The 144,179-nt window shown below is 36.9% G+C and overlaps 2 protein-coding genes across 6 annotated transcripts in view; both read left to right on the forward strand.

The window, feature by feature from the left end:
• The first annotated feature begins 47,084 nt into the window (after positions 1-47,084).
• Positions 47,085-120,729, forward strand: LOC122280917 (probable LRR receptor-like serine/threonine-protein kinase At1g56140). Of its 5 annotated transcripts, XM_043092040.1 has the most exons (25): positions 47,085-47,363; positions 47,461-47,611; positions 50,705-50,891; positions 60,608-60,679; positions 80,923-80,994; positions 81,085-81,156; positions 86,451-86,522; positions 87,045-87,116; positions 87,232-87,303; positions 87,508-87,579; positions 87,657-87,728; positions 87,845-87,916; positions 88,280-88,351; positions 88,437-88,502; positions 89,383-89,448; positions 89,551-89,595; positions 104,654-104,718; positions 105,068-105,444; positions 111,927-112,122; positions 112,216-112,380; positions 112,923-113,041; positions 118,623-118,833; positions 118,936-119,167; positions 119,270-119,420; positions 120,139-120,729. In XM_043092040.1, the coding sequence occupies exons 2-25, from the start codon at positions 47,488-47,490 to the stop codon at positions 120,520-120,522; spliced, it is 3,108 nt and encodes a 1,035-aa protein (XP_042947974.1). In that variant the 5' UTR covers positions 47,085-47,363; positions 47,461-47,487; the 3' UTR covers positions 120,523-120,729. The 5 variants fall into 5 exon arrangements, with proteins under 5 accessions (XP_042947974.1, XP_042947975.1, XP_042947976.1 ...); XM_043092042.1 differs by lacking the exons at positions 47,085-47,363; positions 47,461-47,611 and adding an exon at positions 50,038-50,323 and having other exon boundaries at positions 80,923-80,948; XM_043092041.1 differs by lacking the exons at positions 80,923-80,994; positions 81,085-81,156 and having other exon boundaries at positions 47,085-47,611.
• Positions 120,730-143,686: 22,957 nt separating this feature from the next.
• LOC122280840 overlaps positions 143,687-144,179 on the forward strand; it is an 880-nt gene continuing 387 nt past the window's right edge. Inside the window, exon 1 of the mRNA XM_043091898.1 lies at positions 143,687-144,179. This exon is cut by the window's right edge and continues 387 nt beyond it. Coding sequence (XP_042947832.1) covers positions 143,801-144,179 — 379 coding nt within the window. The 5' untranslated portion in view covers positions 143,687-143,800.

Consider the following 144,179-nt stretch of genomic DNA (forward strand, 5'->3'; position numbering starts at 1 on the left):
TTAATTATCCTATACTTGTGAGGATTGCACAAGACTTGTTTGCCACACCTGTTTCTACGGTTGCATCAGAGTCAACATTTAATACAAGAGGTCGTGTACTCGATCCTTTTCAGAATTCGTTGGCTTCGAGAACTGTTAATGTGCTTATTTGTGCTCAGAATTGGTTGTGACATTTGTCAATACCAATTGATATCTGAGAGTGCATGGATAATGTGGAGAGCTTTATGGTAGAATCTTGTAATGTTTTCCTCATTCAATATTCATTTACTTCTATAAATTAATTTTAGTATTTTTCATCATTAAAATTCAATAAAATATGATGTTTTAATCTTAGTAATGTTTCTATATAGAGTTGGAAGTACAATCAAGTGTCACAACTATTGAAGATTGAAGACTGAAGAAGATCAAGAATTATTGCAATTTATTTATCTTATGTCTTTCAGTTGCATTTTTGCTTAGGACAATTTGTTTTTACTTGTAATGTATATTAAACATCTAGTGGAGTTTTTATTTTTGAGTTATGTGTTAGAGCATATGTGCTATTCTCCTAGGATTAACGGACACCAATAACAGATGGACATGTAAGCACTACACATAGTAAGTTAATGAGTCGGATCATAAGAGATTTCTAGCATAATAAAAAAGCCTGAAATTTCTTTCTCATGAGCTGCTACTTGTGTTGTTTAGATTTTGCCTCTCTCTCAACTCACTCACTCCCGACGATGATTTCATTCTCCACTCCCAGGGGCTATATGATTTTTTCTTCCCAGCATCGTCAACCATTTGCTGCCGTTGGGACCATTTCGTTGTTGCAACTAGACCTCCACAAAGCAGATATAAAATAAAAAAAACCCTACCTCTCAACTTCAATTCTGCTCATACAAGATTAAAACAACCCAACAAGGATCCCCTCCCTTGAATTGTATTCTACTCCAACTTATGAAATGTGCCATTCTCACTGTCTAAAACAATTTTGGATTGTAAAATTCGAAGGCTAACGGGAAATGTAGTCTACAACTTATGAAAAATTCGAAGGCTAATAGGATTGTAAAACTCGTAGGCTACAACTTATGTCAAATTCATGACTGACTTTGTGATTTCTCAACCCCCAAAATTTGTGATTTCTCAACCCAAATTTCACACAAATTATTTTTCAAAAGCGAGGAAAAAAGGAAAATCAATGACTTACGGCTGCAATTGCCATGAACAGAGAGAGGTTCCTAGCAATTGAGGGGATAGAGGAGCATGGGTATGGGTCAAGGGAGTTTCTGGGTGGGGGGATGGATATGGGTGGAGGGACCTATTTTTATTGTTCTTGCCATAGACCCAACTACAACTGATAAAAGTCACTTTTTTCATCTTCCTTCTTACCGCAGTTTGCAGACAAATGAGTCCCTTAAAATCCATTTTTACAAGATCTTTCTTCTTACTGTAGACCCATGAATCCCTCAAAATGTTTTTGATACAGCCTTTTTAAAAACAAGTAGTGTGGTAAATTTATCTTGCAATGTGGAAGTTTTTGGTGATATTGGAGATGGAACATAGGTTGATACCACACCTCATCTTTCTTTTTGACATTTTGGCATTTTTAATCAATTTCTAATGGGCTCTTGAAAAGAGAGAGCACTTGTAGGTCTGGGTTTGGAAGTTAGACTCCAACAGTAGAATTATTCTGCGTGCTAAGATCTATTATTTTTTCCATAGATGGCCTATATGGTAGGAAAACATTGGCTGTTGTTATTTTGGCCATTTGCACAATGACTTGTGAGAAGATTTTTTCTTTATTTTTTCAAGTTATCTAGTAATTAGTATACCGGTATATACTTAGTAATTACTAGTTAGTACTTATGCCATCACGGCATTACTATTTTATTATTGTTAATAATTTTTTTTAACCTAAGGCTAGCATTACAAATAACATTAAAACTAAATTTAAACTAAATATTTAAAATGGGTTTTGAAAACTTAGCAAATTAGAATTTGAAATCAACTAAAAAAAAGCCCAAAAAGATAATTAATTGAGCCAAAAAAATGCCTAAAAAGACGTTGGATTGGGCAAAAAAAAGGCCCAAAAGAAATGGCCCAAACTAGCCAGAACTGGTGTGGCCGGTTTCACCCCTCTATATCGGTCTACTTCAGCTGGTTTCCCCAGTGAAAAACAATCGGTCAGTCAGTTTCAATTTTGGGACAGTACTGAACCGATTGGTTCAATTTTCACCCCTACCCACCTTAGTACATGAGGTGAGAAATTTTCTAGGCTTAGCTGGTTACCATCGGAGGTTCATGGAAGGATTTTCTGGGTTGTTCAGTCCTCTCACAGTGTTAACAGGGAAGACCGTTAAATTCGCCTAGACAGACAAGTGTGAATGAAACTTTGAAGAACTAAAAAGAAGATTAACCACAACCCCTGTTTTAGCTTTGTCTGAACCTTAGAAACGATTTGTGGTGTTTAGTGATGTGTTTAAGTTTTGGTTGGGTTGCATCCTAATGCAAGAAGGAAGGGTAGTAGTGTATGCATCTAGACAATTGAAAGGCTATGAGAGGAATTACCCCACCCACGACCTAAAACTAGCCGCCGTGGTGTTTGCCTTCAAGATTTGGCAACACTATCTTTATGGTGAAGAGTTCAAGGTGTACCTGGACCGTAGGAGTTGAAGACACATCTTCACCCATAAGAATCATAATATGAGGCAACATATATGGTTAGAAACCATCAATGACTACCAGTGTGAAATCAAGCATCACCCTGATAAGGCAAACTTAGTCATTGATGCACTAAGTTGCCAATTAGGTTCTAAAAGCGCGGAAGATTCCGCAAGGGTGGGCTCACTCTTGGAAGGGATGAGACACCTACTTCTAAAGGACTTGTCTTGGAAGCATTAGTAAAGGAAGGATAAAAAACTATTTGAAATTAGGCCACGAGTCCATAAAGGTAACGAACCCTCACATTTAAGTCTAAGTGAGAATGGAACTTTATTGTGTAGAGAATGGAAAATAATTTTTTCCAATGTCCAATGATACCAAACCTAATGGAGGAGCTAGTATACGAGAGAACACAACTGATAGGCAGCCCAGACGGAGAGCACAGAGGAGACGTGAGGAGTCATCTCGTGTCCCCTTTGCAAATGATGAAGGTTAGTCTATTGATACAGATGAGGGCAAGTACCCTCTTCAGTCAAAGGCCATCGAAGGCATCAACAGATACCTATATAGATTGTAGGGAGAACTCACTGAATTTTGAGGATGAAATTCCTTAGAAATTGATCCAGATGAGGGCAAGTACCCTCTTCAATCAAAGGTCATCGAAGGCATCAACGGATACCTATCTAGATTGTAGGGAGAACTCACTGAATTTTGAGGATGAAATTCCTTAGAAGGAGGGGAGGATGTAAAGAATGAGCCAAATGCAAGGAGACAGACCACCAATGGAGTTGAGTGGAAGGAAAATATGTGAAGTCACTTGAATGGTTTGTGATAAATAGCTGTGGGTGCTGCAAAGTGCCGATATGGATGAGTAATACTATGTAGAAAGCTTGGCTAACACATACCGGCATAAGGTGATAAAGGACTTTTGACCTTATGGTCGGTGAACTAGAAAAGTTGCCTAACGTACAAAGGTGAAGAACATGTGCAAGGTGAGGAACGAGTGAGGACAAGACCCTTGCTGACACGCATGAGCTTTCTAGGACCTTACAAAGTCACTTAGAGCTCTTATTTAATCACATCTAAAGTCAGAAAGACATCAAAAAGAAACCCGACACACCTTTGCTATAAAAGGATTAGGACATCAAGCAAAATTTCACTTTTGAGATAGTAGGCACCTGAGAGCCCTTGGAGTCAGATTCTTCAGAGGAAGCAAGAAACTTTAGAGGAGACAAAGAGAGGAGTAGTGTAGTGATGCCAAAACTCTAAGATTGTGAGGTAGGTTAGATTTTAAGACAATATTGAGAAATGAGGGTAAATGTTTTGAGAGGATATTATAGAATTTTGGTTCATGCATACTCTATAATCTCCCCCTTTCTAATCATTAAAAAATAAATAATTTTCCTATATGTTTGTGATGCCCCCAACCTCCGCTTGGGGTGGAATGAAGACTTGGAATGCCAAGACATGCAACACATAGTTACATATTCCCATTTATGACAATTAATATGCAATGCATTTTAGTATGAAACTTGCAGTATGCAATAATTGTAGCAGAAAAAAGGTGACTTCTAAAAATTTTGGGCCATAACGAACTAAACATCTAAATATTTAAATTAAACATAGTTAGCACGTTACTTAAAGAGGTCCAATATGTAAGGCATAAATTCAAACACAAATCGAGGAGATAGAATCTCCTTATTATAGACAACTTCATAGTGGTTTCATAAAAAATAGTTAAATCATCTCTCTGAGGCATTACATGGTAATCAGAACCATCTCTAAAAACATCAGTCAATTTCAACTTGCAATCAGGGTTGGGCTCTGGGCTCATTCTCAATCATCCATATCTAGGGGTTGGAGTTAATCACCATCTTGATCATCAAAGCCTGGTCCTGCTACAACTTCTACTATTATGAGGGGAATGGTAGTTAGGACTACCATAATAACATTCCTTGAAATCTCAGTAAGCTAAACAACCAACTTGTATAGAGATAAGATATGCATAATAGATGATAAACACGAGATATATGCATGATATGTAGAAAACAATATTTGCCTTTCATCTAGATTTCTTAACATCTTTCAGAAAAATTTGATGCACATTTTCATACAGAGAACATTTACTTTTTTAAAACATATTTCTTGTTGAGCCATCATGACATATATAAGGTATCATCACAATTCCCCACTTCCATTGTGAGTATCTGCCAGTGGCTGTAGTACAACTCAGGTTGCAACTACGTCATTAAAGTTGCGTATATATATTTTTCAATGCATTGATATTAAACATTTCATCATCATATCATTTGCACCCACAAGCATTAGATACCATACATGACTTTATTCTAGAATTCCTTACAAAGAATCCATTTGATGCCCGTTGATTGCTCTTTGTCAACTAAGAGATTACCACTTCATTTTTTCTCACTCTGGAGTGGATCGAGGAGTTCCACTATGATATTCCCTCATCCTAACATTGGGTCATGATAAAACCTTTTCATGCTATGCTTCCTGACAAAATAATACATGACATGTGTTTATTCCGTAACATGCAGTGTCCTTCATGCTTAAAAAGACATATTTTCATGCACCATGTTAAAAAAATATTCTTTCATGCTTTGTGCAAAAGTAACATAACACACGTTATATATGCATGTAGCTAAATGCTTAATGATGTATTATATGACATGTCATGATCAAAATGACATTTATAACATGAATGTTGTGTGGTGTTTATATAACAATTATAGATAAATTATCCAAGAGTAAGTTAGAAGCTAACTTACAAGCTTCCTGAGTTCTAAAAATCTTTGTGGCTGAATTAAAATATGTACTAGATTTAGGAACCATGAAACTTCTAGAAGTTAATAAACTAAAATTAGTATTTCAAAAATTGCTCCTTAGCTTTCCCGAAATTGCTATTTGGGCCCTAAACTTTCACTATTTGCATTGTGGCTCCAAATTCCACCAAATTGCAAAAACCTCATATAAGCCATATTCTTATTCCAAATATGACCATAGAATTTCAACAATCAAACGTCCACTATGAGAAATTCATCCAACTCATGGCATGCATATAGCTTAATTTAAGATGGCTGTGCTTCTGGAACCTGACTAGCCACAGTGTAGTCGAAGGAGGTTTTATGTCCTACGTTGGAAGTGGAAGGTGCATATGGTATGGAAGGAGGCCAATCGGATATTGTGAATGCACTATTGGAAATGGAATGCACGGGTCAAGGAAGGGTGGCTGGTCTCACTGAGAATGTTCATGAAATGGAGTATTTATCAGAAGGGGAAGAGAGGGGTGGCTTTCAGCCTTTCTCAAAGGCTAAGACATATGACTTAAACCTAGGATCACATATTTCACAAGGGAGGGAACATGAGAAAATTGCAGTTCGTCGTTCTCAACATGTTGCAACCCGTGTCTCCAAACTTAACTCATGTTTGAAAATCTTATGGTCTGGAATGTGCGTGGGATAGGCACATCAAGGAGAAGGTTAAGGATTTTGGTTAGGAAATTTAATGTGGCACTTGTGGGGATGTCTGAACCATTTATAGAGGCTAGTAAATTGCCTCGCCTGGCGATGTCGTTGGGCTTGCCAAAATATTGTAGCAATGCAGTAGTTAATGGTAAATTATGGGTTCATTGGAGTGATACCTATGAGTTTGAAGTTTTGTGGATGGAAGCACAGATGATCACTGGTTGGTTGTGAATGGGACAGGAGTCTGTGTTAGTCACTTTCGTCTATGCAAAGTGTATGTCAACAGAGCATTCTGTGGTCAAGCTTAGAGTTCTTTAAAAACATGGCCTCACCATGGGTTGTAGCAGGAGATTTTAACGTGATACGTAATGATGGAGAATGGGTTGGAGGAAATCCCAGACCTCTCTCTTCCATGGAGGAGTTCAATGGGTGTATTGATAGCTACAGACTCATGGATTTTCAGGCCATGGGGAATTGTTTATCGTGGTGCAATGGTCATGTAGGTGTTTCTCATAGTTGGGCGAGACTGGGCATAGTTCTTATCAATACGTAGCTGGCATCCTTGTATCTGAATGATTTTTTGCAGTACCTGGGTAGGAAGTCTTTAGACCATAGCTCATTACTCATTTGGTTCCAAAATCCAGCCATGAGATAAGGGCCTACACCATTTCGGTTCCAGAATATGTGGTGTGCCCATGAAGATTTTTTGTCATGCGTGGAAGGGGTATGGGCAGAGCCGATGCAATCTATGGGACTCCTTCGACTTGCGGAAAAGCTCAAAAAAACTAAAGTTGCCCTCCGAGCATGGAACAAGCATACATTTGGCAGGGTGGACCAGCATATTAAGGAACTGGAAGTGTGAATGGCATCCTTGGAACTTCAGCTTCGAGAGAGTTTTGACCAGAACATGGAAGATGAGCTAATCTTAACAAAAATGGAGCTGGACAGCTGGGAGCATCGGGAAGAAATAAGGTTATCGCAGCTAGCCAAGAAAAAGTGGCTCCAAGAGGGTGACCGAAATTCTAAATATTTCCATGCTATTGTTAATCAGTAGAGAGAGAGAGAGGAATATGATTACATGCAGGACCTTAGAAGATAGGAACAGGTTGGAGAATCTTGAACAGGTGCACCAGGGTGCCGTTTCTTACTTTCAGGCATTTCTATCTCAGTAGATTCATGTTGAGGAGCTGGATTTGTCTTCGCTGATTGAGGCAAATATTTCTGAGGAAGAGAACTCAATCCAATGCCAAGTCTCTTCGGAAGTTGAGGTCTTGGCTGCTTTACGTTCTATTCCTAAGGAGAGTTCACCAGGGCCGAATGGTTTTGGGTCCAGATTTTATCTATCTTGCTGGGAGATTGTGAAAGTAGATGTGGTGACGACGGTAAGAGAGTTTTTCATGGGTGCCTCTTTGCCACAGTTTTATTCATCGTCGTATATTGTTTTGATCCCGAAGGTGGAGGTACCGAAAAACTTTGCTAAATTTAGGCCTATCAGCTTGTGCTCCATTGCTTATAAAATTTTTTCTAAAGTGCTAGTTCAGAGGATGACCTTGGATAAAGCGTATAACAGGGTTGATTGGTCTTTTCTTCTTCGAGTACTTCGGAGTTTTGGGTTCTTGTTGCATTTTTTCAGCTTGGTAAAGGAATGTGTTCATTCACCATGGTTCTCTATTATGATGAATCAGACATATAAAGGGTTTTTTAAGCCCTCTCACTATCTTCGCCAAGGTGACCCCCTATCCCCATATTTGTTCATTTTAATGCAGGAGGTCTTGTCTCGTCTGCTCCGAAAAAATTTTGAGGAGCGACAGATTGGTTGTTTTACACATCCTGTGGGGCCCCCCTAGTTTCTCATTTATTCTATGCGGACGATTTGTTAGTGTTTGCAAATGGGGAAAAAAGATCTTTGCGCCGGCTTATTAATATTTTTGATTGTTATGAGAAGGGTTCGGGTTGGTTGACTAATAAGGAAAAATATGCAATTTATTTCTCGAAGTTGATTTTGGGGGCTCGAAGAAGGGGATTGAGATGGTTAGCCAGATTTATGGAAGGGATTTTTCCTTTCACATATCCAGGAAATTGAAGGGAAGGTTGCCAGTTGGAAATTGAAGTTCCTATCTCAAGGGGGTCGGCTCATCTTAATTAAGCATGTCTTATCAAGTATGGAAACGCATTTGTTGGTGGTTTTAAAGGTTCCGCTGGCTGTTTTCTCAAAGGTAAACTCCATTTTTTCTATCTTTTTTTGGGGGGAGGCGAATGGCAAAGCTTGGCGAAAATGGTATGCTTGAGATAAAATTTGTTTGCCTTGCAAGGAATGAGGACTTGGCATTCGTAAATTCTCAGAGGCGGCCGTTATCTGTGGATAATTTATGGACACAATTCTTTCGAGCTAAGTACGTGAGAAATGGCCACTTGTTGTTGACAGAACCAAGGGCCACAACTTCTGGAAGTCAGTATTGCAAGTTGTACCAAAGGTCCTGCAGAATTCAAAGATACGGGTCAAGGAGGGGGGCTCATCATTTTGGTATGACCGATGGCTTGTAAGCGGGCCACTATGTGTGTCTTCAGATTTTATTGAGAATCCTGGATTGCGTATTCAGGATTTTTGGATGGAGAACAGATGGGATGTTGAACGGCTAGTGCAAATGGTTGGCGAGGAAAGGTCACGGGAAATTATACAAAACGATGAAGTGGGGAAGAAGGGTTGGGATTCCATCATTTGGCAGCCTGCTTGTGATGGTCGCTTTTCCTCGTCAATGGCGTGAGAAATTATTCATTTAAGAGGGGTAAATCAGACAGGGATGGAGTGGATATGACACTCTGTTGTGCCTAAGAAGATTTCAATTTGCGTGTGGAAAGCAAGGGTCAATGGTTTACCTATAGATGATAAAATTTGGTCCCTGGGCATTCCGATTGTATCACGTTGTGACTGCTATTCAATGGGCAGTTGTGAATCTATTGATCATGTGTTGGCTATAGGGGAGTTACCTTCAAAGATCTAGGAACTGGTTGAGATAACGTTGGGACTTCCGTGTCTGGTAAATCAATCATGGTGGGCAACGGTGATGCATTGGTTTTCTTATGCAAAGAAATCATCCCAGCGTGGTGTAATCATAGGGATCCTTCCATGCATTATCACATGGAGGCTTTGGGTGCTCCGTTGTAAGGCAGGGATGGAGGGAACTTTTGAAACGGCAGAAACAGTTTCGCTAGCAATCAAAATCTGGTTGCGAAAATTGTCGGGTTTGTTTTTATGAGCTAGGTCTATATCAGTAGAGGATATGTCCATCTTGAATGCACTTGACGTTCCCTTATGCAATGTTCGGAGGTGAAGAGTGCAACTGATTTATTGGCACAAACCAATCGAGGGGTGGGTCAAGACTAATGTCGACGGGAGCTGTCAAGGCAATCCTAGGAACTGCGGAGGTGGCGGGGTAATATGGGATCATGGGGGCAATTTCATTGGTGCTTTTTCGGCACATTTTGGTCATGGTACAAATAACATGGCAGAATTGAGAGCCATTTTACTTGGTGTGAGCATGTGTAGGGACATGGGTTTTACGCAGATGGAAATAGAGTGTGACTCAAGGCTGGTAGTCAACTGGCTGTCAGCTAGGAAGTGTTTGAACTGGTACTTGTGGGATTACTGGGACGAGCTTCTTAGTTTGTTAACAAGACTTATTTTATAGTTGCTCATCAGTTCAGAAAAGGTAATGGGCCAGCTGATTTTCTTACGCGACAAGGGGAGGAGGGTATTGTGCAGCAATACACGGATTGGAGTTCACTTCCGAGAACGTTAAGGGGTATGCTTAAGATGGATAAATTGGGACTGCCATATATTAGAGCTTGAGGATGTGTTAATATTTTTTCTTTCGTTTCATATGGATGTTGTTGGTTTTGTTTGGTTCCAAGGTATTCCTCTGCCATAAGTGAAGGGTTTGTTTTTAATAAAATTAGGAGGGGGTCACTCATGGACAGGTGGCTCTCATCTCTTTCTAAAATAAAAAATAAAATATATATATATATAGCTTAATTTACACTATATGTGACTTTAAGCCTATAATCTCAATGAGATCTTTATAACCAATCATTGCATATGAACTTAATAACATGTTAATAACTTACATGTAAGCCATATGGAATCATATCAACATCCATGTGATGAACAATATCAAAACATCATGAAATCACCAAAACCGAGTACCTAGCAGGATGTATCTAACTTCTCTTTAACATATGAACTCTTATGGCTCTAAAGCACCATGGATTCGAACTCTTAACATGATGATAATAGACTTCTAGATGATTATAATGTATGCTTTGGGAAACTTAATTATGATATCACAAAACAACCTTCAAACAAGTCAAAACCAAAACATGCTAGATGATTAACCGTAGATATAGATTTATAAACCTTTCATGACATGTTGTTTTCCTCAAATACAATCCTTCAATTAATTAAACAAGACATTAGCTAAGCTTACAATATTATATCAAGACATGTTATGGCTAAAGTTTCACATCAAAACAATTTATGCATGAAGAACTCCAAATCTGAACTGAAGCATGCTTCCCAAAAATTAAACTCATATAACTCAATCCAAATCTTATTCTCATACCATAAATCAAAGCCTACCATGTGATTCTAACTTTCAATAAAGATATATGGTAGAGTTACTCACCAATCCATGGCTTATGGAGCTCTCAAAATAAAACTCACTGCAAGGACTTCACTCTCACCTCTTGGTTTCACTCTCCTCACAATATGGATGTTTTTGCTCCCAAGGAAGCTAAGGAATGCTTGAGAATGGTGTGGGAGGAAGTGAGGGAAGGGGAGTTCTATTTATAGAGTTTGAGTAAGGAAGCAAAAGGTGCAAGTGGTGCACGATTTGGTTGAAGTAGGCCTGAGCTCCAACTCTAACAGAGTTGAACGAGTGCCTTCCGACCTCTGACTCCGACTGGAGTTGGAGGCAAAATTTGGCTCTGACTCTGACTCCGAACAGAGGTCAAAGTTCGACTCCGATCAGAGGTCGGAATGCTGATCGGAACACCGATCTGAGCTTGGGCTGGGACTTCAAGTAGTACTCCTCGTCGGACATGGCTCCTGCGCAGGAGATGGTGAGAGATTGAGAAAAATAGAGAGAATGGGCACTGCACAAAGATACAGAAACTTAGAAATGAGAGAGAGAATTAATAGTGGGTCTGTCATCTGTGGAAATTTTTTTGTCAAAAAGCTTCCAAACTCCAAAGAATGGGCGCTGCACAAAATAGAGAAATGAGTCAAGACGTAAAACTAAGAAAAATAGAGAGGATGGGCATTGCACTAAGATGCAGAAATGAGAGAGAATTAATCGTGGTTCTGTCTCTATGGAACAATTGTTTTCAAAAAGATTCTAAACTCCAAAAATGGCGCTGCACAAAAAGAAATGAGAGAGGGGTGGAGAACATTTGTTCAAAAAGCTACCAAAATTCACGTGGGGGGAGTCAGGACTACTCATGGGTTTTACTTTTTAATATTTTATTAATTTTAGTCTACATTTGTTCATGGACTACCTTTTGGCTTTTAGTCTCCAATAGTTTTACTTTATTGATTTTATTCTCAAAAATCATTTGTTCATTGGTCGGGGGGGCTTGAACTCCAGTAATGGAGTTTAATAAAACCGGTAATGACCATTAGGCTAATGAAACATCCTTTACATATGTTGTAATATTAAATATATTAAGTATATTTATCGGAGTTTAGAATTCGGAGTAACTTTGAACTCTGACTCTAACTCCGAGCTCCGAAAATATTTTCAAAACTACTCCGATTCCGACTCCAATTTCCCAACACTCTAACTCCATTGGAGTGGAGCTTGGATGGAATCGGAATAATCAGAAATTTGCACAGCCCTAGGTTGAAGTGAATTAAAGGTGATTGGTGTTGGCTTTCCATGGTATGCATGCTTGTGTTTCCAAATCAGCACTATAAAATCCATCACACTATTGATTCATGGACAAGGACCAAAGGAGGGTGATAAGTGTAGGAGCTAAGTGGTTTTAGAAGTTGGGACAAAAATCAAATGATTTCCCATGAGAAACTAAGTGTAGGTTGGTGGTTTTGGTCTCCAAACCTCATTTTGTTCTTGTCCTATCCTTGTGGCAAGTTTTTAGTCCCTATTCTATACTATTTGAGTGGCTTTTCTAGAGGGGTATTGAGGCATGAATGTTAGACGCGTGGTGTTTTTTGTGTAGCAAAAGAAAGTTGGTTGAATGGGAAAAGTTTCAGCCGAGAGTTTTGCACATGGTTTCCTGTCAAAGTGTCCATTGATTTTGTTCATTGCTAGGGTTCATTCTTAGGGTATCATGAGTGTGATTTGATGACACATTTCAGAACCTAGATGTGGTGCTATAGGCGTGTGAAGAGGGCTAGATTTTTCACAAAAAAATTTAGAAAAACAAGGGTGTTGTTTGATTGAAACTAGTACCATTTCCAAGGTGAAATAGTTTGGTTTTTAGAGTGACTATGGGAGGTATTCTTGGCTTCATCTTAGTCTGGAATTTTTCAGATCTTGGTAGCATGATAGTGGGTTAATCATTTGCAGAAAACCAATTGATGAGGTGGTTGAAAGAACAAGGTTTTGTTAGCTTGTTCTTGGAGTGCATTGGTTTGTACCTAGTTCATTTGATTGGTGGTTTTCATGGAATTGACATACCTTCCCACTTCATGACATGAGTTATGATCAATCTACTATTCTAGAGCTGTGGAAGATTGATCCAATACAAGTGAAGAAGATGAAAATTTCAGAAAAAATAATGGAGAGAAAAGCTAGAAGAAATCGGCATGCCTGGTGTCAAAGTTACTATTCTATGACATGATGAAGGGTTTTGGGAATGTAAGCTTGAATTCATGATGGAAGGCTGACCATGGTTAAAAAAAATAACCCTAGGGGCATGTGGGTGGTTTGCAAGAGAAGGAAAACTATTCGCTAGGTGGTGGTATTTTACTATTTGCATAGTGATGAGAATCCTAGGCTTATTCTCCAAGTGGTGCAATCCCATTGGGCACTAAATTTCTATTTGTGCTAGACCTTAACGTGGGCCTCGAAATGGGCCTATCCTTGGGCCTCATGTCCAGTTTTGGTTGGGCATTTTCTTGGACCTCAATAGCTTACAAAGTTAGGCCTTAGTCTTGGGCCTCACATTGGACTTAGTCTTGAACCTTTGTTTGGCCTTAATCTTTTCAAGCCTGGACCCTCACTTTAACCAACTCTTGGGCCTTCTTCAAATCTATCTAATTTTCATGTCTTTCTATGAACCAAATACCAAGCCCATTACGGTAGCAAGTCTTCTTCATGCCAACTGTCATCCTACTATTGGCCTCTTGGAAACCTATTTTCACAAAAGTATTTCATTGCTCTAGAAATCTCTAAAAATCCTAATTAAAGCAATGGTGGATGTCATTTGGCCAAATTATGATCCAAAACCTCTCTTTTCCCTAAAGGTCATAACTTCCTCTAAGCCAAAGTCATGGGTTATATTGTTAAATTCTCAGTATTTGACAATGTTACTAAGTAGTCTTGAGCAGGGTGTTACAATATTTACAAATATCCTTACTTCACAAATTTCAAGATTTGAAAGCATTTTTAGTGAAATCTTTGTGTGAATATCTATGTCTGTGTGTGTAAGTGTATAGTGCATCGATCATCATGGGATGGGACAGAGAATCCTCCAAACCCTTCTTTTGAGACGTATCCATGAGCTTTATACAGGTAAAGAGAGTCATTGTGAAGAATTGGGGTGGGACAGTATTGTGTCGGCCTCGCCTTATAGTTGGGATGAAGAATCCTCCGCCATATCACATGTTGGTGTCTTCGAGTTGGATAGGTGGGTAAATATTCTTTTGGTGCAACATGTATATCTCTGTGTGAGAGTCGACTTGCGTTGGGGTACAAGCGAGTTTACTTGCACTAAGTTGCTTGGTTGTGAGAGATTTTCGGATTTCAAACGGTGAAGTGGCTCATCCCTTGTTAGCCCATTAGGCAATGTATGTCTATGTGATGAATATCTATGTGATGACTATGAGTTGTTGTGTGACTGGTATTACAAGTTTTATGTGCTTGAGAAAAGGGTGATTCCTCTCTTTTGTGACATGCATAAATATGTATATTGGTATTGGGCTTTGCAATCGAGGGTAATTCCTCAAAGGGTGATTCCTCATCATACTTATATAAATGTCTTTTACTGAGAGTGTGATTCCTCGCCATGCACTATTAAATGCATTTGCCCTTGTTTGTACTACATTAAATTGTTCATTGCATATTCATGAGCATTGTTTCTCATTAGCGATCTTATCATAGCTGCATAACCTAACTATGGTTTCGACATCGGAACCATTGACCTTGATGCATAGGTAGACTCAAGAGTAATACCCAAGGAGGAAGAGCCAGCACAGCTCGAGCAGTAGGCGAGTAGGCCCTTTTCTTGTTGTAGGACTGGTCGATTGTGAAAGTTATATTTGTAACTGCTAGGTAGGCGACGTTATGTGTGACGTTAGCCTTGTTTGGGAAATATGTTAGAAAAGCTGGTTATGTGTTTAAGTAGTTAAAAAATGAAGTGACATTGTGGATATCGTGAGAATGATCTTGTGGTTTCTTTTAGATTTCTGGTACTATATCGTTTAGCTTTCAGATGAAACCATTATTTTTCCGATGTGAATTGCTTAACTATTCCTTATACGTGCACATCCTAGCGAATGCTACATGTCTATCCTGACTTAAACCTTGGCTATTGCCTTGAGGTTGGCACCCTTGGCACCAAGATCTTACCAAGTCTTTTATGAGGAATGGGGATTCAAAATGTTGGATTGATTAGGGGGTTGGTGCTTGAATGAAGTGAAAAGTGTGCATGGCATGGGATTGTGGAAAAACATTAGGAATGGTGGGGGGCTTTTTAAGTCATGTTAGATTTGTGGTGGGAGAGGATTCCAAGCTCAAATTTTGTATGACATTTGGAGTGGTGACGTGGTCCTCTCGATTGCATTTTGTTCCCTTTTCGGATTGCTTTAAACCAAGAGGTTTTGGTGCTAGATCTTTTATATCCCTAGTGGCTCCTCATAGTGGAATGTCCGTTTTATTAGACTTCCCCATGATTCCCCATGATTTCGAATTGGGTAATATTTTCGCATTTTCCATCTTCTTGTATGCCACAAGCAATGGTAGTGGTGTGGTGGATGGTATGACTTGTACTCACACTGTGAGCAAGAAGTTCATGGTTCGATCGTTGTACAAGGTTATGTCTTGTTATATCCCCAATCCTTTTCCTGGGAAATTGGAGGTGCAAGGTGCTTTCCAAGGGGCTTTCTTTGGTTGGACTTTTTCACATAGGGAGATTTTGATTCTTGACAACTTGACAAAGTGTGGACTAATGTTATAGATTGGTGCTACGTGTGCAAGTAAAGTGGTGAATCTGTAAATCATTTATTTCTCATTGTAAGTTGGTAAGTGTCTTATGGGATGAAGATTTTAGCAGGGTTAGTATTGCTTGGCTAGTGACTTTGAGGGAGAGGTCTTTAGGGTAATTCCCAAATTGCTGCCTCGTGGAAATGACTTTCTTTTTGCCTTATGTGGTGCATTTGGCTTGAAAGGAATGGTCAAAGTTTTGAAGACTGGGAAGCATCTTCAGAAGAACTTATTTGTTTCATTTTTCTTCACTTATTTTTATGTGTCTCTGTATTGTCTTTAAAAGGGATGGATTTTGTGATTTTCTTGTATTCATTTCTAGCTCCTAATTTATAATTAGGTACTCTCCATTGTGTACTTCTTATGTACTTGGGTTTTGTTTATTTTTACTAGATTCAATATTTTTTTTACTTACCAAAATAAAAAGAAAACCATTGGATTAGCTCAGATCAAATAGGGAAATCAAAAGTGTTTGTGGACTTGGTTTCTTAGACTTAAAAAGTGTTTTCACAAAGCCTTGCTAGCAAGACAATGTTGAATATTATTACAAAATCCTGATTCTCTATCTCTTTAGCTCACTATATGGCAAAAGCTGCTTTTAAGTCTATCTAGCGTGCATATAGAAGAGTAACCTTTTATGCATGTTATTCAATCCATTGCTGAAGATTGGATGTACTGTTGTTAATCAATGAAAGTGATGTGGTTAATTTGCAACCGTGAAATTCCAAAACTAAAACTTCCCATGCAAATGCAACAGTTTCCTCGTACCTAAACAAGTACGTTTGAGTCGAAACTAATCCCAACAACCGATTGAATCCCAAATTAATTATATTAGTAGATAATATATTTTAATTTGGGCCCAACAAATAAAATAGAGTGGGAAAGTTAGTTAAGTAGGCTTTAGTTGGTTGGGCGGCTTTATTAATGGGTACAGTTAGTTGAGCTACCAATAGGAGTAAACAAGCTTTGAGCCCGAAAGTCTTACACCCTCAATCCATGAAGAAATTGAAATGTGCATCATCATCAGTTAAGATTTAATTGATAATTGTGTACCACCTGACCTCATCCATTTTTCATCCATATTTTAAGGCTACATAGGGCGAGGAGGGTCTCACTTTTCAAATTCCAATAATTGCAATTTGTTGGTTTTGATAGTTTAGGATGTAAATTGTAAATTGCTCGATAGTTTGTGGGTAGTGGGTTCATAATGTAATTCTCATATTTTTAAACCAAAAACTTGAATAAAAATCAAAGAAAGGGATACTAATTTTTTTCAACCAAATTTCTGATTGAAATATATGTCAAGGAAAGATAAAGGTTTTTATAATGATATACTTTATTTGTGACATTTTCATATGTATAGTGTATACTCGCTTTTGTTTCCTCCTTGGAGTTTGGAGTATTAGGCCAAGTTTAGGTCAATCCAAAGCCTTTGATGGACTTCTAGGCCTAATGGGCAGCCGAACTGCAGTAAAACTCTCAAGTTTTGCAGATTTGTATCCTTAAAAAAAAGATAGTAATTTTGGGACCCTTCTAAAACGGATGACCCCATGCAAGCAGTGGGTATTTTTTTTTTTTCTTTGCAAATAGGGGAGGCAGGGCGACCAGCATAACAATTCTCTTTGGACGTGACCATAAGAGCCTCTCCTCGTTGCAGAAAGAGGGTATTTTTTATTCACTAATTAAGAGTAATGTTATCGACTCAACTCTTTTCTAAGATATTTTATAACTGGTCAATAGATAGAGTCAATTCATAAAATATATATTAAAAACCAAATTCTTGATTTTTTTTTTTTTGACAGAAGAGGATTTATATTGATGTAAAAATGCAAAGATAGAAAATTCTATCAACATTACATAAACTGTTCAATCAAAACAGTAGACATAATCTGCATTGGGCCATCCTCAATCTAAATTTGATGACTTTCAAACACTACAGCAAGTTTTGCTAGTTGATGAGCAACACAATTAGCTTCACAATGAACAAAAACAACTTGCCAGCTTGGTCTTTCCAATAGCATAACTCTAAATATCCCATAGTCAGTGCTTGAATATTTTTCAGTGTCAGCAGCCTTAACAATAATCTATGAATCACCTTCAAACACTACTCTTACAAACCCCAAGTTTGCACAAACTTCCATTACCCTTCTCAAAGCCATACCTTCTGCAATCACAGCCTTGACACAAGATTTTATGTCTACACAAACACATGCCATAACATCCACTTGTTCATACCTGATAAAAATGCCAAGGCCCACTTTATTCTATTTTGTACAAACTGAGGCATCCTAGTTAGCTTTTAGCCATCTACAACTAGGTTTCTTCCATCTTAACTCACTTCTGTTAACTGCACTATGAGTAGTACTTGTGTCTTCTCGAATTAGTGATGTCAAAAATAAATCTCTATCTAATGTAGCTGCCATTACCACCTATTGAAGACTCTCAAGAGCTTTCCCATGGACTACATAGTTTCTTTTGATCCATATCCTTCTCAATATAAAACAAACCAATTGAAAATCATCCACAAATAGTTTAGTGGACAGATTTGACCATAAAACAGAAAAATTTGGAAATGAATCAGGCCATTTTTGTACTGGGCATTGAGAAACAACAGGACAACTTCACAATAGATGTAACACTGACTCAACCTCCCTTTTTATAGATACCACACATATCAGATTTGACCACTCTTCTTTTAACCAAATTTTGTAAAGCAGGTAAGATGTCATGTGCAGCCTTCCACACAAATAGTTTAATCTTCATTGGCACATTTAAATCCCACATTTGCTTCTAGATTATCAACCCTACTGCTGCACCAGAACATTCTGCTTTCATTTGTCTTGTAAGGGTTTGTTACAAATAATAAGCACTTCTCACACTAAAAAATCCATTTGTAGTGTATCCCCATATCAATTTATCTTGAGCATTTCTTCTACTTAGTGGAATCTTACTGATAAGTTCCACCTCATCCTTCTAAAAGATCTGAGATAGCACTTTTGCTTTCCAGCAACCCTCCTCTTTATCAATTAACTCTGAAACTGTAGCATAACTACTCAGTATTTGTAGAGGAGATTATATCTTAGTGGGAACTTGTCTTGGAACCCACTTTTCATGCCATATGCTAATGCTAGTCCCATCACCAACTCTCCAAGCGCATCCAGCTTTAATTAAAGTTATTGCGGACCATAACCTCTGTCATATCATAGAAACATTGAATCCTGTTTTTGCATTTAGGAAATTTCCATTCCTAAAATACTTTTACCTCAAAATTGTTGCAACAAGAGAGCTTGGGTCATTCAGTTCCCTCCATACTTGCTTTCCTAACATAGCTCGATTGAATGATTCTAAATCTCTAAAGCCTAATCCACCATCCCTCTTAGCTTCCCCCATACTCCTCCAATTCTTCAAATGGATCTTATTCTAGTTATTACTGTTTTGACTAACCCTTACTCCCCCTCTAGCAGTTGCAACTCCTTTAATCTCTCCTTTTGTTTCTAGCCGAGTTAGCAAAGCACTAAGTCCTTCTACACATAAGATGAATGGGTAAGGAGATTATGGATCTCCTTGCCTAGTCTCTCTTTTTGGTTGAAAACCCTGCCATGTTCTCCATTCACCATTATTGAATAGCTTACTATGGTAATGCAGTCCATTACCAAGTTGATCATATCTGCTTCCAAATCCCATCTTCTTCATGATTGTCTCCAAAAACTTTCATTCCACTCAGTCATAAGCCTTTGACATGTTCAATTTGATAGCTATAGTACATGTACTTCCTTTCTGTTTTGTCTTTATTGAATGTAACAACTCAGAGGCAGTAATCACATTACCTGTGATTAACCTATTCGGAATAAAAGCACTTTGATAACTCAAGACTATAAGGTGCAGCACATGCTTCAATATGTTAGCTAACACTTTGGATGCCAATTTATACAATACATTACATAGACTAATTGGCCTAAATTGGTTACCAATAGCAGGCTCTTTTACTTTTGGAATTAAAGCAATAAAAGTGGAATTCACTCCCATATCCATCCTACTCCATTAAGAAATTGTAAAAGAGTATTACATACCTCATCCCCTACAATATGCCAATATGTTTGAAAGAATTGAGCATTATAGCCATCAGGTCCAAGAGCTTTGAGAGGTGCCATTTGGCGAAAGGCTTCTTCTATTTCCTCTCTTATAAACACCTACTACAATCTATCATTCATGTCGGCTGTCACCCTTTCTTCAATGCATCTTAAACAGTTGTCCAGATCTTCAGTGGTTGGTTTTGTGGAACTAAAAATCTCTTTAAAGTATTGAGCAAAAGCATCTTCGATATTTGTTTGTGACTCCCATGTTCTACCTTGCACATCATTAATAACTCTGATTTTATTCTTTTTTTTTTCTTTGTGTTGCACATAAATGAAAAAACTTGGTGTTTTTGTCCCAGATCTGGTACCAGTTCAATTTTGCTCTCTGCCTCCACTTGAGATCTTGTTGTTCTAGCAATATATCAAGGTCCTTTTGCAGATTTTTTATAGCAGCTATGTTCAGAGGTCCCTCTTCATCCTACAATGTTTTTAGCTCAGCTGTTTTCACCAATATTTCCTTCTCACAATCCATATGCTTCCCCTTACTCCATTCAGTAAGCTTTTTAGAGTAGTCTAAAAGCTTACCCTTAACACTTTTCAAACAATCATGCCCATCCACCACCCTACTCCACCCTTGTTTGATCACATCCTCCCCCTCCCCATCCTTAACCCATTTTGCCTCAAATCAAAACTAGTTTCTCTTTTGTATATACAGAAACCCTTGTCTACAATAGGCCAGTAAAATTGGTCTATGATCAGATCTTATGGCAGTTAAAGTTTCCATAGCATACCTCTTGAACATGTTCTTCCATTGAGAGTTGGCCAAAGCATGATCTAATCTTTCTTTAGTGTAATTAGAGCCTTCCTATTTATTGCTCCAAGTAAAAAGACACAATTTCCACCCCAAATCATGCAGACTATTGCAACAAATAGCATGCCTAAAATCATCCATTTGTTTCTTGAGCCTTGGTCTTCCACCAAATTTCTCATGAGAAGCAAGGATCTCATCGAAATCTCCCATGACACACCAAGCTTGATTGAAAGTTGGTCTGATCATGGAGAGAAGGGTCCAAGTACAACTTCTTTTATTGGTTACTGGATGACCATAAAATCCTGTGCAAAACCATTGCCTCTAATCCTCTTATTCAGTTACTAGAACATGTATATGGTTTTGAGAATAATTGATAACTTCCACTGCATGCTTCCTGTGCCACTTAATAGCTAGACCACCTTGTTTACCTAGAGAATCTACTACAAAACTGCAATCAAAGCCAAGCTTCCTTTTAATCATAGCAAATCTAGAAATCCTTAGTTTTTTCTCCATGAGAAAAACTAAGATGGGTTTCTTTTCTCTAACTAACAAGCAGAGATCATGAACTGCTTGGGGGTTCCCAAGCCATGATAGTGTTTTATATTGCTTGGCGGGGATGCTTAGCAGCCTCCGCTATTACATGTGTCACCATGTTATCATTATTCAAAATTGTACCTTTTCCTTTTTTTCATAGGACCTTGACTGTTAAAAATGTTCACTTCTTCCACTAGGCTGCTCTTCTTGTTGTTGTTCACATCACTGCAATGGATCTCAGGTTCCTTACTACCTTGACACCCTAGTAATCTAGCTTTTCTTTTCCATCCTCTTGTACTAGCTTTCTTGTTTTCTATAGGTAGCTCAGTTTGCTGATCAGCTCTGCATGCACTGTCGACATTCTCAGTACAAATATTTTTTGACCTTTCAAGCTAGTCCATAGAGATTGGGCCAGTAAAGATGGGTTTTGAAATAGGACAGGCCCCCTCCACCAAATCCACAGAATTTGCACTCGATAAAACTTCCCTTTTACCCCTTTTTGTTTGAATATCAGATAAGTCAATAGCACTCTCTTTTTCATTCACAACCACCTTATCATTCTTAGAACCTGGATCAGACCCCTAAGTTTGAATGCTATCCAACCTCTCCTCATTCAAATTCAAACTCACATCCCTGCCATTTGCAAACTTATCTATAACAACTGTCCTATAATTTCTCCCTTATCCTCTGAAATATTCTGCAATTTTCCCTCATCGGAGTGGTTCTCAGCTCAGCCTCTTCCCTGACCACCCCCTGCTGTCGCTTTTGTGCTCAGTACTGGACCAACCCCTTTGTCCCTCTATACTATAACGATCAACATGTTTACTTTTGAAGACTGATTCAACACGTAACCATACTCCAAATTGAGCATGCACAGTAGCCCCTTCCTCATGGCCTACTCCCTTACAACCATGACAATCATGCATAATTCTTCCATATTTAAAGCATAACTTTGGTAGCTTTTCATATTTCATAGGGATCCATATAGCCGAATTCTGGACCTTAATCATTATCCCCCTGGCTATTGGCTTATGCAAACTTATCTCCACCTTAATTATCAAAAATTGCCCCCAACCCATGCCATTGTCATTCACGTCAATGTATAGCACATTTCTGAGAGATGAGCCAATCTGGTTACCAATCTCATTATTCATACATGCTAGAGGTAGATTGTATAGCTAAACCCAAAACGCTTTAGAATCAAATGCTATTTGTTGAGGAGATACTAGCCCATCAAAACCTTTTATCACAAAGAGATTATTGTCAAACAACCAGGGTTTTAAGACACTCGCTCCCTATCTGCTTCATTCTCAAATGTGATCACAAAAAAGTTTGGACTAATATCTTGAAACTGAAAAGGCTTACTCACTTTCCATACTTTTGACATGGTAGAACTAATCGCCTCTTTGTTAATTAGATGTTCAGAACACAACTTTGCCACTTGACTTCTCACTCCTTTTTTTAGGGAGTCTGTTAAATTATCCACATCCACCACAATGATTGCATCCTCTTCCTTAGTCAGCCTCAAATTCTTTCACTTTCTTCCAACAATTCCATCACTAAATCTCCCTCAATTCAGATCATTGAATTAGGAAGGCCACCACCCTTACAACGTAACAAGTAGTGACTAGACAAACTTCACCTCCTTTTCCTTTCTATTCCAAGACTCAAGAGAATAGTAGAGAAAAGAGAGAAGACTAGCCCAACAATTTCATGATAAAATTCTTGAATTTTTTGTTTTTAGAATTTCACATGATCACCTTTTATTTCATACAAGATTGTAAAAATAATTGTAAAAAAAAGTTACGTTTTCGTTGAGAAATGATTGGTATAAAAAAGAATTACTAAAAGCTGTTTTATAAACTAACATAATTTGATATAGTATTTCAAATCGTAATTTGATAGTTTATTTGTGGTCGAAAGGTTCAATTTTCGCATCAAAGTAAAGACTCACTAGGAAGAGCTTTGAGAAAGGGACCATCCTACGTATAGGAGAGGATTAGGAATTACTCAAAAATAAAAGGAAGACAAAAATGTAAAACTTGTTTATTAAAGAAGCTATTACTCAGATTAGCTTATTAAAATTCTGGCTAAATTTTAACCAGACATGGCATATTGATTATTTTATATTGGCTATTAATATATCCAAGTGTTATTGTCCATCTGTTTTAACTGTTTATTAAGAGTTATGACTTATAACATAAGAATGGACGTAACTAGAGCCATGGATAAACTTAGAGAATATAAAATTTTACTTTGATAGATATTAGAGAATGGACGTAACTAGAGCCATCAAAGTAAAATTAGAGAATATAAAATGTTAAAAGATCCAGATACCCTATATGGTAGATATTATGTTTATCTGAGTAGAAAAGCTGCAATTAATGAATTGAAAATTGGCTTAAAGATCCAAGAGGGGAACATAAATGTAGAGTTATTTGAACATTCTTGCTTTATTAATACATAAAAATAAGTAAGAAATCTATAGGGACATAAATTTAGAGAAAATATGCTATTGAAAAGATGAATGGAGCATGTTAAGACTTTTGTGTTGGTAAGCCAAGATAAATCCGTTGGTCAGCCTGTGGATGCTAGGAAGTTTTAAGGGTGGTCTTGGTGGTATTCCCTCAAAATCTTAATTTGTCTATTCTCTTTAAGATAGGATATATTTGTTTAACCTTATGAGTCAATGAATTTCTTATCTAGATGGGATTCAACGAGATCGATCTTCTTCTAGTATACCTATGGAACCATATTATATTAATCAAGAAGATTATAATATACTAAACATAAAAAGACATTTACAAGATTAGAAAATACCTCATGTTCTGAAAGACAAAATTTATAAATAGTCTAATTTTTCTTCTAAATTATCATTTCTTAAAAATTATTCAATTAAAACTATGGAAAAGACTTGGAGTTTAAACAATGATTATGAATCAACACATTTATTAACCGAAGAAGCTATTAAACAACATGTTGAACAAAAATATTCTTTTATACATATTAGATTCATTCAAGTGGCCGAAACCACTTACATGAAATGTATTAATTAGTGCTTCTGTACTACTTTACCAAAGAGATAGATGACATTATAAGTTTTATGACTTATTATTTGGCATGCTAGAATCATGTATGTACCAAGGTCCAGTTTACTTTAATTGTTATCTTACTTATTCTCTTTCTTTATATGATACTAATAATATTCTACATGCTTTATTATTAAATATTAAAACTAGTGATTATCATATGATGAAAAGATCACATCAATTAACTGTAGTCTATCAGATTCATTATAAACGTATCAAAACTACATTAAAACTACAACTTTTAATTACTAGCCCTAAAGGCTACATATTATTATTATAATCTAGTACACTAAATTTTAACATACAAATTCTTAAACAGATTAATTGGAATCAGATTACTCTTCCTAATGAATAGAAATTAGATAATATAACTCCTTTATCTAAAATAGAAAATAATGCTATTAATGATTTACCAAATATAGATAAAAAAAATTAGATAGATTAGTCCAAATATCTTTCCAGCCTTTTAGAATATCATTTTTTCATTATTCTACATCTGCACCTTCTAGTTATCAAACACTTAGATTTGTTTGTACTTCAGTTTTCTAAAATAAAATCCAAAATTTGGATATCCAAATTAGGAGAGTTATTCCTGGAAATCTTATAATCTTGTTTATCTTAAACAATAATATTGAAGATTTTAACTCCCCTAACTTATCTATAATAATCTTTTTATGGATAATATTCCTGGAAATATTATTGAAGATTAATGAGAAGAAATTCTAGCTATTCTCTCATCTAGACAGATTGTGCATGGTTCGGCAAGTTTTCAGGGAGTGTAATGCATGTGCTGATTTTCTTGGTCGTTTGGATGTTCAATCGCCTAGTGTTTGGACGTTATTTGCTGATCTACCGCATAGGCTAAAGGGTATTCTGAAACTAGATAAATTGGGCCTTCCTTTCTTAAGATTTTAGTCTTGAAGTTGTGATCGTGTGTTTAGTCTGGGTTGGTTCTTTTTCTGAGTCCTTGTTCATGGTTTCCTCTCATTTTGAGGACATTTATCAATAAATCTAGGTGCTGGCCTATTCTTTAAAAATAAAAATAAAAAGTTAATGAATATTTTGTCAGAGATTCTAAAGATAATATTTCTATTACTCGAAATTGGCATCACAGGCCAACTCCGCTTGATATAAAATTCGAAGAAAGATAATATATAGTATGATCTAATTTTTCATCAGATGTACAATATGAATGTAAAATCGATATATTATCATAATCTGAAATATTAAATCATTTTCAAAAAATGATTATGGTAGCTTATTAAAGAAGTTATTACTCACATTGGCTTATGAAAATTCTGGCTAAATTTTAACTAGAGATGGCATATTGATTATTTTAGATAATTTAGTTGCTAAACTTTAATATAATTCAGTGGTATAAATTATATTAAAGTTTAATAAAATTATTAAAGTAATATTTTTTAATATTTTTTATTTTACATAATCCTATGTTCATATTTTTTAAACCATCTAATTATATTTGTTATTTTATGTAACAATCATTCTCGTCCAACCGTCAGTTTTTATCGTCATTTTCATCATACCGTCAGGAACATGGGTAGAATAGTTTCAAATTCATAAAACATGTCAAGATAGATTAAAATAAAGCTTATACCGAAATGGAGAATTAAACATGCACACAAAAATTGGTCGTTTTCCAATATTTATGGCTATCCGTTTCTTAGTGATAAAGTTGACTTGATCAAGCCTATTGATAATTAGCTATTTTAATAATAAGGGAAGAGATAAAATAAGAAAAAAGATAAGTTGAAAGAGGTTGGTTCTTATTCAAAACGGTGAAAGCGACATAAGGCAAGCAGGATAAAAGTACTCCAAAGAATGAAATATACCTATAAAAGGAAGATATGTCTACAAATCTATGAACTCTCTAAAACTTCTCTACACACAACTATCACTACTCACAATGACTCAAAATGGTCTTCCCTCAAGGGAGGCATCCTCTTCAATCTTTTGAAACCTTATATTCTTCCAGTGTATCAAGATATACGTGAGGCCATGAGAGACTGTAAATCACCTATTATAATATATTTCACTCCCCAAACAACTCATGGACATACAGTTTACACCGAATCACGTAAATCTCTATCTCTTTCTCTATTTATCTTTTATTTGCTTATTTACTATTTATTTTTATGTATGAATACCAAGAACACCGTATCAATGCCCGAATCACCATTGTGGACTGGGGATGATTTTTCCTACTTTTCCGACCTATTTTGCAATTTATGCATTACCAGTTGGCGTCGTCTATGAGATTGATTTATTCTCTACATCGGGAGTGCGAGAATGATGATTCCTTGACTCATGAAATCGTCTCCAAAGAAGCAAATAGGATCTTCTCACCCTTGCTATTTTCTTTTATTTACTTTCTTAACACTACAGTGGGGAAAAGAAAAGTGAATCTAGGGGTTGGACCTATGCACATGCAGCATGCATAGTGGACATGCAGCTTGCACCATGCACAGGCAACATGCACTATGCACTTGTAGCATGCATAGCATGTCCCATGCACAAGGTACGTAGAGTCACACCATTCAGCCCGATGTGGTGTGAAGCCGACTACCCTGTAGGGAACTGCGCATGCCGGGCTAAGGGTGCACGCTGTTGTGCATCCAAAGATTCCCCAAGCCTAGGGCTCAGGATTGTCACCAGTTACCACCTAAACCACCAGCGTTGGAATAAATCGACCAGAACTGTTGGAATAAATTGACCATAAATGTTGAAGATCTCATAGACGGTGTTAACTGTTGATGATGTGTTTCACACACCAACAATTGCATCCTTGCCTCTCTAGGGCCTTACTATAATCTAAAATTAGAAAACAAGATATGCTTGGAACCTCTAGCCAAGAATTGCCTCCAACACTTAAGTTAGTTGCCTGCAAAGATATTTTCTTGGATCACCAGAGGGAGACAATATAAATGTACTTTTGGGTCTTCTCTCTTTTCCTTATTTGTATCTCCCTCTGAGGTGGGAGTCTCACTTACCGTTCTCGAAAGTTTGACAGTGGTACCTCCCTAAGGGAGCATGCAAATGCATTTAATACGATAACTCATCTAGGCTTTTCGACTAACTCATCCTGACATGGGCATGTCTCTCGAATGGGTGCTTTAGTGCAATTAATGCGACACACCTTATGATGTTCTCAACGAGCCCTTCCCATCAAGAACTGGTTCTCCAAAGGCATTCTTTTCATGATAGGGCTTCTCATGAGTAAAAAGGAGGGGCCATTGTCTTCTCCCTATACGTTTGCGTCTGCCCCTACAGGATAGGCTTTGGGCTGCTTGCCTTGCCTTCTTGCTAGTCACACATATATCCCAGTTCAGTCTGCTTGGTAAGGTTTAATCTTTTTGGTTAGCAAATAAATAAATTTTAGAATATTTACAAAAAATAAATAAATAACTTTTGGAGGGAAACTTTATTCATCCTACTAGCAGAGGCAAATCTAAGGGTCTTGTCCCTTTTAATGTTCTAATGTTTTTTTTCCTGTCTCTTTTAGGGTAACAATATTTGTTTTTGTATATTTTTATACCACATATATTTTCTTACTTATGTATTAAACCAACTTGTTAATTGCATTCATGGAGAAAATCCAAGGGTACAGAAAAGTTGTTGGGAATGTTTGTGGTATTAGACAAATTAATCTAACCAAACCATTACAGGCCTTATTTGTTGATCAATGTCCCCCAAGTTATTTGAACGATCTTAAATTTTTGCTCCATCCACTACAAGAAATTTAATTTGTTAGGGATGAAATAAATTTCATCCCTAAAAATACTTTTCAGAGACAAAATTTAAATTTCATCTCAAAACATAGAGAACCTTATAAATTCATTCGAATTAATAAATATTAGTTTGAACTGGAGATTCTAGGATGAATTAGATCGTCTCCAAAAATCTAAACCGTTCGAACTAATAAAATTTAATTCGAACAGATAATTAATCTATTCGAATGCAATATAATTTGTTCGAATGTTGTTCGAACGGTATTATTTAATTGAAAAGATATATTGTTAAAATTGTAATAATACATATTTTTTCTATTAATTTTTTATCATTTTCAAAATAAATAAAAATGTCTATATATTATATATTATGATTTACAATGAATTAAAATATTTACAAATTTATAAATTAATTTTATGTAATTAATTTTAAAATATTTTAGTTAAATAAATATTACTTTAAAGATTATGTCATTTTTGCAATTATCGTGAACATTAAGTATAATGAGAAGAAAATATAATTAACAATAAACAGGCTAGCAAACACTAAAAATAAAAACCATACATTAATTACATCCCAAAAAGAGTTAGACATTCTATACAACATAAAAAAAGTAAAATAATAACTAACAATATCTATTTATTAAGCAAATCAAAATCCTCCTGTAAAGTATGTAAGCGTCCTTCCAGATCCTTGAACTTCTCCATGATGGGCTGAATGAAGTCCCTCAATATAATTTAGCAGTGCTCCACCAATATAGCTCATACCTTATCCGGAGTAGCCCAGCAGGCTGTCTCTCAATAGGGGTAGCAGCAGTAGAAGCTGGATCAGTAGGCGGAGGTTGATCCTGTACTGCATGAGTCTTCTTCAAGTGACCCTTACTCTTGCTGAATGTGATCTTGTTAACGGGTCCCATCTGTGGAGACCTCCGCTCAGTCGAAGTCACTTCAACCCCCGATTGGAGTAGGAGGTTAGATATCAACAGTGCAAATGGTAGACTACCTCCACCCGAATCAATCGGCTCCCCCTATGCTAACCATAACAAAAATCTGGCCCTCTCGGTCCCGAAATTAGTCTTGTGTTTCTTCATATTAATATTATACTCGACAATCAGATTAAGCATTCTAAAAAATGCTATACAGTTGGCCTGTCGGATCACTTTACTGCCATCATATGGAGGAGCCGAAGGGTCTCGCACAAGGTCATGAACCTGATCGTCTGTGAGACCATCATCAGGTACCTCATCATCGCTCTCACTATCATTCGAGCCAGCATCCAGCTCTACGGTCTGTACATCTGGCGCTGGTGATGAGGATGCGACTGGTGTGTCCTCTCCAGATGGTGCAGTCGTTGCTCTCTCTGCTGCTGCTGCAGGATATGCATCGGGCTCCTGCCGCAGATCAAGAAACTCAACAATAACGCGGGGAGAGAAGATAATACTCACTCCCTGGATTACTAAGTTGTAGCATAGAGCATCACCAGATTGCTCTCCCATAGCACGGTAAAACTCACCGACCATTTCAGGATATGCTGTACCCCTCTGCTGACAATCGGGGTCCATCCATAATCGGTGATGATGTCATGTATGCTCCGTTCCTCCCAAGTGAGATCACGGAAGTCATCTAGAATGATCTCCCACTCAACTAGTACAGGTCTCATGGCCGGCTGAGAAGGAGCTGCTTCGCTACTTTGGCCTATCTCGGGTCGGGAATGTTTTCTTCTACTGCTGCTTGCCATTAGTATACTGTTGATCTATAAAATAATTATGTAATCTAGTTAAAGTGAAGTAGAGGACATAAATGTTATGTTGCAATGTTTGGCAAGCCCTTATTCAAATGGATTCCAATCCGTTCGAATAAGGGCTGCCAAATCACATCTTTAGTTCGGATGATTAAAATTCAATTCGAATGGCCTGAAATTTCATTCGAATGAAGTTAAAGTCCATTCGAATGGGATTTAACGTTATTCGAATGACCATAAAATTCATTCAAATGACCTCATAAAACATCAATTCGAATGAGCCTAAATTCCATTCGAATGAACTGCTGTTCCATTCGAATGACAATAAATTACATTCGAATGGCCTTGAATTTCATTTGAATGGAATTTATGCTCATTCGAATGAGACTGATCCAAACAGACATGGCTGAGTCGACTTAGTGCCGAATCTACAAACGATACTTTTAACAATAATCCAAAATTTTAATCAGTAGAAATGATTGAGGAGTAAAGCCCCATCATTTCTACCGATTACTTTTGTGTCATTTGGCCCTAAAAGAACAAAATGGGGTCGGATTGATTCAAAATCCGAACCCCCCAAACCCAACGATTTAATCGGTAAAAATAAAACCCATTTAACCCATACCTCTTGTTGTAGGAGATTTGAGGACTTGGTCGGAGTTGGTGGCGGTGTTGTGGCTGCGAACGACGGAGGATTCAATCAGACGGTTCGAATGAGAGGATGCATGAAATGAAAGGAGAAGAAACTGTATCACGACTTATATAACGTAATTTCGTTCGAACTGAAAGGGTATAAGTTCGAATTAATTATATAATAATTCATAAAAATATATATATAAGTACAAGAGGTAAAACAATACGTTTTATATTACTAATACTAGTATATAATACTAGTATTAGTACTAATAAAAAATTTCTAGACTAGTATATATAATATAGTATATAAAGTATTATAGTACTATTAGTTTTCATATATATATATGCTATCTATACTATAATAGATAGTATTATAATATTAGTGATACTTAGTATTATACTTATAGTGATACCAATTATAAGTATAACACTATTAGTGATACTAAATAAAATATTATACGATTAGTAATACTTAATATTATAGATTGATAAGAAACTTAGTATTATGCTATTAGTGACACTTAGTATTATAAAGTGTATTGTATTTTATTATATACTAATAATAATATTGGGTGTATTATGTGTTTATTTATATATTTCTATAATTATCTGTTCGAACGAATATAAAATAGTTCGAATAAGATAAAGTCTGTTCGAACAATTTTTTTTTTTGTTTGGAGGGAAAATTCGCGCCAAATTATCAGTATATGCTGAGAATATTCATTTTTTTTTTCGTTTGAACTCTAATATTATTAATTCGAATGGGAAAATATTATGGGAAAAAATCGCGATTTTTTGCTTTTCGTGTTCAAACTTCTAAAACATCCGTGCGAACGTAAATTCACATATTATAAACCCAATCATTTTACTTTATTTTCACTCAGATTGAAGTTTGAGAGAGGGAGAGAAAGCGTGGCAGAGACTTTGGGAGAGTGTTGTGGAGAGAGAGAGAGCTTGAAAGAAGTGAGAGAGAAGAGATTCTTGAGAGAGAAAAGATAAGGACAATAGGTAATATGTTTTTTTTTCTTATTTTTCATACCGATTTTCGTTTACAAGTATCTTGATATTTGTTGCATTTATTTGTTGGGTTAGAATAGCGGTTTAATGTGTTTTATGCATATATAGGTATTGTGGATTGATATTTTTATTGGATTGCAAAAATTAGAGGTAAGTTTTTATAATTTTCAAAGTTATTTAATAATCATATTTAGGGATAATCATATAGTTTCCAAGGTATTGTAAGGAAATATGCCATCATATATGTGAAAAATGTATTTTGTGGTTCAGTTTTTTGCTCTTTTTTGTGACTAGTTTCTAGCTTTGTTCTATTTAAACACTTTGAATACCATTCGAATTGAATTTACTCAGTTCGAATGTAATCATTTGAGACCAGAATTCCATTCGAACATTTTGAGTGTTTGTTCGAACAGTATCAATTAGATGATAGTTATAATATAATTATAAAATGTAATTATAATGTATAATTGTAAATATTTAAGTACTGTATTGTAATAGATTAATACTTAAAATATAATTATAAAATATTTAATTATAGAATTATAATGTATTAGTGAAAATATTTAAGTACTCTAATTAAATAGATTAATACTCTAAATATTCTTATAAAATATTTAATTAAATAATTATAATGAATTATTGAAAATATTTAAGTACTGTAATTAAATAGATTAATACTTAAAATATAATTATAAAATATTTAATTAAAGAATTATAATGTATTAGTGAAAATATTTAAGTACTCCAATTAAATAGATTAATACTCTAAATATTCTTATAAAATATTTAATTAAATAATTATAATAAATTATTGAAAATATTTAAGTACTCTAATTAAATAGATTAATTAGTTAAAATATAATTATAAAATATTTAATTAAAGAATTATAATTAAATATTTGAAAATATTTAAGTACTCTAATTAAATCATCTTAATTAGTTAAAATATAATTATAAAATATTGAAGTAAAAAATTATAATTAAATATTTAAGTACTCTAATTAAGATGATTAATACTTAAAATATACTTATACAATATTTAATTAAAGAATTATAATGTATAATTAATTCTATTTAAGTACTCTAATTAAATAGATTAATACTTAAATTATAATTATAAAATATTTAATTAAAAAATTATAATTAAATATTTGAAAATATTTAAGTCCTCTAATTAAGATGATTAACATGATGGAATATACTTCTACAATATTTAATTAATGAATTATAATGTATAATTAAAAATATTTAAGTACTCTAATTAAATGGATTAATACTTCATTGTATACATTAAAAATATTTAAGTACTTCAAAATATTTAAGGGCCCATCATGTATACTTGTAATGTAATCTTGCAATGTATTTGTGATGTATACTTGTTATGTTTATTACTGAGCGCTTGGATTTTCTAGTTATTTTACATGCAATTAAACCTTAGAACCGTTCGAGAGTTGTGGCCAAATATTCTCTTAAAGAATGTTTGGATACAACTCTTGAATTGTCCAAAGTGGACAGTTTGGGATTCTATCATCTATATAGCATATATACTTAGTTAAAACTCATGTGTTAGTCAATTAAAATCTTGGTTTAGCATTTTTTTACATTCTTCGAGTATGTAGTTCGTAAGTTTCTCGGCCCATGAATAGAGTCGGGGACTTATCGTGACCAGCATACTTAGAGAATTGTAAGGAAATGCTGTCGAAATTTAAACTAATATACGAGTTTTGGATTGAGTATATATGCGATATAGATAATAATCTCTCGAATGTGATAGAACCAACTACCTTAAAAATAGATGGTAAAGTGACACGTGTATTGTAATAGTTTATTGATAGTGTTTATCCCATGAATTGGGTTTTTTTATAGATGGATAAGAGTTGGATGTTGTTGGGAGATAGACTTGGTTGAGACTAAAAGCAATATGCACAAGGGGTGAAGTCTTTCTTAAAATTTGCTTGTGGGAGTGTTGACAGTCGAGGATTTATAAGATGCCTATGCAAGAAGTGCAAAAAACTTAGTTCATATAATATGATGGCTGTGGAGAATCATTTATTTGTAAATGGAATTGATCCTAAATATTCACATTAGATTTTACATGGCAAACCATTTCCTAAAGGAGTTAGATTTGGCAGTCATCTCAATCAGATGGATGAATGTAACGAGATCGACACGGACGACATAAATGTTGATGTTTCTGATGATAGTTATGATAATGGAGAAGATATGACTGAAATGTTAGGAGATCTTGGCCCAGGCATATTTGGTGCCAAGGATGGAGAAGGAACATCTACACAATCATTTAAGAGAAATGAAGACTTTGGAAAACTGTAGGAGGATGCACAACGAGAATTGTATGAAGGGTGCACCCGTCATATTAAGTTTATTTGTCGTATTTCTGCGAAGGCCATCGATATCCTGCTTGAATTATTTAAAGAGGCTCTCCCACATAATAACGTAGTACCTAAAAATTTTTATGAAGCGAAGAAATTGAAGCGAGGTTTAGGATTTGATTATAATATCATCCAGGCATGTAAGAATGATTGTGTTCTTTAATGGAAGCAATATGCAAAATTTGATTCATGTTTGATGTGTCATGAGTCAAGATGGACATCAGATAAGCATAATGTACCCCATAAAGTGCTAAGACATTTTCTGCTTATTTCTCGACTTCAGAGATTATTTACTTCCCGGATGACTACTACAGATATGACTTGGCATCACACAGAGAGAGTTCAAAATGATCAATTCCTCACGCATCCTGCAGATTCCTTACAATGGAAGAAATTTGATGACGAGTATCCATGGTTTGCCAAAGAACCTGGCAATGTATGTCTTGGTTTAGCAACTGATGGCTTTAATCCATTTGGCAACATGAGCACTTCTCATAGCACCTAGTTTGTCATAATAATGCCTTATAATTTGCCACCATGGAAGTGTATGAAGGATCCTTATTTTATGATGACTCTATTAATCCCAGGGCCAAGGTCACCAGGAAATGAAATAGACGTAAATTTGCAGCCAATGATAGCAGAGTTGAAAGAGTTGTGGGAGCAGGGTGTCCATACATATGATGCGGCCATGTCGCGTGAATTCAAGATGCATGCTGCAGTACTTTGGATAATAAATGATTTTCCAGCATATGGGAACTTATTTGGGTAGAGCACAAAAGGAAAAATGGCTTGTCCTGTTTGTAACAAAGATACATAGTCTCAGTGGTTAACGAATGGCCAGAAATTATGTTTCATGGAACACCGTTGATTTCTACCTCATGATCATAGATGGCGTTCAAATAGAACAATGTTTGATGGAAGGGTTGAGCATAGATCATCACCGCTGGAGTATTCTAGTGGTGATATTCCCACTCAATTGGAAGATGTTCAAGACAACAGATTTGGAAAGAATGCAAGATGTCGAAAGAGGAAAAGACAAGTAGTGGAATTGAATTGGACAAAAAAAAATATTTTTTTTGAGTTGTCATACTGGTCTACCTTGACACTGAGTCACAATCTAGACGTTATGCACATTGAAAAAAATATATGTGAGAATATTTTGGGTACCCTGATGTCAATACAAGGGAAGACAAAAGATACAGTCAACTCTCGTAAAGATTTGAAAGAGTTGGAAATAAGATTAGATTTGCATTTGCCAGATACTGGGTCGTCAGCTTATATGCCCCTTGAATGGTATACACTTTCAAGTGATGAGAGAAAGAAATTCTGCGACTAGTTCATGACAATCAAATTACCCGATGGTTATGTTTCGAACATGTCAAGATGTGTCCGAGCTCATGATTAAAAGATAACTGGTCTCAAAAGTCATGACTGTCATATATTTCTGTAGCGATTGTTGCCAGTTGGTGTGCACGGAAAGCTTACTCGAGATGTTTGTACAACTCTCACAGAATTAGGGTGATTTTTCAAGAGTATTTGCAGTAGAACGTTGAAGGTTGATGCCTTATTAAAAATGGAAGCTGACATTGCATTGATATTGTGCAAGTTGGAGAGTTTGTACTTGCCTTCATTCTTTGATGTAATGGTTCATTTGGTTGTGTATCTACCTCGTGAGTCTTTAGTTGTTGGCCCCATTCAATATAGATGGATGTATCCAATTAAACAATTTTTGAAAAAATTTAAGCAATCTGTGGGGAATAAGGCTCGTCCAGAAAGATCGATCGTAGAGTCATACATTCATAATGAGTTGCATACATTTTGTTCAATGTATTTTCGTGGGGTTGATACTAGATTTACGAGACCGGATCGAAATTATGAAGGTGGACAAATGGGAGTTTCGTCAACATTTATTGTGTTTTCCCAAAAAGTACGTCCCATAGGTGCACAAAGGGGCAATGACTTATGTAGGCGAGAGTTTGAAAGAGCTCGATGGTATGTCTTGAATAACTGTGAAGAGATTGAACATTATTTGAGGTTAGTGATGATCATCTAATTTAATAGTATTTTTAAGTGCATTTATAATAATATAGTATATATTGATACAAATTAATAGCTCATATTAACATACACAGTGAATATATATAACTATTTCGCACGAATGGTGTGACTGATATAGAAAAGACGCACGAATAAGAATTTGCCTCGTGGTTTGAACATATGGTATTACTAAAAATAAATATGCACAATTATTTTGAACTTTATACATTTTGTAAGTGTCACCATATTTATATATGATACTGATATAAGTAGAATAAAATTTATTTATGTAGGTTGCATCGAAATATAGTGAACATTCAGGTAAAATCTCACTAGAAGTATATGTTTTGGCATGTGGTCCGTCTAAGCGAGCTATCCAATATTCAGGATGTTTGGTGCGTGGATATAGATTTCACACAGCAGATAGAGAAGATATAGGAAAACTCAAAATTGTGGAATCGTAGTTGAAGGAAGCCATGTGGATGATAATATCAATTTTTACGGAATTGTGAAAGATATCATAGCGTTAAAGTATGTAGGGGGATATATGGTCTGGTTATTTAAATGTAATTGGTGGAATGTTTCAAATCCTAGATTGGGAGTGCGTAAGGATGAATATTTTGTAAGTGTCAATATCTCTCACAAATGGTATGAGGACAATCCTTTCGTCCTCGCATGCCAAGCAAATCAAGTTTTTTATTTAGATGATCTGGAATTCGGAAATCCATGGATGGTAGTCAAAAAGTTTGCACCAAGAAATGTATATGATTATATTCTAGAGGCAAACAAACCATATGAAGAAGTTGATAGTCCAGACCATGAAGAAGCATATTAAGAAAATGAATCAGGCATCAATCTATTTGTTGATCCAAGCCAATATAACATGGTCCCATTGCGCAAAGAAGATGTTCAACTCGAAATAATTGAAGGTGACATGTCGGAAGAACATGAATCAACTGAAGTGTCTATTGAGGATGAAAGCGACTGGTCCAACAAAACTGATACCGAATGATTTTCAAACAGATATTTGTGTAGGCATAATTCTTATGAAAATATGAAATGTATCTTATTCGAATAATAATTTATTATAATTTCAAACATATATGTCTTCTAAACGCAAAAAAACACGCGAGTCATCCCCACCACTTACTAACTCCTTGTGTGATTCACCTGCCAACAATGGTGGGCCAACATCACCAGAACCAGAACAAGGTATTTTATCACTGTATATCTTTTAAATTAAATAATTTAATTAAAATAGATGCTTTAATTTTTGTTTATATAGATGTTGTAAACCAACATCGAGTTAGAGGCATTATGAGGGGTGTCTGCATAGAGAAAGTAAGGAAAGTAGATAAAATTAAAGTTGATATACCTGATGATCACACCGGTGGCTCTGAAGATTCGGTAGCTTGGCTTGCTTCTTATGTTGGTACACTTACTCGCACGTATGCATCGATGGCAACATCCTCTTGGACTAAAGTTCCCCAAGATCTTAAAAATCATATAAAAAATCATTGCCTGGAAATACGTTACTCTGGAGAACATTTTTATTTAAATAACTTTTGAAATTATACTAATTGCTTCTAATTTGTTGAAGGATGAGTTTGAACTAAATTTTGGCCGGCGAGAGGATCGACTAACGATTGAGGAACTGATGTCGAATGCATTCCGAAGGTACAAAGGTCAATGCCATGTATACTATCAGAAGTTCAGTACTACGACAGAGGCACGTCAAAATCCATTCCAAGCAATGCCACCAAACGAATGGGAGAAAATTTGTGATCTGTTTGAAGATTTTGCTTATCAGGTAATTTCGCTGCTATCTTTTTTTAATAATATATGATAGATGTATTAAACATAAAATTATAATACTTTTTTTTAGCAACGGAGTACAATGAACAAAGCAAATGGATCAAATTTAACGATACACCATCATGCAGGTTCTCGATCTTGTCATCGCTTATAAAAACAAAAATAGTTAGTTATTTTAGTCTCCATTAAATATTAATATATACACTTTTCTGGTTTAAATTCTGATATTAATTTTCATTTTGCACCAAGAAGAAAGTTATGCTGATTATGATATGATCCAATTGTATGCTAAAGTATATAAAAATCGTGATGGTATTTGGAACAATCTTGAAGCAAAGGCAAATTATGTAAGTTTAAGTTTATTTAATTCCATTGTCTAAATATAATGTTGTTACCTATACTAATTTTAATGTTTTTCTTTTTTTAGGACAAGATTATATCTCTTAAAGACACTACTGCGGATTCATCTGATAAATCATCTATCAACGATGCTCAAATCTTTTCTCAAGTTCTTGGATCACGTTCTGGATATTTGAGGGGCTTAGGACGTTGCGTGAAGCCATCCTCAACATCGTCTTCCTCTTCTAAAGCCAGCTCAAATGACAACCAGACTAAGAGATTAGAGGAAGCTGCACTTGAGATAGAACGATTGAGATCGAAGAAAAAAGAGTTGCTAACTCGATTAGATCAAGTAGCAGATTTAGAGGCAAGATTAGAAGAGAGACTACAATTAAATAACCAAAAAATGTTTGAACAATTCTATTCAATGATGACCCAAAACCCTATGCCACCACTACCACCACAATCATAATTCATTTAATTTTTTTTAATTGCCTTTATTTATGATGTTTGTAAACATTTGAACAATTGATGTATATAGATTACAATTTGTATTAGTATATTCTTTTTAATTAAATTTCATTTTGTTTGATCAATACCGTTAGAACTTTAAATAATCCGTTCAAATGGTAAAATACCATTTATCCATACATTCGAATAAAAACATATACATTCGAATAAAAAAAAAAAACCCATTCGAATGTATCGGGAAATACAATCAATGCGTTCGTTCAAACAATTAAATACTCATTCGAATAACGTTATTTTTCAAAACTCCGTTCGAACAGAAGATTTCCGTAAATAGATTGTCTGTTCAAACAGTTAATATTTTTCTTCAAACAAAAGTCACTTCAAAATGTGTTGGTTCGAACAGCCTTGGTCAGATATGATTATTGGTTTGAATTAACATTTCTTGTTGTTAGAACAACAATTTTTTCATTCGAACTTGATTATGAGATGACATTTTTTTTTGTCTAAAAAAAAGTTACCGTTCGAAAGGTTTCGACTGGTTCATCCCAATTTCGTCCCTAAAAGTACTTTTTAGAGACAAAAATCAATTTTTATCTCTGAAAACTTTCTAAGTCGGTCTTTCTGAGACAAAATAGAGACAACAAATTTTCGTCTCCAAAAACTTCTAGGGATGAAATTCTGATTTTTTTTTTGTGTCAAAAAACCAATTCTCTTGTAGTGATCCCCCAAAATAAATATCTAAATCCAACACGTGAAGCACAGTTCCTTTTTTTTTTTCTTCTATTTCTTTATTTTTTTATATAGGTTTTTGTCTATTTCTTGGTTATCTAAAATCATGTCAAAGTTATTCTATTTCTTTCTTTTTCAAAACACTATGTGAAGTTACAACTTTTGTTTGATTGTGATTAAACTGAGGAATAACTTAACTTTAAGGGAGTATCTTGATTTTTAATTAGGGGCGGCTCAATACATATTGAGGGCCTAAGGCGAAATTTAAGTAAGTTATTTGTAATTACAATACAATAAAATATAAATTATTATATAGAATATTTTCAAAATTTTCAATAAAATGAGATTTTATTTAAAATCTTTAAATAAAATTTTTTTAAATTTATATTTAATACAACAACTTAAAATGAGGTTTCAATGCAAAATTTGTGCCTCAATTTGGCAAGATCTTAAAAAAGTTATTTAAAAATTTAAATAATTAATTGTATTAAATATTAAATTCAGTATCATGGGGTCTTGCACATATTGAAAAATATAAAAATTATTTAAAATTTTATTTAATGAAATTGTTGTTTTTAAAAAAAAATTAAAAAAAAAACACGTCACTTTATTTTTGGAGGCCCTGCATTGGATGAGGGGCCTTAAGCAATGGCCTAAATGGTCTTACCATTATTCTTTGTGAGTTTTCTCTCTGTTGTTTCTCTCTAGGAAAAGGGGAGGTGAAGTGGTAGTGTGTGTAAAGGCACGAGGCGTTGGTTATAACGGAAAGGAAAAAAATATTTGAATTAGAGGCAGTTATCAGTAAGTGGCTGTAGTGAAGGGCAGAAAGAAAGGGAAAAATACAGTGGAGGAAGGTGTTGGAGATGAACATTTTGAAAAAGAAATGGAAGAAATTCCAGCTATTGGAAGGTGAAGCAAAATATATTGTCTTTGATGAAGATGAAATAGAAGAATTAAAGTATAAGGAGAATAGCAACTTAGTGGGGAAGATTTGTTCGACTAGAATTATCAACAAGGAAATACTGGGGTCGAAAATGGCAAAAGTGTGGAGGGTCGGTAAGGCTACGATATTTTTTGAGGTTAGTGACAATGTTTTTGTGATAACATTTGAAACACATGCAGACAAGCAAAGGGTGTGGGGGTAGACCGTTTCTTTTGATGGTTTTATTGCACCACAAGAGATGATCTTTGAATGGGAGAGCTTTTGGGTTAGGATGCATAATCTACTCTTAGCGTATATGACAAAAGCTAGGGAGAACATATTGGTGGATCCGTATGGAGGGTGTAGGAGGTGGACACTCAGGAGGATGGAAGTGGGCGGGGTAATTTTCTCAAAGTTCAGATTAATCTAAATATTACTCAACCTTTGGCAAGAGGCAGAATAGTTATGGTGAAAGGAAAAGGTGTGTGGATCCCATTTAGTTATGAGAAGCTACCTCGAATTTGTTTTTCCTATGGGTATATAGTTCTTGGACAAAAAGGGTGTAGTAATCAAGAGGGGAATAAGGAGAGGGAAGGGTAGTATGGTACGTGGTTGAGAGCAAGTCAAAGGCCTCGGATAATATCTTTTAAAAGCAACCAAATAGGGGATGAGGGGAATAGTAAAGGCAAAATGGATGAGGAAGAAGGGGGTGGTAGAGAGAGGGGGTACGCAGAAATGAAAGGGAAAAAAAATAATTAGGATGAGGGAGGGTGATAGCAGAACGAGGGAGGAGGTGAAGAATTTTAAAGAAAATGGAGGGAAAGAAGTTGAGGGAATACGGGGAACTAAAGGAAAAATGAGGCAGGAAATGGAGGAAGAAAATTCTAATAAGAAGGGTAGTGAAAGGAGAGAAGGGGAGGGGGAGAATTTGATTGGGAAAGGAAGTAAGCAAGGATCCAGTCTAGGGGAATCTGAAATGTATGAGGGATGAGTATTAGTAGAGGTGGAGGAGGTTATAAGGGAGAAATCCATTATTTTGGTTGGGAAGGAAGAGGATCCAATGCATATCGTTAGTGAAAATCTTGAAGTAAAGGTACAAAAAAAGGGAGAATGGAAGAGGAGGGCTTGAGCTAAAGGAAAGAGGTGGAGCCAGAGGGCAGTAAAGGGGAAAAAAACAAAAGAAAGGGGGGCGTGTTAGGAGAGGAGGTACGGAATAAGAAGGCGAAAAGTAAGGTTGGAGAGAAGTAGGGGTAGCTGGGAAAGCTTATATTGTTGAAGTGGCGGAGGTTGTTTATCAACCTCCCCAATCATCATGAAACTCTTGAGTTGGAACTGCTGAGGATTGGGAAATCCTCGGGCAGTTCAAGACCTCTGCAAATTAGTATAGGAGAATAAACCCAATATTATTTTCATTATGGAAACTAAAAGTAGTAAAGGAAATTTTGATTGGTTGAGAAGGAGGCTAAGATATGAAGGCTATTTTATAGTGCAGTCAACTGGTAGAGGTGGTGATTTGTTGATGTTATGAGATGAATTTATTAAGATAGATATTATAAATTACACTCAGAGACATGTTAATGCATGGGTGGTGGATGAGAGAGTAAAGTTTAAATGGTTGCTCACAGGATTCTATGGGCAGCCTGATGTAGGAAAAAGGAAGGAATCCTGGGATCTATTAAAATCATTAAAACCTGAAGGGATGAAAGGATGGTGTATTGTTGGTGATTTTAACGAAATTCTTACTAATGATGAGAAGTGGGGGAAGACCAAGGGCTGAAAGGCAGATGGCACTGTTCAGGGAAGTGTTAAAGGAGGGGTGTCTTCATGATTTAGGATGGAAGGGTGATAAATAATACACATGAAGTAATATGCATGAAGATGACTCATTTACCAAGGAACGGCTCAATAGAGTTGTTGCTAATCCTGTTTGGCTTGAGGTTTATAATGAAGTGTGGGTGGAGGTGCTGGCTGCAAGAACTTCTAACCATAGACCTTTAATGGTTCATGTCCTGCAGGGGAGGGAAAGGAGGTGGGTGAAAAATAAAGATTTTAAGAATGAAGCTTGTTGGGCTCTAGAGGAGGAATGTGAAGTAGTGCTCAGGAATGTGTGGGGAAAGGAGGTGGGAAGCAGGGATGCTTTAAAAAGTGTAGATGCCTTGTTGCTAAAAAGCAAGGAGGCCTTCCAAAGATGGAATAGATTGAAGAGAAAAGGGAATGCAAATGAATTAAAAGAAAATTTTGAAATGCTGAGATCATTACAAGAAGCTGAAAGTAAAATCAATATTGGTGTAAGAAGGGGAGTGAAAGATGAGATAAGATGTTATTGGAAAAAGAAAAGGTGAGGTGGAGGCAGAGAGCTAAAAGAAATTGGTATAAGCTTGGAGAAAGAAATACAAAATATTTTCATGCTTGTGCCAATCAAAAGAGGAAGAGGAACCTTATAACTCAGGTGATAAATGATCAAAACCAAATGGTTTAGGGAAGTAATGAGATTGAAAGGACTTTCAGTAGCTATTTTGAGCATTTGTTCTCAACAACTTTTCCCACAAATGATGATATGGAGGAATGTTTAAGTTCATTGAGCCTAGAGTAACAAGAGAGATGAATCAGAAACTTTCTAAGCCTTTTACTACACTGGAGGTGGAAGAAGTACTCAATCAGATGGCACCTCTAAAGTCACCTAGTCTAGATAGCTTTAGAGCTTGTTTTTATCTACATCACTGGAGCACAATTGCATAGGAGGTGTGCAATGCTATCTTTTTAGTCTTGAATGGTAATTCTTGGATCCCTTCACTCAATTATACTTTCATAGCACTAATTCCAAATATTAAAAAGCCTATGTTGGTGAGTGATTAAAGGCCCATTAGTTTGTATAACGTGCTGTACAAGTTAACTTCTAAAACCATCTCTAATAGATTTAAAAAGATATTGTCTGAGATTATTGGCCCTACTCAGAGTGCATTTTTGCCTGTGAGGATGATTACAGATAATATTATGGTAGCTTATGAGATGTTACATTTTATGAAAACCATAAAGAGAGGATGTTTGGGTAGCATGGCCATAAAACTTAATATGCCAAAGGCCTATTATCACATTGAATAGGTAAATGTAGAGGCTATGATGAGGAGGTTGGGGTTCTGTGAGAGGTGGGTTTCTCTCATTATGAAGTGTGTTTCCTCAGTTTCTTTTTCAGTGTTGATTAATGGGAAGCTAAGGGAAACGTTCTATCATTTGAGAGGGCTGAGATAGGGAGACCCTTTGTCTCCCTACCTCTTTATTTTGTGTGCTGAAGGGTTAATTGCCTGTTTAATGTTTCTGAACATCAGAGTTAACAAAGCAGATTCAAGTGGCTAGAAGGAGTACATGTATAAATCATCTCGTATTTGTGAATGATTGTATTTTGTTTGGGAGAGCCAGACTGGAGGAATGGTACAGCTTGCAATGGGTGCCGAAAAAATATAAGAAGGCCTTGGGTCAATTTTTGAATAAAGAGAAAACCTTTGTGTTTTTCAGTAGCAATACAAGATCTGAAGTGAAGAAAAGAATCATGGAAGTTGGAGGGGCTGTAGTGTGTGGGAGTTATGAGAAATACTTAAGCCTTCCAACTATTGTTGGGAGATCTAAATATAACACTTTCAGAATCTTGAAAGAAAGAATTTGGCAAAAAATTTCTAATTGGAAAAATAACTTCTTGTCTCAAGCTATGAGAGAGGTTTTAATAAAAGCTGTACTTTAGGCAATCCCAACCTACACCATGAGTGTTTTCAAGCTTCCTTTGAAGTTATGCAATGAGATTAATACAATGTTCTCTAAGTTCTGGTGGGGGAGGCAGAATAAAGAGGGTGAGATCCATTGGAGGAGATGAGATAAGATGGGTGAGTAGAAAGGGTTGGGGAAATGAGATTTAGGGACTTGAGTAATTTCAATATAACTTTATTAGCTAAACAAAGGTGGAGATTTATTCAAAACCCAAATTCTCTAGCTGCTGTGGTGTATAAAGAAAAATATTTTAAGAATGATGATTTTTTGAAAGCTAAAGTCAATTCTAAGCCTTCTTTGATATAGAGAAGTATAAGAGAGGCAAGTAGCTTGTTGAAGGAGGGGCTGAGGTGGAGGGTGGGAAATGGGAAGAAGATCCAAATTTTGGATTATAAATGGTTGACTAGACCATCTTCTTTTTCAATCCAATCTCCTATTTCTATATTAAAAAAAGAGTCAAAAGTTGAAGAGCTTATTTGTGACCAGCAATGGGAATGGAATGCATATTTGGTTAATAAGATCTTTGATGGGGAAGAAGCAGAGATGATTCTCAGCATGCCACTTAGCAAGAGTAATCAAGAAGATAAGTTAATTTGGGGCCCATCTACCAAAGGGGTATTTACTGTAAGGAGAGCCTATTTTTGCATAAGGATAGAATGAAAAGCTGCAAAGGTGAGTCTTCGAATGAGGGTGAGATGGATGGCAAATGGAGGAACATATGGGCTATGGATGTGCCAAATGCAATTAAAGTTTTTCTCTATAAGGCTGGGAATGATTTGTTGGCTTCAAAAACTAACTTGTTGAAGATCCTAGATGCCCGATATGTCAAGAAGAGAATGGGACTATGATGCATGTGCTTTGGGAATGTGCAACAGCAAATTATGTGTGGGGAAATGAACAGAGTTATGTGCAAAAATGTAAGAGAACAAGTAGTGGTTTTATGGAGCTTGGGAAAGTTTGATGGGAAAATTGACTCAAGATTAGTTGGAGGGGGTAGTTGTCCATTTAAGAAAGGTATGGATGAGGAGAAATGAGGTAGTCTTTGAGAAGAGGCCGTCATGTCCCAAGAAGCTGTTGGTAATTGCAAAAGAAGGTTTAGAGGAATATAAAAAAAGCTTGGCAAGTGCAAAAACCAGAGGTTAGTGCAGGAATCAGTGAATGAACCGAAGTAAACATGTCTTCATGGATGAAACCTGATGTTGGTTTTGTGAAAATTAATTGGGATGCAACTTTGGATGCTAAGAAAAGGCTGATGGGGATGAGAATTATTATTAGAAATGATATGTGTGGTGCTATGGTGGTAGCTTGTGACAACAAAAGATGGTTCAAAGACCAGACATAGCAGATCAGTGTTTTGCACTATAGAAAGTTTTGGAAATTTACAAAGATCATAATTTTGAGAGGGTGATTTTCGAAAGTGATGCTAAAGCTATTGTTATGGTTGTGAAGAGTAATGAAGAGATATTGACTTGTTATGGTCCTTCGATTAATGATATTAGACAAGTATTTAGAAATAGATGTGATTGGAGTATACAATTTGCAGATAGGGATAGTAACACAGTAGCTCATTCTTTAGCAAATGCTACTTTACAATTAGGGGGTGAATAAGTCCTTGACTTCATTCTACAAAGCCTAGATTGAGATAAAGGTTGTAATGGATGAAGTTTATTAATGATATACTGAGGTTTTATTTTTTATTTTTTAAAAAAAGGTCTTTCAATTTATCTGTCCGCTCTTAACCATCATTTTACTATGTATCCAAAATGCCAATGAATTACGAAACAACACGAGTAATTATTAGATATTTTATGAGTGTGATATTTCTATCTTATTATAAAATGTTATATTAATTAAAATTAATATTTATAAAAATAATTTTAATTATATCACATATTATAATAGAAAATCTATTATATTACATATTATGTCTGAGAATATCTTATAATTTCTTGCACAATAATATCACCAACCAAATTTCGAGAACCCCTAAAAAGAACGACGTCATCAATGATGAAGTGTTCTTTCAGAGTAATGCTACATACAGTCGTGGAGTTACAAACGCCGCGCAATCACTTTGAAAAAGAGTGGAGTCCACGATTAAAAAGTTAGTTTTTTTTTTCATGTGGGTCCCATATTAATTCATTTTTTTCAAAACGACTGCACGCCGCTTACACAACCACGACTGCAAATATCATTTCTCGTTCTTTCAAGTCTACGCTCAATTTTGGCTCCTTCATTTAAGCTCTATGCACCATTTTTTTTTTTCCACCAACTTGCCATCAAAGGGTGTGTACTTATTCTTTTTAATTTGTTCATTTTGTTTTAATTTCCTTGATAAACAGTGCTCAACTCAAAATGTTTTCCGATTCACAAAATCACTTTAGATACAACTCAAAAATATTAAGGATATTTGGAAATAAGAAGAGATGAAAAATTCGTGAATAGTAATAAAATAGTTTGACTTATAATATTTTATAAAATTTTGAAAAATGAAAATGAGAAAGTTGAATACAAATATTATAAAGTTAAAATATTATTAGAATATAATTTTTTATTATTATATTTATTTTGAGATTTGAAAAAAATTAAATTATTATTTTATTATATTTAAAAGTTTGAAAAAATTATAATAATTAGTTTTAAAATATTTTTTATTTAAATAATATTTGAAAAAAAAAAAAGATTGAATGAGATAAAAAACAGTGAAAAAGAGATAAAAAAAAATATTATCAAACATCTATTAGTTTGCATCTCACGTAACAAAGGGGTACTGTACCATAAGATTAAGATTGATATAGTAGATAGCGTTTTTTTTTATTAAACTAAAAAGATGATAAAGTGGATAGCGTCGACTTGGTAAAATAGATTTAATGCTAGAATGCAACCCTGACAAGTTGACAACCATATAATAAAATACAGCTTGAAAGGAGCCAGCTATGTCCAAAAGTCAGACATGGAAGCTGATGGCTTGATTTCACCGATAGAAATGAGGTATTTATAAATAATAGTAAAATAATTTAAATTAAAATATTGTTTATAATTTTAAAAAATAAATATATAAAAATTAAATAAATATATTATAAAATTAAAATATAATTTTTATCTCAGAATTTCAAAATTTTGAATTGTTTATTTTATTTTATTTAGAAGTTTAAAAATTTTTTAATAATTAGATAATGATTAGATTAAAAAATTGATTATTTAAAATTAAAAAATATTTGTATTTATGATATTTGGATATAGAGATAAGATGATATTATATTGCAATTAAGATTGTATTTAGATTGTAAGGTGATTTCAAAATATTATGTAAATAATAATAAAAGAATAAAAAAAAATATTAAATAATAATATAAAATAATAAATAATAACCATCCAAACCAGCCCCTACAAAGATATGTAACCGCCAACGATGGATGTATGAGCGTGCTGCTGCTCGGGCCTCACGATGTCGACCCCCTAATCGAATGCGTGCCGCACCGGTCTGCTTCCTCTCCCAGCGCCAGCCATTTGACCTCAAGAGCACACACAAGTAGACGTGATATTAAATAATTTTTGAAAGAAAGTTCAACTTTCTGAATATTTCAACGCTTACCAACTTGACAACGGATGCGGGATTTGTATATTCAAGAAAATTATGTTTATTCAGAGAAGTATTCAATCTGGCGGCTCTTCAATTTTCTGTAGAGAATATACATCTTCTCTTGTTTTGCGCTCTCTGATCTTCATCTCCGCAATCTCATCTCTTCTGGGTCTATTGTTGTTGGATCTATATCTTAGAGAAAGCTGTCCAAATTCCAGAGAGTCATGGTGGGATCCCCACCAGTTTTAGCTTTCGCTGCCATCTGTGCTGCTTGCATCTTTGGCATGGTTGAGGTAGCTCGAGCTCAAGACCAAAATGGTACCAGTGCTGTTACAGACCCTGCTGAAGGTCTGTCTCTTTATCCTTCTATCTTTTCTTCCCTGAATGCTCTGAAGTTGTTACCTTTCCTAACTCCACGAATATACCAAAGGAACAAAAAATGACGAATAACTATTTTGAGATCAATCTTTAACTCGAACGTCTCACGAATTAGCTCTAGCTTTAACATCTAAAGAAAAGCTGTCTCCTTTTCTATGGCTCCGCTCTTTTTATGTTAAACGTATTGAGTTGCTGATTTCCATCAAATATCTGTATTTTACCCTACATATATACACAAAGTAAACAGTTCGATAAAACTAATTCAATATTTCTATGAAAATTTAGATCTATCTATTTATCAATATATATATATATATGTATATGTATATAGTAATGTTAGATACAGTTTTAGCATACACAAAGATCGCATACTGCCTAGACTCATCTTTAAAAGATGGATCTTTTTACGTACATATCATTTGCCTATTTTTTTCAAACGGAATTTGTGGACTTTCACATTTAAAATTATACAAATAATTTCTCTTATATAAGTCCTTCAAGAGTTCCTGTCTCGATTTCTCTCGTCCATTTTCCCTAGAGTAATTATAAGGGTCTTATATCATGATTTTCTTAATTATTATAGATATTAATCTCTTTAATTAACTCTATTAGTATTTAGGGTAAACTATTAAAAAACACCATACATCAGTTTTACATTATTATTATTAAGGTCTTTTTGGGCTTTCATTTTTATCTAATTACTCCCTTACTATAAGAAAAAGCGGTTATTTGTAACGAAATTTGACTATAAGAAATATTCATTTTGGTTATAAATAACTGTCCACATATAAACGTTTTTCTTCCTTTGATTATAGCAAACAAATAAATTCTAGAAGACGACTCTATTTATCAATATTATAATTTTACATTTTTTTTTCTCCCACTTTTTAGTTTGTAATATAAAAAATGCTAAACTTACTATAATTTTTACAACGAAATCTTAAAAACTTCCTACGATTGGTTGCACATTGTCAATATTGTAAATATCCATTTCACTTACTTTTTTATTTTAAGTTTAGATTGGTGATACATTAATTTATAAAGTTTATATAGTAAAATGTAAAGACATTTAGATCTCTTAATAGTTCTTAGGATTTAGAATGAGAGAGAAATAGATATATGAAATGATCGCACAATATTTAGAGTTGTTCGAGTGAATATCTTTAGATAATTAAAAAGGAATACTATTCATTATCCTATACTACACATTTTATATATTTTATTTTATTTTTTTATTAATTTTTATTTTATTTTATTCTTGTTAAATTAATTGAGTTGTTTTATTTATCATCCATACATCACATATTTGTTAAAGGAAAAATGATTTTTTTTTAATATATATGATGTGTAGTGTGTAAGGATGACAAGTAGAAATAATCATAATTAAATGCATAATAACAACTAGTTGTAGGACTCATTTTTTGTATCTATTTCTTTCTAATAAGAAAGAACCGCAACATCAACTAACTACATCTATAGCAAATCCACATCATTATTAGAGACTAAAATATCGTTGAGATAAGATGAGATATGAGTTAAAAGTTGAATAAAATATTGTTATAATATAATTTTTGTTTTGATATTTAAAAAGTTATAATGATTAGATTAGAAAATTTTTGAAAATATTGTTTTGAATAAAATATTTTGTCTGGAAGTTTGAAAAAGTTATAATAATTATATTAGAACAAATGAGATGTGTTAAAATTATTTCATTATCCAAACAACCCGTAAAAGGAAAAAAAATCAACATAATTAAATAAAAAATCATTTAACAAACTTTAGAGAGACACGTGACAAATAAATTAATTTTTAATGATATAACATCTTATAATAGAACATGAGCGGAACGCATCCATGGTCCATACTCAATAATTATGCTAATTTTTCGTATCTTAACCATGACATCAAATGAGAAAAACCTATAAATTTTTCTATTCTTCTCCCACAATAAATCATAAGAAAATATATAAATAAAATATTTCATTTTCACCAAGAGAATCATAATAAATACTTGTACTTAAAATTTGTATTATTATTATTTATCTGGTTTTATAATAAGTGATGCAATTAGGCTTTAAAAAATAATTAAATACTTATAAATTTTTTTTTATAAAACTCATTTATAATATTATTTTTGTGAATTTATTTTAAAAATATTATTTTTGTGAATTTATTTTAAAAATATTATCTGTCATTTGTTACTAACAATTGTTGAAACTCCACATACCTATTTTATTTTTGTTGAAAATAATGTTAGATATAAGTTTTAAATAGATAAATCTTATATAAACTTTTTATAAAAATATGTGTTTTATAAAAATGAGCCTCATAAAAACTGATTCTTTTACATTTTTTTTAAAATAAAGTTTATAGTTTTGAAAAATTTGTACTAGATTTGTGAGGTTTTTACAAATCTGTCGGATGCCCACAAATCCCTCCTCCAAACTGCTCTCTGTCCGGCTTGCAAGTGAAGAACTTAAAACAATTTTTATCCCTCCCGCCACCCCAGGCGGCTGATTGTATGGTCATCAGCGCAAGACTTTCTCACCAGGAGAATGGTAACCTTCAGTGAGAGAAGTTTCCCTCAGCATCGATGGAGGTTTCATCTATGTACCATATTCCTTAAGCCTCCTTTTCCCCCACATTGAGAAGAGCTATGAATTTTTCTGCTATAAACAAGAGGTGACGCCTTTTTTTTAAGTAATGTCGAGTTGCTTGTTGCCATACATCTAATTTTTAGTCACAATCTAGTCCAGGATTCAGAGATAGTGCGTTAGAGATCTGACTTGAAAACATTAGGAATTCGAACAGAATCTCCATTGTCGAAGTGGCCACGACACCAAATTTAAAGTGCTTAATGCATTTTATCTAGACAAATTGGATTATTGGAGTTTTTTTTAATACCCCACACACGCAGACACAAGCTACATTTGTGGAATTACTTTTAGGGTGAAGATTGTAATGGGCTGAGAGCCTGAGACCGTAAGAGACATCGCAGGTTAAATATCTGCATTTGTTTTCCAAGCTCATGACATTGATTAGTACTCGTGAATTTAATTGCAGCTAGAGCTCTGAATTCAATATTTCAACAATGGGGAATCTCAGCACGATCAGATCAATGGAATATAAGTGGGGAACTCTGCAGCGGAGCTGCCATCGACACGACCAGCTTCGATGATGGAAATTACAACCCATTTATCAAATGTGATTGTTCTTACAATAGTAGCTCTACTTGTCACATTACCCAACTGTATGTCTCTCTCCCTCTCACCTGCACAATTTCCATACCAGTTCTTCAGAAAAGATGGAAAACCTGAAGTGCTTCATGTTCATGCTTAGATAATTGTATCACATCATTCGGTTTTATCTCTAAGTGGCATTACAATTTATATAGTCGTAGATTAGCTCTAATATAAGAAGCACACCTTTAATGTGTAGATTGCAGTATTAAAGTGGGCAGGGCAAGGTGATAAACATACCTTACTTCTTGACTGAAAAAAGAGTAAGAAAGTCATTTTGTTGGACATTGAAATAGATGGGCCAAAGGCCTATTGGAACTTATCCCTTCTCATGAGAGAAAGTCCCAGGGATTGAGTCCCCATACTCCCAACTCTCTTTATAAGAAAAAAAAAAGGTTAATAGATTGTGTCTTAGGCTTAGCTTTTTTCGGACCAATATCTATGAATGTAGGGTGTCCATCAATTCTTGTTTCTGACCAAATCAAAGCATTAAATATGATTCATGTTGATAAGCCACAAAACATTAAGAAACCAAACCCCAAGTATGTAGCCATGGGAGGTACAACATAAAACATGAAGAGTCATGCATCTTAGTAACAGTGTCTATGCCATCATGAGAAAATTGTGGATGTGTATGATGGTTGTGGACATGCGTGCAGGTCATCAGCCTGAAATATGTTTGAATGTGTTGGTAGCGTATTTGGTAGCAATAAAAGTGTTAGTAGTAACTGTATATAGAAGTCTTACTCTTAGCATGTGATAATTCTATCATTCCATGTGGTTTACTCCCCCCAAAGAGATCTTATTTAATTGAGGTTATTTTCATTCACAAGTTAGCCATCTATCAGTTTGGCTGGCCGAATGAATTTGGTCCTTCCAATTAAAGCGAAATTGTAGGTCATAATAAGAGTATTGGAATTTGAATTCCAGCTTGACCCATTTAAGTTGTATTTCTAATAGAGAATATGTATGTATGTGTGGATAATAATGTTATTATGGTATTTCTATATAAGTTTTCCAAAGGGAAAACTAAGCCCCTATAATTTCCTTTTGCTTCTCAATTTTGAAATGTGATACCCCATTATGATAATTGATAAAGGTAGGTGGTATATGGAATCCCATATTATTTGAGAATGAGAAGTTCTTGCTCTTTATAATGTTTCAAAGGGATTTCAATTGTATTATTGACTAATCCTTTTGGAGTATAGGCCATGTATTATTGAAATAGGTTTGAAATATGTATAGAAAAGTGTGCGGTAGGAGAGGCGATGACAGTGGCCTCTGCAACGGTTTGCTCTAAACCAGAGAACGCTGATGAGTACTTGCGTGCTGGATCTCTGGTGTATCTGAACCAGATAATGCCGATGGGCGACAAGACAAAGGCTGCCACCCCTCCGACAATGGCGTCTTCTTCGACGAAGGGTACACAGCATCTGGACGATATGGAGGATACCTGAGACCTTTGTTTAGAGGAAACAAGGGATGTGGGTGCAGATGAAGGGTCTTCTAAGAGCCTTATACCGATACAAGGTCCTTTAGAATGGGAGTATGGGATGTTTTCTGAGGAGGGTGAGCTGAGGACGCCGTTGGTTTCGCAGTGGGCTAACAAGGAGGGGGAACCCTTTCCTCTTAACTGTATGCTTCCAGATCAGTCTAATGCTTCAAGTTGGATTTTGTAGAAGGTAAAGGAAATTCAATTTTGCGTAGGGATGGAGTGTGAAGGTTTTGAGGAGCAATTTATGACACTGCTTACAGCTATTGAAGCTGGTCATGGTGATCCTAAAAAATCAGTTTCACAAAAGTGGAGGAAGCTAAAGAGGCTAACATGGTCTCTTAATTATGAGGGTAGTGCAAGTCGAGAAAGAACTAAAGGGAAGGGAATAGTCCCTATTTTATGAAGCCTAAAATTGTTTCTTGGAATGTCCGAGGGCTTAACGAGCCAAATAAACGCTTTCGTATAAAAAATCTGCTTTGTGAGTGGAGGGCAGACATCGTATGCTTATAGGAAACTAAACTGAAATATGATACAAGGAGAATTGTTAGAAGTATATGGAATTGTACATATGTGGATTGGGCTTATCTTGTAGCTGATGGGGCTTCGGGATGTGTATTAGTGATGTGGGATAGAAGAGTAGTGGAGCGAATGGAGGACTTTATCGGGGAATACACATTCGCAAGTTCTTTTAGAAGTGTGGAAGATACTTTATGTGGGCCTTTGCTAGTATCTACAGGCCAAACTTGGACAGCAATAGAAGTATTTTATGGTAAGAACTAGCAGGAGTATATAGCTGGTGGGAATTACCATGTTGCATAAGTGATGATTTTAATGTTGTAAGATTTCCAAGTGAACACAGAGGAGATAGTAGAATGCGACCAGCAATGACAAAGTTTTTTGAATTTATCTTTGACTTGAGTCTGGTGGACATCCCTCTCTTGAGAGGGGCATTCACGTGGTCAAATAATCATACCTGGTCTCGATTGGACAGATTTTTAGTATCCTTGGATTGAAAATCTCAATATCCAGAAATATGTCAAAGGAGGCTATCTCATCTGTGCTCGGATCATTTTCCTATTTTGCTTGATTGTGGTGGTATCCAAGGAGGGCATAGGTATTTCAAATTTGAAAATATGTGGCTGAAGATTGAATGTTTTGTGAACAGGGTTCGGCAATGGCAGTCCTCATCAGTTTGACGGAACCCCTAGTTTCATTCTTGCAGGTAAACTAAAAGCTTTAAAAAATGATTTGAAGATTTGGAACACACAGTCTTTTGGCAACATTGGGGAACAAAAGAAGTCCATATTGGAAGATCTTTAGGAGCTAGAGAGGACACAGGAGGGCCAGGCTTTATCCTTGGAAGAAACATCTCAAAATTCAGAGGTGGTCACTAAATTAGAGAGGGTCATTTTGCTGGAAGAGATTTCATGGCACCAAAAATCTAGAGTTTTGTGGTTGAAAGAAGGGACTGAAGTAAAAAATTTTTCCATAGAGTGGCCAATTCTCACAGGAGAACAACACTATAGAGATGCTAAATATAGAGGGCGTAGCATGTACTGAGGCCCCTGTAATTAGAGCTCATGTTGTTGGTTTTTTTGAACATTTGCTTATAGAACAAATGCGGTGGCGGCCCAAGCTCGATGGTCTAGCTCTTGATTCTATTGACCCACAAGATACCTCGAGGTTGGAGAGGCCCTTCGAGGAGATGGAGATTCATGATGTGGTGAGGAAAATGACCAAAGTCAAAGCCCCTGGGCTAAATGGATTTTCTATAGGTTTTTTCCAAACTTGTTGGGAAGTGGTGAAAGGGGATTTAATGAAGGTGTTTTAGGAGCTGTTCATGGCTGGAAAATTTGAAAAAAGCCTTAACGCCACATTTATGGCATTAATTCCTAAGAATATTTTGGTAATAAAACTCTTATTAACTAAAAAAAAAAAAAAAAAAAAAAAAAACCTAAGAAGATTGGAGCATTGGATGTCAAAGATTTTCAGCCCATTAGTCTTATAAGTAGGGTGTATAATATCATCTCTAAGGTGCTTGCAAACCCCAAAACACATTTGTACGAGGAAGGCAAATCCTAGATTCAATCCTCATTGCCAATGAGTGTCTAGATAGCAAAAAAAAAAAAAAAAAAAAATCTGGTAAATTGGGGATCCTATATAAGTTAGATATGGAGAAGGCATATGATCATGTTAATTGGGATTTCCTACTCTACTTGCTTGAGAGGTGTGGTTTTGGGGAGAGATGGTGCATATCAATAGCGAGATTCTTTGTGTTGGTAAATGGTAGTCCAATTGGTTTTTTCAACAGTTTGTGAGATTTGAGACAAAGGGATCCAGTGTCCCCACTCCTCTTTGTTATTGTTATGGAGGTATTGAGCAGAATGACTTTGACATTGGTTTGTACTGGTTTCATGGCTGGATTCTCGGTTGGTGACCCCACTAGGGGTAATATTAACATTTTTCATTTATTATTTGCAGATGATACGCTTATATTCTATGAGGCGGAACAAAACCAATTGCGGGCACTGAGGGCACTACTACTTTGTTTTGAATGGGCATCGGGTTTGAAAGTGAACCTTCAAAAATCTGAATTGGTGCCAGTTGGTAATGTTTGTAATATTAGACAACTGGCTAACACTTTAGGATGCAAGGTGTCTGCCTTACCTATGAATTACTTGGGTTTACCGTTGGGGTTGCCTTAAGGACGATAACAGTATGGGATTCAGTGATAGAGAAGATTGAGCGTAGACTGGTTGGTTGGAAGAGATTGTAGTTGTCAAAAAGGGGTAGGATCACTTTAATTAAAAGTACTCTCTCAAATATACTAATGTACTTTTTTTCTCTATTCCCAATTCCTGCAAGTGTGGCGAGCAGGATTGAGAAACTGTTCAGGGACTTCAGTTGGAGTGGCATGGGGGATGACTTCAAATTCCATCTAGTCAAATGGACTAAGGTATGTTCCCCACTTCCCATGGGAGGGTCGGGTATTAGAAATCTAAAGACTTTAAATAGGGCATTACTTGGGAAACAGTTGTGGCAATATAACACAGAATCGGAAGCTCTATGGAAGTTGGTGATTGACTATAAATATGGAAATGTTTTTTTTGGGGGGGGGGGGGGGGGGTTTGGAGTAATAGAGAGGTAAATAGGCCTCACAGAGTGGGGATGTAAAAGCATCTTAGTCGGGGATGGGAGGTGTTCTCTCATCACACTAGACTTGTGTTGGGAGATGGTTCTAGAATAAAATTCTAGAGCGACATATGGTGTAGAAATAATACACTCATAGATTTATTTCCTTCAGTATTCAGGATGGCATGTGAGAAAGAAGTTTTTGTGGCTGATTTTATGGTGATAGCTAGGGATCAAATACAGTAGAACATAATCTTTAGCAGGGCACCTCAAGACTTGGAGGTTGGTGGTTTTGAGGAATTCTTTCAACTTTTGTATTTTGAGGTTGGCAGTTTTGAGCATCCAAGGAAATGATAAGTTGTGGTGGGTACCAGTAGGTAAAGGCACCTTCTCGTTTTGATTGTTCTATAAGTCTCTCACACAGGTGTAGAACACTCAGTTTCCATAGAAGAAGATCTGGCGTAATAAGGCGCTTCCCAAAGTGACTTTTTGTGCATGGACAACTTCATTGGGAAAGATCTTGATGACGGATAATTTGTGAAGATGCAGGGTGACCATAATAGACTAGTGCTGCATGTGCAAGAAGAGCGGTGAAACTGTGGATCATCTTTTACTGCATTGTGATGTTGCTAGAGCGTTATGGGTTGAGGTGTTCAGCAGACTAGAGGTAGCGTGGGTTATGCCCACCACAGTGGAGGCACTCTTGGCTTGTTGGACAAATCTAGGAGGTATTCCACAAATCAAAGCCGTGTGGAAGATGATCCTTATTTGCATTCTGTGGTGCTTATGGTAGGAGCGGAATGATAGGACGTTTGAAGACAAGGAGCAATCTTTTGAGGATCTTACATTTTTTTTTTTAGAACGTTATTCCTATGGATAGCTATAGACTTTAATGGTTTAGACCCGGATAGCTATAGACTTTAATGGTTTAGACCTGCATGATTTTCTTGTTTCCTTTTCTCCTTCCTAAATAGGTGTTCTCTATTGTATACCATCTTGTGTACATGGGCTATGCCTATTATATTAATACAATCGTTTACTTATAAAAAATAAAAAATAAAAAGTATAGGCCATGTGGCATGGGACTTCCACTGGGATATTATAAATGGTATCAGAGCCTATCCTAACTAGAATTGTGGGACTTGAGTTATGCCACCACGACGGATTGGCCTAACGAGGACGTCGGGAACATAAAGAGGGAAGATTGTGATACCCCATTTCGATAAGTGATAAGGTTAGTTAGTGTATGGGATCCCACATTGCTTGGGAATGAGAAATTCTTGTTCTATAATGTTCCAATAGGGCTCCAATTGTATCATTAACTAGTCTTTTTGGAGTATAGGTCATGTAGCTTGGGCTTTCCATTAGGGTGTTACATGAAACCCTAGCTGGTTTAAGGTTTTGCCTGATCCCCACGATTCCTAAGTTCCCTCTCTTGTTAAAGTCGACTCATGCAATTTCATCTCATAGAACTTCCATTTGAAAATGACAAAGCTGAGTTCCACAATCTCAGCAATCACCATACCAGCATGAATTTCTAACTTTCTTTATTATAGATGTAAGACATTGCCTCTTGAAGAGAGGGGATGATCCTTTTTCAAGATCTGAACTTGAACCTGATCATATTGAGACTGTAGCCCTCCCAGAACTTATGAATACACGTCTTTTATGAACTTCTGAAAATCTGCAGCATCCTGTGCACACTTGGCCTCGTATTTTTCATAATGGTTTAATTCCTACCAGAGATTACGAAGTTTATGGAAGAAAGTTTCTACCAATCAATCATCCTGAAAAGTCACCTAAATTTGATGCCTCAAGACATAAACTTGTGACTTAGCACCAATAAACAAATCATACAGCAATAGTGAACATGCTGATGATTATTTTATTTTTAAACTCTCAAGGACTCTCTTTTAAAGGTTGAAGGGTGAAAACCAGAATAGATAAACGGCAGGTCATTCAAAAAAGCCAATCTATTGCCCATAATTGAATCTTGTTTCTGCATAAGTGGATCACTGCCCTCGAAAAAGTACGAAAGAATTATAATCATTCTGAAAATACCGTTCTTCCATTCTTTGGACTGATGGAACTGAACAAATGCAAAAAATTTATGCAGAGAAGAGTTACTTTGCTAAATCAAGATCTCCTAAGCATTTTAGGGTCTAAAATTGGAGAGAGATATACATATAAAGTGGGCTCTACAATATTTATTGAATATTTAATAAAGAAATTCACCCGGGTTGTTATAAATGTTGTAGAGACCCCTTTAAATGTTTATCTTTCTCTGTCTCACTTCTGTGTTGATCTATCTTTCACTTTAGGTTAAAAATTTAGAGGACCTTTTTCTACTCTGCCACTGAAATTTTGTCGTAAAGAGCACCACCATGACTGAAATGTCTTTAGATTACCCAGAAAATGCTGAGAGGCTTCAGTAGTGCCATTAGCAACCCGAAATGAAGAGAAGAAGTCAAACACAGAAGCAAGATAAAAATAAATTCGATTCTCCTTTGTGAACCCAGTGATGTGAATGAAAGCTCAATATGATACCTTGTTAGGATTGAAGATGCTTTGATACCACATTGAACGATTGAGAATGCTATGAGGAATGGAACCCCAAAACATGTAATTTCTGATTTTATTGCCTCTGTTATTTATATAATCGTACCAGATTCAGAACTTAAATGAGAAAATCTTGTACTAAAAGCAAAGAATAAACACAAACATGGAAAAACATAATTATGTGGGCAAATCAGAAAATATTCTAGTGTAGGATCAATGTACTGGTATTTATCACCAACCGCTAACAATTTGTAACCACCTGACAAGTTGTCTTAGGTAGCTATTCCTTACCTAGTGGTTTAAGCAACAAACCACCCTTATAAAGGGAAGAAGGATAGGGAGTATTATGTTTTGCTTGCCCTGGAATTATTTCAAACTACCATCGAGACAAATATTCATCATGTGCCACTGAAAGTGCATTTAATGATGACGCTTGCTGGAATTGGTCCCCCAAACTCTTTCTGCAAGTTATGGGGGTATTCTCTTTGTTGAGTTGCATGTATTCTGAAAAAGAGGTTTAAGTTCCATCTGAGATTTAAGAGGAGAAAGTTACCCGCTCATGCTTTGTTGATTATTTAATGGTTTTTAGAATTGAATCCAATTCCACCTCCCTTGATGTCTCAACCAATTCTATGAGTTGTTGGGGTTGTCTCCTAGCCCTGACTGGAGCAACCTCTTCCCTTGTTGAGTATTGAAGGAAGTAAAAAACCCAAACACTTTACTAGGCTACACAGAGATCTCCTTACCATTCTGGTAGTTAGAAGTTCCCCTCATCTTTTCTAGTTTGAAGGAATCTGATTGCAGTATTTTGGTAGAAAATATATTGGCAAATGCAAGAAGATGGGCTAGCCAGCCCGTGTCCTTTTCTGTTCATCTACAATTGATAAAACCAATCTTATTACTGTATAACCATTTTGGTCATCCTATTTTATTCTACCTAAAACTGTCATCAAGCAGATTGAAAGATTTGAGATCCTTTCTTTTGAAAGTCAGTGACTTATGTCAAGGTGGAGTGAGGGTAGCATGGGCTAGTGTATGGCTGTCCATTGTAGAAGGTGGCATGGTGATTGAAAGGTTGGAAACTTCACTGTTGTTGTAATAATCAAGCATGGACGGAGCCTGAAGCTGAGTCAAGCATGTCGAGCATATAGAGGGAAGTTGATGGGATACATTTTTATGGTTTGATAACTGGCATCCAAATGGTCTTGATGCTGAAGTTCAGTAGGGGAGCGCCATAGAAGTCACTAGGTCAAATAATAACATTAAGGCTGAAATCAACCAATAAAAATAACATTTAGGCTGAAGATAGTTATGAGCAACAACTAGAATCAGTCTTCATTCCTGGAATGGTGGAATTAGTGGCAAACACTCCTGCTATGCTCCTCCTCAACAGGTGTAGACAAATAGGATAGTCTTGACAGAGGCTTCATATGCGATTTCACGCTGAAGAGTGCCTATAATGCAAGCAGAATCCAAGGGCTAACTACAGAATGACATTATTTAGTTCAATGGCTTCATTCCCTGGCATGCCATGATCCTTTGGATTGTTTTCCATGGGATGCTGAACACTCTAGAAAGCTATAAACGTTGGATATATTCAAAATAGCACCTGAAAGCTACGCAATGAAGCAGAGGAAAAAGTGAATCACTTCTTTTCTAACAGTTCATTCTTCGCATGAATTGGGTCACTTCTTAATGATAAATGTGAGATGCCACCTGTCAAAAAGAATGGGTTGGAGACCATCATTGGTTGTCCACCCATTTCAGAGGAAAACCTCTACTCTTTTTTACTGTGAAGCTACTGTTTGCTACTTTTCTGTACACAACTTGGGAAGACAGGAATATGAGAATCAATGTAGTTAAATCTCAAGTTGTTGATGTTTTATAGAAATTCTTCAATGCATAGGGTGTGTTTTTCCCATCAATGCATTTTTATTCTTGTTTGTATGATTTACTGAGGCTATTGTAGAATGCCATCAATATGGAGGTGGTCATGTGCCGTGTAGAGCTCTGAAATGCAAATGTATTGTGTTGTTATCCTGAGGGATGGTTGCTGCATGAATGGTGACACTAATAGGAAATCTGTTATTGTACACTGAACTTTGAATTTAACGGCTTTGGTGGATGCATGTAGAAATTGAGATGCCTTTTTAGCATAAACATAGAAATAAAATCCTTGCAAAGGTGATCGGATCAAGTCTCACCATTATATTTTAATATGGCTTTTGTGGAGAACTTGAGTGATATTATTTACTTATCTTCTGGAGCAGTCATAAACCTGCCACATTACATTAAGCTTTTCAATTTTAGCTCTGAAAAAACCACAGTGAATGTAAGTAATTTCAATACAAGCTGAAGCACAATTCTTATAATAATCCACTTTTTGGCTCTAGACATTCTTTAAAAAGTTCAATGAAATTATGGGGATCAAAATATGGTTTATGTAATTGTACCAAACCTGAACTTCAAAATATCTTGAAGATATTGAATATATCAATCTTTCCTTTCATAATTGGTGGTTGTTCTGAATCTTCTTTGCAGGAAAGTATATGCCTTGGATGTTGTCGGCATAATCCCAGAACAACTATGGACCTTAACTTACCTTATCAATCTGTATGGTTTCTTCTCTCTATGATTATTCACTTTACATCAATAATAGTTACCTTCTTTATCATGTAAGCTAGGATCAAACTTAGACCTTGAAATTGTGATGCATATAATATCAACCAATTGAGATTTATCTCTATGTGATTCACTAGTTTTCCTCAATGATCCATTTCCTTTAAAGACTGTTACCCTCGACTTGGTTTTAGAGCACTATTCAAATAACACATGTGGCATATACAGTGAACAACTGCATTGTATTGATGCTGATGGCAGTAGCATGTATGCTAATGTCGGCTTGAGCTGAGGGAGCTATTAATCTACTTGGAAACAACTTGGTGTTGCATCCTTATGGTTGTTGGTGATGGATTTAAAGAATTGTGGCTGCAAGTCAATACATGAATGGTGAAGCTAGTTCATATTTTCTTTGCTTTGTCCATGTATGTAGTTCAACTATGTGGTTTCACGTTTTTTTGAAGTCATCGATGGTTCAAGTTGTGTTGTGGTGAGATTGGCGTTTTCCATTGACTAGGAATGGTGGTACTATAGCTAGTCCAAATGACATGCAGCTTAGTGTTAGACAAAATGGTGTTGCGCCTCTGGCCGCCCAGAAATCACACCCACAATAGATAGAGACAATATTTAAGTGGTTCGGCAACTGCCTACGTCCACTGAAGCGGAAATTCGATTTTTCAATATGTTTGTACAATTTTACAAACACTCACAACATCTCTCTATCTCTCTCAAATGGCCTCCGTTCTGGGTTTCCCCAGAACCCATTTTCTCCTTCTGCCCTCTGCCTGATCTCTCACCTCAGTGAAGATGAATTTTATTTTCACAACTCATCTCCTTTTATAGGAGAACCATGGGGGACAAAGCTCCCACGTTTCTTGACCAAGAGGGAGGTGTATTTCGGTGCAGCTTGATCAAGAGCTCTCTTGGTCCACATTTGCTGTAGAATTACGGTGCCTAATACAACAAAGAAAGAAACGGTGCACATGTGCAGCCCTTCATACTTGGGTTGATTCAACAATCACCCCCTCCACCCAAGTATGCCATACCAGGCTGCTTGTAAACTGATTCATTCTTCAAATGAATTCACCTCTTTCTTTGTATGCTTGTTAGCCATGAGAGATCCGCTATCACATGCATCTTCAGGTACGTCTTCAAATGGATATCCAGATACCTCTCCAAATGCATCTTCAAATGCATTAGCATCATCTATATCCACGGAGCTTGCAAAGGATTTTCTTCAGAGGAGATTTACCAGTGCTCAATTGCACAATCTCAACTCTCTAGGATTCTTCTTTTGCTCGAGTCCATGAGTCCGCACTCATGTACACCTTGAGCAAACTGAGCTTCGCTCTAGGCTCATCCGAGCAAACAATCTGCTTCGCTCTAGCCACATCCGAGCGAACAATTTGCTTGGTGCCTTTACAGCTTTCAAACCAGGCTCCATAATCCTACAATCACACCAATCTCCAACTTGGAGATTGGTTCTCAACATGCCGAGCTCTATCTCCAGCATGATCCCTTATACAATTTTACAGCTCATGTCTTCAACTTAGAAGACTAACCAAAGTGATGCATAACTTTAGTTCATCACGTACAATGCCCTTAATCAACACATCTACATAGGGCAACACATCTCCCACTGCACTGGGAATCAATGGTCTCGCACAGACCTTGACACATATCAGAGAACCTGTTGCTGAGGTCTCATCTCTGATCTGGGTGACTGACCCTTCATCCTGCTGCTATCTTCAGTCGCATGTGCCCATCTTGTGTGCAATCTCTGACTTGCATAATCTCCCTTCTTGCAAGATTTTTCTTCATACCGTAGTTCACTACCTTCATTCAGCAGGATACATTTTAAGGTAGTAACCACCATGGAGGTCTGATCGTCTTGGCAGTTCTTTTAGGTGTAGATATCCCTGGAACATCTGACGTTTTGTTCCCATCTCTCACACATGTACTTCATGTCGTGGTCTAGGGAGATTTCTTTAGAAAAGTAAAACTGGATTCCTTTTACTTTCTCATCTAATTCACACGACAATTACCACGAGCCAAGACCAATTAATCATTCGTGACCTTCCAACACCAAATGCTATTAGCAACAATAGCAACAATCTCCACCTTGTGACTTTGACTGGTCCCACAGCCAAGCTCCACCTCAATGAAGATCTTCATAGCTCCCGCTATCATGCTTCACCATAAAAGCATATCCACTCAGAATAAACTAATTCCAAGCATTTCACTTCGGCCCATGTCGAAAATAACCTTGCTGAAAACTATGGTGTAACTTTCACGTTTGGCTCTCCTGGAAGTTCATCAGCCATCGACATGAATTTCCACCACACACCCTGCATTAATGCTAAACCAATGCCTGTGTGTAAACTTGTGGACCTGCTAACATTAACACATCCTCTATCATGGCAACTCATGCTATGAGGATATACATGTCTCTTTTTTCATGGAGAGAGACACAACATTAGCATCAATACCAGTATCTCCATTTATTGACTTGGAGCCACTTGCCGAAACTGCTCCTTGTACTAGCCGTTTCACCAGTCGCTAGTATCACTGTTGACTTCAGGGATTGATTTGCCCTTCAACGCCTTTGAGAAAACACTACTGAATGACTGCTGTCTTCAGGCTGTCTTTAACAGCATTGTGCACTGCAAGAAATGCAACGCCATGTATTTCTTCAGTCACCATATTCACAGCATCATTCTCAGTTTTCTCCTGATTTTAGCAGTCTCTTGTGGCCTGTCTTGCCACAATTTCTAGCGAGTCATCTGTTGTCCAGATCTTGACTTGCCTCTGTCCTTACAATCAACATTCAGGACCAACAACTCGAAATCTTGCCAGAATCTCTTCTGCGCACCTCCTCATCCAGGATAAGATCTCTTACATTGAGAAACTTCAACTTTGACCTCTTTGCAGAATTACTCATAGCCATTCTCATGACCTCCCAACCTTTTGACCACAACGCCAAATGCTATTGGGCAACAATAGTACCTTCTGCCTTATCTGAAATTGAACCGTTTCTCCACCTCAAATCTGACAAGATTTGAAACCTTACTTCCTGACATTGCTTTAATGAATTTACCGTAGAAATGAATAGTACCTCACTAAGTCAGTTCCCAGGAAAGATTGGAGGGTCACAATGGACACACTTAAAATTTCCAATCTCCTAGACAGAACCTCCTTAGACTGTACGTATCCACACTACCACACCAAAGCTTTATCTGCACTTTGTTATTTGCAACTGACTTTTCAAAGAAAGCCACAACGAGATCCGATGCGGTTCTCCTCTTAATAACAATATGCTCCATAAGTTGTATGACTGCCAAAACCTGCTGATATAACAAGTTAATCAGCATCGTCCAATGATCTGAAATTTGCTCCATCAAATTTCACGATCCCAACTGGCTTAAATTAAGCCCAAAACCAATGAGTCCATCATGACTCCAACTGGCTACGATCAAGCCCACAACTGATCTGCAACACGTGGACGGTTCAGATCGAATGTACCGATGGCGAATCTCAACATTCCCACCGTACCGATGAGTCCGGAATGATCCAAATAGTTTGCCACCACTATTTGATCATCGCGATGGAACTCCAACTGGCTACGATCAAGCCCACAACTGATCTGCAATACGTGGACGGTTCAGATCAAATGTACCGATGGTGAATCTCAACATTCCCACCGTACCGATGAGTTCGGAATGATCCAAATAGTTTGTCACCACTATTTGATCATCGCGATGGAACTTCAACTGGCTACGATCAAGCCCACAACTGATCTGCAATACGTGGACGGTTCAGATCAAATGTACCGATGGTGAATCTCAACATTCCCACCGTACCGATGAGTTCGGAATGATCTAAATAGTTTGTCACCACTATTTGATCATCGCGATGGAACTCCAACTGGCTACGATCAAGCCCACAACTGATCTGCAACACGTGGACGGTTCAGATCAAATGTACCTATGGTGAATCTCAACATTCCCACCGTACCGATGAGTTCGGAATGATCCAAATAGTTTGTCACCACTATTTGATCATCGCGATGGAACTCCAACTGGCGTAGATCTAGCCCAAAATGATCTGCAACACATCGACAGTTCAGATCGACAGTACTGATGGCGAATCTCAACATTCCCACCGTACGGATGAGTCCGGAATAATCCAAATAGTTGGAAAGCACTATTTGATCGTTGAAATCGGACTCTGGATGGCTTAGATCTAGCCCAAAAAAGATCTGAAAATCGGACGGTCCAGATCTCTCTGGCGCGTGTACCACACGCGCCATAGTAGGGCGTCTGAGGCGCATGTGGCGCGTGTACAACATGCGCCACAGTAGCTTGTGCGCGTGGGGAGCGCGTGAGCGCGTGCCCTGCACGCGTCTTCAACCCCAGCCGCACGTGAGGGCGCGTGGACGCGTGTCCCTCATGCGTCTTCATCATCTGCCGCGCGTGGGGGCGAATGAGGCCATGTGTTCCACGCGTCTTCTTCCTCCAGCCGCGCGTGGGGGCGCGTGGCGCGTGTATCCCACTTCGTCTTCTTCCTCCAGTGCGACTGAGGCGCGTGCATCGCACTCTCCGACTTCCAGGGGCGCGTACGGGCTCCTCCGACATCCGTTTTCGACGCCGTTTGCGGCTACGGATCCGTCTTGATGAGAGGAACATTGTGGTGTGATCAAAAGTTAATTTTGATCAACTGTAATTTTCTGTGTAGCACGAACCGAAGCTCTGATACCATTTGTTGCTCCTCCGGCCGCCCAGAAATCACACCCACAATAGATAGAGACAATATTTAAGTGGTTCGGCAACTGCCTACGTCCACTGAAGCGGAAATTCGATTTTTCAATATGTTTGTACAATTTTACAAACACTCACAACATCTCTCTATCTCTCTCAAATGGCCTCCGTTCTGGGTTTCCCCAGAACCCATTTTCTCCTTCTGCCCTCTGCCTGATCTCTCACCTCAGTGAAGATGAATTTTATTTTCACAACTCATCTCCTTTTATAGGAGAACCATGGGGGACAAAGCTCCCACGTTTCTTGACCAAGAGGGAGGTGTATTTCGGTGCAGCTTGATCAAGAGCTCTCTTGGTCCACATTTGCTGCAGAATTACGGTGCCTAATACAACAAAGAAAGAAACGGTGCACATGTGCAGCCCTTCATACTTGGGTTGATTCAACAAATGGCAGGTCATTCTGATGAAGCAATAGGGATGCCATCCAGTATAGGCAAAAGTGACATGTTGTTCAGCCCCAATCACAAGCGGTGTCATGCCTCCTTAAATGAGAGGTTGTTTACTGTGGTACCGAAGACAAAAGCAAACAGTAATTTCTATGCTTTAGAAGCGACTTCTTAGTTCTTACATTTGATATTTTGTTGGGTCCTATTGTGAATTGGAGCTATTTGGTTGGATGAGTGATTTACAATAGTTAGAAATGAGTTTGCCAATGGCAAATCAAAAGAAGGGTTAGAGAGTCAGGTAATCTCCTTGAATATAAATCCAAATCACTTTTACTTTTGAGATTCATTTAACTACCATATAATTATCAAACGTTTTACTTAACCTTTATAATTCCTAGGCTTTGGCCTCTCTCTCTATCTCTCTCAGTATGAATAATTCCAGCACTTCTCGCCTGTAATTAATCCCATCCCTTACATTCTATACCCTTGGATTCTTGGCACTTTACATCGAAATCATCTCTCTTTTCTCTTTCCTCTCTTGTATAATGGGAATTCTTGCTTTTTGTTTACCCTTTTTTTTTACTCCTTTTTTGAGAGGTGTGATTGATGTCGGCCTTCAAATGCACAGAACTTCGTCTTTTCAAAGGAGGGTGGCAATAACATCCGCATTACTGAAAGAAGTAGAAGGGTAGCCAAGCATTTTTTCTTTAGAGGGTCGATGGCTTCATGGGTGGCAAAGGTGGAGAAATGCTTGGAACACTCTTGGTGTGATGGGCTTTTCAGAAAGGTGCGGGAGGGTAATGGAGTTGTTATTATCCAGCGACATGTTAATTTGAGTTGTTGCATTTAACAATTGGTTGAGTATGGGAATGGGAGGAAGAGGGGCTCCCTGGTTATTCCTAAAGGTATGAATGGCAAAGGTTGGGAAGAGTTTTCATATTACACTTGTTTGGTTGCTGGCTTCGAAGTCTTTATTTTGGAAGATGTTAACAGAGCACAGGAAGCTTATGCCAAACATGATCTGGATCGGCGTAGGGAGGGGTTCGGTGGTGTGTCGTCTGCGGGGAGGTGCTTCCCTCCTAATGATGCCTCATACATGTCCTTCTTGAGGAATTCGCTGTGTCCTCCAGTAGGAAGTAGCTCAAATGGTGTGGAGGGTGATGCTCGAAAGAAGGGGAAGGTGATAGGTGGTGAAGTTCAAAATGGCCAGCAGGTTGCACCACATGTGGACAAATGTCATCCCAAGAAGGCATCTGGGGTTGGCATTCTCTGGGTATCCCATTGGTGGGATAAGTGGAAGAGGTGTTGTGGACTGCTTGAGCTGAGTGGTCAAGTGTATTGGAGAAGATTAGTGATCTAATGACCAAAATAGACATTGGCTTGGGTTTGGTTATGGGCCTGTGTAGAGGATGAATGGCCCATGTCGTATAAGCTCTCCCTCAATAAACGCCATTGGGTCTAAGGAAGCAATTGGATGCGGCAATGGGCTAGGCCTGAACAAATACGTTGGAGGGTCAATTTCGAGGCACGTTTCTCAAACGTGGGGGTGAAAACATTACCCAGCCCCTCTTCCTCAAGTACAAGTGTGAACAATTCTTAGATCTCGCTAGCGGCTATCCAGCGCATCACTTTGTCGTCACATATAAGGTTCCTGGTCGCCAGCAAGCCCCTGGCTTGTAACACAGTGCAGATTCGGGGTGGGTGCTTCTTTTAATGGCCTGGAAGATTTAGGGGATGAGCCTAGTCCTATATGCTCATTGCCTTGGGCTCTCTTGGGCTGGTTTACATTTAGATTGGGTTCAGCAAAAGGTGGATGAAATTCGCGATTGCGTAGGGGTTACTTGCGAGGGCTTTGTAGAACAATTTAAAGCTCTCCTGATTGCTATCGAGGCGGGACAACCTCTTTTATTCTCGAAAAAAGAAAGAGAGCTTAAGAGACTTTCTTGCTCTAATAATTAGGACACAAGGGACGGTAGTGCAAGTAGAGGAAGGCACAAAGATAGGGTGAATATCAGTGATAGATGAAGCCAAAGATCCTTTCATGGAATGTTTGGGGGCTGAATGACCCATGTAAGTGTCTTTGTGTGAGAAACTTGATTCGGAAATGGAAAGTTCATGTTATTTGTTTACAAGAAACCAAATTGAAGTTAATTTACAAAAATATTATAAAAAGTTTGTGGGGTTGTTCTTATGTGGGATGGATCTCTCTTGCTTCTCAAGGGGCTTCAGAAGGTCTTATTTTGATGCTGGAGAAGAGAGTAGTAAATTTGGTAGAAGAGTATGTTGGGGAATACTTGGTGGCTTGTTCTTTTAAGAATGTGGATGATGGTTTCGAGTGGGGATTCGCTGGTGTGTATGGGCCCAATGTTGATGGTGTCAGAAGATTTCATTGGGATGAGAATGCTGGTTTGCGCAGTTGGTGGGAGGGTCTATGGTGTAGTTTTGATGATTTTAACATTACTCAGTTTCCAAGTGAAAGGTTGGGGGATTCTCGTATTGGTCTAGCCATGGTTTAGTTTTCTATCTAATTTTCTATCTGGGTTTGGTTTGGTTGATTTACCTTTGGTAGGGGGAGATTTTACTTGGTCGAATGGGAGGGCATGGTCTAGGTTGGATAGATTTCTTATCTCTCATTCTTGGAAGAATCACTTTCTTGACTCATGTCCAAAAAGCCTTCCAAGATTAAGTTCTAATCATTTCTCCATTCTATTGGACTATAGGGGTATTCATGAGAGGCGGAGATATTTTAAATTTGAGAATGTGGTTAAAAGCTGATTGGATAAGGTGAGATTGTGGTGGTCCTCATATCAGTTTTCGGGTACTCCTAGCTTTGTTTTAGTTGGAAAACTCAAAGCTTTGAAAATGATCTGAAAAAAATCGAATGAGGAAGTCCTTGGGAACATTGTTGATCAGAGTAATTCTCTTTTCGAGGAGCTCCATTGCTTTGATGAAAAAGAGGTTGCAAGGGTTTGCTCAGTTGATGAGAAGGAAAGGAAACATGATATTGCAATTGATCTTGAAAAAATACTCTTATGGAGGAGATTTCTTGATGAAAAAAATCTCGGTCTTTGGTTGAAGGAAGGGGACAAGTGCACCAAATGTTTTCATAGAGTTTCCAATTCTCATAGAAGAAATAATGCCATTGAGGTGCTTCACTTGGAAGGTAGTTTTCTTATGGATCGTTCAAATATTAAGGATCACATTGTTCATTTTTATGAAAAGCTCCTTATGGAGCAATATCCTTGCAGACCCAAGGTTGACGGGTTGGTTTTTTATTTGATTGATCAATCTAGTGCGGTTTGGTTGGAGAGAATGTTTGAAGAGGAGGAGGTGCTCAATGTGATGAGAGGGATGGATAAAGATAAAGACTTGGGACCAAATGGCTTTTCCATGGCATTCTTTCAAGCTTGTTGGGACAATGTTAGGGAGGATGTCATGAAAGTTTTTTTTTTTTTTTTTTTGAATTTCACTCTTATTCTAAATTTGAGAAAAGACTTAAAGCTACGTTCATTGCGCTTATTCTAAAAAAGGTTGGGCTTGTGAAGGCGAAGGATTTTTGTCCAATCAGTCTCATTAATGGAGTGTAAAAGATCATCTTGAAGGTTCTTGCAAATCGTTTGAGCAAGGTTATGGGGAAGATCATTACGAAGTCACATAATGCTTTTGTCAAGAGAAGGCAAATTCTTGACTCCGTGCTCATCACCAATGAATGTTTTGAGAGTATAATCAGGGTTGGAGCACCTGGCATTCTTTGTAAACTCGACATGGAGAAGGCTTTTGACCATGTTACCTAGGATTTTTTGGTGTACATTCTTGGTAGGTATGGTTTTGGGGAGAGATGGTACAAGTGGATGAAGCATTGAATCTCTAATGTTAGATTTTTGCTTTTGGTTAATGGCACCCCCGCAGGTTTTTTTAATAGGTCCCGGGGATTGAGACAAGGGGACCCTTTGTCCCCTTTCCTCTTTGTTCTAGCAATGGATGTTTTGAGCATAATGTTGAAGGTAACAGTGGATAGGGGTTTTATCCTAGGCTTTTTGGTATGGCAGTGTTAATGTCTCTCATCTACTCTTCACTGATGACACTTTGATCCTTTGTGAGCCAAACCCTGACCATATCCATTGGTTACAGGCACTTTTCTATGTTTTGAAGCTATTTCCAGCTTAAAGGTGAATTTGTCAAAGTTTGAAGTAGTCATTGTTGGTTTGATCAATAATTTAGGTGATTTGGTTGATATTTTGGGTTGTAAGGTATTGACTTTGCCAATGAAGTATTTTGGTCTTCCCTTAGGGGCACCTCATTAATCCAAGGCAATGTGGGACAGGGTGGTTATCAAAAAGATTGAATGTAGATTGGCTGGTTGGAAAAGGATTTATTTGTCTAAAAGGGGAAGAATCACTCTTATGAAGAGTACTTTATCTAACCTCCCAACTTATTTCATATCTTTATTTCCTTTGCCTACAGGAGTGGCTAATAGAATTGAAAAGATCTTTCGTGCTTTTCTGTGGGGACGTTTGGAGGATGAGAAAAAATTCCACTTGCTTAAGTGGTACAAGATTTGTATTCCTTTATCTTATGGAGGTTTGGGGATTAGAAAGTTGAGAACTTTTAATTCGACACTTTTAAGGAAATGGTTGTGGCGGCACCATCAAGAAGGGAATGCCCTTTGGAGGATTGTTCTTGATGCCAAATATGAGAGTATTTGGGGAGGTTAGTGCTCAAACGAAGTAAGAGGTGTGTATGGTGTGGGAGTGTGGAAATTCATTCAAAACGGATTGGGGGTTTTTTTCAGAAATTTCAGATTTGAGGTGGGTAGGGGTACCTGGATTAGAATTTGGCATGATTTATGGTGTGGAGATGATGTTCTGAAGACTGTCTTCCATTCTCTTTTCAGGATTGCCTTGGATAAAGGTGCTTTTGTGGCTGATTATATGGATAATCCTACTGATTTTATCCAGTGGTCAGTGAGGTTTATTAGAACTGTCCAGGATTGGAAGGGGGGAACTTCACTGATTTTTACAGCTTGTTATATGCTCTAAACATAAAGTCTGGGGGAGATGATAGATTGCTTTGGATCCATCCTGGAAATAAGAATTTTTCAGTTAGATCTTTGTAAAAGGTCATGGCGATTCATTCTCGTACTGATTTTTCTTGGAAAAATATTTGGAGAAGTAGAGTGCCTCTCAAGGTGGTTTTGGTTGGTTGGCTTGTCATTGGAAAATTCTTACTATTGATAAGTTGAGAAAGCATGGTATTGTTGTAATGGATTGGTGCGTTATGTCAAAAGGCGTGGAGAATCAGCGGATCACCTTCTTCTCCATTGTGATGTAGCTAAGGCTTTGTGGGATGAGGTTTTTGTTAGCCTTGGCATTGCTTGGGTGATGCCCAAGAGTGTGGTGAATCTTTTGGCTTGTTAGAGAGGTATTCAAGGCAATCAACAAATTGCGGCTGTTTGGAAGATGGTGCCTCTATGCCTTATGTGGCGTATTTGGAATAAGAGGAATGGGTGCTATTTTGCTGTTTCAACAATAGAGAACGTTCGGTGGGAGGGATTAGAGGTTTTTGCTTTAATACGTTATTGCTTTTGGCATCGATTATTGTATTGGATAGGACTAGTCTTAATGACTTTATGCTGTTTTTCCTGCTTTAGTTTGTAATTAGGTGTCTTTTTTTGTATACTTCTTGTGTACTTGGGTTATGCCTAATTATGTAGATTAATAAATTTTGTTACTTAAAAAAAAAAAATTGTAAATCCAACTCAGTAAATCAACTGATTGGATTGACTTGACTATCTTGCTTGGTCTTTGTCTGCTATGTTGTTTATTAAAAGTAGAGGTTAATGGGAAGGTTTAGGAAAAAATTCCCTAATCATGTCTTGGTTGGTACATTCAATGCTCTAGATACTAGTCAAGGGTACCTGTTTTTAAACATTGCTTTTGAGATTTTGGATTTGCTACCCAAACTTATTCCTGAAAGGGGAATGCTATACAAGTTCATGAGTTGCAATGTCGAACTCATGGCATGGCACAGGGTGGATGATCAGTTGCAACTACCACAGACTTTGTGCCTTGTTGACGCCAATAGCGATTATCCTGCAGGCTAGTTCTAGCAGATGATTCACAGGGAAGAACAGGAGAAAATCGCCCAAAAACACAGAGAAAAATCTCTAGGGTAAATTGTATATTATCAAATCAAGCAATATCGAAAATCAGTCCACAAGCCAGACTGTTATAGCCAAAAATCGTATTTATTCGAATTTTTTCAAAAATAGCAAAATCCCGAAAATCACTCCAAATTGCAATTCAAAATAAAATAATCAATCCGCAAAAAATCGAGCCCAAATCGGGTTTAAAATGACTTCCTAACTGACAAACAAAATATTACCATAAATAGTAAAAAACAACTAAAACTAGTGATTCGGAAGGAGAAAAAGCATAATTTGAGGTCGAAAAAAGGGTATATGGAGCCGCACTCAATGTGGATAGCGTGTGTGCCGAAAAGAGCTTTCCGAATTAGGGTCTTATGCGCGATTCCGACGCTCGTAGCCAAAGTTATGGCCAAAAGATTGAAACGCACTCAAAATGGCCCCAATTAAGAACATATCACGATCAATTCCCACCTTTGCGCTTATCGGCCAACTCATGGTATGTCAGCGCCATCAAGGTGCAATCTGACAGCTCAGCATCATCTGTCTCGAATCCCCCTGTACTAGTCGCCCCAGGTTGGAAAGAACTCGTCCTCGAGTTTAGAGTAGTGTCTTCAGAATCCACAAAACATGGACTTAGCTTGCTTCGCATTAAAGACATAAGAAGTCTTCAAGTGACTGGGAAGGCGCAACCTGTAACCATTATCATTGATCTTCTGCACTACCTCATAAGGTCCAATCTTCCGATCCTTAAATTTATTATACTCGCTAACAGGAAAACGATCACGAGTTAATACAGCCCAAACAAAATCACCAACATCAAAAAGTACCTGACGATGATGACTGTCAACCCGAGTCTTGTACTTGGTATTGCTCTCATAAATGGTCTGTTTCACCTGCTCATGGATATCCCAAAGATGCTCTGCCATCTCATCTGCTTTAGGACTAAAACGTCCTATACGTGGAATAGGGGCTAAGTCCAGCACCCCGGATGGCTTCTGACCATAGACAATCTCAAATGGGTTTAAGCTTGTGGTTCTGTTTTTCGATCTGTTGTAGGCAAATTCTGCTTGAGGCAATGCCAAATCCCACTACTTCGGCTTAATTCCTGCCAAACATCTCAAAAGGTTGCCCAAACTCCGGTTCACCACCTCGGTCTGGCCATCCGTTTGGAGGTGGTAGGCTCTACTAAAATTCAACTGTGTTCCCAGTTTCCCCCACAGGCTCTTCCAGAAATGACTAATGAATTTGGTATCATGATCTGAAGTGATGGATCGAGGAACACCATGTAAACGCATAATCTCCCTAAAATAAAGATGGGCAATCTGGACAGCATCCATAGTCTTCCTGCAAGTTACAAAATGGGCCATTTTGGAAAACCTATCAACCACAACAAAGATAGAATCTGAGGCCCTTTGGGTGCGGGGTAAGCTCAATACAAAATCCATGCTGACATCGAACCAAGGAGTTTCAGGAACAGGTAAGGGAGTGTTCAAGCCTACATTGGTGAGAACTCCCTTAGACCACTGGCACACATAACAACGGTCCACATAATGGGCCACATCACTAGTCAACTTGGGCCAATAAAAGTCAGAAGAGATAAGGGCCAATGTCTTATCTCGGCCAAAGTATCCCTCATTATGAAGCTCACTTATAATTTGCTACCTTAATAAACAATCTGGAATGCACAACTGTAATCCACGAAACAGATACCCATTATGCAAAACAAAATCATGATCGTGACCATCAGTTACCTCCTAAAATATCCTTCCAAAGGAAGGATCAGCTACATACATATCTGTGAAAGTCTCAAAGTCTGTAACTTTGGTTCTCATGGTGGTGAGGGGTAAGGTACGACGGCTCAAGGCATCTGCGACGCAGTTCAGACTCCCTGCTTGGTGCCTTAGTGTAAAGGTGAACTCTTGCAAGTATGCCATCCACTTGGCATGCCGTCTACTCAGCTTGTGTTGGCCATTAATGTACTTCAGGGCCTCATGATTAGTAAACAGAATGAACTCCCTCTGTATTAGGTAGTGACGCCAATGCTTCAGGGACTGAACTATGGCATAGAACTCCAGGTCATAAGTGGAATAATTTTTCTTGGATCCCGATAGCTTCTCACTGAAAAAAGCAACCGGATGCCATGACTGACTCAAAACACCACCAATGCCAACGCCAGATGCATCACAATTTACCTCGAATACATTTTCAAAATCAGGGAGTGCCAAAACTGGTGCCTCGGTCATCTTCTGCTTAACCAGTTGAAAACTAGCCTCTGCCTCCTTAGACCACTAGAAATCACGCCCCTTGAGGCACTCGGTGATAGGGGCAATCAGAGTGGTGAAATTTCTAATGAACCGACAGTAGAAAGATGCCAATCCATGGAAACTTCGGATGTCGTGTAAAGTCCTTGGTCTGGGCCACTCCAAAACTGCATCTATCTTTGATTGATCTGCATGAATACCATCAGTAGATACAACAAAACCAAGAAAAGTCACAGAAGTAGTGAAGAAAAGAACACTTCTTCTGATTGATAAACAGGCACCTCTGTTTTTAGCATATCAACAACAGCATGGAGGTGATCAAAGTGTGAAGCCCATGTCGGACTATAAATGAGGATATCATCAAAGTAAACTAAAATGAATTTCCCCATAAAAGCCCGCAAGACCTGATGCATAAATCTCATGAACGTACTGGGCGCATTGGATAGCCCAAAAGGCATGATCATCCACTCATACAACCCGTGTTGCGTCTTAAACGCCGTCTTCCACTCATCTCCAGGCCTTATTCTAATCTGGTGGTATTTGCTTTTAAGGTCAATTTTTGAGAAGACCTTAGAACCGGATAGCTGATCCAACATATCATCCAGACGAGGAATTGGAAACCGGTACTTCACTGTAATTTTATTGATCGCTCTGCTGTCAATACACATACGCCAAGAACCATCTTTCTTTGGCACTAGCAGGACAAGGATGGCACATGGGCTCATACTCTTTCGGATATAGCCCCTCTCCAACAACTTTACCACCTATTGCTGCAACTCTTCAACCTCATTGGGACTGAGGCAATATGCTGGTGGATTCGGCAAACTTGACCCAGGAAGAAGATCAATTTGATGCTGAATAGCAGTAGCCCAGGAGGAAGATCTTCTGGCATCAAGTCAGAGAACTCTGCTAGCAATCACTGCACCTCTACTGGTAAATCTATATCCACGTCGACTACACTATTCTCGCAAGGTAGTAAAGCATAGACTACGTCTCCATGCTCAATCTCATCTAAAAACCTGGACATGGAAAGTAGGTTAGTATTATTGGCTACCAGGGTAGGAGTGAGTCCTTTCTGCCGGGGTGCCAACACAATCTTTTTTCCCTTGATGTTAAGGGAATACGTATTCTTCCATCCATCATGAATGACATTGCGGTCATACTGCCAAGGTCGACCGAACAATACAAGACATGCATTCATAGACACAACATCACACCAGAAATTATTGAAATATTTTCTACCAATTGAAAAAGACACAAGGCATCGCCTATCAACTATTACCTCACTGCCTTTATTTAGCCATGACAACTTGTATGGCTTAGGATGATAGTCCGTCTTCAACTGCAATTTCTGGACAACCTCCTCGGACACTACATTCTCACAACTGTCATTGTCAATGATCATTTTGCAGACTTCATCTACAACTGTGCAGGTCATGTGAAAAATATTGGTTCTTAACCAATCGTCCCCTGAATCGCCCTTGGGAGTTAGTAGACTCTTGCAAACGACCAGAGTCTCATGACCATCTCCATACAACACATCATCAGTCTCATCATCGTCATACACGGGCTCGCCAATCTCCTCAATCTCGTCTACCACGTTTTCCTCAATCAACAAATTTTTGCCCTTTTGATTAGCAGGCTTCCTGCAATCAGTCGCTCTATGCCCCTGTTCACCACAACGAAAACATCTGATAGCAGGGTTAGAATTACCCTGCGGTGGTTGCTGGACAGGACGGGAATCCTGAGGGCGAACTGGCCGACTATTTTGATCACTCCTGATCACTGGTCTCCTATTTTGCTATTTTTTAATAGCAAGTGCACGCTGGTAGGCCTCCGAAACATTCCATAGTGAGTGAAGGCTGAGGACATCTTGCAAGGGCTGGCGCAAACCCCCCAAATACCGTGCCACCATTTGCTCCTCCGTCTCAGATAAATCGTTCTGAGTGACCAATTGGTAAAACTCCTCCGTGTAATCATCGACTGATCTCACGTCCTGCCTCAACGTATGAAGTTGCTGAAACAAGGTTTGCATGTAGTTGAAGGGAAGGAAGTGACCCTTCATCTTCTTCTTCATCTTCTCCCAATCAATGATCTTGGCCTTGCCCTATCTGTCTCGTGAACGTCACAACTGCTCCCACCACACAGATGCTCTGCCCTTTAGTTTGATGGCGATCAGTTTCACTTTCACACAATTAGGGACTTCCTTATAATAAAAAATACGCTTCACTTCGTTAATCCAATCAACAAATCCCTCGGCCTGTAATTTACAAGAAAACTCGGTCATATCGACCCGAAAACCGAGGTCTCCATGACGCTTCTCCTGACCACGGTGCTCCAGGAATAGAGCATGATTGTGATATGGGTTTTCTAAAGTGGAATTAGAATCGTGATCAGAGGCCTCATGATCCTCGAAATCCTGCACCGCCAGGCATTGGGTTAATTCTGCGACTTGCCTCTGCAAATCCTCAATCATTGCATCCTGGACGCTGCGATCACAGCATTGGGCTTTCTCATTCGGAACCTGCCCACGATGACCATGACCACGACCACCAACCATTGAAACGGATGAAATTTCCCAAGAAGATGTTGAAGCTCTGATGCCAACTAGTGCCGGACTGAATAACGATTATCCTGCAGGCTAGTTCCAGTAGATGATTCACAAGGAATAACAGGAGAAAATCGCCCAAAAACACAGAGAGAAAAATCTCTAGGGTTTAACTGAATATTATCAAATCAAGCAATATCAAAAATCAGTTCACAAGCCGGACTGTTATAGCCAAAAATCGTGTTTATCCGAATTTTGCCAAAAATAGAAAAATTCCTAAAATCAGTCCAAATTGAAATTCAAAATAAAATAAGTAATCTGCAAAAAATCCGGCCCAAATCGGGTTTAAAATGACTTCCTAACTTACAAACGAAATATTACCATAAATAATAAAAAATAACTAAAACTAGTGATTTGGAGGGGAAAACAGCAGAATTTGAGGTCGAAAAAAGGGCACATGGAGCTATGCTTAATGTGGCAGCGTGCGCGCTGAAAAGAGCTTTCCAAATTGGGGTCTTATATGCGATTCCGATGCTCATAGCCAAAGTTATGGCCAAAAGACTGAAACACACTCAAAACGGCCCCAATTAGGAACATATCACAATCAATTCCCGCCTTTGCGCTGATCTGCCAACTCATGGTATCTCAGCGCCATCAAGGTGCAATCCGACAGCTCAACATCAACTGTCTCGAATCCCCCTGCATCACTTGTGACAGTAGGTTGGATCCTTATCAGATTTTTTAGGCCATGTGCGAGCAGATACTGAGAATTTTGAAGATATTTGAGTAAGGGCACATTTATGAGTTTCTTACCTGTTTGAACTCTGTATATGATGTAAATCAAGTTCAGGTTTGGTGGAAAGAACTTCTCTCATCTCTTTAAGAGGTGTTTGCTTATGTTCAGAGTGAGGAGAGTTACCTAGAAGTCAGTCTTCATTCTCCCTCTACGGAACAATATGCATTATTGCACATATGAAGGTCCTAGCAAAGGATTTTCTAGAATTGTGATGGAAGAAAGGCTAATGATGCTCCATGGGATGATAAGGATATGCTTTTGTGATCATTCTAATTGGTCAATGCATGCACAAGAAAGCTGTTTGAAGCATCATGGCCATCCTACTAGAGGTAGAGGTTGTTTTGATGGTGCCACTCAACCTTAGGCGACTGTACTCATGTTGAGTCTTGGTGCTAGAATTCTCAGAAAGGATCAGGTAGAAAAACTTTCTCTGAACTAGAGCCATCAACCAATGTGTCCTGTTCTTTTTGCTTGTTTAGGTAATTTGGCTTTGTTATTGGATGTAAACCTCACTAAAAATCCTGTTCATTATGATGATCCTTCGATATGGGAGCGTCTGACCTTATGACTGGTTTATTATCTTTATTCTTTACATACTATCTCTGTTCAGACAAGGAAAAAGCTAGATGGATGATGGCTCCTTTGCATCAGTATCTGGCAGTTCAATTTCTGTCACCCGTATTTCTCTTCACTATTAACTCTCTTTGAATCTCAAGCTGACTTTCTTCTTACTCGGACATCTCTTCAATTGGAGAGCAATAGTGAAGAGAAGACATCTATGAACCCTAAGCATTATCTGTGCCTTCTTTCCTAGAACAGGATGACTGACAACCACAACTAATTGTTAATGACTAGTGTGAACCACCAGTAAAAGAGTACAACTATTCTTTCTCTCTGCACCCTGTCATGCTTCGTCTCCTCATTTAGGTAACCCTTTCTTCCTATTGCACTACGTAAAGGAGTTCTTTTTACTCAATGCTGTCTTTTTAATTTTGCTTCTTACGAAAATCTTTTACCATCGTATTCCACTTTTGTCTCCAAGTTGTCTTCTACATTTATTCCTGGAAGTTTATGAAAGGCTGTTGGGGGTCCAAGGTGGAGGGAAGCAATGTAGGAACAGATTAAAGCACTTCACAAAAATAACACATGGGACCTTGTTGAATTACCTAGAGGGAAAAAAAGCAGTAGGATGTGGCGTCTGTTCAGAGTGAAGGAATTGAGTGTTTACTCCAGACACCACAAGATTACAACCATTCTCTGCTCCCTGTAACGTAGGGACAAACCCACGAATTTTAATACAGATATAAAAAAACTAAATATTATTATTTGAACCGGATACTTGTTCAATGAATAAAAACTATTAACCTCATGATCAAATAAAAAAATGTCCAAAGCTAATATAATTAAAATCTGTAAAAAAAAAAAATGTTAAACTTGAATTAACTAGTGTATAATTTGAGAAAATTCATATATTAGCAAAAATTATTATTTACATTCACATATAGAACTTGGCAAGATTCTAATTTTTTCCTGTTTTTATTATACTTTTTAATTTATAAAAAAGCAAAAATATAGAAAAAAGATATTAGAAAGTTTTCTTTTAAGAAAATTAAATCATTGGGACCTAATGGTAATATATAGGAAAAAAAGATATTATAATTTTTTCTTTTTAATATATATTTTTTTTCAAAAATCCTTGGCGGGGTGGGGGTAGGGCCCCCCTACTCGATTGGATTCATCCTTGCTATTGTGCATCGTCTTCTGATTCAGGTAATCCTAGTGCTACTTGTAGGCTAGACCCATGTTGGGTCTTTGATAATGTAAATCTTCACATTTCACGTTATAAGAAGTTGGATCTTTTACTCAATTTCCTATTTTTCACTTTGTTACTTGCCAAAAGCTTTCGCCATCCTATCAGTATCCACTTTTATCTCCAAATTGTCTTCTATATTTATCCCCCAACGCTTATTAAATGCCTTAGGGGATCCAAAGTGGAGGTAAACAGACCAGGAAGTGATGAAAGCTCTTCGCAAAATTAACACACAGAACCTTGTGAATTTCCTAAAGGAAAAAATGGTAGGATGTAAATGGGTATTCATGGTAAAGCATAAGGCTGATGGATGTGTGGAGAGAAGGCTAAATTGGTGTTGAAAGGTTTTAGCAGTTTGATGTGAAGAATTTCCTATGTTGAGATCTAGAGGAAGAAGTATAAAGGAGCTTCCACTGGCCCTCAATTATCATCAACCATGTGTAAGCTAAATAAGGTCCTATATGGGCCAAACAGTCTCTTAAGGCATGGTTTGAGAGGTTTTCCCAAGCAATATAATGAAGTGGTCGTAAACAAGGTTAGGCTGATCGTATACTGTTCATGCGGGCTACCAAACATACGGGCAAGGTTACTGCTATGATTGTTTGTGTGACATGGTGTTGACAAGGAATGATGATGAGGTTTTTCAAAGGCTAAATAAATATCTGGCTAGTGAGTTTGAGATAAAAGACTTGGGAAGTCCGAAGTATTTTTTGTGTATTCAGATAGCAAGATTAAATTCGAGACGTGTTATTTTTGGCTCCCAGAAAAATTATCTCTGATCTACTCAAGAAAACAGTGATGCAGTTGACACCCTGTAGAACAAAATAAAAGGTTATAAGAAGTTGACGGGAATATAATGGATGATGGCAGATGCCAAAGATTGGTTGGAAGACTAATTCAGCTATATCATACTCGTCCAGACATTGCCAAGATGGTGAGTGCGGTGAGTCAGTTTATGTGCTTGCCAAAGGACCTCATATGGAAGTGGTCACTATCTGAAATCTTCACATGGTAAAAGTTTGTTATTCTCACCTAGTCACAAAAAATGATCAATTGAAGACAGAATCATATCCATATGTAGATTGGACTGGATTATTTACAGATTGGAGATTTACCTCAGGTTATTTTATATTTGTGGAAGATTATTTGGTATCTAATGTGAAGACAGAAGAACAACTTGCAGATATCTTAACAACCTGAGTATCTAGTAGTGTCTTTCACACAGCTTTATGCAAATTGAGCAAGTGAGATATCTTTGCCTCAGCTTGAGCGGGGGAGTGTTAACATATTTGATATTTTCTATTATTAAGGGCATATGTGTATTTATTATGTCTTGGGACATTAATAAAAAATAAGCTAAAATTTTTGGGTTCTTTTTCCTGACAATTATATTTCTATTCCTATTATACTTTCTATCATTAGTATTTGTTGTTACTCAGCTAAATATGCTAATATTCCTCCATATATGACAGGAATTTGGGCCAAAATTATTTGACAGGTAACCTGTCTGCATCCATTGGCAATCTAACTCGCATGCAATACCTGTAAGCCCCATAAATGTTTATCAAAACCCTGTTACATGGTGCATCTAATATGGGTTAACCTTTTGCCTTTTCTCCTCTTCAATAAATTAGGAGTTTTGGCATTAATGCATTATCAGGGGAGCTTCCAAAGGAGCTTGGGAATCTTTCTGATTTAATATCATTGTAAGTTATCATAATTTTTCATTTTGTACGCCATCTATGTGCATCTTGGTTTTGCTGCTCTCTTTTACAGATGTTAATTGTCTTTTTAAATTCCGTCCTTTCTTCTCACTGCCTTCATTTTTGGACAGTAATAGGTTTGACAAAAGGTAATCACAAAAATGGAAATTTTGTACTGTTTGAATATTTAGTTGTAATTAGTGTATATTATGAGGGTATAATAGTCATTGTATGAATATGTATAGTCTGACAGCAATCAATGAATATACAACAAAAGTATTTTTCTCTCTCTGTTTTTGTCTTCATGCTATCAGAAGACTATTCTGGTGGTGGTTCTGCAACGGAGTTAGTGGTGGTTGTTGGTGGTTAGTGGCTGTGCATAGGGGCTCTGTGTGTGTCCTTTTTCTTTTCAGCTGGAAGTTTTCTTTTCCAAATTGTTTCTAGTGACAAGAGGGTGTTATCTCCGGTAATGGACACTGGAATCGAGCTCACCGGCGTGGTCTGTACACTCCAGTGAGTTTCCCGTCTCGACTGCCGGAAGGGCTGTTTATCGCAGGCCGAACTTGAAGTCTCAAGGCGTTTGGTTGTAGTTCTCCAATATCCTATCCTCAACTGTGCATGCCCCCAACCTAGAGTAAGAGCCTATTCCTATCTGCAATAGCACCTGTTTTGTAATAGGAATACGGTAACCTTGGTTCCCTTATCCCTGGTTAGGACAGCTTATTCTCGGTTTTCAGTTTTTCTTTGAACTGGATACAGCCAAACCCGATACGGGCCGGTTCAGACCCAAAAATTGCTTGTTTCGACCGGTACAATCTGTTTTCAACCGGTATAGATCCAAGATTTGGTTTTTAAGCTGGGTTTCTATTTTTCCAGCTTGTATTTGTTCAGTTTTCATCCATATTTTCATATTTTTCTCCATGGCAGCGAAGTTTGAGTCACTATCTATTGCACCAAATGTTAATATGCCTATGACTACAGTGAAGTTGAATGGAAAAAACTATATATTGTGCTCAAAATCTGTTCAAATGTTTTTGAAAGGCAAGCTTCTTGGTCGTACCCACTTGGTTGATCCAATGCTTGACTCGACTAGTTCTACATTTGCTCAATGGGAGCAAGAAGATGCTCAAATTTGCTCCTTGATGTTGGCTAGTATTGAGCCTAATATTTGTGCTAGTTTAGAGGCATCTCAAACAAATGTACTTGGGTGCTGGAAACACAACTCGTATTTATGAGTTGTGTCAAAATTTTTTGGGTTGGAACAATGTAGTTTGGATCTGGAAGAGTATTATTCTCAAGTAATGAGCATATGTGAAAAACTTAAAATTTATTAACCTATCACTTCTGATGTTTCAACTATACTAAAACATCATGAAGAGTTCAATGTTGTTTGGTTTCTTGTTGGCCTAAAACCTAAGTATGAGTCGGTGCGCTCTCAAATTTTGGCAAGCCCACAACTTCTCTCATTTCTTGATGTGTTCTCCTGACTTCAGTGAGCCACATTATCTGGATAGGGACCTCAGTTGTTTTCTAATCAAAATAATGAGAAATCTGCTTTAGTTGCCTCCTATGCTGCTCATAGTGGGCGTGGAGGCCGGAGTGGTAGAGGTGCACATGGGGCACGTGATGCCAGAGGTGACTGCACTCGAGGTCGTGAATCTTGTAAGTACAACCATTGTGGTAGCACTAATCACTCGGTGGACTATTGTTGGGATCTACATGGTAGACCATCTGGGTCCGCTAAGCAAGCCATTTGCCAAGATGTTACATCACATGCAACGAGTTCCAACTTGACTCCAAAGATGATTAGCATATCGAAGGATGATTATGACTAGTTTTTAGTCAAACAGACAGCTTCATCTTTTAGAGCTACTCCAACCCAACCAGGTACAACATCTGCATGTTTTTGTCTCATCTACTCAAAATCCATGGATCATCGATTCAGGAGCTAATGAACATCTGACCAGTTTGTCTCATTCATTATCTAAGTTTGGTACTATGTCATTTTCCTAGAGTGTTACTCTTGCTAAAGTTACAAGCATTGGATCCACCAAGCTCACCAATTCTATATCCTTGTCATCTGTTCTATACGCTCCTAGTTTTTCCTTTAATTTGCTGTCCATTAGTAAAATTACTCAAAATCTTCAATGTTTTGTGACCTTTTATCCCTTTGTATGTATCTTTCAGGATCTCAAGACGGGGAAGAAGATCGGTATGGGGTATGAAGCTGGTGACCTTTATTACCTTAATGTCAAGCAGTCACCCACTTGAGCACTCACTTCCTCATCATCATCCGCTTTTGGATGACATTGCCGCCTCGGACACCCATCTCTTTCTCTTTTGAAACGTTAAGTAGGAATCTTGGAAATGTGTCTCATTTTCCTTGTGAAGCATGTCAGCTTAGTAAACACAATCGTGGGTCTTTTGTACCTTGAGTTGATAATCGAGTATCTTATCCTTTTGCATTGGTTTACTCTGATATATGGGGACCAATCAATATTGTATCAAACAAGTTTCAGTATTTTGTTACATTTGTTGATGACTATTCTCGTATGATATGGTTTTTTCTGATGAAAGCACAATCTGAACTTCTTTCCATATTTAAAATCTTTCGAAAAGAAATTGAAACTCAATTTGGACAAAAAGTTTAAATTTTGTGTTCTGACAATGCTAAAGAATATCAATCTAGTGTCTTTGCTGATTACTTAAGCAATAAAGGAATGGTTCATCAAATTTCATGCTCTTATACACCCCAACAGAATAGGGTGGCTGAATGCAAAAATCGCCATTTGTTAGATGTAACCCGAGTACTTTTACTTTTCATGCATGTTCCTAAACGTTTCTAGAGTGATAGTGTTCTTATTGTGTGTCACCTTATCAATCGTATGCCTTCATCTGTCCTCAATGGTTCATCTCCCTTCTCCATCTTGTTTCCCTCAGTGCTATCTTTTTCTTTTCCTCCCAAAATCTTTAGGTGTGTGTGCTATGTTCATAACCTTGGCCCAAGATTTGATAAGCTTGATCCACGTGTTACCAAGTGTTTCTTTGTTGGTTATTCCCGAACTCAAAAAAGATATTGCTACTATAGTCCTGCTCTTAGACGTTACTTCAAGAGTGCTGATGTCACATTTTTTGAGTTAATACCCTATTTCTCAGACACCCCTTTGGCTGTTGAGTTGATCCTCTTCCATTACCTACTCTTACCATTTCTCCTCTACAATCATCCATTATTACCCAACCCTCTTTAGTGCCTTCTCTTGTACCTCTACAGGTGTACTTGCGTCGCTTATGGCCCTTAGCTCCCCTGCCTCCACTAACTTTGTCTTCGTCTTTAGATCCTGAGTTATCTAATGCGTCAGAATCTCCACCTATTGCTCTATGAAAAGGTACTCGTTCTTGTGTTACTCAACATCCTATTAGCCAATATGCCTCTTGTCATGCCTTGTTTCCATCTTTTTCATCTTTTACTTCTCAACTTTCAAAATTTTTTGTTCCTAAAATAGTACAAAATGCTTTATCTGATCCAGGATGGATGACAGTTATGGAAAATGAAATGGATGCACTTCACCATAATGGGACATGGGATCTTGTTCCTCTATTGCTGGGAAAACAACTTGTTGGCTGTAGATGGGTATATGGTATATATAGTCAAATTTCATCCTAATGGTTCTGTGAAACGACGGAAAGCTCACTTGGTTGCTAAGGGTTACACCCAAATTTATGGCATTGACTATGATGAGACTTTCTCTCCCATTGCCAAAATTTCATCTGTTCGGGTATTAATCTCTCTTGCTACTAATTTGGATTGGCCCTTACTTCAGTTGGATGTTAAAAATGCATTCCTACATTGTGACTTAAATGAGGAAATGTATATGGAGCAACCACCTGGGTTTGTTGCTCAGGGGGAGTGTCAAGATACTGTGTGCAAGTTAAAAAATGCATTATATGGTTTGAAACAATCTCCTCGAGCATGGTTTAGGAGGTTCTTTGATACTGTATTAGCATTTGGTCTTCATAGATGTCAAACAGATCACTCGGTATTGCATCTAAATAGTGATACTGGTCATATCTTATTGGTTGTATATGTAGATGACATTGTAATTACTAGAAGTGACTCAGTTGGAATCGCTAGGCTGAAAAAAATTTTACATAATCAATTTCAGACAATAGATTTGGGCAAACTTAGATACTTTTTTGGAATCGAAGTTAGTAGATCTAAAAAAGGTATTAACTTATCTTAGAGAAAATATGTATTTGATCTTTTGGAAGAAACTGACATGTTAGGTGCACAGACACTCTTAAGGATCCAAATCGTAAACTCTTGAAAGAGGAAGGGGAGTTGTTTGGAGATCTAGGTCGGTATCAAAGACTTGTCGGAAAATTAAATTATCTGACTATCACTAGACTTGATATTTCTTATGTAGTGAGCATATTGAGCCAATTTCTATAAATGCCTAGGGTCTCACATTGAGATGCTGTAATCCATATTCTTTGGTATTTTAAGCGAGCTCCTGGCCTTGGATTGTTGTATAGATCAAATGGACATATTAGAATTGAAACTTTTTCAGATGCTGATTGGGTAGGATCTCCTTCAGATATAAGATCAACTACTGGATATTGTACTTTTTTGGAGGTAACTTGGTTACATGGAAGAGTAAGAAGCAAATAGTAGTAGCTTGATCTAGTGCAGAGGCTGAATATAGAGCAATGGCTCACATTGCTAGTGAGCTGACATGGTTGCAACACTTTCTTCAGGAGATTGGGTTTCCAGCTCTTGTCCCTCTTTAGTTATTTTGTGATAATCAAGCTGCAGTGCATATTGCGTCTAATCCTATGTTCCATGAGAGGACTAAACATATTGAGATTGATTGTCACTTCATTTAAGATAAGATATTCAGTGGCGACATTTCTACATCCTTTGTGAAGTTTGCTGATCAACTTGCAGATGTGTTTACCAAACCATTGTGTTATAGTCGGTTGAAGCTTATTTGTTCCAAGCTAGGTTTATATGATATATATGCCCCAACTTGAGGGGGAGTGTTAGAATACATAGTTGTAATTAGTGTATGTTATGAGGGTATAATAGTCATTGTATGTATATGTATAGTCCGACAGCAATCAATGAATATACAACAAAAGTATTTTTCTCTTTCTGTTTTCGTCTTCATGTACTAATCCATATTCAAGTTTGTTCTGTTGCTTCCTGCATCTTCTATACCTGATCTTGATGATGTTAGTCTTGGGAATCAAGTCTTTGGCTTATTATTTATCTACTGTTTTACTTGTAAAATTTGCAGTGGTTTTGGGTCGAATAACTTCTCTGGTTCTTTGCCATCTGAGCTTGGGAATTTAGTGAAATTAGAACAAATGTAAGTACAATTCCAACTTTCCATCTTCAGTGTAAGTTCTGCAAATCCATTTGATTGCATCTTGTAGCTGTGCCGATGACTTTAGAAATGGTTCTGATAAAGCTTCTGCAAGTATCAATACTGTGGCTCCAGATTATAAGAACTCTCTGAGAATAAATCTTATAACAGTGATAGTTCATGATACTGCATATGCAAGAATGTATGTGCAAAGAGTAAAAATGATGTTTCTTATTCACATTCTTGAGTAAATTAGCAGTGTCAGTAAGGAAGTAGAGATGACACAGCTATTGAAGAGAGTTGGTACCTGCAATTGCATTTATTTGATATTTAATTCTAGAAGCCAACCATGAGTGATTTTGATATTTTTTCTCTTAAAGAGTGGGCAACTTGAAGGGGATCTAATGAGGGCTTGACACCTGTCTTTCAATAGTTGAACTCCTTAACCGTTAGAATGAAATTTTCACAATCTGAGGATTGTATATCAAATATCAGTAGACTCACTCGAGTTGTTTACTCTGACAGCTACTTTGATAGCTCTGGAGTTAGCGGTGAGATTCCCTCCACATTTGCTAAATTGCAGAACCTCCAGAAAGTGTAAGAACTTGCTGACTACTACATTTCCTACTTCAAATCTTACTAGAATACATATACATGATAAATAAAACAAAATCCACTAAAATTGTTTGAGGAAATACATTTTTGTTCACAGTTGGGCATCAGACAATGAACTCACCGGCAGCATACCTGATTTCATAGCAACTTGGTCAAAGCTTATTTCCTTGTAAGACTATTCCTAGCCCTTTCGTTTCTGTTCTGATCATTCATGATCAATGAGGCTCAAGGTTTTGTTATGCTACAAAGTCAATATGAAACACTGTTGTTATGAGTTTATGATTGATAAAACTTAATGTTTGCTTTGTATATTCTGCATACACGATACATCTGTGCACAATTTATGATTAGCCCAAACCAAATGCTTTTGTAGGAGGCTTCAAGGTAACTCTTTCGAAGGTCCAATACCCTCAACATTTTCCAATCTGACTTCTCTTCAAGAGCTGTGAGTGTCTATATCTCTTATGTACTCTTTTTTCCATCTGGCACTTTGCAGATATGATAATCTTTTGTTTGATATAGGTTAATAAGTGATCTGTCTAATGGGAGTTCTTCACTAGCATTTATAAAGGATATGAAGTCTCTAACTCTCTTGTAAGGCAACACCAAAGCTTGTTATTTGGAATTTCCTATCAATTAATTTATTTGTTTTCTTTCTTTGTTTTGCTTTTCTAGAATACGGTATAACAATATAGTTACAAATGTTGCAGAGTGCTGAGGAATAATAACATTTCCGATTCAATTCCATCCAATATAGGAGACTACCAAAATTTGACACAGCTGTAAGTAATATACATTGATTGGCAACTCTTTAGGCACGTGTGTTGCTGGTAATCTGTTGGGTTGCATTTAAATTTGATCCCAAGTAATGGAAGCAGGAACCTCTCCGTTATTTATTAGGTTGGACAAGCCCAACCTGTTAAAAATCTAAATACTCATCCAATTTTGATATAATTGTCATGTTATTTTTCACAGTTTGTTGCTCATTTGTTCTTGTTGGGATGGTGTGTGGGACTTAAATTTTGTTGGCTAATGTTTCTTAAAGATTGTGTGTTAATTACTTGTAGATAGCTTTTTTGTCTCACAACTGGGTGATAATTACTTTGTTTATGACTGCACACGATAAATTATGTTACTTTTGTTAGGGATTTGAGCTTCAACAACATAGCAGGGCAGATTCCAGATTCGCTTTTCAATCTGAGTTCGCTTGCTAACTTGTAATATTCTACATTTGCTTAACTGCATATTCTACATTCATACTCTTCTTGGTATTAAAGCATGTACTATTGATTTCATTATCAGGTTTCTTGGAAATAATCTGTTAAATGGCACCCTGCCAGCACAAAAGAGAGTGTCTCTTCTTAACATGTAAGCGCCTAAGACATTATTTGCATTTCACAACATTATTTTCATTACAATTGAAATGGTTCCCTTTTGGTTGATAAAAATGTATAAGGTTTTTCTGAACCATCTGATGTGTGTGTATATATATATTTGTGTGTGTGTGTGTGTATATGTATAGGAACGATTTATATTCTATTCATTGTTGAGAGGTAGTACAGACTCCTATTCCTATTAACATATGCTCTCTTAGGTCAGCATTTTGAATAGCCATATGTAGCCACTACTTATATAGTCAGCTATAACAATCAGAATCGAGAAGAGACACGTACAAAGGGAGATCATAAATCCAAGTTTTGAATAATCTAATTTCTGATCTCCATGTAGTAATCTAATTATTACTCTGGATGATTAAATATTTCCTCTTTGCTTTTTGGCATTTCAGTATGTCCAAAAGCAATTTAAGAAAAGACTGAACTCTGATAACCACCAGATTGATTTGTATGGTCATATCCTAATGACCAATATAAATATGGATTTGAGGCTGCAGACTCATTTCAACTAAAACCTTGAAACTCAGTCGGCTTTTCCCTTTTTAGAACTGCTGTCATTACTTATTTGAAATATCAAAACTTTATCTAGCATAAACAAGAGTTGCAATTTAATGAAAAATAGCAGTAGTTTTTTTATTTTTCCATTTTCAACAATCAGGCAGCAAAAGCTAATTTTAAAGCATTAATGTCACATGTCTAATGACTAGTTTTGGTACTGAACGTGGCATTGTTACTATTTTTTTTTTTTTTTTTGATAAGTAAGAAGACAATTATATTAATACAAACGAAATAGGCATTGTTACTAATTTAATGGAATGCATTTACCAAACATTCTTGTTGTCTTATGCTTGCAGTGATCTGTCTTATAATAATTTAGTTGGAAGCTTTCCTTCTTGGGTCAGCCAAGAAAATTTACAGCTGTATGTTTACTATTCTTTACATCAGTATGTGTTTTTGGGCTTGAATGCCTTTTTCCTCATGATGAAGCTGACATTGGGATCTTATGGATTGTACTAATGCAGTAATTTAGTTGCCAACAACTTCACGATTGAAAGTTCAAACAGCAGGTAATATATCCTTTCAATATTTTCTACTTTTATGGATTATCATTTTTTTTTATTGAGGAGTGTAGATCATCAATAGTTCACTCTTTGTGACATTATTTTTCTTCACTAGTATTAAATTATAATTATAGATGGGAACCTATTTTGCTGCTACCTAGCATGTGAATCACATATCACGACCAGTAGAGGGGATAAATGTGGTCTTTCTTCTTCTTCTTCTTCTTCTTCTTTTTTTATTTTTTTATTTTTTTTTTTAAGTGGGAGCAGAGCATGGGTAGGTTAAAGGAAACGGTCACTTGAGTGGAGGCCAAAAAACTGTCCTATTAAGTATATTTAAGATAGCAAATCTGTCGATCACTTAATCTCTGATCTTCTCTTTCTATCACTTTTAATACTTTTATATGTCAGAGCAACCCATGCCTAAGATTGTTATGATTGTTTTCTGTTGTTTCTTCCTCTTTATGAGTGTTATATTCATGTGTTACAGGGTAACATTATTTATATTTCAATGCAAATAAATGAGGAACACACAAACATTTGCACATATCTACAGATTGTTAAAAACTTAGATCTGTGGAGGAGACTCTGTCACCAGCACCAACACCTCTGTAGTCATCAGTTACCAAAATATGTAATTTAAAGAATTCATTTTAGAATTAGAATGCCTTGGTAATCTATGCTCTCTTGATAGAGGACATAGATGTCATACCTAGGAGAGCAAATGGGACTATCAAAAGCAGTTGAGTACATGGAAAAGGGACATTCTGACTAGCATAAACTGAAAGAAGGTTAAAAAAGAAGAAAGAAAGAAAGAGACAAGTTATGTACAAAATTACTTCTGGTTCGACTTCTTAGGTAGGAATATTGGTTTCTTAAAGGACTAGCAGGGAGGATGGGTGTTTTGAAGAAGTTACTATTTGATGTGAAGGTGTTTCACTTTGTGTCAGAGGGTGCTGATGCTATTCGCATCATGCAAAGGAGCCAAAAGGTGGTGCAGGAGATTTTTGCTGGCACAACCATGGTGGCTTGGCTAGCAATCACGGTGGATGCGTGCACTCTGTTGGTGGGAGGTAAAGAATTCTTCAATACATTCCATGAACAGAGTAGATCATATTTGGCTCAAGGATGCACCAATTCAGACGGCCTTATATGGTGATGGTGGAATAGGGTTGTGGAGGTAGATGAGGCTTCATTGCCATCCCAGAAGGATTGGAAGAAAATCATGAACACTAGTTCAATTGAGCACAATGGTAGAACCAAAGCAATAGGGGCTGCACAAAAAGATTTTTAAGTTGTTCCAAAGAGCACTCCCTATCCTCAAAGCACCTATCATTTATTTCCATCCAGATACGCACCACATAAGGCACAAAGGAATCATTCTCCGAACTGCAGCCACCTGAGAACAACCATGAAGACCGTTCTAGGAAGCTAAGAGATCCACCACCCTCAAAGGCCCTAACCAATTCCAGATCTATTGAAAATCTCATCCCATAACGCCTTGCCACCTCACAATGGAATAGAAGATGATCCACGGATTCACCATTCTTCTTACACATGTAGCACCAATCCATGACAATAAGATCATGCTTCCTCAAATTGTCAATAGTCTAAGATTTTCCGAAGAGAGATGGTCCAAATGAAGAAAACAACTTTGGAAGGCACCCTACACTTTCAAGGAAAAGAAATAGGACTCTGAGATTACAAGACCTTGTAGAAAGATCAAACAGAAAACTACTTATAAAAAAAAAAAAAAAAAAAAGCAAACAGGATACTTTTTGCTTCCATTCGGCCTCCAAAGCATTCTATCCCCATCGTTACTACCAAAACTCATAGTATATATGACCTTCAGAGTTTATTTTGATTCCGCCATGTTTATACGAGGTGGAAATGAGGAAGCTACGGTCGTACAAGGGAGGTGTCGAGATGCTTTGTGATGTCTAGCTTTGGTAATAGGGGCGTGCAACATTAGGATTTTTGTGGAGGAAGAAGTGACCATTCGGACTAGTAAGATGCATCTCTTGTGATCCACCTCGTGTTGCAGTTGCATGGTCTCTAGAATTCCTCGTCATTAAAAAAAAAAAAAAAAAAATCCTCTCCTAGTAAAAACACGTGGATGGTTTTAACTGTAGTGCAAAGCAGAAAAGGATGGTGGTGTTACCGAAGGTGGCTCTGCAAAGGGTTGTGTGCAACACACCCTTTTTTTAATATGAAATGGCAATTGGAAGAATTGAAAGAGTTGGTGAATAGTCTGCAAGTTGATGTTGGCTTGGGCATGGATTTGAGATTGGAGCTTGGACCAATCCACGAAAAGGGTAAAAATAAGGCCACAAGCATGATTGACCCAGTTACTCTTAATGGTCATGATAAATTCTTGGGCCATGCTATTGTTAACAGACCCAAACCCGTTGATAAGGGGAAAGGTAAAAATAAGATTGGGGCAAGCTTTAGATAGATAACTTGGCAGGTATGATGGGTTAAGGGAAGTGTTAGGCAACTGGTATTTGAAGTTGGTTCTTCTTCCTTTGGTTGTCAGGCAATCATGTCGGTGAGTGTTTTAGCTTTAGATCTGAGTAGCGCATGGTTACCTCTGTTAGAATACATAATTGTAGTTAAGTGTATGTTATGAGGGTATAATGGTCATTGTATGTATATGTATAGTTGGACAGCGGTCAATGAAATACACAACAAAAATTCTTTTCTCTCTCTTGGTTTTTCGACTACATGGTATCAGAGCGTTGAGTAGTTGGTGGTGGTTGTGCGACGGAGCTAGCAGTGGTTGTGTTAGGGACCCCGATCTTGTCCCTAAACATTAAGTCCACGAGCTTGCCTTGGTGATGTTGGTGACCGAGTGATCTTGCCAACTTGCTTGGCCTTCAACAATGGGTAGGTGTTTGTGATGTGGAATGATGGTGATGGTGATGGAATTGGGTAGGCTAAGTGTTTAGGGTTCACAATTCTCTATGGACGGCTAGGGCTTGTTTCTTGAGTGTAGTGCCAAGTTGATTGGGCTAGGGTTGATGTGAGTGAGTGAGGCTAGGGTTTTTGGCTAAGAGGCAACTAGGGTGGCCAAAATTGCCCAAGGGAACTTAGGTGGCGCCAAGGTGGATGGAGGCTAGGGTTTTGGAAGGATTCCTAAGTGGTAGGAATCCTTGAGGATTTGGTGGGGCTAGTTTGGTAAGTCAATATGGACTTGATAGATTTAAGGAATTGAAAATGATTGACAATTCCTTAAATCATTTTCAATTCCTTAAATTAAAGGATGAGGGATTTAAGGGATTGAAGAAGATTATCAATTCCTTAAATTAAGTGATTGGAATTGGAGGAAGTCAAGGCTCCTATAGGGAAAGAGTTTCCTTATGGAGCATTGGGGGTGGACTAGGGCAAACACTATAGTAGGCGGCACTAAGTGCTTGGATGGATCAAATGAGGCAAATGGGGAAAAATGGCAATGAATAACCGAAGAACACAATGAATTCTCAAGAACGACTCAAGAACAATTCAAGAACAATGCACATAAAATAATAAGATCAATGGAAAGTAAATGGAAGACAAGAGAGTGAATGAATAATACTCATAGGATTGACAGATTGAACCACACTTATTCATGAATTGCAAAGTGTGATTCTCTCCTTAGGGATTCACGAATTGCACCCCAAAAAGCCCAAGTGCTAAGCACCGCAATGGATGATCTCAAGAACAAAGCCGTCCAAAGCAAATTGTCAAAAGATGTGAAAGAAAAGACTAATGGTCCTATTTATAAGAGTTACAACTTGGAAACTCCCAAAAGGCCCCTTGGAAATAAATAAATAAAAATAAAATAAATAAAAGGAAATAACATAGTGGCATGGGCCAAATTGGCCTTGGCATGTATGAGCCCATGTTGGGCTAGGATGGTGCATGGTGGTCTTCGGTCTGGTCCATGGCTGGGTGGCACAACATGACTTGCTGATGGGCATGGCATGGTGCCATGCAAGGGCCCTCTGGTGGGCATGGCATGGTGCCATGCAAGGCCTGCTGGTGGTGAGCCATGTGTGCATGTTGCATGGCCCATGCTGGTGGCCTAGGCGTTGAAGCTGCAAGGCATGGGCTGGATGGCATGCCTGGTGGGCATGCCACTGGCCTAGCCTGCAAGGCATGGGTTGGAGCCATGCGCTGGAAGGCATGCCTAGTGGGCATGTCACTGGCCTAGCCTGCAAGGCACGGGCTGGAGCCGTGTGCTGGATGGCACGCTTGCGAAGGCATGCCACTAACTTGGCTGGCGTGCAGCGTGGGGTGCATGTAAGGGTGCGCGCAAGGTTTGCGCATGTGCATGAACATGGGCGTGTATATGCCAGGCTACATGCTAAGCCGCGCCTGGCTTCGAACCTCGCTGGCTTGCATGCTGAGCGGCAAGGGCCAAGGCATGAGTGTAGGCTGGCCATGGTGCTATCCTTGCCTTTCAAAGGCAGTATCGAGGCTTGTCCCGTGGGCACTTTTCTAGGGGTTTTAACTGGTTGTTGGTGGTTGCTAGTGGCTAGTCGGTGGTGGTTGTGTGACAAAGCTAGTGGTGGTTGTTGGTGGTTGTTGGTGGCTTTGCATAGTGGCTGTGAGGTTTTTCGGCCAGTAGTTTTTCTTATCCAAGAGGTTTCCAGTGACAAAAGTGGTTTTCTCTATTAATGGACACAAGAATCAAGCTCGTCGGCGTGGTTTGTCCACTCTGGTGAGTTTTTCTGTCTCCAACGGTTGCCGAAAGGAGTGTTCATCGCAGGTCGGAGAGGAAGTCTCGAGGCGTTTGGTTGTGGGTCTCCACTATCCTATGCTCGAGTATGCATGTCCCAACCTGGAGCAAGAACCTATTCCTATCTGGAATAGAACCTGTTTGGTAACAGGAATACGGTAACCTAGCTTCTCTTATCCCTGGCTAGGATAGTTTATTCTCGGTTTAAGCTTTTCTTTGGACCCGATATGGGCAAACCCGAAATAGGCTGGTTCAGCAGCAAAAATTGGTTGTTTCGGTCAGTATAGTTTGTTTTCAACCAATACAGATCCGAGTTTTGGTTTTTAAGCTGGGTATCTATTTTTCCAGCTTGTATTTGTTCCATCCATATTTTCATACTTATCTCCATGGCAGCTAAGTTTGAGTCACTACGTATTGCACCAAATATTAATATGCCTATGACTACGGTGAAATTGAATGGAAAAAACTATATATTGTGGTCAAAATCTGTTGAAATGTTTTTGAAAGGCAAGCGCCTTCGTCGTACCCACTTGGTTGATTCAATGCCTAATTCAACTAGTTCTACTTTTGCTCAATGGGAGCAAGAAGATACTCAAATTTGCTCATTGATGTTGGCTAGTATTGAGCCTAATATTTATGCTAGTTTAGTTCACTTTGACACCGCTCAAGAGATATAGAGGCATCTCAAACAGATGTACTCGGGTGCTGGAAACACAACCCGTATTTATGAGTTGTGTCAACAATTTTTTGCATTGGAATAGGGTACTTTGGGCATGGAAGAGTATTATTCTCAAGTGATGAGCATATGTGAAGAACACAAAATTTATCAACCTATCATTTTTTATGTTTCTATCAAAGGAAACTAGGGTTTTCTTTTCTTAAGATGTGGCAGTCTCCTAATAGGATATGTTTTCTAATAGTTATCTTGTATTTAAATTCAACTTGTACATATTTATATAGGATAAAATCAGATTAGTTTAGATAGAGATAAAGATTTAGTTTGTTGAGATTAGATAGAGATAAAGATGTAGTTTGTTGAGATTCAAATTTGAATTCTCAATCTTATCTTTGTAATTATTTCTATATAATGAGAAGGAAGCACCTCAAATGGATTATTCAGCCAAATCTGACATGGTATCTAGAGCAGGTTCCTAATTGCCATACCTTCTACAAATTTTTTTTTTTCCTGGGATTGTATTCTTGGTCTGGGTATTCTCGGCACTTCTGTGCCTTCATGCTTATCATAGACAGCCAGGGTTCTCTTAGTCTGTCGGCATTTTCTGTGCTGATTTATATTGTTTTCGGCAACTGGGTTGCCTTGTTCTGGCACTCGGCTGTTTAGTGACTTTTGTGCTCTCGGTCCAGACCACCAGGGAATTTTTTGACAATCTCTGTCTCAGTTTCTGGCTCTCGAGACTCTGTTTGGTGGTGATTTCCCAGTTCTGGCCATTTTTTTACTCTTGGAATTTGACAGGTTTGTTCTCATGGCATCTGAAAAATCTGATTCCTTGTGCATTCGTTTCAATGGTAAAAATTATTCTGCATGGGCATTTCATTTTCAACTTCTTGTCAAGGGTAAAGAACTTTGGGGTCATATTGATGGCAATATTCCAGCCCCAGAAAGTGCTACGGAGAAGTCTAAATGGGAAAGTAAGGATGCCAAGATCATGTCTTGGATCCTAGGCTCTATGGAGCCTCACATCATTATCAATCTTCGACCCTACAAAACCTCCAAGGCTATGTGGGAGTATTTAAAGAGAATCTATACTCAAAATAATTCTGCTAGATGGTTTCAGCTCGAATTTGAGATGGCTAATTTTTCTCAAGGTGCCTTATCTATAGAGGAATTCTATTATGGTTTTTCAAATCTGTGGGCTGAATACACTGACATTGTGTATTCCTCTGTCACTATTGCTGGTCTCCCTCATGTGCAGAGAGTGCATGAAACCAGTAGGAGGGATCAGTTTCTTATGAAACTACGTCCAGATTTTGAATTTGTTCGTTCTCAATTAATGAATAGAGATCCAGTTCCTTCTCTCGATGATTGTTTGGGTGATTTACTTCGGGAGGAGCAACGGTTTTTTACTCGGAGTAAAATGGAACAGCAGCTGGCTCCTCCAGCTCAAGTGGCATTTACAACACAAGGGAAATCAAAGGGCCGAGACTATAGCACTACACAATGCTATAGTTGCAAGGGTTTTGGTCAAATTGCCACCCATTGTCCGAAGAAATTTTGCAATTATTGCAAAAAATCTGGACATATTATCAAGGATTGTCCAATCCGACCACCTCGAAAGCAAGAACGTGCCTATTCCACTTTGGTTGATTCATCAGGTGCATCCTCTTCTACAGCTCCTGCTACTGCCACTCATGTTTCAGTGCCTGCTGGTTCCAGTTCTACTACTCTTACTCCTGATATGGTACAACAAATGATTATTTCTACCTTTTCCGCTTTAGGCCTCTCAGGTAAAACAAAATCATCCCCTAATTCATGGCTTATAGATTCTGGTGCCTCAAATCATATGACTAATACTTCCACTTCCTTACATAATCTTCGGTCCTATAATGGTCCTCTCAAAATACACACGGCAAGTGGTAGTTCACTACCAATTTCTGCCGTGGGTGATGTGTCTACTATCATTCGAAATATTTTGGTTTCTCCTAACCTTTCCTCCAGTTTACTTTCAGTTGGACAGCTTGTTGAAAATGATTGTAATGTCTCTTTTTCATCTTCTGGTTGTGTTGTACAGGATCGAGTGTCCGGGAGGATGATTGCGAGGGGTCCTAAGGAGGGTCGGCTATTTCCAATAAATCCTAGTACAGCTTTTCTTGAGTCTAGTTCTTTTATTTCTTGTCATGCTGTCAAAACAAGTACTAAAGATTGGCATCGTCGTTTAGGCCATCCCAATCCTAATGTACTCCAAACTTTGTTTAAATCTGGTGCTATTGACAATAAAAATTCAGTTTCAATGGAAATGAGTTCTTTTGATTGTACCTCTTGCAAACTTGCCAAAAGTAAAGTGCTATCGTTTCCACAATCTAGTTCTCATGCCTCTCGGGTGTTTGATATAATTCATAGCGATGTTTGGGGTATATCTCCGGTTATATCACATGCTCACTACAAGTATTTTGTTACTTTTATTGATGATTGCAGTAGATTCACTTGGATCTATTTTCTTCGTAATAAAAGTGAAGTTTTTTCTATTTTCAAGGCCTTTTTCGCACTCATTCAGACACAATTTGCTTCCTCTATCAAGGTCTTATAATCTGATTCTGGGGGTGAATATATGTCTCATGAATTTCAGAATTTTCTTCAAGAAAAAGGTATTCTTTCCCAACGTTCTTGCGCATCTACACCACAACAAAATGGGGTAGCTGAACGTAAGAATCGACATTTACTTGATATGGTTCGGGCTCTTCTTATTGATTCATCTGTTCCATCTCGTTTTTGGTGTGAAGCATTAGCTACTGCTGTCCATTTAATTAATCGATTGCCCACACCAGTTTTACATAATGTTTCTCCCTATTTCATACTATTTGGTCACACACCTAACTATTCTGATTTGCATATCTTTGGTTGTGTGTGCTTTGTTCATCTCCCACCACATGAAAGACATAAATTGACTGCTCAATCAGTTCGGTGTGCTTTTCTTGGATATAGTTCAACTCAAAAAGGATTTCTTTGCTACAATCCTAATGCACGAAGAATTCGAATTTCCAGGAATGTTGTGTTTTTTGAACATCAGCAATTTTTTCTCTCTCATGTTGATCCTATCTCACCTAGTTTTTCAATTCTTCATGATGAGCCCATTCCCTTCCCCATGCCAAATCCAGATACTTTGTCTGCTCCAGTGACTCGTTTTAAACCTGGTTTTGTCTACACTCGACGTCATCGCACTCCTTTGGCCGAGTCTTCTATGACTTCTCAAGATTCTCCTCCTCCGGCACCTGATCCGACACCCACCATAGCTCCTGTTGCTCCAGTTCTTAGGAAATCTATCCATGTCTCTCGCCCACCAGATCGGTATGGTTTTTCTTCCCCTACTTCTATGACTGCTACATTATCTTCCATTGCTATCCCTTCTTCTTACAAACAGGCTATGGAACATGAGTGCTGGAAGCAAGCCATGCAAACAGAACTTGATGCACTTGAGGATAATCAAACTTGGGATGTGGTACAATGTCCTCCTTCGATCAAACCCATTGGTAGTAAATGGGTATACTCAGTCAAGCTTCGTTCCGATGGCTTACTGGAACGATACAAAGCTAGATTGGTTGCTTTGGGGAATCGCCAAGAGTATGGCATAGATTATGATGAGACCTTTGCTCCGGTTGCCAAGATGACTACTGTTCGCTTGTTACTTGCCGTTGCTGCTTCTAAATCTTGGCAATTACATCAGATGGATGTCAAGAATGCTTTTTTGCATGGTGATCTAAAGGAAGATATCTACATGAAGCTCCCATCTAGTATGCCTATTTCCTTCCCTACAGCTGTATGTAAATTGAAGAAGTCATTGTATGGTCTCAACAAGCTCCTCGAGCTTGGTTTGAGAAATTTCGTAATACTTTGCTAGGGTTTTCTTTTAAGCAAAGTAAGTACGATGCTTCCTTATTTTTGCACAAGGGCAATGCTGGAGTCGTATTTTTGTTGGTTTATGTAGATGATATTATCATCTCTGGCTCGGATGGACCATTGATTCAAAAACTTCAGCAACATCTTCATAATGTGTTTCACATGAAGGATCTTGGGGATCTTACCTACTTTCTAGGGTTGGAAGTTCGGTCTCAGCCACATGATTTATTTCTCAATCAACACAAGTATATTCAAGACTTAATTCAGTTAGGGAGATTGGAAGATACTACTCCAATTGATACTCCTCTGGAGGTGAATTTTAAGTATAGAAAAGATGAAGGCGAACTACTCCCAGATCTTACCTTATATCGTAAGTTAGTTGGTAGCTTGATTTATCTCACCATCACGCGCCCTGATATCTCTTATGCTGTCCACACTGTTAGTAAGTTCATGGATTCACCTCGACATCTCCATTTGGTAGCTGTTCGTCGGATTATTCGTTATCTACTTGGGACTCCTAATCGTGGACTGTTTTTCCCTAATGGTTCTTCTCTTCACTTGACTGTCTATAGTGATGCAGATTGGGCTGGCTGTCCAGACTGTCGACGTTCTACTACTAGATGATGTGTCTTCCTTGGGGATTCGCTTATCTCTTGGAAGTGTAAGAAGCAAGATTGTGTATCTAAGTCATCTACAGAAGCTGAATATAGGGCAATGTCTGCCGCATGTTCAGAAATCATGTGGTTGCGTGGTATTCTTTCAGAACTCGGGTTTGCACAAACACATCCCACACCTCTTCATGGTGATAATACAAGTGCCATTCAAATTGTAGCCAATCCAGTTTTTCATGAACGTACGAAGCACATTGAGGTTGATTGTCACTATATCCGAGATGCCTATGAGTCTAAAGCTATCATTCTCCCTCATGTGCCAACCGAACACCAAGTAGCTGATATCTTCACCAAAGCTTTAACTCGACAACGACATCAATATCTAGTTAGCAAATTGCTGCTAGTTGACTCACTAGCATCAATTTGAGGGAGGGTATCAAAGGAAACTAGGGTTTTCTTTTCTTAAGATGTGGCAGTCTCCTAATAGGATATGTTTTCTAATAGTTATCTTGTATTTAAATTCAACTTATACATATTTAGATAGGATAAAATTAGATTAGTTTAGATAGAGATAAAGATTTAGTTTGTTGAGATTAGATAGAGATAAAGATGTAGTTTGTTGAGATTCAAATTTGAATTCTCAATCTTATCTTTGTAATTATTTCAATATAATGAGAAGGAAGCACCTCAAATGGATTATTCAGCCAAATCTGACAATTTCAACTATGCTAAAACAACATGAAGAGTTCAATATTGTTCGTTTTCTTATTGGCTTAAAACCTGAGTATGAGTCAATGTGCTCTTAAATTTTGGCAAGCCCACAACTTCCCTCATTTCCTGATGTGTTCTCCCGACTACAGTAAGCCACATTATCTGGACAGGTATCTCAGTTGTCTTCTGATTAGAGTAATGAGAGATCTGCTTTAGTTACCTCTTATGTTGCTCCTAGTGGGCATGGAAGTCAGAATGGTAAAGGTGCAGGTGGGGAACGTGATGCCAGAGGTAATTGCACTCAAGGTCGTGAATCTCGTAAGTGCACCCATTATAGTCGCACTAACCACTCGGTGGACTATTGTTGGGATCTACATGGTAGACCATCTGGGTCCGCTAATCGGCCATTTGCCAAGACGCTACATTACAAGCAACGAGCTTCAACTTGACTCCAGAGATGCCTAGCATATCGAAGGATGAGTATGATCAGTTTTTAGTCACATGGGCGACTTCATCTTCTAGAGCTACTCTTGCCCAACCAGGTGCAGCATCTGCATGTCTTGTTTCATCTACCCAAAATCCATGGATCATCGATTTAGGAACTAATGAACATTTGATCGGTTTGTCTCACCAGAGTGGACAGACCACGCCAATGAACTCAATTCTAGTGTCCATTGCTGGAGATGACACCTTTTGTCACTGGAAACGCTTTGGAAAGGAAACTTCCGGCCGAAACACGCACAGCCAGCAACCACCAACAATCACCACTAGCTTCGTCGCACAACCACCACTAGACCACCACCAGACTACTCAACACCACTAGACTACTCTGATACCATGAAGACGAAAAATGAGATAGAAAAATACTTTGTTGTATATTCATTGATTGCTGTCCGAGTATACATATACATAAAATGACCATTATACCCTCATAACATACACTAATTACAACTATGTATTCTAACAGATGCAAAGGAAGGGAATTCAAGTCGAGGCAAATCAAAAGGGAGGGCAACATCAATTGCATTATGAAGCCTTAGATTCTATCCTCAAATGTCCAGGGGCTGAACGAGGTCCAATATGACTCTGGATTAGAAAACTACTTTGACTTTGAAAGGTTGATATTGTATGCTTGTAGAATATGAAAATGGAAGTTATTTCCAGAAATATGATTTGGATCTGTGGGGTTGTCCATTCATAGATTGGTCATATATTGCCTCCTATGGGGCTTCGGATGGAGTTCTAGTGATGTGGGACAAAAGATGGTGGAGAAAGTTGAGGAGTGCATTGGGGAATATATGATGGCTTGCACCTTTAAAATTGTGGAAGATGCTTTCATGTGGGCTTTTGCCAATATTTAGTGGACATTTGGGTATTAGTAGATGTTTTCTTTGGAAGATATTGCCGGTTTGTGCAGTTGGTAGGAAGTGCCTTGGTGCATTGGAGGTAACTTCTATGTTACCCTGTTCCTACACAAGAGATTGGGAGATGATTGTCTTTGGTGGATGTTTGGATGTAAGAGGTTGAGAAGTTTTTTGTGAATAGTGAAGAAATGGAAATGCGATAAAGTTGTATAGATTTTATGTTGTTTTTTAATTGAAGATTTGAAAAGGTTTTTAAGTGAAATGTTTTTGAGAATTTTGTATGTTTGGAAAAGAATTTGAGAAAAAATTGAACTATAGATGAAAAAGTTCTTACTATAGATGGAAAACTCCTCTTGCCAAACATGATGCACTGGTCGAGTTCTCTAATTTTATAGGTGAATGGGACCTTATGGATAACCCCCTTGTGGATGGATCTTACATGTGGTCTAACAATCGGGCTTGGTCTAGACTGGACAGATTCGGCCTTGTTTGGTTTGTTTTCAGAATTTTTCAACATTTCTCATAACTTCAACACAAAAGACTTTTCTATTTCAAAATTTCAACTTTTCATCTAATCATTATTCAACACAAAAATCAATACAACTTTTACAAACACCATATCAAAAAATAATCTTACAAAATTATATTCAAACAACTTTTTAACTTTTTTTAACTTTATACATCCACTTTCACAAACTCCAATACAATACTTATTTTAAAAAATATTTTTATTCAAAATTTTCTCTCCTTTCCCAAAACCTAATCTCAAACAAATTCCCAAAATTCTCAAATACTTCCAAACTTTTTTGGTAACCAAAAATGTTTTCTTGGGACAGGCATCATGGCTCAAGGAACCCCCGCCCCCGCTTGGGGGGAGGGGGGGCCTCAAGAGTACAACAAAGTTTTTCCATCGAATGGCAAGAGGAACAACACCATTGAGATGCTCAACTGGTTTCTCTGGACCAGTTTGAGATTAAAAACCATATTGGCCAGTTCTACAAACATTTACTTGTTGAATAGGTTGCTTGGAGGCCAAACCTCAATGGGTTATTATTGAGCCACCCAGAGCAACACGGTTGGAGAGGCCACCTGAAGAAAATCAGATTCATGATATGGTAAAACATACGGCAAGAGACAAAGCACAGGCCTGGATGAATGCACCATGGCTTATTTCCAATCCTATTGGGACGTGTTGAAGGATAATGTTATGAAGGTATTTCAGGAATTTCACTCAATTGGAAAGTTTGAGAAAAGTTTGAATGCTACCTTTATCACTCTCATTCTCAAGAAAGGGCTTCAGAAATCAAAGATTATTGGCCTATTAGCCTAGTTAATGGGGTGTACAAGATCATTTCCAAAGTCCTTGCTACTTGCGTGAGTGAGCTTTTGGGGAAGACTATCAAAATAGCATAATGGATTTGTAAGAAGCAGACAAATTTTGGATTTGGTACTTATTGCTAATGAATGCAATATAATCTGGTGAACTAGCTATATTATACAAGTTGGTCATGGAGAAGGCCTATGATCATGTCAACTAAGAGTTCTTACATTACTTGTTTCTGAGATGCAGATTTGGAGAGTGATGGAGTTCTTGGATTATGCATTGTGTCTACATGGTTTGGTTCTCTTTTATGGCAAATGTAACTCTAGTTAATTTTTTGAACAGTTCATGCTGACTGAATGTGGGTGAGCCTCTATCTACTCTTTTGCTTGGTTTTGTTATGGAAGCTTTTAGCAGGATGCTGCCAGCTGCAGTTGGGGGTGGCTTTATGTGCAGATCTCGATTGGGGATATCAATCTAGGAACTCTCAGCATCTCCCATGTATTGTTAGCAGACCTGATTTTCTATGATGTGGATCATAATCAAACCCAGTCCTTAAGGGTTTGAGCTGTCTCTGGATTAAAAGTGAATCCATTGAAGTTTGAATTCATCCTGCTTTGAAACGTATACAATGTAAGACGCCTGGCTAGGACTTTGGGTTGCAAGATGTCATCCTTGCCCATGAAGTACCTTGGCCTTCCCTTGGGAGCCAACTTCAAGGCCAAGTCTATATGGATTGATGTGATTAAGAAAATTGAGCTCAAGTTGACAAGTTGGAAGAGATTGTATTTGTTAAAAGGAGGTAGGAACACCTTAATCAAGAGCACTCTTTCTAGTTTGCCTACTTACTTTCTATCCTTGTTCCCACTGTCCATAGTGAATCTTTTTTCTTTTTTTTCTTTTTTATAAAAGTGCTAGTATAGTGAATCATATTGCAAAGTTACTAGATGATTTCTTTTAGTGCAGACTAGGAGAAGAATTTAAGGTGTGCTCTCCAACCTCGAAGGGTGGTTTGTAGATCCAAAATTTGAAGGTGTTCAATCAAGCTCTTCTTAGGAAATGGTTGTGGCAGTATATCCATGAGAGGGAGCCATTTGTGGAAAATGGTGGTTGATGCTAAATATGACGGGGCTGTTGGAGGCTCAAGGAACCTAGGGTGGGGTTGTGGGAGAACATTGGAAAGGGATGGGGTGTAGTTTCTCAATACACTAGATTTTTGGTAAGGAAGACTTTGGCATGCTATTTGGCATGAGACCAAGAGGCATCAATCCCTGAGGTATTGGAGATCTTGGGTGATTCTATTTAGTGGAATGTTAATTTCCTCAGGGCAGCACATGGTTAGGAGGTAGGTAGCATCTTCGATTTCTTCCTTGTCAGGCGTTTCCTCGTGTATACATGTTGTGTACTTGGGCAGTCTTTCATACTACTAAAAATCTTACCTGGAAATAAAATTAGTTTGCCTGAATCGTGTACAATTCTCTTCATGAAGTTTTCTGTACTGTTGAGTATCAATTCCGTAACTCATAAATGTCTTACAATTACCATAACTTCTAACTCATCTAGAAAACCCTCTTTTATCCGGCGCGGGGGCGGGGGGGAATCATGGGTTAGTACTTTTAAGAATGCTTATTTGTGTATAACCAAGAGACCATTTCTCATAACAAGAGTGAAAACTTAATTTGAATGAGAATATATTCATCAATCATCTATAGCTGCTTGAAAAACTCGTGTTTCATGTGCAACATTAAACTCTTCTGCTTTTAGTGCTTTGCCTTCAGGTCTGAAATGTCTCCAACGAAGCTTTCCTTGCAATCGAGGCCTTGGAAGATGTACGTACAATAAAAAACTTGCCTTTGATTACAAAATATGAATGCTGTAGTAAGTATTGAGGGAAAACAAGGAGAAGCTTCTACCCTAGGAATCGTGTTTCTAAGCAGGATACAATGCAGCTAAGCTTCAAATGATTCCCAAACATTGATATGGTTAGAGTAAAAACTGGAAGCATTTATAATCTTTATTAGTCACGGAATGCACAACATGCTTATGAACATATCAGGAGTTGTATTACGGAACCTTGTAAATTAATTACCCTTCCCCAAATTTTATTTTTCCTCAAGGAATTAGCTTTTTCTGAGCTTAATTAACCATTAATAAGGGTTTCTTTGATATGGATTTCAGACTCTGACTTTGGAATCAAGTGTGGGGGTCCTCAGATTACATCTTCAAGTGGGATCACCTTTGAGAGGGATAATGAAACACTTGGTCCAGCAACATATTATGTGACTGACACAAATAGGTGGGCAGTTAGCAATGTTGGATATTTTACTGGGATCAATAATCCTCAGTATACAAGGAGTTCGTCATCTCAATTCACAGGCACATTAGACTCGGAGCTGTTCCAGACAACTCGTGTCTCTGCTTCATCATTAAGATACTATGGCTTGGGGCTGCAGAACGGGAACTACACTGTGAGTCTCCAGTTTGCTGAAATAGAAATTCAAAACCCTCCTACGTGGAAAAGTCTTGGAAAGCGTGTGTTTGATATTTATATCCAGGTCTGTATCACAGTTTTTTAATTTATGTTTTCTTTTGTGAAGATAATATAATATCGTATGCTATTGTGTCACATCATCCATTGCTGCATTAAATGATCATGAATTTGTTCATTTAAGTTTGAAATAATTTGAACGGCCATGTCAATAAATATTAGACAAGTTGGAAATTTAGAAGTTTGGAACACCTTCATATTCTTTCTTTTATAATGCTTCGTCTTCTTTTCAATTAAGAATGCCACAGGCAAACAACTCTATAATCAACTTAAGAACAAAATTAGAAAATTTGATGCATGGTGCCCCGACTAATTATTGAAGGAAAAGAAATGCAATGAGAAGAGAGGTGGGAATCCCCAACAACCTTCTCAATTCAACCATACATTGCTGACTAGGATTAGAGAAAATTTTGAAATGGACCTTAGGATCCAATTCAATTGCCTCTAGGGCCCAAGCTCAAGGGGAGCCATCTAGGATGGTTGTTTTTTCAGTAGTCCCAGAAATAAGCTGCATGGAGGAGTGACTGCAGCATGTGTAGTGTTATTCTCCAACAAAGGATGTAACACCATAGTTGACTGCTTGAGGCCACTGAAGTGGAGCTCCGTGCTGTCCAGTGGCATCGGTATTTTGCATTGGATGTCCAGTAGATATTGGATCTTTCTTTAGCCATAGGAAAAAAGTGTCACGCCTTTTATGGGTGGTAAGCAAAAGCCAGAGAGAGAGGGGATGTACAGATATGCAGATTTACCATGGGTGAGGGCAACGCGTGATTTGCACGTTCTAGGGGTGACACAGGTGGAACTTGGTGGAGGTAGACTAGAGGCCATGGAAGGTGGTGGTGGGGTGTGTGGGTTGTGGTGACATTTGTATCATGATGGATCTCACAGCCAAAAGCCAAAGGAAAAAAAAAAAAAAAGAGAGAGAGAGAGTTGGGGTATGGGAGGCAGAGATCAGGGGGAAGGAGGGAGGAAGGTTCCACACCAGGTGATTTTGTGGGGGGACAAGAGGGGGGAAGACTTGGGGCTCTTGTGAGAGATGTACAGATGGCATGTATAGTCAATAACATTAGAATGTTTGCTTTCAAATTGTTGTTCTCAACAGTCAATACTTGCAAAGTCTTTTTTCTACCCTGGTATAAGTTTGCTTGAATACCCTCAAATGAGAGTTTCCGTATATTATATAAACTGCCAAGCCCTAATTACAGCCTACAAATCATCTGTAAAATGGGAAAGAATAATGCAATACAAGGAAAGAAATAAAACTAAAGTTGGCCCCTATACACATATATACAACTACTGCTATTATTTACAGTCATATATATATTTACTGCCATATGTAGATATCATTGACATCCCCCCTCAAATTGATACTAGTCGATCAAGAAGCATCAATTTTTCAATCGATGACGGTGGCGAGACATAGCCTTAGTAAAGACGTCAGCAGTTTGTTGTTCGGTGGAAATGTGAGGAAGTGTAATCACATGATGATCAAATGCTTCACAAATGGAATGACAACTATCTCAATGTGCTTGGTGCGCTCATGGAACACAGGATTGGTCGCAATCTGAATAGCACTAGTATTATCCTCATGAAGAGGAGTAGGAGTAAGTTGCGGAACATGAAGTTCACTTATTAAACCCCAAAGCCACACAATCTTGGAACATGTTGATGACATAACACGATACTCAGATTCGGTAGAAGATTTGGATATTCGATCCTACTTCTTATTTTTCCAAGAAATGAGAGCATTACCAAGAAACATACACCAACTAGTAACTGAACGACAAGTATCCACACAACCAGCCCAATCAACATCCCTGTAACCTGTTAATTGTAAGGAATTCTCAGTAGAAAAGAATAAACCTCTACCAGATGTACTTTTGAAATAATGAATGATCCATCGTACTACTACTAGATGAGATTGACGACTAGCCTGCATAAACTGATTGACTTGCTAGATAGCAAAGGACATATTAGGTTGGATAATAGTCAAGTAATTTAAACTCCCTACTTACTACCGATACAGAGATGGATCACGTAATAGGTCACCGTCATCCTGGCAAAGCTTTAAATTGACCTCCAAAGGTGTAAGTATTGAGTTTCCAGATTGAAGCCCAGCCAAGGTGAGAATCTCTTGGGTATACTTGTGCTGATGCAAAAGTATACCATTGGAACAAGAATGTACCTCGAGACAAAGAAAATACTGAAGTGGGCCAAGGTCTTTGATATGAAAGGTAGTTTTGAGATGCTACTGTAGTTGCTCAATCAGGTGAGAATCAGAGCCTATGATATAACTATATCATCGACATGTACTAAAAGAACAAGTCCAATGGAACCGACTCTGAGTAAAATGAAAATCAAGAAAAGTGGTGCGAAACTTCTCAAACCATTCATGCAGTGCTTGCTTTAAGCCATCAAAGACCGCTTCAACCAAAAAACCTCAGTGGAGGATGAACTGAACATACCAGGAGGGGGAGACATAGATTTCTTCCTTCAAATCCCATGTAAGAACACATTTTTCACATCCATCTGCCTAAGAGACTAGCCTTTGGAAGCAGCAATGGCGAGAAGAGTGCATACAATAGTCATCTTGGCGATGGGTGCAAAGGTCTCTTCATAATCAAGGCCATACTCCTGACAATTTCCAAGAGCCAGAGCCACTAAGTGGGCTTTATATCTTTTAATAGTACCATCAGGCCGGAGTTTAATAGTGTACACCCATTTGCAGCCAATGAGTTTTATGCCATCAAGACATGGGATGATGTCCCAAGTGTGGTTATCCTGAACTACCTAAAGTTCATCTTGCATAGTTTGCCTCCAACAAGCTTGAGTAGTAGCCTGAGAATAAGACTTGGGCACAAAAGTAGTATCAAGAGTAGCCTGATGGGTAGTGTGTAAGAACCTAAACCTGTCCAGGGGACGTGAAACTCAAGATGATCGTCAAGGTTCAGTTGGAATGTGATCAGATGTCAATTCTATGATAGGAAGGGGCAGCAAAGACTGTGGACAACGTCTTTGATACACAAGCCCTAGCTTAAAATGTTCAAGAGTACAAGACACATCATCAAAAATAGGCAACTGAGCAGAAGTAAAATCATGTGAAACGTAAGACTAGAAGAAATATTGGATTTCAAAGAAAACCACATTTCGCGAGACACGGAGTTTGTGAGCATCCACATCATCACACTCAAACCCTTTATGAACATTACCATACCCAAGAAAAGCACACTGAGCAACCTGAGCAGAAGAGAATTATGAACAAAACAAATACAGCCAAATATATGAAGAGAATTATACTCGGGAACAACACCAAATAGACGAGAATATGGAGAGTCAAATTGTAAATTTGTAGGCTAAACGATTAATCAAATACACAGCTGTAGATAAAGCTTCTGCCTAAAAACGAGGAGGCATAGAAGATTCAATCAAAAAAGTACGAACAACATCCAAAAGATGATGATTCTTATGCTCAATAGCCGCATTCTGTTGAGGAGATGAGTGTTGGGAGAGAATACCCTTAGTTTTGAGAAAATCCTGAAACTCATGAGACATATATTCCCCCCCAAAGTCAGAACATAGTGTTCTAATACAAGCAGAAAATTGAGTCTCAACAAACACAACAAAAACTTGAAAAGTAGAAAACACATCAGCTTTTGATCGAAGAAAATATATCCAAGTGAAACGGCTATAGTCATCAATGAAGGTCACAAAATACTTGTATTGAGCATGTGAAAGAACGGGACTCTCTCCCCAGACATTAATATGAATTATCTCAAAGCATGTAGAAGCGCGATTGCCATGTAAAGGAAAAGGTAAAGATTTGCTTTTACCAAGTTTACAAGAGCTACAATCAGAAGACACAATAGAAACGGAATTTTTTATTCCCCAAATGACCTTGTTTCATAAGATGATTCAAAATAAAGGAATTGGGATGTCCCAATTTTTTATGCCAAACATCACTATTATTAGCAACAGTAGTACAAGCAAAGGAATCAAAACTCGAAATGGAAAATTGAAGAGGAAATAGACGTCCCACTTTAGCCCCTTTCGCTTTCACATTCCCTGACACTTGATCCTACACACAACACGATCAAAATGAATCTCACAATTATTATCTACAAGCCGTCCAACTGAAATTAAATTCGTAGATAAATCTGGTGACACAAATACATTGTTGAAAGAGGAGCCCCGAGTTCCAATTGCAGTGATAGGAAGAGTATTACCATTGGCTATTTGAATGTGCTGGTCACCCTTATATTTACGAACTTCATGTAAAGCATCAGCATTTCCAGTCATATGATTGGAAGCCGCATAGTCAACCAACCAAGGAGAGGTGAGGAAATTTCCCTTACCTTGAAGACCAAGCACAGAGAAAGCGGAAACAATCATCTGTTGGACCATCTCAGGTGTAAGAGTAGATGAAGAACCAGCTGTAGGTGGCTGCCCCGGTGCAGAAACAAAGGGGACAGCATCTAAATTAGCCTGGGCAGCAGTGTGAAATTTTTGGCCCTGTCGATTCTCAGGTCACACGCGGCACTCTTTAATAATATGGCCCCCCCTTTTAGCAATAATAGCAGAACTTTCTGCTGCAATTCTTTGCAATATGCCCAAATTCCTTGCAACCATAGCACTGTATCTGTGTCTTGGATCTTACTTTCCCTTGAGCAGCATATGCCACATACAATTTCTTGAGTGAGTCCATGTTGAGTAGCAAGACACTGCTCTTCTCTCAGTAATTCTCCCAAGCACACATCCAAGGAAGGAACATGATTACGGTTTATCAAACCAGCTCGTGCGGTCTCAAACTCAGGTCTTAGTTTCATCAAAAATTGATCTTTTTGACTTTCAGCATGAACAAATTGGAATGCTTCTAGGGCTTCCTTAGGAACTTTAGAATACCTTATCCCAGAATACTCACTCTATAAATTCAAGAATCCAGCATAGAACTATTCAATAGAGAGATTACCTTGTCTGTAATTGGAAATTCCTAACTCAACTTGAAATTGGCGTGCAGTATTGTCTTGATAATATACGCGCCTAAAATAGTCCCACATCTCCTTAGCAGTAGTAATGATCAAAGATGTTGACCATATGTGGTTCCACGGAACTTAATAGCCAAGAAACAATATTGGCATCCCTGCTGGACCAAGAACTAAATTCTTTGAGATCAGTAAGAGCCACAGAAGACCCATCCAAGTGACCCCATAATTCCTTTCCTTTCACAAACATTCAAAACTGAAATTCCCAGCTTCCATAATTCTTTCCATTAAATTGAATGATTGAATTTTCATCCAACATAATGACCACAAAATCAGAATGAGTGAAAAAAAAAAAAAAAAAAAAAAAATCGTTGCAGATAGACAACACAAAGAACACGGACCTGAAAATGCCAAAATACCAGAAAATACCACTGCCAGAAAATACTACCGGAAAATGCGCCGAAAACCTGAGCAAATCTCTCTGCAGAAGCCTACACAGAGAGCCCGAGAAGAGTACACCAAAAGAGGCCAAGCTCTGAAAAACAAAGAGTACCAACAACCGTGTAGAAATAGTTGCCCAGAAAAAAAAATCACCCAGAAAGTGAAGGCAGAGAGTGCAGACACATACCAAAGAACCAAGATAAAACACTAGTCTGTGCCGATGGACCCAGAAAGCACTAGTCTGAAAACAGACAGTGCCGACACAAGCAAAGGAAGTAATCTGCCGAAGAAAAAAAAAACAATTGCCCAGAAAATTCGAGATCTTTGATACGATGTCAGGTTTGCTTGAATACCCTCAAATGAGAATTTCCATATATTATATAAACTGCCAAGCCCTAATTACAGCCTACAAATCATCTGTAAAATAGGAAAGAATAAAGCAATACAAGAAAAGAAATAAAACTAAAGTTGGCGCCTATACACATATATACAACTACTGCTATTATTTACAGCCATATATATTTACTGCCATATATAGATATCATTGACAGTATATAATTATTTTCTTTTGATAAGCATGGCTGTGTAGGGTGACAACAATCAAACACTATATGAGATTATGATGGCCTCAAAAAGTTTTATAGTGAGCATCTCATGAGTTTGTAATATTGTATATTGGAGTTATAAAGAGAAAAGAATGCATTCTTACAAATTTATTGGCTGTGTAATTCATCATTCCAGAATTTACCTTGAATATTGAAGATGTTGACCACTGAAGGTTTTCTATTTGCCGCCTCCACAAAATGTCTCTAACTGTCGAATTATTTTTTCCCCAAACTTTGCTTATGGGACAGCAATTGCTTCTGTGAGTTTTTCACAATATTTATGCAAAATAATTTCCGAAAACCAAATGTAGTTTTTAACTCCCCCTTAACTCTCTGTAATTAGGATGAGCATCTTGGATGAAACTGTTGATGTTGGTCCTATTTATTTTTTCATATAACAATAACCTCCTTTATTTTATCTTTGTTTGTGTTTTGTCTTAAATTTTTTACTGTGCCTATTCCAGGGGAATCGTTATCTTAAGGATTTTGACATACGCAAGGAGGCTGGTGGGTCTAACCAACCTGTCCGGAAGGAATACACAGTTCAGGTATCAGAAAACTACCTTGAAATCCATCTGTTTTGGGCTGGGAAAGGGACTTGCTGCATACCTGCTCAAGGTACTTATGGACCTTCAATTTCTGCCATAAGTGCCACCCCAGGTAACGTAGAATTTTTTATGAATATCAAAAGATTAGGTCCTGCTTTTCTCCTTGTGCTGGTAGCATGTTATTGACTACCTTGTTTTTGTATAGATTTTGAACCCACTGTTAGTAATGAACCTCCGAGCAACAAGAAGAATAGGACTGGTCTGATCGTGGGTATTGTTGTTGGTGCTGGAGTTTTAAGCTTTCTCTCTGTTTTCGTGGTTTTCTATTTTGTTAAAAGAAGAAAACAGCTTCCACTCAATGATGATGAAGGTAAGCCAGAAGCCAGAATATGATTTGTGATAGCTGTCAAATTTCTTACAGTCAGTCTTATGTATTCAAAAACTGCAACTTTTGCCTACGTGTGATTCTATATATTTATGATTGAGATGGTCTCTGCATGCTGCATAGAGTGTCAAGCACAAAACGTGGTGTGTCATGAAACATTTATGTACAAACAACAGTTACATCAAAGCATTTTTGCCAGAACATTTTTTGTGTTTTTTCTTTTTTGTAATACAAACACACATATGCAATTACAAATCACCAAGAGGTAGGCCTAAACATAAGTTATTGTGGCAATGAAGCTTTGGTGTATAGTCAACTTCCCATATATTCTTACTACCATATCTTCCCCCAATCTTCAGTCCAACAACATTCTGGACAAAGCTTATTGCTTGCTGATACTTAAGAAGAGGAGACTCTCGATTTAACATGAAAAAGTTTTGTTGTATTTTTCGCTTGCAAATCACTCATGCTATTTAATTATTTGACAATGGCTTCAAAGTCACAGCTTGTTTATGTTGAAATTGCAGAGCTCTTAGGAATAGATGCCAGACCTTTCACTTTCAGCTATGCTGAACTAAAGACAGCTACAGAAGATTTTAATCCTGCTAATAAGCTTGGAGAGGGAGGATTTGGACCTGTCTATAAGGTAAGCCCTTCTCTAATCAAGGACGCAAAGTGTCTGAGCCTATGTCAGTGTTTTAGAGTTGGCTATCTGATACAAGTCTAGAGCTACTCTATACATCTATTTGAGTTTCCAAGCAGTAACGACAGTTTGCAACATTACCCTTTTTCTTTTTATTTCTTTGTTAGTCCTTATATTTTTCCTTTTATTCTATTTATTAGTTTGTGTTAGAGGATATGTTTGTAATTAGTATAAGTGTGTGAGGGTATAAGTGTCAAGTGTATGTAGTGTATATATATATATATATATGTTTGTACATCAATTAAATTAGAGTGAAGTATTTTTCCTCCATATACGTCTACATGGTATCAGAGCTGTTGTTTGAGGTGCTGGTGGTTTTTTATGAGCTTTATGATCAGTTTGTGGGGGTTGGTGGAAGTGTTTTCAGCGGCCCATAGCTCTTTGAAGTGTTTTCCAGCCACTTTCCGGCGGCGTCTCCTGTACTGGGCACTAAGGGTAGACTCGCCAGCCTTTTCTGTGGTTACCGGCATAGTCAAATCCGCCGGGAAAGGCCTCCATCGCTGGCCAAAGGTTGAAGTTCGGGGCTGTTTGGTTTCAGGTACAAGCTGTCCAATCTTGAGTTTGAATAGCCAAAACTTGGATTAAGAGTGTATTCCTATCTGGAATAACACCTGTTTGGTAACAGGTACAAGGTATTCCTATTTGGAATACCACCTGTTGGTAACAGGTACAAGGTAAATCCAACTTACCTTATCCTTGGTTAGGAATAACCTATTCCCGTTTCAGATTAGTTTTTTGAAGCTAGTATTGCCGAAACCCGATACAGGCCGAAATTCATCCGAAACAGGCCGGTTCAGGCCGAAACAGTCCAAAACAAATCCGAAACAGACTGAAAAGGCCCGATTTCTGCTCATACAGACCGAAATTTTGTTCTTAGAGTTGTTTTTCAGGTACTTGGGCTAAGTTTCTACATTTCCAGATTGTGTTTCTTGGATTTTTCAAGTTGAATTGTGTTTTTTTCTAAGATATTGTGTGGAGTTACAATCTCCCAGTTCAGTAGTGATATTTGCCAAGAAGTGATTGGTATATCAGAGGATGAGTATGATAAGCTTTTGGGTCGCATATGAGTTTCAACGTTCGTATGTCTTGCCTCATCCACTCAAGATCCGTGGATCATTGATTCAGGAGCTAATGAACATCTTACTGGTCAGTCCTCTATCTTATCTAAGTTAGATACTCTGACATCTCCAAGAAGTGTTACTCTCGCTAATGGTTCTCTCGCTAAAGTTATAGGCATTGGATCCACTAAGCTCATTGACTCCATATCCTTGTCATCTATTTTATATGCTCCTAGTTGTCCCTTTAATTTGCTGTCCATCAGTAAAATTACTCAAAGTCTTCAATGTTTAGATACCTTTTATCCCTCTTCATGTGTTTCAGGATCTCAAGACAGAAAACAAGATTGGTACGGGGCATGAAGCCGGTGGCTTGTATTATCTTGATGTTAAACAATCACTCACTCAAGCCCTTACATCCTCTTCATCATCTGCTTATGAATGGCATTTTGGTCACCCCCCTCTTTTTCTTTTGAAGCGTTAGGTCAAGAATTTAGGAAATGTGTCTCTCGCTTCTTGTGAAGTATGTCAAATTAGTAAACATCATCGTGTATCATTTATACCTCGAATTGATAAAAGAGCCTCGAGTCCTTTTGAATTGGTTCACTCTAATATATGGGGACAAATCAACATTGAATCAAACACATTTCAGTATTTTGTCACATTTATTGATGACTACTCTCGTGTGACATGAGTGTTTATGATGAAGGCAAGATCTGAACTTCTTTCTATATTCAAAGTGTTTTGGAAAGAAATTAAAACTTAATTTAATAAAAGGGTTTAGGTTTTGCGTTCTGATAATGCTAGAGAGTATCTATCTAGTGCCTTCGCTACACCCCAACAGAATGGGGTGGCTGAACGCAAAAATTGTCATTTGTTAGATGTAACCCGAGCACTTTTACTGCACATGCATGTTCCTAAACGATTTTGGAGTGATGGTGTTCTTACTACTTGTTACCTTATTAACCGTATGCCTTCATCAGTTCTCAATGGTTCCTCTTCTTTTTCCATCTTGTTTCCTTCATCTCCACCATTTATCCTTCCTCCAAAAATCTTTGGGTGTGTTTGCTATGTTCATAACCTTGGCCCGAGTTTTGATAAGCTTGATCCTCGTTCTACCAAGTGTTTTTTGTTGTTTACTCTCGGACTCAAGAAGGATATTTTGAGTCCATACCCTATTTCTCGGACACAGCCTCGAGTGTTGAGTATGATCCTCTATCATTACCTACTCTTACACTTTCTCCTCCTGTCGTTGGTCCTCCACCTTCACCCTCTCCCCTAGTTCCTTTATAGGTTTACTCGCGTTGTTCACGGCTGCCGACTTCCATGCCCTCACCAACCATGTCTCCATCTTCGGATCCTACGTTACCTAGTGCTTCAAACTCTCCACCTATTGTTCTCCACAAAGATACTCGATCTTGTGTTACTCGACATTCAATTAGTCAATTTGTCTCATATCATACTCTATCTCCTCCATTCTCATGCTTTACCTCTCAACTTTCAAAACTTTTTGTTCCTAAGACAGTTCAGGATGCTTTATCCGATCCGGGATGGAGGATAGCTATGAAAAATGAAATGGATGCCCTTCATCATAATGAGACATGGGAACTTATTCCTCTACCACCTGGTAAGCAGCCTATTGGCTGTAAATGGGTATATATAATCAAATTTCATCCTGAAAAACCATTTGGTTGCTAAGGGTTACACTCGAACATATGGCATTGATTACGAGGAGACTTTCTCTGCAGTTGCCAAAATCTCCTCCGTTCGAGTGTTGATCTCTCTTGCTGCTAATTTAGATTGGCCTTTATTTCAGCTGGATGTTAAGAATGCATTTCTACATGGTGACTTGCATCGCATCACATTTAGAAGGCTTTATCTATTTCTTTTACTACCAATGCACATGCCTATTTCCTTATAGTTGGCCATAGTGAAACTTGAAAGACATTTAAAGTTATTAATAAAATATAGAAGTAGATTCATCGTACATTTAAGTCTGATCGCAAGAAAATCTTTTTAAGTCTCAGTCTATTAAGCTGTGTACTCAATATAAAATCTTCACTAATATACTGAAACCAGCGTAACTAATAGAGTGCAGTCATTCTGAATTGATCTCAATCATTACGGACAGTAAGTGACTTAGAGACATGACTTTAACCTTAGGAGCCTATGACATATGATTGAAGTATCGTCATAATATCTGCATTCAAATACAGCACTCAGTCTGCGAAACGGTATACACAGCTGAATGGTAGTATAAAATAATCAAGCTGAGATTACAGATTGAAGCCCCTCTGATCAACAATTTGGACTATATGGTCAATTTGATTGGACAGATGTATTGTTTTGAATGATGCTACAATGCAATGCTTAAATGTAACATAATTTTTATCCTTTGAATTGCATTGGAAGCCCTACTCAAACAATATCTTTAAAAAATATGTATAATATCTATCTTTTTTTAAAGTCATTCTATTATGTTTCAAATGCCAGTTCTAGAATCGCTTGTCATAACTATGCCTGTTCAAAATGCTACCCAAACCATTTGAACTATGAAACACATTTCTCAAAGTCAACACATGATTTCTATTCTGTTTGGAACGTTATATAAACATATCTTTTTCTCAAGACCCAGATATATTTTTTGAATAGATTGAGAGCAATGGGGTCCTTTATATGGAAATTAGAGTGAGAGAAGGAGTGAAACACGTTTTCCCATTGATGTTAACATGTGTGGGAACTTCTGAGATCAGCCAGAACTTGTAAGGTTTGTCAATTGTTCACCTTCTTAGTTTCTAGTTTCTCTTGAAACTTATAAAAATCCCAAAAGCACTCATATGGAGATCAAATTTCTGAAAATGCGACATGTTGAAGTCAGCAGGACTCCAAAGTGTTGGTGTGCTTGATGAGTGCACTGTAGCTTTAGCGTGTGATATCAAGTTAAATGAAGCAAGGATCATAGGGTTGTTGATCTATGAACAAGCACCAGCATAATGATCTGAATCAGTCAGTTAGGCTATTTGTGAGTTATGCAAAACTTGTATACATGTTCTTTCTAGTACTGATATAATAATGTATGAGATGGACTGGGTTGCGTGCTTTTGTTAAATTTGTATTTCTATATTTATTGATTCTCTCTTGAGAATAGTCATGTTTTAAAAGAATAAATAAAATGTTAATATTGAATAAGACCTATTCAATCCCTGAAAGTTCAAACTACACATGCTCTGAATTATGGTTTTTGTCCCTCTTTAATGGCCATGAAGTTGACTTTTCCATGCAACTTGTTATTACGCTCAAACTGCCACTACCAAATGACAAAAGCATTGTTAAACGAGTCCATTATATTCCAGAATATTTTAATTTACTTTCTTTCTTTTCAGCTTAGTGCATTCTCTTTCATTTAAGAAGCCAAACATTGAAAGATGGAAGCGTAGCCTTGGCAAACGTTTTATTAAAAATAACCTAATTTGAGCAAATGTTTATAAATGGTGATGGATTAGAAGAATAATTTATTGGACGCATGATGTAAGGAGTCTCACTTTAAAGAAATTAAGTTAAAAAGTTTGAATGGACGACTCCAGAAATTGAATTTATTCAAGGATGGTGTAAAGGAACTTTACAAAGATTGTTGAAATGGAATGGTAAAGAGGAAGTCATCTGTGGCTGATGTTTATATGGTTTGATTGCAATTGGAATCATCATATGGGAAATTACATGATGAAGATTTTAAACATTTTGTGTGCTAACATTTGGTGAGAATGTAGATTTAAAATATTGGTATTTGGCGATAATGAGTTGTTTTGTTTCATGCTACTAGGGTCTAGGAGCATCAGATAATGAGTTCATTTTTTGTTTCTTCTATAAATTTTATGGCATGTTGCCTGGTCTATGTAAGGGGATCCAGAAACGATCTTTTTAGTATTTTATAGTGTTCTGTAAGTATCATGTGCATCAATGGAGGAGAAAACACTCAAGAGAAGAAAGCTTTTGGTATTTAAATATTGGAGCTATGCAACATATGAAAAGCATTTTAGCTCTCAGAAGAACATTTATGGGGTAGTCTTCTTATCCACTTTATGTTCAATTTTCTTCTAACAAAAATTAAAAAAAATAAAACAAAGGGGTAGTCTTGCCATCCCTGCCCGATGCTTTTCCATTGAATGGTATATGATTCATAAATTGAGAACAATTAGACTGGACATAAAATTTCATGGGGAAAATAATCAGAATGCACCTAAGTTTCTGATTTTTATCCTTATAAATTATATGTCTAAGTAGATACCATGTGACTTTGTAGTGTCAATGAGCCGTCAATTAGCCACTAGGTGTAGATTGCATCTATTTAAGCCATTGTCTCCAATCAGCCAGACTACAATTTTCTGTTGAAATTAATAGACCAAAATCATCTGCAGGTGGGCAATTTTTTCTCGTTTAACGTTTTCTTTTAAAACTTTTGTGCTGAGTAGGGAACACTTAGTGATGGCAGAGTAATTGCCGTGAAACAACTGTCCGTAGCATCACATCAAGGAAAGAGCCAGTTCATAACAGAAATTGCTACTATATCTGCTGTGCAACACCGTAACCTTGTGAAACTGTACGGATGTTGCATTGAGGGAGATAAACGGCTCCTTGTTTATGAGTTTCTGGAGAATAGAAGTCTTGATCAGGCATTATTTGGTATGTGAATGCATCTTTGCTCTTTGTGTATAAACACACATGATCTGCGTATATGTGCCAGGTATCTTATGTAGATTGAATTTATATGCTTACATGGGGCAGGAAAGAGAAGTTTGAATCTCAACTGGTCAACACGCCATGATGTATGCTTGGGTGTTGCAAGAGGTTTAGCATATCTACACGAGGAGTCACAGGTTCGAATTATACACAGAGATGTGAAGGCCAGTAATATCCTGCTTGACTCTCAGCTCATCCCCAAAATATCAGACTTTGGCTTGGCCAAGCTTTATGATGATAAAAAGACCCACATAAGCACGCGTGTTGCAGGGACTATGTATGATTCTGAAAGCTTTAGCAAGTCACATTACTCATCTATCTGAACTGTATGATCTTTTATGCATTGTAGGACTAAATTGGATCATTTTTTTCATTGTAGTGGGTATCTTGCCCCAGAGTATGCCATGCGTGGGCACCTTACAGAGAAGGCTGATGTGTTTGCCTTTGGTGTTGTTGCTTTGGAGGTTGTTAGCGGAAGGACAAATTCTGACTCAAGCTTGGAAGAACAAAAGATGTATCTACTTGAATGGGTATGAACAACTTCACCTGCTCCATATGCACAATTGTTATCTTTCTTTAATGAGATGAATTTCACTCCTTTGAAAAGTTCCAGTATTATTTATCTGTCTCTTGGTATGGGTTTGGGGTTCATGACAGCCGTGACCATCCACAAATCTATAATATTTTGCTTCTGCCAAAAATTGAAGTAAGATTAGATTATATCAAGAGAAGATTTGGGAGGTCCCATTGAAGCAGAATAATTTTTAACCGCTTGTATATAGCATCTGAAAATGAGTCCCTTAATAGGAAATGAAATGAGTCTACTCAGCCAAAACTCCCCTATAAAGACACTTCTTGTGTGACCACTAGGTAATGGCATCTTTCAAATTCATTTTCGTAACTCAAGCTAAGATGCAAGTTATATTTTGTTTTCCCTTTCTATATATATATATATATATATATATTTGTATTCGATGATACAGATTTTCAAAGTTTACACCAACTTTCTTTGCTAGAATATGGAAGTGTCAAAATGGGGTCATCATTATGCATACGTCATTGTACATATTATGAAGATATGGATTGATTTTTTAGAATCACAAAATGAGCTTGTACAAGAGTTACAGAAAACAATTGGATTTAAGTAGATCTTCTACAACACATAATTGGTTTCATCAAAACAACTAGAATTCCCACTACCACCACCTTTATAATATATTCTGAATCCAGATAACATATCTTTCTCAGGCTTGGCACCTACATGAAAACAACTGTGAAGTTGATCTTGTGGACTCTACATTATTAGAATACAATGAAGAAGAAGTAAAGCGCTTGATAGGAATATCCCTTTTGTGCACTCAAGCATCCCCAGCATTACGACCAACAATGTCACGTGTGGTGGCAATGCTTTCAGGAGATACTGAGGTGAGCTCTGTAACTTCAAGGCCTGGATATTTGACCGACTGGAAATTTGATGACATTACCAGCGCAATGAGTGACATTGCAACTAAAGGAAATGATACAAGCTATTTCAACTCATCAGCAAGTACAAGTATGGTGGGTGCTGCAGAGAATTCCCCTGTAAAAGTTACTAAACCCACGCTCCCTGACACTATTAACGAGGGTAGGTGAAACTGGTCTTTGTTCATATTCTTGTGCCTTTTATGCCTCTGGGTGATAAAAGGAATAATATGCAATTATGTGTATGTAAATCTACTTTATTGTAAAACAAATTTTCTTTCTCACTTTTTCTTCGATGTTTGGCACCTTTCTTACATGTTAGGACAGGGGCATGGTATTATTTAAGAACAATAATAAAATATAGAGATTTACTTTTAAGTTTTTTCACTTGAGGAATTTACTTTATTGCAAGTTAATTTTAAATTTGTTTCTATCATCTTCAAGTGCTTGCAAAAATATAAGACAAACTAGAGCATTGTTTGCTGAAAACTACTTAAGTAGGACTTGAGCTCCCATCTGATTTATTTCTTGAAGTGAAATATTGTAAGTGCTCTGATTCTTCACACCAGGTTTTTCTTGTAAACTTTCACATTAGGGTTGAAAGTCCACGTTTTATAGAATGGAATGGGGTTCTATTTAACGTCTCAAGGGTTCTTGTAGTTTGTATGGAGGGGTTGTGAAAGAAATGGAATGAACGGAACTGTTCAATTCATAAATGGAAGGAGGGAATAATTGGAATGGAATGGGGTTCTATTCTGTATCTGAAGTGGGTGGAACGATTTACTGTTGTGAAATTTCGTTTCCATCCCTCGAATAAAGTTACACGTAAAAGGGAGAGGGAAAAATGACCGAGTTATGTATTAGGTAAATGCCATAGCCGACATGGGTGGAAGTTGAATACTCATCATATAGGTTTGGTTGTACGGTTGAGAGCCTTGGGAGTGGAAAGTTACATGATAGTGAGATGACTCGGAATTAAGTTTTAGCGAGTTTGAAAGAGATCTAGGCATTTAAATTGCTTACTATCAATGTTTTGAATACCGTATCGGATGGTTTATCAGTTAAGACACTGGAACAAACTATTTGAGTACCGATACCGTTTCGGAATAATTGATATATAAATAAATTATATGTATAAATATATATATAGAAATTATATTATAAATTAATAATAGTTTATATATGAATAATTTATACATAAATATATATATATAAATTATAAATAATCTGGTATGAATTGGAGGTCAAAAAATAAGCTTGTAGTCTGAAAAAATGAAAAAAAAAAAAAAAGTGAAGGCCGAAATACCTGTCGGTACGTAGGTCGGTACAGGCCGAAATATTAGCTGGTACGACTGATACTGGTCGGTATTCAGATCAGTATAAAATAGGTACAATACCTATATCGGGCCAGTGGCCGGTACGACATATTCCAACCATACTGGCCGGTACGGTACGGTATTTAAAACCATGCTTACAATGAGTGTTTTGGTCATTTTACTTATTAATCTAATCACTTTAAGAAATATAATGATTAAAATATCCCATGTTTTATACTAAATGAAGACTCCAGGATCCTAATATGAGACTGTTAATTCAATCTACAAACAAATAGGGTAGCATTTATAATCATATTTGAATCCTAGCATAGAGATCAGACGACCAAATGATGTTTTAAGAAGGTTATTCTAGCATAGGTAGAGTTTAGACACTAGTACCTGCTAGGGCTGTAAATGAACCAATTTGTTCGATAGCTCGCTCAGTACTTGTTCGGTTAAACTCGAATCGAACTCGACTCGTAAAAAAAAAAAAAAAAACTCGTTCGTTAAAACAGATATCCGCTCGATTTGTAAATAACACATACTTGACAAAACTTGACTCGACTTGACTAAGGCTCGTTTAGGCTTGCTCGTTTATACTCGAGTCAACTCGTTAGCTCAACTGGATTAAAACCCATTCATATATTGATAAATATATACATACACCTATGCATTTATATATGTATTAGCTAATAATATAAACATACCACTTTTATAATTAAATATATAATATGTATTCTAATTACTTATGTCTATATAGTAAATATACTTCATAGGTATATTTTATAATTTGTATAATAATTAGTTGATAAAATTTAATACTTGCATATACTAGTATGTGGGAACCATATATGAAATAGATATATTCTATTATATTAAGTGTATGTATTAATAATATATGTGGGTATATAATATATTGTTATTTTAGATAAATATCAACTAGTTAGATATTAATTATTTATAAATTTTTTAAAATTTTATAATTTAATAGAGGTTCTACTTGTTAGTTGTATAAATTTAATATTAATTATTTTTTATTTATTTATTTAATTTATTAATTATTAAATTTTATTAAAAAAAAAAACAATTCAAGCTCGAGCTCGACTCGAGTTGAGATTTTAGCTTATCGAGTCGAGCTCGAACAAAGAATTAAAAAAAATCTCGAGCTCGAGCTCGAGTATTTTGAGTCGAGCCGAGTTCGGCAAAGCTCGACTCGGCTCGATTACAGCCCTAGTACCTACAATAGGAATGCTAAAGGCTGCAATAGAAACTGCAAGCTCAAAGTACTTATAAACTATCCCAAAATGCACAAAAAAAAAATAAAAAATAAAAAATAAAAAACCTCAAAATCCAAGAATAGTTCTTAACTACTCAAAAACTAATGCAAAACCGAAGATTATGATTATCTAGGTTAGAAAATCAATTTTGAAGTGTTTGGCAGTGTGTATTACCTGCAAAACTAATCATTTATGCGGCTTTGCCCATATCTTAGCTTCTGCTCATTGTGTGACCGTTACCTAATGCTCATTGTGGTTCACATTCCTCTAAACTTTGGATACTTATTCCAAATCTCTTTAAAAGCACACATTAGGTTGAAAACTTGAAAGTGTTTACTCATATGAGATATAGTTATGATCCTAAATTAACGTTGTTTCAGAGTCAATGGCACCATATGTTGGCCTCTTTGTTTGTTGTGCCACTTTTATGCCATTTAACCTGTGAGTACTTACAAAATGTGCCTTTAATGAATGTCTTGGGTGATTCAAGCTAGATTTACCAATGGCAAGTAATACAACATGTTGGTATAGTTTCTGATACCAATAATCACCTCCTTCGTTGATTAAGCTAGTATCCATGATAGAAGAGAACTATATTAGGAGTACCCCTAGTTTAGAATGATTCTGATGCTTAAATTTTAGAGACCCTTAATGGAAAAAACTTTGTGAGCAAGGACAACGAAACAGGGGTTCAAGAAGATTTTGACCTTGTTTATAGTGGAGGATTCTTCACTGTTTAAGGTGTCCTCATGCACATTGGTGCCTATGCTGGTAGCATTAAACGTTTCTTTCATTCGCCCCCGTTTGGAGTTATTTGCGTGGGAAATATAGCAGCTCAATTTGTCTCATTAACTACTTGTACTCCGCACGACCTTAATCTTAAATGCTCTCTTATCATTTGGCCTTAGCGCACTAAATTCACTTGTCTTACTTATCATAAATGTTCTTTTCATCCTACGTAGAGAGAGAGAGAGAGAGAGAGAGAGAGAGAGAGAGAGAGAGAGAGAGAGAACGAACGTTTGCATGTCTTTATCGTCGTTGTTGCTGGCAAGTTATCCATTTTATTTTCAGGTTTGTGTGCCCCATTTATCCAACATAACTTATTCTACGTAATAATGTTACTTGGTAATCTAAAATTTAGTGATGATTCTCTTGACTTGACACCATCATGTGATGACATGTAATTTATTAAAAAAAATTAAAAAACCAAACACAAAAGGGCGGAGCAAATTTTGAGTTTTAGTTTTTCTATTTTTGTATTTTCAGATGCCCTTTGACTTTGAATATAATTGTTTGTAGTTTTTTAATAAATCACCTGAGACTATGCGGTGCTTACATCAAGAAGATCATTTCAACGGTAAGTTTGAGTAACCCAGTAGGACAATGCTAGGGATCCCCCAGCGGGATCCCGTTAACTTGTCCAGTTGAAGCCTTTTTTTTTTTTTTTTGAATTTTGTTTTTACACAAAGATTAAGAAAATTATATTTAATTATATTGTGAATTTTATTCATTTTTTAAAAATATTTAAAAATGTTAAAAAAATTATATGAAAAAAATAAAAAATAAAAACACTTTTTAAATATTTTTCTCAAATTATTTTTTTAACACTTTTAAATATTTTGAAAAAATGAATAAAATTCACAATATAATTAAACAACATTTTCTTAATTTTTCTGTAAAAAAAATTCAAAAAAAAAAAAAAGCTTGAGCGGGAAGTGGGACAAATGAACGGGATCCCCGAGCGGGATCCCTATCATTTTCTAACCCCAGTAATAGTGCTCTATTAACTAATATATCTTACAATACATGTTAGTTAATAAGTAATGCTAGATATAGTCATAAAATATGCAAGCGTTGCACTCCTTTTAAAAAAAAATGTATAGTCTATTATTAAAAAATTAAGTTTTTTAATATGAGTTCTATATTTACTTACTTTTTTCAGAGGAGTGCACAACATTTGCTCCACTCATGACTGCAAATATCATTTCTCTTAGTTAATAGCATATATAATATTTTATATGTTGTCAATGGTCATTGGTCATGGATACTTGTAAGCACTTAGGTATATTACAGAGATATACTCAAATATTTTAATTAAGTCTAGTAAATTAAAGTGTATATTATTACCATTGTTCAATGATAAAAATATGACTTAATGCTTAATAGTTCATATCCTATCTTAAAACTCTTAACATTTAATATTTTGTACAATCTAAACATAAATAATTAGATTAAAAGAAGATTCCATAATTAATTATATAACTAGTTAAAACTCATTCTAAAAAATTATTTAAAAAATTTATATATTTAGCTTAATTAATTCAATCAAGTTTAGGGTGAAAAATTCTTACCATTGGACCTGATTGAAATTTGAGATTTTATATACTGACAGATTGAGACTAACCAGTCTCCTAATTGGTCTAGTCCAATTCAACAAAAACTGGTCGTCCGATCGATTTTAACAATCAGACCAAAATCTTACCGCCCTAATAGTACTTCCAATACTTGCACTTTTCCTCAAATGCTTTAGCGGGAGGCACCGCTAGCCTTTTTTCTTTTCTTTTTTTCCTTTTTTTAATGATTAAGAAAAAATTGTTTAATATTATTATAAATTTTTTAAAAATATTTAGAACTATTAAAAAATGATTTAAAAAAAAAAAACAAAAAAAAATTGCCTAACGGTGGCTCTAGTACTATCCTTTATGTGGTCTTCAAAGCATACCGACTTGTTCAATTTTTTACCTAGGGAATATTCCATTATTACCTCCAAATTTTTCGGACCTTTATTTATTTTTTTTTTTCCCACTCTCACGTTCCACACCCAACCTCAACTACAAATCCATCCAACATTTAGAAGTTGTGTGCACTGCGTAAGGGCAACCATTTTCTACCATTACGTTCCACATCCAACATTTTGCTTCTAAATCCATTGAGTTTTATGCATTTCTTGGTTTATTTCCATGTGTTGATCGGTAATTGAAGTCCTTTTTTGCATTCCCTCTTTTCCCAAGTTGAAATGTTTGACAAAAATCATGAAAGAAATTTTAAAACTCAATTTTTTTTTGGGGGGGGGGAAGAGGGGGGGGGGGGGGGGGGAGACTCCAAATCTAATGTTTTAGATAGACACAGTTGGGATTAAATGGTTTCATCTTTTGAATGGTACTATTTTTTAAATCTATTTGAAAATAAGAAAAAGTTACAAAATTGTGAAACTTCTCATCTAATCCAAGTTTAGGCCTTTAGGATGAAGAACTTGTGTATAATTTTTGGATTGAGTACGTCTATGTACAATCCTTATTGGGGGCCTGCGTGCGCACGAAATGGATCTTTTTATAATTTTTCCTACAATTTTGATTAAATGTCATAAATTCTCCTAAGTCTATTTTTCCACTCCCCAGCAATTCTCTAGCAGTTCATCTCTCTCCTTCAATAGAACTCTCTTGACTAAACTTTCTCCAGTGTCTTTCTTGTCCAACGTCGTTGGCCACCTCCACCACCATCGGCCTCCACCACTGGCTTCCTCGTGTATCACTCCATAAGCAACAAGTGACTTTCTTCACAGCTCTTTTTGATTTGAGCTCCGTCCTCCATAGTCAGCGTTACTTCTCCTTTCTCATTGTTGGCCGTCGACCACGTAAAACATTTGAACCTTCATTTTTTTGTTAATTTTTTTTCATTTCTTTTATTCGGTAGATTTATATATTAGGAATCCAAAAGTGGTTGGGTGAAGCATGAATCCAAGTCTGGTGAACCTTTATTTTTATTTATTTTTTTATTTTTTTGTGCATTTCCTTTGGTTCGGTAGATTTATATATATAGTATATAATGAAATATTATTCGGTAAATTTATAAGGGCGTTGTGATTTTATATGGACACAAAAGTTGTTGGGTGAAGCATGAATCCAAGTGTTTTATTCCCATGACATGATCTACAATCTCATTTCAATTCTTATTCATATGCAATTAGATAGATTTTTATGCATATGCAACTAATTTTTTCTCCTCTTTATTGTTATAAAGAGATTGTGTGTGGAAGAAATAGAACCCACAAATTTTTTTTGTGATGAGCAAGATGGAAAGAAATAGCAAAAGTAATCAAACAAACGAGGTGACTAAACCCACCTTATCTACTAGGCAATCACTGTTTTCTCTTAAAAACAATACTTATCTGAATACCCCAAATATGAGAGAAACATGTAGATGAAGAGGTATTAGAGCTAACGTCAGGAAATGCTAATGATGAGGAGGTTTTAGAGCTAATGTCAAGCTCTAATGCTGATGAAGAGGGGTTCGAGCCAATGTCAGGCTCTAATGCTGATGAGGAGGTGTTAGAGCCAACGTCAGGGAATGATGAGGAGGAGGTTTCAGAGCCAATGACTGGGATGTTATTTAAAACTAGATAGGAACTTCTTGAGTACTATAAGAAATATGGAAAACAGGTGGGGTTTGGCATAATGACCCTACAAAATAAAAGGGATCAAGATAGAAGTGTTAGATATATAACACTTGGTTGTACAAAAGGTGGAAAAGCAAAGAATCATACTACCAATCTCGCTAAATCACATTCGATAATGAAGACTAATTGTAAGGTGAGGTGAATATTAATGCAATCTTGTTTGGTGGGGTGTTACTCATAAATACTGTTAAGAATGCACACAAACGTGGACAAAGTCCAAGAAATCCAAGGTCTTTTAAATGTAATCAAGCTATTGATGATTATGTCAAGAGGTAGCTAGACATTAATAACAACGCAGTCATATATATGGCTAAAAGTTTCAGCGCATAAGTTGTCGATGCTAGTGGATTCAAAAAACTTTCATTTATTGAAAAAGATGCACAAAATTATACTAACAAAGTCCGATGCCTTATACTTGGCAAAGGAGGTGCTAATGCACTTCGTGGATATTTTGAGAGATTGCAGTATAAGAATGAGAGTTTTTACTCGTTGATGGATTTGTATGATGATGGAAGATTAAAACATATTTTTTGGGTCGATACACGCAGCAGAGCAACGTATGGGTATTTTGGGGGCATTGTGACATTTGATACAACGTACCTAACAAATCTATGCAATGATGTTAACTATCATGAACAGTCCATATTGTTCGGAGCAGGTTTGATAGCAATTAAAAATGTTGAAACCTTTATATGGTTATACTTGGTTGAAATGCATGGATAGGAAAGCTACAAAAGCTATCATCACCGATCAAGACACATCACCGATCAAGACAGGGCCATGAAGATGCTATCAGAATAGTTTTTCTGATACATATATTGTTTGTGGTTGTGAAAACTATCTGAGAAGTTAGGTTCACATTCTCAATAAAACCATGGTTTGAAGATTGCATTGCATAGATGTGTTCATAATTGTCAAACTCCCAAAGAGTTTGAAAACTAGTGGGAGGTCATGTTTCTTGATACTTACAATGTGAACAAGCATGTATGCCTTCAAAGTCTATATAGTGAGTGAATGTATTGGATTTTTATATATTTAAAAGATACATTTTGGGCTGGGATGAGCATAACTCAGAGAAGTAAAAGCATGAATACATTTTTTAATAGTTTTGTGCATTCAAGAACCACGTTGAAAGTTCGTTGATCAGTTTAACAATGCATTAAGGAAGAAAGTAGAGAATGAGATGGCAGTAGACTTTCACTTATTCAATTGCACAATCCTATGTTCAAGAATTAGTTTCAAGAATTGTATACTAACTCTAAGTTTAAAGAAGTACAGTCCCAAGTTTTGGGGATGATTTATTCTCATTGTATTCTCATCCAGAAAAAGGGGTGATTTCGACATATCAAGTTAATGACCAACTACAAGTCAAGGAATACATCAAGCAGGTTACATACTAGGTATACTTCAATGAAGATGAGTGTGAAGTGAATTGCATATGTGGCCTATTTGAGATGAGAGACATTTTATGTAGGCACATTCCTATTATTTTCTCAGTTTGGGATGTCCAAGCGTTGCCTTTAAAGTATATTATGGATTGATGGAGGAAGAACATTAAACATATGTATGATTTCATTCGGAGTAGTTACGATGATTTGAGTAGTAAACCAGTTGCTGGAAAGTACTCTACATTGATTAAACTATGCTACGAAGTTGCTACAAATGAAACACAATATGATTATAATGCCCCAAATATGACACAAAAGTTACGAGCAATGAATTTGATTTACACAAAAATGAAGCCCCAACCTGCACTTGTGAATGCTAATACTGAGGGACATGATGTTGAAATTGGAATTTCAAAAATTGTTTTGAGTCCTCACGTTGTTAGAAGTAAAGGGAGGCACCCATCGAAGAGGTGCACACCTCAAATAGAAAAGGTTAATGAAAGTAACTAGTCCAATACCAATGGCAATCAAAAGAGGAGAAATATATCTCATTTTTATTTCATTTATATTTATGTGAAGCATATTTTTGAATTTGATTTTTAAGAAAATGTATGTATTCAAATTTACGTAAAGAAACAAACAGAAGATGACAACTACACAAGTGGTGGTGTAGTACGAATAGATGAGGTGTTACTGCCTAGATCACGACAAAGTGTGATTTCACATGTATGTAGTTGTCATTTTTACGTGTTTGTAGTTGTCATTTTCACATATTAATATTTGTGATTTTTAGTAATTACATGTTTTTTTACATACCTTGAGAAAGTTGAGTTCTCTAGTTGTGGTTGTGATGACTTTTACAAATGGATGAGGTATTATAGATGGATCCTCAACATCATGCCTCTCTTGACAATTGATGAATCAATTTTGTTCCTACTACTGCTATAGAAGATGCAAGCTTGCTCAGTTGTGGATTTCTTGAGGTCATTGACGATTTGCAATCTTGTTGTTTATAGTTGCTGTGGTTTTTGAGTTTGGTTGAATTGATGTATTTGATTATGTAATTTCAAATTAATGGATGAATTGTATAACATTAATATAAAGTTATACTTTTTAATAAAGAATTGAAGTTATGTTTTGTAATGAAGAATATGAAGTTATATTTTTGCATTTTGTTTATTTTTGCTATTGGCAGTTTTTGATTTTGTTGCTCCTATGATGGTTCACTGCTTTTTTGAATAAAGATAGTTCAATGGTGTTTTTATTTTTATATTTTTTTTAGAATAGAGGAACGTCACATGTCCATGAGTAACTTCCTCTCAATTTTATTAATAACCATTGTGGCAGAGGAAAACCGTGGTAACCTAAAAAATCTAAGAAATACCAAAACAAAGACCACCTTATTATCAAAGAATGACAAACAATAAGCAACAAAAAAACAAAAATAAAAATAAAAATAAAATAAAACAAAAGACCAAATAAAACTGGCAAGAAGTGACAAAACAACTTCATTAGAAGAACAACTTGAACTACTACCCTTACCTTAGACGCACATAAGGTAAAGAACATTTATCCAAACACAACAAACCTTTAAGTCTACGAGGAAGAAAGCTATGAGCCCGAAGATCCATACACGAGTTATGGGCTCTTTCTTTGGCAAAATAATCAGCCACTATGTTGCATTCTCTAAAAACATGACAAATATGAGCATTAACATTTCAAAGAAGATCAAGAACCTACTTTCCAAAAATCTCATAAATACTAATGAGAACATTCACCACACTGAATCCATGAAACAACCATCAAAGAGTCTGTCTCAACCATAATCTCTGACAAACCCAACTCCTTAGATAATCCAAGATCGTCCCTTAAAACCCAAAATTCAGCAACAATATTAGTGTGACGCTGATGGTGATGAGAAATACTTGCAAATAAATCACCCTTATGATCATAAACTATTAGGCCGAAATTTAGTGAAACTATCCAGTTTCTCCACTTTTGAAATAAGGACTAGATTTGTAACACCATAAAAAGTGGGCAAAGGATAACCATTAAAGAATTCCACCTTCGCCTTCCACACATCAATATGAACAATACTCCAAACCACTTTGAAAAAATTAGCCAAAAAACTAACAGGTCCAAGATAACTATATACCTGGATGGAATCAAGCACCTCTTTAACTTCCTTCAAAGAGGGTGGTTGAATAAGAGCCGCATTTTCCTCCTCCAAGATAGTTTAGGAATGAGAGAAAAAACTGTCTCATCCCTAACAACTAGTTCAGAAGACAAAAGCTTATGACAAAAAGTAATAGCACCATCATGAATCTCTCCAGGTGACTGAAGAGAAAACCCATCCTACAAAGTTAAAGAAGTTAGAATACTTCTTTTCTTCTTCTACTTCACACTCACATGGAAAAAACAAGTGTTTGCATCACCCTTCTCCATCCATTTAATACAAGATTTTTGCTTCCACAAAATCTCCTCTCCGTTCAACCATAATTGATGCTTCTCCTTCAATTGAATCAACTAAGTTTCAGCAGACTTAGAATAATTATTAGCAACTTCATTCTCCAAATCAATCAATTGGTCCTCAACCGTTTAAATCTCTTTCTCCACCCGCCCAAAAGTAGAAAGGTTCCACTGTTTAAGGCAGATTTGAGCTTAAATAAATTTTTTGCCACTCGATTCAAAGCACTACACTTCAAATTAGAGTCCCAAATTCTACTTACTAGAGGGAGAAAATCATCATGAGAAGTCCACATTCGTTGGAAGCGAAACTGACTTGAACGCGAAAAACTCCTATCTTGCAGCAAATCAAAACACATAGGACTATGATCAGACAAAGTATAAGGAAGGTACTTCATTGATGCACTTTGAAATCTGCATATAAACACAGGATTAATGAGAATCTGATCCAGTCTAGCCCAAATACAAAAACGCCTAGATTAACCATTACCCCAAGAAAATTTAGAGCCGGTAAAAGGAACCTCTAATAAACGACAATCATGAATAAAGGAGTTAAAATCTTGTTTTTCCCTTGCAGTCCTATAAACAGCGCCCACCTTTTCTCCATCATCCTAAACAATATTAAAATCACCCACCAAGAACCACGACTTTTCTTCACTATCTAAATTGCTAATATCCTCTAATTCTTAACATCAAAAAAGGTTCCATAATCACTACAATACATGATTTAAAATGCTTCATAATACAGGAAAAATGACTTCAAGAAGTATGCATACCCCTAATATTCCACGTAAGAATGTTAAACATAATTAATTATGTTTTTCGGAATGATCACCCCAGATTTCATTATCTCAGACTCCAGAATTTTCCAAATTATTACACCCATCTCTGGGTCAAAATCATAATCCTTTCAAGCAATGTTTTTAGCCTCTATGCTTTCAGAATCCGACATTGTAGCAACAATTTTCTTCACAAACACATTTGGTTCCTCAGCATACTCTCCTTCCAACTTATCAATAACATGTTGCACTACATGACCCAACTCATACTCCAAAATTTCATCCACCATTTTTAATGAGCTGCGAGGAGAATGAAAGTTTGCAGCCAAATTCAAATAAGCCTCATGCAAAGTTTTAGGTCCCTCGACCTCTTTCACAGAATTCTCAACTAAAGCTTCAAAATGCATAATAGAGCTCAACTTATGAAAGTCCCCTGCATCCCTCAAGATACCTTCACTGGAAGCATAAAGAATTTGATCACTACTCTCCCTGAAACCTTGCCTCAACTTGTTTTTATTCAAAATTTATTCTCTAAGTTTTTGCTGTTCCTCTTGATGACCAAGATCATGCCTCTCAACCTAAGCCCATTTTTGTCTAGTAACTTTCGGTTTCATTTTAAGAGGGTCCTCTCCTCCCTTAATTTTTTTCCTATAATTTGAGTTCGAATGCCCCTAAACATGATAGTGATGACAAAACGTAGGGAGGGTCTAAAAAATAACCTCCTGATATCAACTACCAAATTCACTAGGGGAACCAATCCAGAACCCATTTTGTAAAGGTTGAGATATGTCCATTTCAATACAACATCTAGCATCTTCCAGACGAGAAACACACTAGTGTCATTGTCTCTCCTCAAAAACCTTCCATAACCCCCCGATAAGGATCTTCAACATGGAAATATGATAAAGTTTGGGGGTAATGACTCGCCTTAAAAAGTGTTTTAAAAGTTACTCCCAAGTATAAGAATTGTCAAGTAGTAATAGGGAAGTCCTTAAGTCATTTCCTCAAAGAACAATTAGTTTAAAATGCAAATTCATTCACTACTAAAATTAAAAGAAAATTATTACCTAAAGTTATCTACAATGATATTCACAACGAAAATCGATTCTTTTTAGACATTACTAAAAATACATTTGTTTCCTTTTGTATGAGTTGGTATAAAGGATGTGCAAGAAAAATAAATAAAGGAGGGTGTCAAACACGAGCGGGGAATAAGGAAATATTTAGCTCGCATATAATAATTTTTGCTCCAATGCACCTTGATGCTACTTCAATCACTCCCGTTCATTTGGTGAAATTGTGAATGTGAATTGAATAAATTATAATTATCCTCACTTAAGAAGCTAAACTACATTCATCAACGTCATCTAATCTAACATTTCTAAGAAATAAACGGAAGATTGCGAATGTATGTTGTTGCCCAGATGACTAACACAAGAGGGGGGGTGAATTGAGTTGTATAAAAAAAAATAACAATTATAAATCAAATATATAATATAAAATATAAACAAAATATGAAATAACAATAAATATAAAGAGTAAGGGTAAGAGAGAAGCAAACTCAGTATGTTAACGAGGTTCGGCCCCACTGCCTACGTCCTCGCCTCAAGCTACCCCTTGAGGATTCCCAAATTCACTATTCAACCTCCTTCAGGTGGAGATAGAAACCTATTACACCTTTGAACAACACCGCTACAAAGGATCCGTGTAGAACACCCTCTACACTTGCAATCACCTTACACGTGGTGATTCAACTATTCCCTGTGTAGAATACTTTCTACACACACAAGGGTTATACACACCCTTTTTCTGATACAAAAGCTGATAGTGGGTAGGTTATCAGAAAACACTCCTCAACGAGTGAAATAAGAACAATACAGCGCAAGCTATATCTCTCAAAATGAACAAGGATTAAGGCTCAATGTTTAGAGAAGAGAGAATGAAAGCTTTGAATGAATGTTGTATGCTCTTGGTGTTGTGAATGTGAAGCTCTCAAATGATCTATTTATAGGCATATGAGACTTCATATTCAAATTTAAAAAGATTCACATGTCAAAGACAACATCATTCACTTTTTCAAAAAATTCAAATAAAAGGTTCTTCTTTTTCAATTGTCAAAGACAACATCATTCACTTTTTCAAAGAATTCAAATAAAAGGTTCTTCTTTCTCAATTGTCAAAGACAACATCATTCACTTTTTCAAAAAAATCAAACCTAATCTTTTACTTTTGGCATATGACAAAATGAGCACACTTTCATTTTCAAAAAATTCAAACCTAATCTTTTACTTTTTGTATAAGTCTAAAAAAGCATCAATCACTTTTGAAAATATTCAAATAAAACATGCACATGTGAAAGATGACAATCAATCATCTTTAATATTTTCAAAGTTCAACCCTTTAATCAAGGCATGCACATGCAAAAGATGACAATCAATCATCTTTCAAAATTTTCAAATTTAATTTTCAAAAATATTCATGCACATGTGGAAAATGTATTTTAATGCTTTATGATAAAATATTAATTTTGAGCATTAATCCTAATTTCGAATTTTGAAGAGATTTACAACATTACTCTATAATTTTAATGTGAACTTGTTCCCTTCTTGCTCATACTTGTTTCCTTGATGTGCTTGACTCCATTATGTAGACAACTTGAGCTTGAGACTTCTTTATTCTTTGAATTCATTTGTTATCATCAAAATCCATGTGTAGATTTATAATCACATGAAACTTGAAATCTTGAGTTCAACATATGTTCTAAAGGACATTCTATCAAACACTATGTGTGCAATTTCGAAACCCAATATTTTCTATTCCCAAGAGTTTGATCTAACCCAAAAAGAGTTTACACTACTTAGAATCATTCAACTCCAATGAATATAGTCCAAAACACAAATCCAAACAACCCAACGTAAGCCAACCAATCCAACAAAGCATGAAAATAAATCCAACACAAGTCACCACTAGAAATACTAATGGAAATGAAAATAAACTGACATAAAAACAAATTAAATGTAAGTGCAATGTAAATAAAAGCTTAAATCCAATACAAAAAATAAAGGAAATGTAAAAACTGAAAAAAATAGAGGAGAAATGAGTCTTGGGAGTCGGTTGAACTCTCTAGCAAAAGCCAAGTGTTTTTCTCCCCCTCCCTTACGTTTTCTCTCATCTTTGAGGTAACAAAAGAGTTGCCATTCCATACACTCAGACCAAAACACCAAAAATGGCTGCACTACAGGTGTGACTTTGTGTAACCAAGGCACTTTTCTATTAGCAGTAGTTGTATGTCCAAGAAGTGAAAGAAGCTCTGCTGCAACAACGTCTCGCATGAACTAGTATGCGTCTGGTGTAAAGATCTGTGTGAGATGTAGCATGAAATGTGCTGGTGCTAGATGCAGCTCGATTGGCTTCCATGGAGTGAAATAGGATTGGGCGTGCTTTCCATTTCTATGTGGTGCAGGAGCATGAGTTGCTTTATGAAGGAAAAGTCAATCAAAGAGTCATAGGCCAAAAAGTAGTCAATATGCTTTGTGTGATCTCATTGAAAAGTCAAGGCAGGCCAAAATCCGAGTGGTTCCTTCCACATATGTGCTTGATTTTATTTCTTTATTCTTTTCATGGGTCCCACATAATTGATTGTATCTATTTGCAAATTACCTTGTTTTGAAAGGGTGCGGAAGGTGGATTACTGTTGTTCGTGAAAGCAAGAAACTAAGGAATAAACTGGTGCAACACTTTGTCTTCTCATGTTTCATGGCTTATGTTTTCTTTCATCTTGAATACCGAAAATTTGGTTCGGGCTCTTTATTCCTTGTCTTCCATGTGCATGTGTAATTGTTTGTGTCCAAATGTAATATCAACTTTTTCTCAATCAGCAATGCCCTGAAATTAGCTATGAACATATAAAATTAAAAACCTAAAATAAAGATAAAAATAAAAATAAGAAAATTGGAATATAAAAAATGTATTGTGCATTTGGGAAAATATTGCCTAAGTAAATCACAGGTTATAAAATTAAGTATAAACTAAAATATTAACCAATTTAAATTACAACTTAGATTTATACTTCTTAACTATTTTTTCATCTAAAATCAATAAAAATGTCAATTAATTAATTAAAACACATTGGCTCTAGATATAAAATATGCAATAATTCAGCTTAATTAGGTAACCCCAGCAAGAACAACCAGACAAGGGCATTCATAGATTCCAAATTTCATCAAAAGCCAGAGACCAATGAAAATGCAATAGGGCACACCTTCAATGTCGAAAAATTTCCTCACCATATCCTTACAAAAATCCTCCTCATTTGTCAAACGAACCATCACGTTGGCCGATTTCCTCATCCCACCCACCACTGGTTGCACTGAAAATCCCCAACATAGCTTGATAAATTTCCAAATGCGATCCAAATAGGGACGCTTCTGCAAGAATTTCAAAACCAACTTGAAGCGGTAAGGTGCAAACGAGTGTTCAAGCTCCTTTGGTGAGAAATGAAAGAACACTTTGTCATTTATGAAACCGAGTCTGCATATAGGAATAGCAACCTTAGGAAGAGCTTTTGGGGACTCCATTATGATATCGACAAAGGAAGAATGGCCCGCTAGTGGCTGAGGGCCCCTGCGGAGCCTTCTTAGAGGTCATGCGGCAGGGGAAGGTAGGAGATGCAAATCGCAATCACCAAAGAGAAAAGAAAAAAAAAAACCTAGGCCATGTCACAAAAATCTCATGTATGCTGTTTTTATTTTATAGATGTAATGCTATGTAAATAAAACCACAAAGCAGAGAATTTGCAGAAAAATATATTATGTATTGAATGCTCATAAGTTTGATATAGTGTAGCACATAAATTGCATACTACATATTGATAACACTGCATATTGCAACAACAACTTTACAAGTGACCGGTCTAACTACAATGCTTACAAACTTAACCAAGGTGAGGCCCATGTTAACAACATACTTGCGAAGTCTCCAATTCAGCATTAATCTTCATTTGATCTTGGTCCTAGCAACCAACATGAGATTAAAACTGAAAGTCCCCCATACAAGTAGAGTAGCATACGTGCATGATTAAATTATTTAACTTGACTTTCAAGCTCTTCCTGATCATTAAGAAGAACCAACACTCTATGATGAATGTCCTCCTTTATTTTTTGAATATGTTCCTTTACATGCTAGACAGGAGCTTTTTCTCTCTTTTAGAGTTCTCTCTCTCTCTTTCTACTAGAGATCTATTTCTCTAACAACTGGACTTTCATTGTATTCTTCAAAATCTACTCATAAAAAATAGTTGCAGTATGGTTTTCTTTGCAGCAAACAATTTCAAAAATCAGTGTAAGAAATTGAGACATGTACTTCAACAATATAGAAAATTAGAAGTAACACCAAGAAGAGTTGTTAGTAATAACCTCATTATTGTACTTTAGACAATCAAAAAATGGTCGTCTTAAATTTCTTGAGGTGTTCACAAATTTAAGACATGTTATCAATCCACATAAATATTTTGGAGCATTTTTCAAACAACGATCAACCAAAGAATATGATGAATGTGATTGCGATGAAGATATTGCAATTTGGTAGCATAAACACCCTTCAAACAAATAATGGTAAGTATTACTATAACGGACAAATTTGGTCTTATACAAATATACATCACTCTTGATGCATGTGAGATATATATGTTGTGACTAGAAAACCATATGAGGAATTTAGGCACAAGATGTTCTAGACCTATGTAAGGAATCTTTCTTTAAACAAAACAGTAAATCAAAACCAACAACACGACAGCTAGTAGCTACTAGAAGGAAAACCAACACCAAGCATAATAGCTAGCAACTATCAACATAAGATATGAAAGATTAATATAGCTACAACATTCCCTCTCAGCTATAGCTATAAACATCCAAAAAACATAACACGACAGTGTAAAAAAAACAAAGTATAAATCGACAAAACATAGTATAAAATCAAAGAGCAAAATCAAGAACACAAATAAATATGCAGTAACTACCCCAAGCAAGACCAACCCTAAGCACGTCAGCTAGCAACTGTCAACATATAGCTCTGAAATATTAACAACATATAACTGCAACCTTCCCTCTCAGCTATGGCTATCAACATCCCAAAAACATAATACGATAGTGTAAAATAAACAGAGTATAAATCGGAAAAACATAGTATAAAATCTAAGAGCAAAATAAAAAACACAAAGAAATATGCAGTAACTACCCCGATTGCAGCTAGCAGCTATCAACATATAACTCTAAAATATTAACAACATATAGCTACAACCTTCCTTCTCGGTTACGGCTATTATCAAGAATTAATTTTATTCTTTAAATTCTATTGTTCATTTTGTATCACGTGCTAAGTCACATGTATTTTACTTACTCATGTAATACTATAAATACTAGTCTTTGGCTAATGTATATATACACAGATATTCAATTAAATCATTTTTCTTCTTCTAGAAGATTCCTTCATATTCGCCCTTTGCTCTGTTATGGTTTCTTCTTGCCATGCTTCGTTTTGCCTCTTTGCATTCCTTTTAGTTTTACATTTTACATGGTATCAGATGTCATTTTTATAATTGCTTCCATGATACAATCTTAAATATCTGTCTCTGAGGATGCTACTTCTCCTTACTTTCTTCATCCTAGTGATAGCCTTGGTGTCCTTTTGGTCACTCAGCCTCTTTTCGTTAAGAATTATCAAGGTGGTCTCATTCGGTATCCATGGCCCTCTCGACAAAGAACAAGCTTGGAGTTGTTTATCGATCCCTTCCTAACCTTCAGATTTGACGGATTCTCTACTTTCTCCATGGCTCTAATGTAACAATATGGTAATATCTTTGATCTTAAACTCTATTTCTACTTAAATTTCTTCTAATATCTTATATATTACAACTGCTACTTTTGATTCCAATTCCTAGATTTTTGATATTGGTGCCACTGACCATATGGTTCCTTCTATTGATTGTTTTATTTCTATTGCCCGTTTTGTTAATATTTCTATAAAGCTTCCTAATGGTCAATCTATGTCTGGTATACATTTTGGCTCTGTTTACATGTCTGAACATCTTATCTTACATGATGTTTTATGTGTTCCAACCTTTAATTTCAAATTGATTTCTATTAGCAAGTTAGCACAGTCACTAACTTGCTATTTTTTGTTTTCCTTTGACATTTGTCTCATATAGGATCGGATTCGTTAGAGGCTGACTGGAGTAGGTAGATTGCATAGAGGTCTTTAAATACTGCAATAGTCAGGCCTTTCTAATTCTACTTTTACTCCATGTATTATTTGTTTACCTGGAACAAGATCTGCACATGTTTGTTCCATTACTTCCAAATGCTCTAATTATGAGCTTTGGCATAATAGACTTGGTTATCCTTCTAATTCTAGAATGCTATTTTTGAATAATTTTGTTTCTGAATTGACTGTTCCATGCCATCCTTGCATGATTTGTCCTTTTAGCTAAACAAATAAAATTGTATTTTCTTAATAATGCTCATTTATCTGCTACTTCTTTTGATCTGGTTCATTGTGATGTTTGGGGTCCATATTCTGTACCTATTGGCGAAGGTCACAAATAGTTTTTTACTATTGTTGATGATTTAACTCGTACTACATGGCTTTATCTTCTTAAACATAAATATGAAGTTTCACATATTTTTAGAGTTTCTTATAAAATGGTTAAAACACAATTTCATTTAAAAATAAAATCACTTCGTACTGATCATTGTACAGAATTTTCTTTTGCTCCTTTTTTGCATTCTAAAGGCATAATACATCAACATAGTTGTGTTGAAGCAACTCAACAGAATTCTATTGTGGAAACAAAACATCAGCACATCTTAATTTGGCTAGAACAATGATGATTCAGTCTCATCTACCTATTGATTTTTTGGGTAATGCTATTTTAACAGCAACTTACCTCATTAATAGGCTTCCTACTCCTCTTTTAAACCAAAAATCTCATTTTGAGCTTTTTTTCAAAACTACTCCCTCTTATGATCATCTAAAAACTTTTGGTTGCCTTTGTTTTGCTTCAACTTTACAAAGATTTAGAACCAAATTTGATCTTAAACCTCGAACTTGTATTTTTCTTTGTTACCTTTTTGGAATAAAAGGTTACGAACTTCTTGATTTAAAAACTAATAAATCTTTTATATAAAGAAATGTTGTTTTTCATGAACATATTTTTCCTTTTACGTCTCAAAATAAAACTGAATTTTCCTTCATTTTTCCTGTTGAATCTTCAACTTTAGATTCTTTAACTGTGCTTTCAAGATCACGTTCTATTGATTTACATCTAAACTTCTCTTCACCTTCCCCTTCAAGTGATTCATTTGTTCAGTCTTCTTCCTCCCCAGTTTTTGTCACTGTACCATTACCTTATGACCTTCCTAGAAGATCTTCTAGAATTAGAAAGGTACCTTGTTATTTGCAGAACTTTCATTGCAACTCCTCTTCTACACACTCTACTTTAGATCCTTCAACAATTTCTTCTTCATCAGGTTCTTCTTCCCTTTTATCTCCTCCTCCTAAATATGATATCTTCAATTTTCTTTCTTATGCTAATCTTTATTCTTCACACAAATATTTTGTCATGTTCATTTATACTGATACAGAACTTGAGTTTTATCATCAAGCTGTCAAGCACTCTCATTAGAGAGATGCCATGTCAACTGAGATTGTAGCTTTGTAAATTAATATAATTGGATTGTTACTTCTTTACCTCCTGGTAAAAAACTCATCGGTTGTAAATGAGTTTATAAGATTAGACATTGTGCTAATGGTTCCATTAAAATATATAAGGCAAGGTTAGTTGCCAAGGCTTATACCCAAACTAAAGGATTGGATTATTCAGAAACTTTTTCACCTGTTGCTAAAATGGCTACTGTTAGAACTCTATTGGCCATTGCTATTGTGAAAGGCTAGCATTTTTCACAGTTAGATATCAATAATACTATGGGGATTTATCTGAAGAAGTATACATGGTTTTACCTCCTAGTTTTCATGTTAAAAGGGAGTCCCAAGTTTGCCAGTTGGACAAATCACTCTATGGTTTTGAAACAAGTCTCACGACAATAGTTCTCCAAGTTTTCAACCTCTATTGTCAGTATGAGTTTTCAACAATCCAAAATTGATTATTCTCTTTTTACTAAGATTGAGAGTTCAACTTTCATTGCCCTTCTTGGCTATGTTGATGATATTCTTATAGCTAGTAATGATATGAAATTTGTTGAGCTTTTAAAGTCCTTGTTTGACTAGAAGTTTAAGCTCAAGGACCTTGGTAAGCTCAAATATTTTCTTGGTTTGGAAGTGGCATGGTCTCCTACTAATATTTCTTTATGTCAAAGAAAATAGTTTTTGGAGATTATTCAATATGCTAGTTTACTTGCTTCTAAACATGTTGCCTTTCCTATGAAACATAATATTAAGTTGAGGAAGGATGAGGGGGACTTGTTGCCTGATCCTACAATTTATAGAAGACTTGTAGGTCGACTTCTTTACCTCACATTAACTTGGCCAGACTTGTGTTATTCTGTCAATAAACTTAGTCAATACATGACTCAACCTAGACAACCCTATTTACAACAGCCTATGGAATTTTACAATATATCAAAGGCACTCTTTGTCATGATCTTTTCTTCCCAACTGCTAATACACTATATCTCAAAGCCTTTACTGATTCTAATGGGCCTCTTGTCCTAACAATAGGAGATCTACAAGTGGTTATTGAGTTTTTCTTAGAGATTCTTTTGTTTCTTGGAAAACAAAGAAACAAACCATTGTTTCTAGATCTTCTACAAAGATTGAGTATAGATCAATGGCTTCTACCACTTGTGATATCATTTGGTTTCTCACTCTCTTATCTATTTTCATGTTTCACATACTCATAGTGCTCAAGTTTTTTGTGATAGTTAGGTTACACTACACATTGCTACCAATCTAGTCTTCCATAAAAGAGCAAAGCATATTGAGCTGGATTGTCATTTTGTTCGAGAAAAAATACAAGCTAGAGTTATCAAGACTCTTCACTTGGCTTCTGGTCATCAACTAGCTGATATGTTAACCAAACCTCTTGGCTATCATCAGTTTCATCACCTAGTTTCTAATATAAGAGTCCACTCAATCTACTCTCCATCTTGAAGGGGGTATCAGGAATTAATTTTATTCTTTAAATTCTTTTGTTCATTTCGTATCACGTGCAAAGTCACATATATTTTACTTACTCATGTAATAATACTATAAATACTAGTCTTTGGTTACTTTACAGATACATAGATATTAAATTAAATCATTTTTCTTCTTCCAGAAGATTCCTTCATATTTGCCCTTTCTCTGCTAGGGTTTCTTCTTGTCGTGCTTCATTTTGCCTCTTTGCATTCCTTTAGGTTTTATATTTTAAAGCTATCAACCTTTCAAAAACATAACATGCCAGTGTAAGAAAATAAAGTATAAATCAACAAAACATAGTATAAAATTGAAGAGCTAAATCAATAACACAAAGAAATATTCATTAACTACCCCAAGCACGACAGCTGGCAGCTATCAATATATAGCTCTAAAGTATTAACAACATATAGTTACAGCCTTATCTCTCTACTACACTATTAACATCCCAAAAACATAACATACTCGTGTAAAAAATAGAGTATAAATCAACAAAATACAGTATAAAATCCAAGAGCTAAATCAACAACACAAATAAATATTCAGTAACTACCCCAAGCACGACATTGTAAAAACAAAATAAAGTAAACAAGCTAAAAACCTTCAAATTTATTTCAATCAGTAGGGAGGGGGAAGAGTCAAATTTGAGAGATTTCAAAATGGTGTCTTAGGCACTCGTAGGAAGGGCTCGGGAGGAAGAGACAACTAAAGCTCAATCAGTAGAGAGGAGGAAGAGTCAGAAACTCGAAAGAGTAATGGGTATCAGAAACTCGAAAGGGGGAAGGGTTTCATAAACACGATTTGGCCAAAGCTAAATTGATAGGGAAGGGAGAATGGGTTTCAAAGGGAGGGGGAAGGGTTTCCAAGGGAGGGGTTTCCAAATGACCTTCTAGGGGAAGGAATTCGGGGATTGAAATGATTCGAATCATTTTATTTCATGCGCACGTAGTTCCTGAATTTCAGAATTATTCTTTTGGGTTAGTTGCATTTTTTTAGGCTTGAAGATGAGGGTTATAGAGATAACACAGAGCATAGGTAGATACGAGTCATTACTACGTCAGAATATTTTGTAGACTACATATTTTGATAGTATATATATATCAATTTCCAAAATCACATTTACCACGTCAATGTTAAGTAGTATTACGTGGGTGATGTGATAATGAGTAGCGTTAGTCTTACTGGCAAGACAAGTGTGATAACATGTACAGCTCCATTGCAACTCAAGTATCAGATTCCATATGCATCTTTATTGAACTTCCCTCTAGAGCAAAGCATCTCTCAATATCATTGAGGGTATAAATAATCACAATATAACCGTTGGCAGGCAGCTTTGAAATGCCATCATTCGCTGAGGACAAATTTGAAATTTCACACGCAGTAGCCGTTACAAACGGTGGCACGTTCCATTATTTATAATTTTATTCGCCGACTAGGGGTATTACAGGAAACATCCTCTTTTCTTTTTCCTATTTTGACCGTTGGAAGGAAATTCGAAAGGCATAAAAATCGCGTATGTTTCAAAATCCTTGCTCCCACTGTTTATCTTCTCTCACAGCTTCGTCTCTGCACAAATTTCATGGCTGATCCAAGCACAAGCCCACCAATCATAATGGAGGCGAAGCCCTTGCACCCTCTTCACCAAATCGCCGAAACACCGACCCACAAGCTTCTTCTGAAGCAATGGCTCAAGGAAGAAGAACTAATCCTCGGAAGGATCGCCCTCAAAGAAACCCAGATTGACTCTGTCCGAAACGAAATCACCATGCTGTACATCTTCTTCTTCGTCTTCCACTCCATAGCTTTGGTTCTCCTCTTCAACGCCTCATCTAGAGACCCAGTTGCCAACAAGTTAGCCTGCCACAGGTCATGGATCCCTTCACTCTGTTCTATTCTGTTTTCGCTCGGAATCATTTGGGCCGTGAGGTACAAGACCGACGTAGAGGTCCACCTGGAGA

This window comes from Carya illinoinensis, chromosome 11, assembly GCF_018687715.1.
Source record: "Carya illinoinensis cultivar Pawnee chromosome 11, C.illinoinensisPawnee_v1, whole genome shotgun sequence".
NCBI lineage: Eukaryota > Viridiplantae > Streptophyta > Magnoliopsida > Fagales > Juglandaceae > Carya > Carya illinoinensis.

Bases quoted from the DNA above. Each gene is read 5' to 3' on its own strand.
- LOC122280917 (XM_043092040.1), top strand. From the start codon at position 47,488: ATGGTGGGATCCCCACCAGTTTTAGCTTTCGCTGCCATCTGTGCTGCT. The intron at 81,157-86,450 runs GTAAGTTATCAT...TAAAATTTGCAG, and splicing joins CTTTCTGATTTAATATCATT to TGGTTTTGGGTCGAATAACT. The intron at 112,123-112,215 runs GTAACGTAGAAT...GTTTTTGTATAG, and splicing joins TGCCATAAGTGCCACCCCAG to ATTTTGAACCCACTGTTAGT.